The sequence below is a fragment of the Marmota monax genome, unplaced genomic scaffold (assembly GCF_021218885.2).
Source record: "Marmota monax isolate L192 unplaced genomic scaffold, Marmota_monax_Labrador192_F-V1.1 WCK01_AAM20220418_F8-fsc00173, whole genome shotgun sequence".
Lineage (NCBI taxonomy): Eukaryota > Metazoa > Chordata > Mammalia > Rodentia > Sciuridae > Marmota > Marmota monax.
In genome coordinates, this window is record NW_026694620.1 from 3,623,912 (window position 1) to 3,767,219 (window position 143,308).

Sequence of the window (143,308 nt, forward strand, 5' to 3'; positions counted from 1 at the left end):
CAGTGGTGTAACTCTCAGCCCAAGGCTGAAGTCCTGGAGTCCAAGGCTACAGTTCTCAAGGCAAGGGCAGGAGAGAGGTGCTGGAGTTCCCCGGGTACTCCTTAACCCAGTCAAGGTGATGCCTAAAATCAACCCTCACGCCCCCTCTGACAGCCAGATCATCAGCACCCTTCCTCCCATCCTTTATCATGCAGTGTAACATACTCACAGGTCCTAGGGACAAGGAGTGGGCCCCTGGCCTACGACAGAAGGGACTCAATACGTGCATTTTGAAAAACAATGAAGGAGTGATATGAAAGTCAAACTTCATGGAGTAACAATTCCATGTGCCACCTGGCTACTAGTCAAAGTCATCAAATGCCTTAAAATCACTCCTTTGGAATCCTGGGTTCAACAGGGTCAGTGATCCGGAGAGAACCAGCCAAGGTTGGACCCCCACACTCCACCACAAGGCCAGGCAGCAGGGTCCACGCCCTTCTTGCCTCAGCCCAGCACCCAGCCCCCCACTGCTGCCCTTCACCCCCACAAGTGGGCCCCCATTCCTCACGAACCTGAACCCAACTGAGAACCTCCTCTGACAGTTCCCTCCCGACTCTGACACCTTTGCTGAACTCCCTGGCACAGGTGGGTGGCTTCCACTCTTGAAACCCATAGAGAGACAGAATCTGCATCGGCAATGAGCGTCTATTAGAAGTCGATTCCTCTTGGCAAGGGATCCACCGTGGGGTCTCTCTAAAGAACAATTTTCTGGGAACTGGCGAAGAACTTGGAGAGTGACAGGTGGTGATGTCCAGCAGGGCTTGAACCCTCTGCCCACTGTGGGAGCCAGCCAGCCAGGAAGTCCATGGAAATGGTGAATTGGGCTGGGTGGCCATCCATTGCCCAAGCCCAGGCCAGCCAGCAAAACGTCATTTTGTGCCGGTGACTGGACACTTCCCAACATTGTCCAGCTCTTCTGTTTGGGCAGCTCCTTCTCACACACTTCGACCAGCATTAACTGGCTTTCCCTCCCCTTCCTCTATGTTTCTCTTCTGGGGGGAAACGAGGACTGGTTGCTACGGCAACCGATTCATTCCTGCAAGCGCGTTTTAACTCTCTCAGATGTTCTGTCTGACGGGAACTTCTCCCTCCTGGGGGCTGACTTTCCTAGGCACACTCTGATGAAGCCTGCCACCCCTTCCCCCTCTTCGGCCCTGAGGGTCACTACACACATTTACTCAACGGGGAAAAACACACTTTAGAAACCAGGCCTTGCGGAGAGGGAGAAAAACAAAGTAATTACATTTTTAAGCCTGCTGCCGTGAGATATTAGACTTGCAGGATCCGTGGGATGGAGAAGTTTCCGTGCAATGGTTGGTTTTCTTCTACTCTACTCTCCTGTTCCCCCGTACGGCTCAGGAACCACATTTCTTTATTTTCTTACTCATCAAACCTTTGTTGAGCATGTGTTACCTCCCAGGGCCTATGTGTTAGGCGGGGGAAAGTCAGAATGGAACAAGTCCAACACGGCCACAACCCTCCTGGGGTCTGCCATGTGTGGGACAGACATCCAATGTCAGTGGTGGTGGGGGATGGCTCAGTGGCAGAGAGTTTGCCTAGTATGCAAGAGACCCCGTGTTCGCTCCCCAGCACTGAAAATAAACCAATGTAATCAACACAGCAACACAGAAATCTCTAATCTCCATGTTACCTATGGGATTTAAAAAAAAACGAAAAAAGGTGATAGGAAGGCAGAAAGAGGCAGGCCATCCTGACTAGGAAGTCTGAAAAGACCTCTGTGAGAAGTTGATATTTAAGTCAAGAACAAGAGTAGAAGGAAGAACTTTTTAGAAAGAGCCAGACCACACTGGGACTTCTCTGAGCTGTAAAAGAGCTTAGTAGGTTAGAGAAAGGGAGGACAGCCAGTATCGGTGGGAATATGGCTTTGGGGGCAGCAGAAACGTGTGAGGTGGGGTGTCCGGCGGGGGCTGGACCACCAGGGCCAGCCAGGACGGACACTGGTGTTGGATGCTCAGGCCATGAAAAGTCCTGACAGGGTTCTCAACAGAGCAGTCAAGCAACTGACATTTGCACGGATCCTTCTGGCTGCCTAGGGGGGAATGCATTAGAGAGAATGTAGGTGGCAAGCATAACCTGAAAGATAAATTAGCTAGGGGGGTTTCAGTCATCCCGAGGAGAGACGATGCTGTCAGGGCCAGCACAGGGCGGTAGACAGGGGGACATAGGCTGGTTCAAAATGCACCTTGGACATGAGACTAGCAGAATTCAATGGGGGTTGGCTGTGCGGGGCATGTGAAAGGTGACTGTCAGGCTTGTGGACCAATGGCAGTGCAGTACTGAGATGGAGAGGCTGGAGATGGAGTAGGTTTAGGAGAAAAACAGGCTCCGTGGTCCTGCCTTCTCCTTAGAGCCTCATCACACTGTCCCTCTTTTCAAGTCTCACCCTCTAAACCAGAAGTTCCATAAGCACAGGGGTCATACCTACTCGGTTCACTGCGGTCTTCTTCCTGGCGAAGCCAGTGTCCAGCACCCAGGGGTGCTCAGAGGTCTACTTCATGAGTTTCCTAGGTCTGCCATGACAAATGACCTCAAATGGATTGGCCTAGAACAACAGATGAATTTTATTTTCTCATTGTTCTGGAAGTCAAAACTCTGAAATGAAGGTGTAGACGGGGCTGGCTCCTCCTGGAACCACGTCTGTCCCCTAGCTCTGGTGGCAGTGGTGCTCCTTGGTGATCCTTAGCCAGTCTCTGCCTCTGCCTTCCCACTCCTCCCCTCCTCTTGGAAGACCTCTTGTCATAGGGCCCCGGGCCTCCCCTAATTCAGGACGATCTCTCTATAATCCTAAACTTCATCACATCTGCAAAGACCTTTTTCCCAAGTGGGTTCACATTTGCAAGTTCTGGGGGTTAGGATCAAGGCACATGTTTGGGGAAGGAGGCGCAATTCAACCCATCCATTGAGAAGACAGGTGAATGACATCTACTTCATCATCACTTTCAGAGGGACGAAACTAGCCAGGGTCAGGCACCTGTACACTCTAGATGACATTATTGGTCAACAGAAGAAATAAGCATGACCCAAAGAAACCCTCAGCTTTTCAACCAACCTTCTTTGGGAATTTTTGGTGTGCCTCATCAGTTTCTTTAAGTTGGTCATTTAGAAATGTGTCCAGAGCCCGGTCTCTGGGGTAGAACTGACTCATCGTTGATAAACTGGAGAGAACTTGAGTCACAGTTAAAAGGAGGTCTAACATTCCAAAGGTGAACTTGGTCCTCTCGTGGCGGGACCCAGTTTTGTGCCTGATGGAGAAGGGGAAGGGTACCACCTCTGAGCCGAGGCCTCGTGGCACGGTCTCCAGGCCCTCTGCTCCCTAGGGCCTCCTGCCTGGCCCTCCCTCCTCCAATGTCCAACCAAAGAGCAGAAGGTACACAAGAAATGCTGCTTAAAATGTCTCCATCAAGGAGACCTGTGCTGGGGACAGAAAGTCCCCCACACATACCTTAGCTCCTGGGCACCCTCCTCTTACAAAGCCCACTGTGCTGAAGATCCCCTTCCATCATGAGGCCACCGATTCTGGAAACGAGTGCGCACGACCTGCTACAGAGTGGGAGGTGAGCCTGGGAGCCCACTTTTGGACGGAGAGGCCCCTGAGCAGAGGGGGGCCTTCTTGGGGTACAAGCTGGTCTTTCCGGTTACTCTTAGATTCGGGAACCCAACTCCTCCCTCCCTGAGACAGCCCTCCCCAGGGTTCTGCCTTCCAGAAACCCTGCCGGCCCCACCTCGGCCACTCTCGCTTCAACACAAAGGGTCTGCATCCCCTGACCCATGACCAGCACGGACCAGGCCCCCAGTGAGGCAGGTGACACCACAAGGAGACAGCAGGAAGGCATGTGAGGGACCCAGAGCTGGACATTCCTGGGTGGCCAAGTGGCAGAAGCTCTGGCTCCAGGGCTGCACAGGAGTGTGGCCGAAACTGCGATACCATAAGTACAGCCAACGTGTCTCCCTGGGCGATGAGTCTGATAACCAGACCTGCTTCCACTGGGGCTGCCACAGCGTCAAAGTGCCCTGTCTCCCCTTAGCCGAACCCTCCAGCAGGGGGGCGTCCCTCACCGTGGACTGTCCAGCCTGGGGATGCTGCTCTTCTCGTGCACGCACCAGCGCGGTCCTGTTAGCCCCTCAGCTCCCTGAGGCCTCTCCCCTCGTCTCCCAGGGACTCCCCTAAAAGCTACTTTAGCCTGTGTCCCACTCGTCATAAAGTCCCAAGGCAGCTGGGTTTCAATTATGCATTATGAATAAAGGGCAGGTCACCCTCCCCCACCGGCCAGCTCGGCACCTACGCCTGCTCCACGGCTCCCCCAGTGGGCCCTGGCTGGCCTGTCCTCTGCCCAGGGTCCACAGGGCAAACCCAGTCGTCCCTCTGCAGCCCTGGAACCGAGCCCCAGGGCTCCTGGCTGCAGCCACAGAAAGGCCCTCTGGCTGGAATCCCTCTACGAACTGACAAACGGAAACAACCGCTTCCTCCATCTGTTAGCAGCCATCGCTAGGATGCTCCAGAACACTGGGAGTTGGGGGTTAGCCCTTTTCCTTTTCTTTTTGCCTTTTTTCAAATATTTATGAAGAGATTTCCCATTTATCCTGGCACGTCTCCTCCACCGTGGGTGTCAGCTGGGAGGGCTCGCACAACAAACTCCAGAAGGTATTTTCCCCAAAGCAGCATCTGGTTCCGTTGGCAAGTGCAGCAGGCCCTTCGCAGGGAATTGGCCAGAGCGGAGTGGGGAGGAGCCGCAGGCTGGCAGCCACACGGCCCCAGCCCCCCAACCCTGACTCTCTAGGTTTGGGGATGCCTCAGTGAAGGGAGCTGGGATGTCCCCAGAGAGCAGGGTACATGTCTGCCACTTGACATCCCACAGCCCAAGGGCCCTGTGCAAGCCAAGACCCAGGACCCTTATGAGCTGCCCATGTGACTCTTGCTGACCTTCAGACCCTCTGGTTTGATGCCAAAGCTCCCCCATTCTCCCAAGTAAACCACCTGGGCAGTGACCAGTTCCCCTGGCCCACTCCAAGGGTCTTCTTTGGTGATGATTCCCAGGGAGGAAGATTGGTGAAGAAAATGCTAGCTCAGCCCCCTGCGTCCCCAGGCTGAGCCCTCCCTGGTTCCCCCAGATGGGAATTTCCCGTGGGCAGGGTGGGAAGGCAGAAAAATGGAGGAATGTCATGACCCACAGGGAGTATAGAGACAACCAAGCGGGTAACAGAGCTAGAGGTGACAAGGACAGTCTTGCAGAATCTGTCAGATCACCTCAGCCTAACAGCCACCTCCCATGCTCATCTGGGGGCACAGCCAACCAAGCTGATACCAGTAGCCCCCAGTCCCTGTTAGTTACTCAGACACTAAGCCAGGCTGTATCTGCTGGTAAAGATTCAGTTGAAAATTAAACTTGTGCTCTAGTTCTCACCTGGGCTGACCATTAGGGATCACTTGACAGCTATAAAATATATTGTCATCTACCCAAGATGCTTAGAATATCCGGAGTGAAGCATATATTTCAAAATTTCTCAAGCCATTATCAAAGGCATACAGTGGGGGGAACTATTGAATTATAGAAAGAATACATTCCCTGAAGACAGACAGTCCTAGACCAGAATCCTAGCTCTTTTATTTACAAGCCATGACCTGGAATAAGTAACTTACCTTCTGGAAGCCTTAGCTGTATCGTCTGTAAAGTGGGGCTAACAACACCTTTCTTGTTATAAGATGCCCAGCACATAGAGCCATACCTCAAATTAATCATATTCCATCACAATCCCATTTTCTGGGACAAGAGACTGTTGATGTTGGGCATGCAGAGCATGCAGCAGGGCAGCCGGAGAGGCTGCTGGGAACAGCCACACCTGGTTCCAGGGAAGCACAGAACCGTCACTGCAGACCTGTTGCCTCCTGTACTGCAGAAGTCTCAGGGCCTCACGTCTGCGTGCAGAGGCTGTGGGAGGGCAGCGCAGTCCCTGAGAAGTGTACCGGCCAGATGACTTCTCCTCTCAGATACAGCACCGGAGAATATTTCTCTTGAAATTTTAGAGGACCCAGAGCAACTAAAATATCAACTCTAAGCAGCCAATGTGTCTGCCATCCCCTGTTTACCTGGAAATGGGTCAATACCAGCTGATGGATCTGGGAATTCACTCTGTCTCGTGCCTTGGGTCAGGGTGGGGTGAAGAACACCTGAGATGCACAGGGATCATGCCAGGGAACAGGTGCTTCTGCACAGATATACCTTGATCAGGACATGCCCTCAGTGCATGGCTCAGCACTCAGACAATAAACATTATTTCTTATGCGCCTCTACTGGTGACATCTACTGATGAGTTTGTATCACAAAGGGGGCTTGAGTGTGGTGAGGTGGGTAGTCATTAGTAGATGAAGATACCAAGTAGCTTAAACCTAATTGTTAGGGAGTATGAGCAAACAAGATAACAACAGCTACCACTTATTTACATGAAACCCTTAGCCTTCCTTACCTCTTTGGTAAAATGAGACTAATAGTAGTACCTATTTTTTTCCCAAAGAATTTTTGGGGAAAAAAAATCAAATGAGTTAATGTTTGGCAAAACATTTAGAATGAAGCCTGGAACTGGAATGTGCTCTATAAAGACTAACTATTAGCATTTTTGTGTCAACGCTTTCCCTGGGCTGCTTTATTCTGTACAATAACCCACGAGGCAGGTGCTTGGTTCCCCACATTACCAGGGCCCAGAGTAGTTCAGTTACTAGTCCAAGGCCAAACAGCTGCAGTTGACAAAGTAGGACTAGAAACCCAGGTCAGCCTGAATCTGATGACCTTCCCTTCCCACTTCTTCAAAAGGCCTTGGAGAGAAAAGCAGCGAAGACCCAGAGAGAGCTCTTCAGTGACTAAGTGAACAGGAATAGCCCTGGAGAAGAAGCAGAGTGCAAATGTTCGACAGATATTGGTGATTCAGGAAGACACCTGCGGTGTAAAGCAAGCCCTCCCACCCGCCAGCAAGCACGGTGCCAAGAGGGCCAGGAGCAACCCACCTTCAGCACCCCCGCAGGCAGCCGAGAGCCATGGGAGGCAGGGGATGAAAAGGCAGGCGTGGTACCCGGACCTTCCAGGAACCAAACCCCCTCGTTCTTCAGGCAGGCACTTGGCAGTCAAGGTGCCCACGAATACACTTGCCCTTTCTCTGGCTGCCTCACAAGGCTGGTATATTTTAGGAATGAAAAGCTCTGCTTTGGTAAAAGCACAAATGGCACATGTTGGTTCAAGAATGTGCTGTCACCGACCATCTTCCCCAGCCCCGCTTTCAAAGGCTTCAGCCTCCTAGTGCTGACCATTTCTTCCTTGGAGTCCTCAACCCTTTGAGAGTTGGCTCAGTTTCACAGGCTGGCTGAGGACAAAGAAGCCTCTCGGCCTGTTTGTCCTGTAGAGCGTTTTTGAAAAGAATGTTCTCAGAATAACCAGCTAACTCTCAAGCGTGCTGGGCTAGGAGCTCCGGTCAAGCCAGGCTGTTAATATCAATAAGCTCATCAACAGGGCTGGTTCCCGAGCAACTTCTAGCTGGGAGGCTGCCCAGAACAGCCACCGAGCACAGCCCCTCAAGAGAGGTGGTTTGAAAACACACAGGTCTTGAATAAGCCCACGCGGACTCCACCTCCATCCCTCCGCTGTTTTGTTTGGTATTTAACACTGACACCAGGGGGCTAGGCTTTCCTCTGATGGACAGTAAACAGAAAATGCCCAGGAGACTGCAGCAGCCAGAGGCCACAGCTGACACAGAGGGGGCCAGGCAGCACCTGGGTTAGGGGCTGGGCACCAGGGCAGGAGTTGGGGTAGAAGACAAGGGAGGAGGGGAGAAGGGCAAGTTCCTAGCCAGTGGCTTCTAGCCACTTGCCATCAGCTCACTCCTACCTGCTCAGGAAATAGACGAGCAGCCGCGCTCCTAAGATGCAGCTTTCCCTAACCTCTCCACCCCCATGTGACTTTGATAGTCATCTGAACTTGATTTCATCTGGATAAACTCGAGGTGGAGGAGTTGGGAAGGAAGCAGAGCAGGCAGAGGGGCCATGGCAACCTCCGAGGAGCGGGGAGCGGGGCACAGCGTAGTAGCTGACAGAACCTGGCTGTAATCCAAGCAGAGCTGGGTTCAAATTCTGTTTAGCTGCAAATTCACCATTTACAAAATGTGGGTAAAGGTGTCCTTTTCCTTTCTAGGAAAGCTATCTTGATGAACTGAAATGAGGCCACAAAGTGATCATCAGGCAGGGGACACTCACTAAATGCTGCTTCTCCTCTGTCGGTATCTCCAGGGGCTGCTCCCGGTACTTCTAGGGGTGTGCCACCCTTTTCTTGTGGCAGAGCTGAGCAAGAACACTGTGTATCCAGCTCAAAAGGGCTATCGGCGATAAGCAAATGAAATGGAATTAAACCTGAACACAGAAAGCCAAGGAGCATTTTCTGATCTGTGCTCTCCCTCAAAGGAATCTACTGAAATCATGAAGGGGGGAAAATAAAAAGTCATTCTTGCAATGTGCATAATCTGATGGAAGGAAAGGCTTTCAGTACCAGGATCGCAAGGCATTCTTCTTGGATTCTGAGCAGCCTGGATGGGTTGCAGATAAGCCTCCCCCCTGAGCTGAGCCACAGAACCTTCTGAGACTCATCCCCAACCCTAGGCTATAGAAGCCCGAAATCACTCTTTCTATTCACTCCAGATATCTCCCAGGCTCCTCAAATCCCCCCCAGCTAAGCCTCCTGAAATCACAGGAACCATCTGCTTTGGGCATAGAAATGAGATATTATAAAAAGTTGCCACACAAAGGTCATTTCTGGAGGACAAAGCGGGGAAATAAAGGCTTTCAGAGCTACAGCACACAGAGGCTGCATCCCCTTGGCTGGTGGACGGCCGCTCCCTGCTCCCCGACTGCAGATGCAGCCAGCTCGGGAGGTTTTGACGTGCACGTTATGCAGCGTGAGCAGCCTAATACTGCATTCCTCTTCCTAAGCCGCCGCCCGCTCGCCTCCTTCACCCTGAACTTGGAATTGCTGAAGGTTCTGAGCTCATTACGGCTGTCTTCACAGCCTAGTTAAAGCAAAGCATTGAGATAATTGCATGAACAATCCAGTAAGGGGGGACAAAACCACCTTGTGTTGAAAAAGGTGGTTTGGAAGGACGGGTCCAAATGACTGTCAGGCGCCTCAGCTTCTCAGCTGTCCAGAGAGGGAATGTTGTGTGTGAGTACACATTCCCTCCCCAGCACTACAATATATACAGGATGGCTCCCTGGGGGAAGATGCCGTGTCCAGTCTCTCTGGAACAAAACCAATCCAGAGCCTTCTCCTAAGAAAGGGGAGGATACGTCCCTCTCGCTGATCTGGAAGTTGTCCATGGGATGCTGGAAGCTCCGGGGTCCTCAGGCAGCAGAGAAATTCTGCCATTTAGAGTTCTCTAATCCGGCTGAGCAGAAATTTCCAGATTTAAATTGAGCTCACTCAGGCATGATGAATGGTCTCAGACAGTCTTGGGTTTGCTCCAGCTCCCTTCACGGGCGGTCAAGTCCTTATTTGACTCCACAGTGTACACCTTCACAACTTCAGGACCGAATATGGCTGCCAGTCAGGTGTCCACCAACAGAAAGGTAAATGGCCAACTCCCCTCCAAAGAGTCCCCTGTCATTAACAGGTAATAAAAACATGGCCAAGTAGTATTTTTAAATGGCAAGGAGATTGTTCAATATCCTTGAAAATCCTGGCTTTGAAGTCACTCAGACCTGAGCCACCCACTAGTTCCCAGGTGTGAGAACTTCAGCAAGTTACTCAACATTGCTACACCTCAGATTCCCCAGGTGTCGTGAGCCGCATGATAGTGAGAATTAACAGAGGCTGTAATATACATCCCAGACAGCATTAGGCTCTGTCTCCCAAAAAAAGGAACAAAAGGCAGCATTGACCTCTGCTAAAAGGGTGCAATGTGACACCAAAAGAAATGCAAAGATGGACCAGAGCAGTCTCTCCCCCAGGTGGGCTTGGCATGTCCAGATCACCCTACCAGGTAGTCTGGAGCCAGCCTGACATGTTGATAATCCTGACTCCTGGTCCAGTGCTCTCCACACCCTCCTCTGCCAGTGGAGGATTAGAGGTGGCCGAATATGGTTCTGAAGAAGAGTTCTGTCCCATCTCCTGTTGCACTGATTGACAATCACTTGCTTGGCAGAGAGTACCACAACCCAGGTGTCACCTGCTCTACTTACAGAAGTTTGGGTGAAGCAATTCTTCCCCATGCAGAGCAGATACATTCATGACAGTTCTATTTGTTTCTGTCAAAGTCCCTAAGAAAGGCTGCAAGCAGGAGAGGCGGGAGAGGATGTCCCCATGTAACCCGCAGCTGACTCAGGGAGTCAGTTTTCTCACCATGTTTCATGGAACCCTAGGTACATGTGTGTGGAGGGGTGCAGGTGTGGGTGGACAGACACAGGGACTCTGAGCACCTCATTCACTCAGAGCAGTGCCAGCTCTGACCTACAGAGCTACTGGTGGAGCACAGGACTAATTATGTTGGGCTTCTGTTTAAGATTTACTTGGAAACAAGGATTTGCTTCCAAAAGGAAACAAAAAACTCAAGATTCACCTTTCCCAGAGTTTCTGAGAACATAGAACCTTGACTTCATCTTTGAAAATATTAGGGACAGACGCAGCTATCTCCTACCTTCCGATCCATTTAGACACACATTGGTCACTTGCATCCAGAACCCCAGACCAGGTGGCAATAAAATAAAAAGCAAAATAGAGGGGGTGACCCTGATCCTTTGAAAATTTGGAAGGCAGAACAGGCACCTCAACAGCAGGAGAAGAGGCTAACAAATGCTAACTAATGCAACCACTCCAGTCCTGGGACTACATTATTTTGTAATGTTTTTTTTCCCTTTTATTTATATGCCCCTCCCTCCGACAGGCGAAAATTACCTCTCAGCAAACATTTGTTAACAATCACCATATATGCCAGACATGGGAAAGACACAATCTTGTGGGAGTCAAGAACAGTGCTTCCAGCATGGGGTAATTAATCTTCTCTGGGGCATGGCCAGAAAGATACCATAAATGAAGTGAAATTTGGGATTCATTTTGCAAGAATATCAGCTCCCCAATGTCAATTTCCTGGGTTCCAGAGCAGCATCAGACAGGAGCATAGGCAGGTGTGTGTGAAGAAACACTAGACACCCTGTTGTTCATCTCTGGGGCCTCCTGGAGGGAAGAGTTTGGAGCAGGGCGCTGGAGGAGGAGCATGAACTGGCTCTGGAGAGAAGGGAGAGTGTCCAGATTGGGACCAGGCCAGCAGCAAAGGCAATTAAGTGAAACCAGCAGGGCTTGGCGTAAGGCTGCTCATAAAGGAGAGGTGAGGGAACGCCAGTTAAGCTCGAGTAGAGCAAAAGGCAGGAAAAAAGGTATTAAGAGTTGGGGACTGGAATACAGCTGGGGGCTGGAATACTTGAATCTAATACAACTCCCAGCTTTAGCCAATAATAAGCCAAAAGAAATGTGACCATAGAGGAGGACCCATCCTCAACCACCCAAAGAGTCCAGGGCCTCTTATCCCCTGGCAGGGGATCTGGAGGAACTGGCAAGAGTAGAAGCCGCCTCGGTTGGGAAGGAGGGCGGCTAGAGCCTGGCTATGAAAGTGTCTCCCAGCTGTGAGCACATCTGGGGCTTCTGGAAATGTGACATGAAACACTCTAACTCCCACTCATTCTTATGCGTTCATCGACAGGTAGAAGCACAAACATGCACATGGGGAAAGGAGTGACAACAAAGAAGAGAAGACAAGAGAAAAAGAAGAGGTGAGGAGACTCCACATATTACAGAGTCCCTAAGGCGGGGCAGGGTGTCCTGGGTTGGGCAAAAGCAGTGGCTGGAGACGCGGCTTCCCTTCCCTGATCCTGGGGAACCCTTGCCTTGGCTTCCTGCGCTCTAACAATGTGAATGAACCCTGGGAGAGGAAGAGAGCGCGCGAGGGCGGGGAAGGAAGAGGGGCACCGGGACTGGCGGAGGGGAGGGAAAAGCCGGGCTGGGGGAAACCGAGCGCACAAGAGCGCCAAACCGGGCGGGGCCGGGACGCGAGGGGCGGCGCCGAGGGGCGCGAGGCGCGGGCCGGGAGAGCGGCGGCGGGCGGAGGCGCGGAGGGCGCGGGGCGGAGGCGCGGGCCGAGCGGGGAGGGCGGGCCGAGAGGGAGGAGCCCCCGTCCGCCGCTGCCGCCAGCCCGCCCGGCGGCCCGCGCAGCCCGCACTCGCCGCGGCGCCTCGGAGTTTGAGCCCCGCGCGGCCGGAGCGCAGGCACGCCCGGGGCGCGGGGTCGGAGCGTGCAGCGCAGCGCCGCCCCCCGGCCCTCGGCCCCCAAGCCCGGGCGCCCCCGGAGCGGCGCGCGGAGGGAGGAGGGCGGGCGGGCGCGGCGGGCCGGGCCGGCGGGCGGCGGACTATGAGGCGCCCACCATGGTGCGATGCGACCGCGGGCTGCAGATGCTGCTGACCACGGCCGGAGCCTTCGCCGCCTTCTCACTCATGGCCATCGCCATCGGCACCGACTACTGGCTCTACTCCAGCGCGCACATCTGCAACGGCACCAACCTGACCATGGACGACGGGCCCCCGCCCCGCCGCGCCCGCGGCGACCTCACCCACTCGGGACTGTGGCGGGTGTGTTGCATCGAAGGTAAGGACCCCTCCCCCCAGTGCGCACACACACACACACTGCCTGGGGCACGGGCCGAGGGAGAGGGTGGGCGCGGCGCTTGCTTGCTCCGCGCGAGACACAAAGGAACCAGAGCTGGTGGGTGGGTCCCCTCGCGGCCAGCTGTGTACCAGCTCAGGTCCTTCCCGGTTGGGGACCTCCCCAACACACCGATCCCACAAACTCTCCACTCGCACGCGCACACCCCCTCGCACACAGACACAATGAAACACACCGAAACTCACGCGCGCGCGCGCGCAGCCCAAGACCCGAGCGATCCCCAGGGGCAGCGCCGGCGCCCCCGGGGGAGGTGGAGGCTGGCGTGGGGGCGGGAGGAGGCTGGGGTTGGGGGGAGCGGACGCAGGAGGAGGGGGATAGGTTGCTTGGCAACCGGTGTCTGTGCGATTGCTATGGGAACTGGCCATCCTGGGGCGGGGCCGGCCGGGGGCGGGGAGCGCTGGGGCCGCCCGGCGTTCGCTCTTGGCCCCCGCTGAGGGGTGGGGTGGGGGCTGGGCCCTAAGCGGGTCTTGGGGAGCCGGATTGACCCTGGCTGACGCCCGCTTCCTCTTACAAGAGGCCACCTGCTCGTCCCTCTCTGCGCGGTGGGAGGTGGGGCGAGCCGACACCGAGTCTCCCTCAACTGAGGCAGCGAGCCCTGGTGGCGGCCCCTAGTTAGAGAGACTGCGGGAGACCTCCGTAGGAGGGACACTGGCGTGCGCACGGCCATCCGTGGACCTGGGAGGGGCGTGGTCGCCTGGTTGAGGCGGGGTGCTGCGACCCCCAAATGCTCCACGCAGTGGAATAATAGGTGTGGAAAGGTTGGAACGCATCCGGGGTCCGGGATTGGGTCCTCCCGGAACTGTGTGGACAGTTGCCTCCAGGGAGGGGCCAACTGGATACCTCGGATGCAGGAGGGCTCTGCTTCAGCGCCTTAAACCCAATTGCGGAACTTGAACTAACAGGTGGCCGTGGAGGGGCTGTCTGGTCCAGCCAGGTTGTGGACAGGTCGGCCACTTCGGCTTGGCTCTCAGATTGGAGATGGGATGGGGGAGTTGGTGGAGCATTGCTTTGGTTTTTCAAAGAAAAATTGAACAGTTTCTTTTTTTGTCACCTTATCCCGTGTGTTCAGTCCTCCCCTCGGGTTTCGTGGAAGTTCTGCCATCCTCTTCACCATCCTTCCTGCAGCTACAACCCCTGCCACTAGTTCAGTGTGGGGATCTGGCCGAGGTTGGCAGATAGCATTTTCCCGGCTGCAATTTGGAGTCATCTGAAAGGAGGCTCTGTAAAGCTGTCACTGCTTGGAGAAGTGGAACTTGCCCCTTTTGTCCCCTCCAGACCATGCCTGTTCTCATCTGGAATCCTGCCCACCTCTGCCCCCCACATCTAAAAACGGGGCTTCTCTGCTTATTGCAGTTTGAAGCTTAATGCCAGGGCTACGTGGAGGCTTCAGGTAGCAAAAATGTGCGGTTAGCAGTTCGGAAACAGCCACACAAAGGAACCGGTGGGCCCACGATTACACCCTCCGCTTTTTTTTTTTTTTTTTCAAAAAACATCATTTTGGGTGTGCAGTTGTTCAGATCACGAACACCTACTCCTCTCATCTGGAGAATGTACCCACGTCACTACCTGCCACAGCACCTGAGTTAGAGAGCAGGGGCTGCAGTGCCCCCGTGTTCTATCTGGTAGGCTCCACTGGGTGCAATCTGCGTGGTACAGTAAGTCATGTGGCCTGTCACCCCCCTCCCAAGAAATGGATGGACTTAGGGCCTTCTAGTTTCCCAGCGGAAATCGGAACTAAGTCTTCCACCCTGGCCCGCCTGGCCTGCACAGGGACTCCAATGCCTCCTTTATTAATTCCTCATCCTAATTAGGATTGATGCTGCACTTAGCATCTTGCCAGCTGCCTCGAGCCGTTTGCACTCGCTGTTCATCAAGGCAGCCCTGAGCTGATCTGGGCAGCTGGCTTCACTGGCAGAGAGAGCCATCTGGGGGACTTCATGAGAAGAACTGGGCTGCCTCTGTCATTCCCCAAAGCTCAGGGCTCTGAGGGCCAATCAGGCTATAAAGCCGAGGGCCAGAACATCCTCCTGGGACCCAGGGCTGGGAGAGCCCGTTCAGGACTCCTTGATGTGGCTCGAATCATCATGACAGTCCCGTAAGTGGGTGGGAACTGCCAGCTTATCTCATGAAAACACATCGTGGAAGCTGACAGCTCCCAGAGCCATGGACACCTCCTATGATGCCTGCCAGCAAGTGGCCAGGGCTGAAACATGGACAGCACATTAACCCCAGGCCACTTGCTGGGGGCTTAGAGGGAGGTACCTCCATATTAGTTTTTGTGTGAGAAAAGCATTATTTCCACCTGTTCTGTAGCAGAGTACCCCCAAAGTATTACATCCAAACGAAAAAGGTGGGGGGGGGGGGATCAAGCCTCTGAGCTGAAACTGGAGAAATACTGCAGCAAGCAGCTAATGAAGCTCTGGGTGCAGCCGCGGAACTCTGATGGGTTTGCTGGCAACTCTCAGAACAGCCAGTTCAGTTTCCTGGTTGTTTCTCCTAAACGGTGTTGCTGGATTAGGAGAGCCCAGCCCTCTGTGTGCTCAAGGTGTCCACGCAATCTGGCAAGGGTAATTGCTATGCCTAGCGTCACCAGAGCTGCCCTTGTCCCAGCCTCACTCTGCCCCCAAAGCAGCATTTCCTCCCAGGGTGCCTTTCTGATGGACCCACGTCACTGAGAATACTCAGTGGGCAGAGCTCGTGTGTTGTCCCACCAAACACGTGCACAACAGCCCAGAGAAAACGGGTTGCTGTCTTTACCCCCACCTGCAGACCAGGGAACAAGGCCCAGGGAGGTTCCAGGACTTGTCCAGAGGCAGCCAGGCCAGATTTGAGCCTCTGTCTCACTACAAAGCTCTTCCTACCATGTCATCCTGCCCTTTCACAAACAGCTTCTGGGTTGCCATTAAAAATAGAACTAAGTACTTGACTACCCAGTGGAGCCCAGCTCTGAGCCCAGCAAGAGGCGTTTGGAAGCAACAAGGACCAACTGATACACAAGTTGCATAATTCAATCTTCCCTTCCCTTCCTTCTCACCCCCCCCTCCCCGCCCTCTCTGTCCTCTCTCTCAGTCTTTTGGTGTCTCTGTCTGTCGCTCTCCCTCTCTCTCTCTTTCTACTGTGTTCTGAACTAGCCTGTCCCCACCATATTCAGTCATCCTATCATACTCTCCCTGAGACCCTCACCTCATTCTTTCTATCTTTGCTGACATTCAGCCAAGGCCAGGGACATGGGAAAGGGGATTGGATCTTCTTTCAATCAAAGGCGACATCAGCCAACATTTATTCACCCTCAAATACAATTTTGGAATGTCCCTGCTACATAACTGGACCCTGGAGGTCCCTTGTCACATCTGTCTTCTGTTAATTCTTGCTCTCTTTCTCCTCCTCTGTTCTTTACTTCTTTCTTCTTATGAGGGAATACCAACTCTTTTTCACTGGAGTTAGCTGATTTAGTGAGGAGCTGGGGGTCTTGGTGGAACCCAGACTGAGGACTGGCTTAATGGTTCTATCTCAGAGCTGGCTCTGGAGAAGAGGGCTTCAGAAAGGCTCAATAGGAAAACCAGCAGGGCTTGAAAATAAACCTTCTGTGTCAGTCTCCCCAGACATTTCCGACACTGAGGACTTGTAGAGCATAGTCACGTAACTACAGGGAGGTGCCTCAGGCGGCTAGACCCGAGTGTCACAGGTGAGGGGGGCAAGAGACAAACCTGAGTGGTGAAGTGTCGGGGAGAGCCTGGTGGGCTCAGTCTCCTCATCTGAAAATGGAGTTTGGTGTATCTGGAACATTCCTCCCACCTCTGACTTCCTGCCGCACAAGGCCCAGAGAGCTGCACCCCTAGCTTTCAGGTCAAGCCTCGTTCCATGTGGGTCCCTCCAAGGGCTGGTGCAGGATGGCGCCTCTCCACATGAGAAGTCTGGGGGAGTGCTTTCTTCTCACACTCTTCTGCAACACCTCCGTGGGACACAAGGCACCCAGCTGCCAGGCTGGCGTCCATGCATTCATTCATTCATCCACTGGTTCAACACATGCTCACGGAGCACCTGCTGTGTGTCAGTGCCTGGGTCATGGCTGAGGACGGCATTGACGGCATTGACGTCCTGATGGTGTAGCTGATTTGTGTTCTGGTGAGAGCGGAGCAGAGGTGTTCCTGGGAGGCTGGGGAGGGCTGAGGTCTGTTGAAGCCAAAAGAGGGAGGGGCCAGCTGCAGAGGCTCTGAAGCCAAGGTCAGGCACCTGCCTTATTTCACAAGGGGCCACTGCTACTGGAGGGCTGGGGCAGGGGAGGAGAGGGATCCAGCTGCGTGGGGAGAAGGGAGACTCCAGAAGGCAGGGGAACATCAAGAGCCTGTCTGGACATTGTGGCAGGTGACCAGAATAGACACCTGGGGTCAATGGCAGCAGCAGAGATGGGAGATGTGGAGGGCGGGTAGGGAGAAGAGGTGACGACCCAGATCTGGGGCTCCCGCAGCTGGCCGGCTGGGAGCACCACATTCAAAAGGTGAAGATGGAAGAGTAGCTGTAGAGAAGAAAATGGAGGGCATGCCCAGGGGCTCGGTCCCAGAGTTTGACAGTACCACTCTGCACCCCCACAGCCAAAGGTAGTGCCAGAAATTTCCATCAGGCATAACTCAGGAGCCCCATGATAATCCTCAATAGCCCCAAGAATTCTTCATCAGCTGCCCCTATCCGCAGGGCAGGCTCTCTCAACCTGGGCACTGCTCTTTCTGGGGCCTCCCCGTTCTTTCCTGGGGAAGGGGGCTGTCCTGTAGGTTGTAAGAGCACCCAGGACTCTCTCCAGCTACAACCATCAATCAGGTTTTCTGATGTTGCTGCACTTCCCCTGAGAGGCAAAGCTGTTCCTGTGGAGACCACTGGTCTAAGGGAAGCATTTGGTGGGCAGAGGCGGGAGCAGAGGGGGCAGCTGACTGCCGGTAGCTGTGGGCACTCTGCTCCTTTCTTCCCTTCGAGGAAAGGTCATCCTGTTAGCGGATGACCTGGTGCTGCCCTAGGTGCCCGGCTCCATTCCTTTGTTGGTAATAACGCTTCCCCACCAAAGTCCACATGAGCTGAGACCTGCTGGTGGGCCCAGCCCTCACACTGCATGCTCAGGAACTCAAGACTGGTGAGGCAGAATGCCCAAGGTCACATGGCAGTCGTGAAGGTCATTAGCAAAGGAACTGGAACTGAAGTGGGTGTGGGGGCTACTGAGGCTCTGTCCCTAGCACAGCCTCCGCTGTGGCCGGTACTGGGCAAAAGTTGGCTAAGAAGCAGCCGTGCTGACGTGGGGAGCAGCAGTAAGTTCAGAAGGACCCCAGGAGCCCCTTCTGCTGGGTCCCTGCTGTGGCTCCTCAGTCCCCTCCATCACAACTGACCTTGTGCTCTCCACACAGCAGACAGGTCCCCCAATAAGCACCATCTCCTAGGCAGGGCTGGCTCTCCTGGGGACAGCTTCAAAAAGGGAACAAATTGTTTCTATCCCCCAGGGCAGAATGAAGTAGGACCTGTCCCCAAATCCCCACAATTCTTGCTTTTTGCCCCACCCACTCCATGGCATAGGAGACTCTTTCTTTTGGTACTGTACCACTGAGCCACATCCCCAGCCCTTTTTATTTTCATTTTGAGACAAAGTCTCACTAAGTTGCTTAGGGCCTCATTAAGTTGCTGAGGCTGGCTTTGAACTTGCGATCTTCCTGCCTCAGCCTCAAGAGTTGCTGGGATCACAGGTGTGCACCACCATGCCCAGCTAGAGACCCTGTCTTTTCAACTGCAAAGTCAGGATGTGGAACCAGGCAAAGGACATTTTTTTTTCCCTAGTGTGTCAATTTCTTCCTATGAAAAACTTTTCAAAGCTGCGAAAATTACTTCACACAATTTTACTCTGTTGAGTTCTTCCTCCTCCAGCCAATAAAGAAAGGACGAGATAAATAATAAAAGAGGCGAGGGACTGGGATGAATGTAAATTGAAAGGAGGAAAATCACATAATGGCTGAGTTCAGTTAGCGCATGCGATGCCTGCCCCTGGTGGCGGGGGCTGCTGGAGGTTTGCCTCTGAGCTTCCTGGGGGCCCGGACAAAGAGAAGAACGTAATCAGATAAGAGTTTCACCCCCATGTACATAGAATAAGGGGAGCCCAGCCCTTTCTGATCCAGAGGCTTAGAAGAAATCTGCTCCATGTCTCTTGACAGGGGGGCTCTCTGTCACATTACGGTGGACTCTGGTGGAGGGAAGAGGTCAGGTTTGGGGGTTGGATGCCTTGAGTTCAAATCCCAGTTGTGCCAGGCCTCCGTGTAGCTTTGGGCCGTCAGCTCACCTCCCTGAGTTGTTCACACGTCTGGAAAATGGGATAATGAGCAGAGACTGGGAAAGCAGCCAGCGCACACCTACAGAGAGGTGCTCCCCGAACCGAGTGCTTGTTAGGATGCGTCTGGGTGGAAATGAAACTGTCCCTGGCCCCTGCGTTTGGTGAGGCTTCTGGGTGTGAGCCGTATGTGTCTGATGGAATGGAGCCAGGTGAGGGGACTGCCACCCTCTAACACACACCAGGGACCCTCGCAGTGCAAAGCTGACAGTTCTGCCCATTAAGACCCCAGGCTCTCGGCTGGCTCCCAGACAGCACAAGATGACCTTATGCTGGACACTGGTGTCTCCGCTTCCCTGGAGCCTGGCTGCGGGCAGGAGAGCAGCCACATTGGGATCTGGGAGATGGAGATGTGCTTGGGTCAAAAGAGTCCTCCCCTAAAACATCAGGGCCACTCTGTCCTGATGTCCAACCCCTGCGCAGACTTCTGCATCCTTCAAACTGGTGTCCTCTGTGAAGCTTGCCCTGCTCTTTCCTCGGGCTTCCTCAGCACGAACCTGTGTGTCGCCCAGCCACAGATGGCTTTGCTGTGCGTAGGCTCCAAAGGGCTTTGGATCTTACCTGCAGCTGCTAGTGCCCCTCCCCCACGCATCTCACACTGGTGCCCGGATGTGTGCAGGCTCCTCCTCGGGCTGCAGACCCACCGCACGCTCTCTAGGGTGGCCACCTCCAGTCCTCCAGCGGACGCCCTTAGAAAATGCTATTGATTGTCCCTACTCCAACCCCCACTGTTGCCTCATCTCTGAAAGGGCGTGGAGAGACCGAGGGGGATTTCTGGACTCAGCTGAACTTCAGAGCTTGGGAGAAAACTGAGAGACCAAAAATGGTCAGTCTCAGGCTGGGGCTGGGGCTCAGTGGCACAGCACTTGCCTGGCATGTGTGAGGTGCTGGGTTTGATCCTCAGCTCCACATAAAAATAAATAAATAAAATAAAGGTATTCTGTCCATCTCAACTAAAAAAAAAAAAATTTAAATATAGTCAGTCTCCCTGGCTCACCTGCCACCAGCCTCTGTCACCTCCTGGCCTTGAGGACAGGGGCAGGGGTTCACCTTTTCCTGCACCCATAAGTCCATTTGGAAAGCAGCAGCCGCACGTGGCTAGCACTAAAGTCACAGGGACCTGGGTTTGAGTCCTGACTGTCCTATGCCAGTGGTGTGTCTCCAGAAAAATTGCCTAACCTCTCTGAACTCCAGTTCCTTTACTGTAAGATAGGGGCCACGGAGACCCCAGCCCCAAGGTTGCTGTGAAGGTTGACAAGAAAACACTTTGTGTCTGTGTGAACACCCCTCCTCTTGCTTGGCACCTCGTAGATATTGGAAACACCATTGCTTTCTCCCCATTTCCACGATTCCTTGGAAGTTTTCCCTGGAGAAATAAGATATGCAGACTTTGACTTCCCTGCCACCTGAGCTGGGCCCTGGTCACCTTCCTGGCCTCCAGGGACTGCGGATGGAGGAAGCCAAGCCAACCCCACGGGGGACCAGGGCACTATTTCGTCACCTTGCAGAGACAGAGTCTCCCTGAATGGCTCCTTTGAGCCATAAAATCCATGACCGAGGCCTTCGAGCAGGAGCTAGAAGAGTCTAGTACCAAAGTAGTGCCCAGGCGGAGATGGCCACCACCCAGGCCCGTTCTCCGTGTCACTTTTGCTGTTGAGGTGGGTCACCACGTGCCCTGGCCTGGCCTGGAGGAGGAAGAGCTGGGAACCCCCAGGGACCTTGGGACAGGAGCTGGGTGGCACACCAACACCAGCACCAGAGGATGTCAGCCCGACCCATTCACCACCAGCACCTACCTGCCAGGAGAGCCCCACGGTGGCCCAGGTTCAGCTCGGCCACTGAGGCTCCAGCCGTGAACTCCCCAGTGCAGGGATGGGGAAGAAAAAGGGTGACGGTGCGAGGGAGGCAGGGAGACCCATGGCCTGATCTCAAGTCTGCCACTAGCCATCTGGACCATCTTCGTCTGGTCCCTTAACCTCCTGTGGCCTTGTAGACTTTCTCAGCTGGCTCCCTAATTGGGAAGCAATACCCCGCTTTCCTGGCTCCTTCCTCCATCCCCACCTTTATCTTCCTCCTTCCTACCTCTGACCCGCCCTCTCACCTCCATGGCTCCTCTCCCTCCTCCAGCCCTTCTTCCTCCACCCCCTCCCCACTGCCCGCCCCCAGGGGCCACAGTTGTGTGACTAAGCAAGGAGAAAGCACTGTGAAAAGCAAAGTGGCTTTGCTCCCACGGAGGCACAGCAGAGGGGACAGAGACTTCAAAAGGTTTTCTTGGAACGCTCCTGACCTGGCTCTTCTCTAACACCTTGGCAGGGAGAAGGCTTGCAGGTGGGACAAGCTGCCGGCTGGTGGGGTCTCCTTTAGGTGGCGTCACCCCTTCCCTCTCCCAGCCGCCCTATCTTCAGTCCTCCATCTCGCAAGCTCTAGGTGTCTGTCTGCCTCGCGTCCAGCACAGTGCTGGCCACTGCAGAGACAAGGTCCCCTTCCTGCGGTCACCCCCACCCGGGGGACTTCCTGGCAGAACCTACCCGCAGCTTCTCAGTGTCAGTCTTCCCCTCGCCCCTGCTCTGGTATCTCTGCCTGGTTCTGCAGTGCGCCCTGACCCATCTCCCTGCTCTCTCCACACACAGTCACACGATCTTGTCAGAACATCAGCCGAACCACGTCATTCCCCAGCTCAGCACCCTTCAAGGAGACCGCACCCAAAGTGTGAAAAAGCACAGTCCCCGATCTCCCAAGCCCCCTTGACTCTATATGAGTCCTCCCCAGACCTCCCGCCTCTCCCCCCAGGGGCCTCCATGTGAGGAAGGGCAACATATGCAGGTGACATCTAAATTATGTCTGTGTGATGGTTAATGGGACTAGAGTGAGCAGGGCAGTCAGAGAGACCCGGGTTGAATCCCACTCTATCCTGTGTTAGCTCTGTGACCCTGGATAGATTCTTAGCTTCTCTGAACCTTAGTTTTCTTATCTGAAAAATGGGGATATAATGACAGACACACACACACACACAGAGACACACACCCCACCTCAGAGAGTTGTCACAAAGATTGAGTGAGATTGTGCCTGGAAAGCGCTGCAGATGGTGCCTGGCTCATGGCAGAGCTGTCACTTGGAGAGCCCGCTGTGCTGAGGGGGCAGTTATTAGTTTGGCAAGGCCAGAGAGCCAAGGATCCGCAGAAGATGATGCTGGGGAAAAGGGCTGGACTGGGTCCCAGAAGACCTGCCCTGCCAAGCTTGGAGGTGGCTTGATCCTAACAGCAGCGGGCAGCCCTCGAGAGTTTTGTGCTGAGATTCCTCTCATGGAGCAGATGGGTCTGATCCAAGAGATCCTCCCGCAGGATACTGTACTTATCCCCGTATAGAAATAGTGAGGCTCTGAGCCAAGATGGCCTCGGGGAGGCCAGTAGCTGTTGGGTGTCCAAGAAGAACTGGTGGATTGCAGAGACTTCAGGAGGCTCCGCCGGCTAGCTGCATGTGGGAGGAGGAGCGCCGGGGTCCAGGAAGGAAGGAGTCTGGAACTCAGCCTGGGAAATGGGCGGTAGAGCCATTTCCAAGGCAGGAAGCAGGGGGTACTGGTCCAGCGCTCGGGCAGACTGAGTGTGCAGGGCTAGGGGGCTCCCCTCTGTATGCGGCTAAGGCAACACTGGCCTGGGGATGTGGATGTGGGAGTCACCTGCTGGGTAAATGCAAGGAGCTCCCTCTCCTATGGGACACATGGCCCAGTAGCAGTCTTATTTTATAGCTAAAACTTGGGGTAGAGACTAGGTGTTGTAGGTGTAAGTGGCAATGCAGGAGGTGCTCTTGGGACCCTGGAATGCTCGTGTTCAGACTTTTGAGGGCAACGGGAAGGAGGAAGGGAGATCCAGGAAATTAGAATTCAAAAACCACTCTAGAAAAAAATCCAGACTCTGGTCATAGATCATGCACAAAGGGTGTAAAATGGCTGATGTCACCAGGGTTGGTGCCACAGGCCTGAGACGTGTGCAGTCACTCAGGGCTGTGCACTCAGAAGGGCGGCTGTTTTGTTTCATGCTCTGTGGTCACCATCTTGAAATCCTTAAATCATTTTTTAACAAGATGGCCTGCATTTATTTCCACTTTTACTGGACCTGGTAAATTGTGTCACTGATCTTGGGTGTCTTGTACCACCCTGAGAAGACTTTGGTCAGAAGAATGGGTGTGGGATATAGCTGGGGATATAGCTCAGTTGGTAGAGTGCTTGCCTCTCATGCACAAGGCCCTGGGTTCAATCTCCAGCACCACAAAGAAGAAGAATGGGCAGGGAGCTGGCCCTGGAGCTGGGCGGGGAGCTGAGGTGGGGGTGGAAGCCAGACCCCACTTCTTTCCTGCATTTTCCAAGAGCCAGAGCATGTCACTGAGAACTCTGTCGTCATCGAGCCTTAACATGGCATGAGTGCGCTTGGCGTCTTCAGGGCAGTCAAGATACTGCGGTGCGGCCCAGTCAGGGTTGGAATCCAGGCTCTGCCACCTCCTGGCTTCTGAGCCCTGAGCAGTCCTTGCACCTTCTCTGAGCCTCAGTTGCTCGTCTGCAGAAGGGGTCATTAGCCATACTTAATGTGCAGATCCGCTGGCGGGAGTCAAGAGAAGTCAGAGCTTGGCTTGGGCTGAGATAAAGTGTCCAAGCACCGTCATTTTCTCATTTGCTAACTCAAAGGACGCATTGCTCTGGGTGACAGGGAGAAGGACCTAGAAGGGAGATCTGGGGCTCTGAGCTCCTGGGCACCCTGCCCACCTCACCCCTAACCCACACACAAACCATGTACAAGAAAAGAACTCAGATCCCCCAAGACTCCCCGAGGACATCTCAGGACACTGAGGCTTCCTTCCAGGGGCTGGCTAGCCCAGCCAAGGCCGTGTCACCAGCTCATCATTAGCATGCGGTGAGGGGGAGGCTGCCCCGCACTTGCTTCCGGCCCTCACTCTGAAAAGCCCCGATAACAAGTGCACATTGACGGCCCAGGTTCCCCAGGGCGAGCACGCTGTCCCCAGCTCGCATCTGAGCCCTCGCCCGAGACATTTTCTCGCTTCAGCAGTTTGGCATGTCATACAAAGGGGCTCTGATTTTTCCTGATGTCCAACTCCTCTTGCATGAAAAATGGCTTTTGTTGTCTTTCTGCCCACAGATTCCTGCACTGAGTCAAGGCCAGATGCCTGGTGGGCTGAGAGACCCCATTGGTTTAACCGTTTGGAGGGTCCCCCTTTTCCCACCTCGGCGGTCACCTGTGGCCCATAGCCTGTGGCCCTGAGGTTCTGACTCAGGGAGCGGCCTCCCAGCCTCTGGCCTTCCTCCATCCCCATACCAGGTCAGCACCTCTTCCCGGAGGGTGGTGGTTTTTCATGTGACCCATGTGGCTGCCACTTCCGTAGCTCTATCACACACCTACCTGGCCAGCCCCTGGCTCCCCTTTTAATAAGCGTCAATTTTTTTCCAATCCTCAGCACCTCCTCCGTTTCTTGTCTCCTCTGTCTTCTTTCCTTCTTTCTTGTATTTGTAATGATTTCCTCCCCCCTTTCCTTTCTAGTCGGCCATATTTAAGTCACGCAAGCCCTCTCCTGCTTCCTGTGCAAGGCAATCTTTTGAAAGTTCTTGAAGCATTTCCTAGATAAAAATGTATCATTTTAACTCAGCGATGATTAGGAGGGTTATTAAACATGGAGAGAATTCTATTAAATAGCAAATTGAGTGAGTCAAAAACCCACAGATGTGGAGCCTTTAAAGATCATCGGGTACGAAATAGATGTGACTGTGGCAATGGCTGTTTTATTAGGCTGGAAAAAAATATTGAAAGGAAATTCACCAAAATGTTAACACAGTGGCCGTGTGAGCTAGGAGTGATTTATTTCATCTCCTTCCATCTTTCTCAAATGTTCTATTATGCTGAGGGGCCAAAAATATCAACCTGATGTTTTAAATGAAAAGAACACCAGACCCCAGACTTCCAGGCAGAGGGATGGATGTGTGTATCCCTGTGTTACTGATAGTGTTTGATCTCTTTATTCTTAAATGCATCCAGGCTCCATGCCCAAGACCTGCTGCCAGGGTTTTATTACTGGCCACCTCTGATTTATAACCAAATTGATCCCCGGATCAAGGCCTTGGAGAGCCATTGGTAGTCGAGTCTGTCTTCCTAGTAAGTTACAGTTTACACATTGGGTTTCCGTCCCTAGAAATCCATCTCCGACAATAAAAGTGTCAAAACTGACCACAAAAGTAAGTGAAGAAAAAATAGAACCTGGATATATGCCCTCACAAACTTTTATCACGTAGGTAAAGCTGGGTACTTCATAGAAAGTACTGTGTTTGTGAGATGTTCCCGAGGGAGGATTTTTCTGCCTGAGCCAGACTGGTCAAGGTTTCTTAAAATATGAATATGATGAAATTTAGACAGAAGCTGCTTTCTTTCTATTCTTATTCCCTATGGGAAATCTCCCCATGGCAAGTTTAAGCATGCTTCATTGCACCAAACAATCCTAAACTCTTTCAAATAAAGGGTTCTTCTGTCTCAAAAGATTTCCGTTGCCGATTCCATTTGTGTAAATTCTTTAGGAAATCTTTGCATGGAGAATTCTGGAGGAAAGGCTGTTTCCACTGTGACTTATGCTGCCGCTGATGTCACACCTTGCTCTCGGTGTCCATCGGCTGACCCTTCCGATGCCACTTGATGCAGAGCAGCCAACTCCCCGTGGGTTCTGGTGGCCAGGTCACAGTGCTGTCTCTGGTTGTTAGTCAGAGTTTTCGGTTTAAGATTACCATGGGGGTGAACACAAATGGATGGGGACAGTGAGCTCCCACGTCCAGCATTCCACTGAGGTTTCCAGACTTGGACTAGAAAGCTTACTCCTTGATTCTGATCAGGATCGCTGCTATGGTCTGGATACGAGGTGTCCCTCCCAGAGCTCATGTGTGAGACAAGGCAAGAAGGTTCAGAGGTGGAATGATTAAACTAGGAGAGTTGTAACCTAATTGGTGGATTAATCCACATGAAGGTACAGGCAGGTGGTGTGTGGCTGGAGGAAGTAGGTCACTGGTGACGTGCCTCGGGGGTTGTATTTTTTCCCTGGCACCTCATTCTCACTTTGCTTCCCGGCTGTCATGAGCAGATCTCTCCCACCACACCCTTCTGCCATGATGCTCTGCCTTACTTCAGGCCCAGAGCTCTGGAGTGGCCTTGCCAAAGACTGAACCTCTGAAACCGTGACCCCCAAATCAACTTTCCCTCCTCCAAGTTGTTCCTGTCAGGTCTCTGGGTCACAGCTACGCAGAAGCTGACTAGAACAGTCACGTCGTTCCTTTTCTTCTTCGGTCTTTCCTGGAGCTGCAAACAAAGCAATCATGTTCAGCCCTCGAGAGCCCTTCGTATTCTCGGGAGCGGCTCTTCTTTCTCCTTCAGGCCTCACATCTCTGGAGGAAAGGAAAGGAAATTTACCTGGATTTTTTTTTCTTTTTTTTTGAGTTTTGTTTTGCTTCTCCTAAACCTGGTCGCTTTGTCCAGATTGTTTCTGGCTTGAAATCAATAAGCCGTGGCAGAGTGTGCGGGTGCGAAGCACTGGGGTAGCTCCAGGCACCTGCAGGAGGGGAGGCCTCCCACTTAGCAGAGGTGGGCTGGGGAGTGGCCCAGACTGCCCCCGCACAGCCCTGAGGACACCCGTGTCCCCTCCACCCTCAACTGCTTCTCCACCCCACACTCTTGGCTCACTCTCTGTTTAGGATCCATAATTACGAGGAGCTTAAAAAATAAGCAGTTATCTGAGCTCTCACTGTGTACCAAGCACAATGTGTATTATCTCGTATTCCAAGCACCTTTCTCACACTATCTCATTTTACCCTCCCAACAGTGAGGATTTAATATGGTTTAATTAATCATTGAATTAGCGGTGATTCGGTGAGGAGGCGAGCTAGTGCATACTGCGGACCTTGCTATGGGCCAAGAACTACTCTGAGCATTTTCCACATAGTAACTTGATTACTCCTCAGCTGTGAGGCAGGTACTGTTCCTGCTTCCCTTGTATGGATGGGGAAACCAAGGTCCAGAGAGGTTAAGCGATTTACCCAAGACCCCAAAGCCAGCAGGCAGTGATAGCTCCAGATTCCGTCCAGGGCAGTCAGCTATGGGGCCTCCCAGTTAACCACCTGGTAGCTACGACTTGCAGAAAGTCTCATCTAGACAGGTGTTTTGCAGAGTGCAATGCAGCATGGGTAACTCCTCCCCATGGGAGACTAATGGGCCCATGACACAGCCAGCTTTTGCATCCTGGTCTCTGGCTCCTAAGCCTCTGCTGAGGTCTTTCCAGCCCCCGACCCCTAGCTAGAAACTGTCACGTGTCTGCTGCACATCAAAGAAGAGGAGAGGATGTGGGCTGTCTGGTGTCCCCCAAACAGCCGACCATGACCCCAGGAACTCAGGGGCCACAGTGCAGGCCACCAGTGCTGGAGGGGGGAGGTGGGATGTGAAGAAGGAGCAGGACCCACTCACAGGGCCACCACAGTGGTTGCACATGCTGGCTCCTCCGAGGAGTGGGCACAGCGTCGTGACCAGCACGGAGCCTGATGCTGGTCGTGGCTCTGACTCATGCAGCCTGGAGAGGGAGGATTCTGCTGTCAGACTGAGGGTGGCTGTGAGGATGGGGTGCCTTCAGCAAGGAAGGGGAGAATCACTCTGCCACATACAGTTCTTTCAAAAGTCACTTGCTGCACACTTCACACCCCCAGGACCCAGGTTTTGCAGGGGATGCCACCCGCCTGCGTTCCACACCCACAGTCCCATCGCAGGCGTTCACGTGCCGAGTCCGTGAAGGAGGGTGGGAGAACATCTGATCACACTGTGCACTTCCGTTGATGTCGTTCAAACTCAGGCAAAACTGATCCAGGCCAGTGGAAGTCAACAGCGTCTCCCTCGTGGAGTATTGTTGGGGGAGACGGAGCCTCCAGGGCTGCAGGCATGTTCTGTGTCTCAACCTAGGTGGTAGTGACGCGGGTGTAAACATGTTCATTGAGCTCCACACTTCTGATTGCTCTCTGTTATCTTCAATTAAAATCACCAACAAACAAACGTAGGTCCAAGGTGACAAAGACCCCCCAGGTGGCCTGCCATCAGCCCTCACGTGCTCCCACCAGTCCCCAGTTGCTGACCTGCGTTTTCTTGGGTCCCAGTCAATTCAGCAAATACTCAAATGTGTGCACATGTCCTTGAGTTCTGGGGACTCACGGACTCATGCATACATGTATTCATTCAGGGACTTGTTTTTATACCCAGCCCCTTGGGAACACTGTGACTGGAAGAAAAAGATATCCCGGCAAGGAGAGTTCTGTGACTGGGAGCTGTTGGGAATAACATGGCCTTGCCCTCAGTATCTGTATTCTCATGGGATTCTCACAACTCCACAGGAAGGTGGGTTCTGTTGGCCTCAGAAGAAAAAAACAGCAGAGGTAGAGTTCAAGTTGAACTCACCCAGGGCCAAGCACACTCCAGGGCTGCCCCTGGTCATGGGGCTGGGCATTTGTGCTGGCAACAAGCCGAGTGACCAACTCCCCTTGCAGCCACCTCATCCTTAGGGAAATGTCTCCAGAAGCCGGCACATTGCTGAGCAGAGGCCAGACCAAGGTGGCAGAGGCCTGACATGCTTTGGATGAAGAGGGTCTGGCTCAAGGCATAGCGTGACCTTGCTTCTTTGAGACTGTTCTCTCAGCTTGGGCTGCTGTGATTTGGATAGACTGCACGGAACCCCCGCCTTGGGGCCTCCCAGCCCCCGTCCTCATCCAGCCCTAACTATCCCCAACTCCTCCTCAGTCTGTTTACATCCAGCAAATACTCATTGAGAATTTTTTAAAAAGACCCCAAACTGAGTCCTGGGCACCGAGAGACTCACTCACTCACTCACTCACTCATTCACTCATTCATTCATTCATGGAGAAACTGTGTTCTTAATGCCACTCACCAAGCTGCACTGAGGTGGTGTCAGAAGTTCTCTTCACAGTGAATGAAATTGGTAATTCATTTAATGATAGCATTGTGCAAGGAAGGGAAGGAATGTCAGGGTGAGGCTCCGACGCCAGAGTGGCTGGGCAAAGCCTCACCTGGAGGGTGGTGGGAGTCGACCTGGAGGAGATGAAGAGTGAAGTCTTCCTTGGGAAGTCTCAGGGACCATCATTTCAGTGCCATGATTCTGTACAAGGCTGTTCGTCAATGTTCAAGGACCAGCGATCAGACCAGGGTAGCTGGAGCAGGGAACATGAAGTAGGCTAGAGAGGGGGCCACCCCCACTGGTAGGGCCTTGGCCTCTCCCTCTGAGGGAGAAGCTGCTAGAGGGCTTAGCCCAGAGACCTGACATGCTCACCTGAGCTCCAACAGGATCCCTCTGCCACTGTGCCGATAGGGTGGGACCTGCCCTTGGGTGGCTCCTACATTCGAAGGGGCTGCTAGGATGCTTGAATAAGAGAAATTCAGGGTGCTCTCCATTCAAAACAGGCGTGGCATGCAGGGTGTGCTCTGGGTCCCCTAAGAAATTCAGTACCATCAGAGCAGGAAGGCTAATACGAGAGGGGTCGTGAGGAGGCAGAACCACAGCCGAGGGCCCCCTTCCCTCTCTCTCCCCTGGGAGCCGCACTGGGTCCTCCAGGCCAAGGTAGCTGCATGACCGACTGTGTCTCCAACGTTCCCTGGCTCTACGATGCAGGATGAGGTGGAGACCAGAGGCAGGGAGACGTGGTTGGAAGACACTGGACGCGTCCAGAGCAGGGGTGATAAGCCTGACTAAGGTCAGCAGGGTGGAACAGAGGGGGTGGGTTTGAGACCTGTCTTGGGGATACACTGTGTTATGGTTTGGATGTGAGGTGTCCCCCCAAAACTCCTATTAATGCATGGTTACTCAGAGGTGAAGTGGTTAGATTGTGAGAGCCCTGGCCTAAGCAGCCTGTTTTAGTTTGAACGGACTGACTGGGCGGTACCTGTGGTAGGTGGGGTTGGCTGGAGGAGCTGGTCCCTGGGTGTGTGCACCTGCAGCCCCACCATGAGCTGAGCAGCTTTCCTTCTCTCTGTCCTTCCCCGTGATGTTCTGCCTCACCTTGGGCCAAAGTAACGAAACTGGCCATCTATGGACTGAGACCTCTGAAACCGTGAGCCCCAAACACTTTCTTTCCCCTGAGTTGTTGTTCTTGGGTATTTTGGTCCCAGCAGCAAAAAGCTAACTAAAACAGACTGGGTAGATGCAGGGATATGGGAGGAGACCCCCCATGGGTGGCAGGTGTCACTAGCAAGGCAGGACAGGTGAGAGGAGAGAGTCTGGTTGCAGTTGCAGGGTGAGGGGGCTGCAGGGAGCAGCAAGCCCACCTGCCCTGATCTGGTTAGACCAGAATGTCCGAGGCTCCTGTGACTTAACAAGTTTCTTCACTATTTAACTATCCCCATGTTACATTTGGGGAAACTGAGGCAAAGAAAACAACAGGAGCCCTCCCAAGTGGAAGAGCATTTACGTGGCAGAACCAGGGCTGGGATTTGAACCCAGGCAGTCTGACTGCAAAGGCCACACCTAGCCAGCACACTGTACCACCTCTGTGTCAGCCCCAGGGAGCCCCATCTTCTGGATTCAGGCTGATGGCTGTCCCTCAGGAGGGCACAGTAGGTAGCTCTGCACCCTGGATCCCACAGCTGTGACCATGAGGGAAGACATGGAGCTCCTCATGAAGCCTGCTTAGCTGCGTTTCCTTCAAGGACTGTGCCTCTGCACTGGGTTATTTCTCCTTCCTGTAGGGCTGCCTGGAGAGAATGTCGCCCCCTACTTATTGTCTTAAGACCGCTGGCTGTCGACACCAGCCAGGGCTGTGGAACACAGCACCACAGACTGGCAGCTTCAACAACAGAAACTTGTTGTCTGGGTTCTGGGGCTGGAAGTTCAAGGTCAAGGTGAGATGGTGCATATGTGTTAAGCAGAATCAGTTCCTCCTGAGAACTGTGAAAGAGACCACAGCTTCTAGTGTTTGCCGACAGTCCTCGGTGTTCCTTGATCTGTAGAAGCATCACCTGACCTCTGCCGTCATGTTCCGGTGACACTCTCCTTGTGCATGTGTGTCCATCCCAAAATTCCCCCTTTTGTAAGGATACCAGTCATACTGGTATAGGACCCACCCTAATGGTCTTATCTCAACTACGTCTACTGTACTGGGGGTCAGAACCTCAAGCCTATAATTTGGTGGCAAAAGAGGATGCAACTCAACTCTTAACAGCACATATTGTGAGCTTCCATTTGTACAAAATATCCAACATATTTGTAGAAACTAAAAGCAGATTAGTGATTGCCAGGGGGAGAGGGGACAAGGTTTCTCTTTTGGAGTGGTGAAAATATTCTGGAACTGGGACATGGACTTAGAAAGAGGGGGTTAACTGAGGTTACATAACTGCTAAGTGGTTAAGCAGGGATTTGTTGCAAAGTTTGTGCTCTTTCCCTTACGACTGGATTAAAGTGGAGGTGTCTGTTGGGACACCATATTTCGGTTCTCTGAGCCCCATTTTCCTCATCTATAGAATGGAGTCAGCGCGTCACCTTCCTCTTCCACCCATGAGGATTCAGAGAGATAATGTGTGTAAGGGTTGCTGGTATGTTTTGAGTGCTTAATAAATGGTCATCAGTAATATGTCAGTCAGGGACCTTCCAGGAAAACAGAAACTGCTTTGTGTCTTTCCAACAGAGGGAATTGAATAGAGGGAGTTGATAACTGGTGACGGAAGCTGAGAAACCACACGGGGGAGCCATCTGGCACCCAGATGAGAGCAGCTACAGGAGCCTTTACACCCCGTGTAGGAGAGAAACCAGAAGAAGGCGGTTTTGTCTGAGGCCAGAGGCCAGGCCACCCAGGATCATGGGGGAAGCAGGGACCACAGAGGCAGGGCTTTCTAGAAGTAACTGAACCCCCAGAGGAGACACAGCAGGGACCAGAAACACTGTCCAATGGATAAGAGAGAGGACCCTGACTTCTCCCTTCCTGCGTCTTCTTTTCCTTCACAGCTTCCCATTGGCCAAACCTGCCCGGAGACAAAATCAAGGAACCCCAAGAAGTGCAGTTCTCTGGGGCACAGGGAGTGGCTAATGGTGCACTTGGTGGGTGAGCAGTGTTTCCTGTTGGCCTCTCCGCACGACACTGACACTGACGTGTCCCAGATTGGACACTGGGGTGGGCACCATGGGAGGGAAGCAGAGTCGTGGCACCTGTATATGTGTGTATGGCTACAGAGCCACCACCCTGATAGTACCTGACCTGGTCACACGACTCCCCATCTACATACCTGGGCACAGGGGAGGCTGTCTCATTGCGTCTGAAGCCGCATCTGCCTTTAAGCCCTGTTGCTGTGGTGGAAACACTCAGGCTGGAGGCACGGCAGGACCCAGAGCCCTCTCCTCTGAGGTGCCCTGGGACCCATCAGTCTGGTCACCTGAGCCATCTCGCATATGCATCTTCCTCCTCCAGACCTGCTCCCAGTGGGAGAGAGGACAGAGGAGCCCAGAGAGAGCAGAAGGCCCTGGGACCTGCAGCGCCAGCTTTCCTTTGAAGCAAGGAAGCGGCTTTTCTGTTTTTCTTAGAAACCTGGCTCCAGCACCAGGGATATTGAGCAGCTGCCTGCCTCTTGCCTTTGCAAGAGGCATCCTGTGGAGCCAGCCCTCTCCCTCGTCACCTGCCCCTGTCACCTGTCCCCTTGCCCGAGTTGTTCACTTGGTCCTACCCCTTACCCTCCAACAGCACCCAGCAGCCCATGGTCTCTACTGTTCTCCAGAGGGTCTTGGAGGACATGGGACCTCACAGGGCACACTTGTCTCTCAAGTCAGAACATTCCAGAACTTTCTTGGCAGAGGCTCCTCATGTCTGGTTCTATCATATGGAAGGCATCGAAGGGGCAGGGGCACCTGATAAGCAGAGAAGAGGAGGCTGCCAAGGGCTATTTAGTCTTGTCATCGTTAATGTTGGGGAGTGCTGTAGATGAGTTGTGTCCCCCCCTAGAGATGTCTGGGTCCTTGTAAATGTGACCTTATTTGGAAATAGGGTTTTTCAGATACAATCGGATTATCCTCAATAAGTCATCCTCAATAAAGGTAGGCCTTATCCATTACCCTGGGTCCAAGTAAGAAGAGCAGAGAGACATACAGAGGGGAAGCCATATGGAGATGGAGGCAGGCCAAGGGCCACCAAGGACTGCCACAGACACCAGAAGCTAGGGGAGAGGCACGGTATGAATTCTTCCCTAGATCCTTGAGAGAGAAGGGGGGGGGGCTCTGTCGACACCTCTGTGTTCTCCAGAACTAACAGAGTCAAGTTCTTGTGCTTTAAGTCACCCAGTTTGTGGAACTTTGTCATGACAGGCCTCTAGAAACTGATGCATGGAGACCCGACCAACCTCCTGAAAGTTCTCCCAGGTCAGGCCCCAAGAGTGGCGAGCCTCAAATTCCACACAATCTTGTTAGCCACTGTGAGTGGACAGCTCACTGTCGAGGCTGAGGACGCATGTGCACCATCTCATCCGGCCCTCCCGCCAACCCCATGCGATAGGTACCATTGGTGTCCCCATTTATGGTCCAGGAAACTGAGTCTCAGGAGAAAGGATTCTCCCCAGGTGACCTGGATATCTTTCCTTCTTTCTGGCCAGTGGCTCTTTGCAAAGTCACAGTGCCCTCGGAAGAACTCATGAGACGCACCTTCCCTTTCTAGGCTTCTTATCACGGGACCAAAAGTTAGTGACTTAAAACAGCACAGACTCACCTCAAGTTTCTGTGGACTGGGTTTTGGTACAAACTCAGCTGGCTCCTCTGCTCAGGGGTCCCAAGGCTATAATCAAGGTGTCAGGAGTTTGGGGTCCTTTTAGAAGCTCACTGGTTGTTGGCAGGATGGTATGGGGGGGGGTGCGGTTCACAGTTGAATGGCTGAGGCCCTGTTCTCTTGCTTGCCATCAGCCAGGGACCTGGAAGCTCCTAGGGGCTGCTGGGGTTCGGCACCATGGGACCCCACTGGCAGTTCATTTTAAGACTGTTCCCTTGCTTCCAGGCCCTAGGGAACATGACTCCCCCTCCCCCACCAAGGGAGTCCTATTACATAATCTCATCAGCATATTCCCAGGTGCCACCCACACTCCAGGGGAGGGCATTGCACAGGGGTGCACACCAGGGGAGGGGGTTTTCTCAGGCCACCTTGGGATTCTGCCTGCCACAGCTGGAAGGGGTTTTGGTGCAAAGAGTGCTTTTGAGTCGGAGAAACTTGACTCTAAGTTGTGGCTCTGTTTCTGATTAGGAGGGTAATCTTGGGGAATTTTCTTCCACACTCTTTACATCTGAGCCTCCTTATTTATAAAAGAGGACCGATAATCCCGGACTCACAGGGCTGTTGTGAGGATTAGGTGAGCTCAACCATAAAGCGCTGGTCCTCGCCGGATGCTCAGTAAATGGCAGCTGGCCACCCTTCTCTTTAGAGCAGGGAAGCGCACGGGTCCGTGGTCCGCGTACCGGCTCCAGCCTGAGCTCCGTGGTTTCTGCTGCCCCTTCTCCTCGCAGAGGTCAGGATCAGCAGCTTTGCCTGGTGATAGAGGAAGATGAGTTGAGATGGGGAGGAGGCCCAGTGCTGCCCTACCCAGAAGCCAGGAAGCCACACCCGAAGGCGGAGCCGAGCTGGGGCGGAGGCGTGGCCGCTGGGGGAGACCTCTGCTCCCGCGTGGCCGCGGGGTTGTTCCCTTCGGCAGCCTGGTGGGTGCCCTTGGCTTGTGACCATTGGTAGAGACTTCTGCAGGCTAGCGGTGCCCCTGCTCATGGGCCAGGATGCCAGCCTCCCCATTCCGCTCCCAGCGGTTAGCCCCGACTGTGACTTGACGGTTCCCACCCCACACGCCCAGGATCCCGGTGGACAACCAGGCGTCCCTCCAGCGGACGCCAGAAACCTCGCCCTGCTGTGGGATGTGCGGATCGCCGAGGGAGGCCGGCGTGGATCTGCAGGCCGTTTGCTTTCCCACTTCAAAGGAGAATGGCAACTTGAAATTCCGCTGTCGGATCTGCATCTCCAGCCTCACCACCAGCGCCTGCTGGAATAGATGCTCCCGGCAGAGCTGCCCGCCCAGCTGCCCCAGTCTGGAGGCGCTCACCTCAGAGGTGACCTTCCCCACAAAGCCTTGGCCATTTCCAGTTTCCTCCCTCCTCTGCATTCCTGAGGCTCCAGATTTGTGCCCAGACTTAGGGGCAATGTGTTGTACCAAGTCACAGGGTACCTGGTTGTCCCCACCCCACCCCCAGTCAAGCTCCTGGAGGGCAGAGCCAGTTGCCTCCTCTGGGGCCCTGGGAACACCCATGTCAGTGGGCTCAGTAAATGTCTGCTGACTGGATGGACATGGCTCATCTATTGGGGAGGAGATGGGGACAGGGATCTCTTCCACTATTTCCCACTACACAGTTGTCCCCCAGCATCCACAAAGGATGGGTTCCAGGAACCCCCTCAGATACCCAAATCCAAGTATGCTTGAGTTCCTTATATAAAATGGATAGCATTTGCATATAAAGTACACCCTCCTGTGAACTTTAAATCATCTCTAGATTATTTGCAATAACTATTGCAATGCAAATGCTATTTACATAGTTGTTATACTGTATTATTTAGGGAAAAATGACAAGAGGAAAGTCTGTATTCATACAGATGCAATTGTTAAGTGTGTGTGTGTGTGTGTGTGTGTGTGTGTGAGAGAGAGAGAGAGAGAGAGAGAGAGAGAGTGAGTATCTCAGTACTGGGGAGTTGAACCCAGGGGCTCTCTATCACTGAGCTACACCCCCAACCCTTTTTATTTTTTATTTTGAGACAGGGTCTTGCTAAGTTGTGGAAGCTGACCTCGAATTTGGGATCCTCATATCTCAGCCTCCAGAGTTGCTGAGATCACTGGCATGAGCCTCGGTGCCTGGCTATGTGTATGTGTATTTGTCAATCAATAATTGGTTTAATCCAGAGACGTGAAACCCTCTAATGTAAAGAGCTGTCTGTACTTCTCTCTTGGGAACCTCACACTGGGTCAATCCAAGAATCTGTATAGATATTTGTGAAGTTTGAGATAAGAAAGCCTGTTGGGCAGGGGCCCCCACTTACTATCCACCCATCCATTTGTTCTTTCAACTCAATGCTGGTTCTCCCAAACATACAGCAAATGTCACGTAACAAAGTTCGTCCAAAAGCACCAGAATGGCCCCACCCTGCTCCTGCTGCCTGTGGGCCACACCCCACAAGCTTTTCTTCCCAAGCAATGAGCATGCATCTGGAGGCAGAAGGCAGCTCCCTATTCGCCCTGAGGCCGAGATTGTGGGGCCACAGTCATCCACCCAACTCTTCACTGTGCCAGCCAGCAACAGTGGTCTCAGAGGAGGAGATTGTGTTTAGACATCTTAGAGCACCACAGTTGGATTGGGGGAGGGTCCGGTGGGAACCCTCTATGCAGACCACCAGAGGATCTGAGCTCCTCAGAGGCCACCTGTATGGTGGGGGCTTCCTGAGCAGGTGACAGAGTGGGCGGGGCTGTTGTGTGGTGCTGCTTTCTAAGACAGGATCTACCCTGGGTCTGGGGGCCCAGCTAGGCTGGTCCACAGGGACACTCCCCAGACCCTGCCTAGGCCCCAAGTCTAATTTTGCAACTGTCATTGTGTGTTTGAGTCTAATGACACAAACTTGAGGGCCCAGCACAATCTGGTCTTGTCCTCAGCTGGGCCATAGATAGTAACGTCACCTGAACAGGACTCTCAGGAAGGTGGGTTCCCTCTCTGTGGAAGCACTTGAGGAGAGGAGGTGTAGGGACCCAGAGTGGGGATGGCCACCTCCACGCATGTGTCAGTGTCTCCCTTGAGCAAGGGAGGTGGGGATGGGGCAGTGGCTTTGGACGTAAGCAGGGCAAGTCCCCAGGGTTGCAGTCGGGGACCTTCCTGGACGGAGTGCCTGCTGGCCCTGTAGCCCCCCCACCCCCAGGCCAGGTCAGGCTCCCACAATAAGGACCATGAGTGCGTTTCCTTTTCTTTCTCCATTCTCCGTTTCCCCAGACTGTCAAAAACACCCGCATCAGACTGACCTTTCAGACCCTAGTGACTAATCCCTGCCAGCAAGGACAGAGCCCTCCAAACCTTGCTGCTCCTGAGGTTTTGGAGGGATATCCCACAGAGAGCACCCACCCTTTCCCCAACAGCCCCCAGGTCAGCAGCCAGCCTGCTCCACCCACCTGGGTGGGACCTCACCCTGGCCCATGTGGCCCCCAGCAGGCTGCCCCAGGGTGAGTCTGCTCACGGACCCCAACCCCCCAGGACTCAAGGCGCGCCTGGCTCCAGCTCGCGGTTCACAGTGGGTGCCGCATCACAGAGCCTGACGTTCACTGAGAGGCTTTTCATCATTTATGAATGAGCGCTGGCAGCAGCCCTGTGAACTGGGGCTCAGTGGGAGGTGAGGGCTGAGCTGGGCAGGCAGGGCCCGGCTCCCAGGCAGTGTCACTCTGGGGCTAGAAGATGCTTTGCGCTGCTCCTGCTGCCTGTGGGCCACACCCCACACCCCAGCAGTGGTCACGAGCTCACCCACACAGAGACAAGTTGGCCCCCTGCCACTCCAGGACAGAAGCATTTCTGCATTGGGGCTAAAGTTGACGAGGTCCCCCTCTCTAGAGGTGGACACTCTGTCGAGGGCATAGCAGGCCCCATGCGTGTGTCAGGATCTTTCATGGCCTAAGCCTTGGCCTCCAGCCTGTAATGATCCTGGCTGTTGTGAACAGGAAACTGAGTCACAAGGGGTTAAGCACCTGCCATGGCCAGCGTGGAATGGTCTCGGCCAGGCTGCCCGATTGACCTCTGAGTGGCCCTGCCCTGCCCACCATGAGGACATGTGCTGGATGCCGTGTAAGAAGTGTGCACTTGGGGGCCAGGTCTAATCGAGTGCTGAGCCTGGCTGGCTCCACATGCTCTTTCTGTTACTTCCTGGAGCCTCCATTTCCTCTTCTGCAAAAACGGGAAGAGCAGTCCTCATCTCCTGGACCCCTTCAGAAGCATAGCACTTCCTGTCATTGTGCTGGTACAAAGTTGGCACTCAGCTCCTCCTCTGTACCTTCTTGGAGGCTGGTGGGAAACAGAGGGTGACAGAGGGATGTTGCTAGGACAAGGACAGGGGAGTCCTGGTGTTAACATGAGGGCAGGAGGCCCTGGATTCACCTGTCCTGGATTATCCAGAAGCCCCAGCCTTGGGATGCCGGTGGAGAGAGCCGCCTTGCAAAGGACATTAGACTTCATCAAACATCCTTTTTATTTTTTTCTTTAATTTCCCCGAGGGCCAATTTCAAATCAGGTTTAGTCTGGTGTCTAAAGGTGTAAAGCCCACAACTCAGGGTCAGCAGGTGGAAAACGTCCGGGCCTCGGTGGACATGGCTCTGGCTCCCGGCCATGGCACTCGTACGGCCGACCTGGGTCATGGCACCTCGACAAGCTGCATTTTCCGGATGACACCTGAAGCTGGAGGTCTGGGCACTGTGGCTTCTGTCTGACAGGGAGCGGTTCTGCCAGAGAACTCAAGATGCGCCGTTTACATGTCTGGATCTGGATTCCAACCAGAGGAAAAATGGCTTAATGAATAATTAAGCCATTAAGCCATCACAGGGCGGCTTCTCACAGTGCCTGAGAATCTGCCTCTCCACCCTAGCCCAGGAAAAGGGAAGCCCAAACCAGGGCAGGGTGGGACCTGGCAGGGTGGGGTCTCAGAGACCCTGGGAATGCTGAGAAGCATCTTCTCAGAGTGGACCAGCCTTTTTTTTTTTTTTTTTTTGTACCAGAGACTGAACCCAGGGATGCTTAACCACTGAGCCATGTCCCCAGCCCTTTTTATATTTATTTTGAGACAGGGTCTCCCTAAGTTGTTTAGGGCCTTGCTAAATCGCTGGGGTTGGCTTTGAACTTGCAATCCTCCCACCTCAGCCTCCCAAGCCGCTGGGTTTACAGGCGTGCACCATCATGCCTGGCACGATGAGCCAGCCTTTCTTCAGAATCATCAAAATATTAAGAATTGAGTTCGGGGTACGTGGTGTTGAACATGGGATGTAGGCAGGCCGCTGTGTTTTCTTCTTGTGTTTTGCTCATGTATGTGTTCAGCCTGTTGACGGGGTGGTGAATTTGCTTCAGTTTTAGAATTGGTTCAAAGGGACCTTGTCTGACATCTAGTCACTCTGGCTGCCACACTGCTCCTCAGGGCACAGTCCCGCTATTCAACTCTAGAACATTCGTATTTATCATATTACAATCAACTCGGGCTTCCAGGAGTGATTTGTTGACTCGAGAGGACTAATGACAAGCCACTCATTCCACTGGCGTTTGATGGACAGAGGTGTTGACGTCCTGCCTGCCTGGGGCCTTAGCTTCCGAGCTGGGCATTCTGGTGGCTTTCTTGGAATATTTCACCCACCGGAGGGAAGAGGAGGGAAGTTCAGAGGAGATGTTTTTCCACCTTTTATAAGGAGATCAGGAGAGCGCAGTGCCCTCTATGTCCCCCGCCCCACAGAGGTTCTCTTTAGAGAAGGAACATCAGTGCAGTTCAACCACATGAATCAGGCAGAGATTTGAAGATAGGTAAGTGTCAGAGATCCCCTCTGAATCAGGGAGGGGGACATGATTCCAATACAGTGCATGAGGCTGCAGTGATGGGTGTTCAGAGAGCACTGTGAGTCCAGTGGTCCCTAGGTATCCATTAGGGACTGACTTTAAGATCCCCTGTGGATACCAATGTCCAAGATGCCCGATTCCCTTGTATAAAACAGTGTGTAGCATCTTCATGTAACCTGTACATATCCCCTTGTATACTTCAAATCATCTCCAAATTACTTACAGTGCTTAACACGATCTGTGAACATAGCTGTTTCATTGTATTGTCTGAGAAATAACAAGCAAAAGTCAGTACAGGTGCAGGACAGTCGCATTTTTTCCCTGAATATTTTAGATCCTCAGTTGGTTGACTCCGTGGAGTCAGATCTCCATGCAGATGCATGGCGCAAAGGACAAGCTGTAAGCCAAAGGAGGCGGGGTCAGGCCCAGGAGGTTTCTTGGAAAGGGGTGGCACCTGATGGGATGAACTTTGAAAGTTCACAGGAGGACAGGGAGGAGGCAAGCTCCCGGTCAAGGGAACAGCCCAAACCAGAGCACAGCTTAGAAGAGCTTGATATGCATAAGGAGCCTGGCAGAGCTCAGTGTGGTCGGAGGACAGGGCCAGAGACACAGGCCAAGAGCAAGCAGTTCACAAGGGCTGCAGGAGACGGAAAGCCATGGACACGCAGTGGCCAGGGTCCCGTGTCACCAGATCACCCTGGAAGGTTTTGAGGGAGGCAGTAACAAGGATGCTAGTTGAAAGTTATGCAAATGAAGAGCAGGTACTGAGGATGGAGAGGAGGGGTGGATCAGAGGCACCGTCAGATTGCAAGAGTGGCTGACCCATGAACTCCACAGGAGGATGAAGAAGAGGGACAGTCAGGATACCCTCCAGGGAGGACCCCCTCGAGGGGTCAGTAAGACAATGAGGGCAGGGTGGTGGCTCAGTCTGCCATCCCGCATCCAGGTGGAGGTGTCCCCTGGGCACCTGGGAGGAACCCATGGACCAGGGAGTCTGTTCAAAGACAGTGTTCAAAACCAGGAGGGTGCAGAGGTCACCAGCAGGGGAATGAGGATGGGTAGTGAGGGCCGAGGAGGAGCGTTGGCTGCCCCTGAGGAGGAGACCGTGAAAGACGGAGGACCAGTGAGGAAGAGCCTAGGAGCCTGTAGAGAGCAAGGCCTTGGGCGCCAAGGATGTAGCTACATGTGAGAACAGAAAAGGTCAAGGGTGTTGGGTGGTTTTCCTTGAAATGTCAGGGTTAGGGCACATCTGAGCTGTGCTTCTTTTTTACTGACACATAATCAGTGTGTGTTTGTGGGCTACAATGTGATGCTTCCGTACAAGACACAATGTGCAGGGGTCAGATCAGAGTAATTGGAGTATCCGTCCCTTAGACGTTCACCAGGCTCTGGGGAAGACATCCAGCCATGGCAGATTTGGACCTAAGGAGCTGAGGCAGAGGTCTTCACGATGAGGGGTCAGATGTCTTGCCCAATCTCCCAAACCTCAGATCAAAACCAGCTGGTGGACAGTGCTGGCCGAAAGCCAGTTCCCCATTCTTTAGGGGGTCATCCACTGACCTGTGGGTACCCCGCCGTGGGCAGGCAGCAGGTGTGTGCAGATGAGCCCCCTTGGGCTAGGTCTAGGATAGTGGGTATACCCTTGGGCTGCCCCTCCAATGCCACATTCTGGGTCTCTAGATGTCCTTTTCTTTCACCCCACCTCTGCCTTTCCTGAGTCCTTCCAGGACATTTCCCAGGAGACATGTGGATGGCCTGGTGAAGGGGAAGCACTCCTGAGGGACCTTCCAGAACCTTCCATCTTATGGGTTGGGCCTCCATGAGCCCTTCATTTGCCAACTGGCACCCATATGTATGTTTGCACATTTGTCTCGAGGTGGTACAACAGAGTGGTATAAACTCTCGGATTCCAAAGATGACAGCTTGTGTCCTGGGCCCAGCTGTGCACTACTACCTGGGCAAGTCACTGAACCTCTTGGGGCTCAGTTTCTTCATCAGTAACATGAGAGGGTTGTCAGGAGGACCAAAGGAATCCGCACAATGCACATATAACAATGAGTAAGTGTTAGCTGCTGCTGTTCTGTGGCGGTGCCGGTAATGAAGAGTTAGCACAGAAGCAGTCCCTGACACCCACAGACTTCGTCCCATGCCCCTTCCCCAGCTCAGACATCCGACAGAAACCAGGGCCACCACTGTCAACAGTTAGGATACACGAGGCCAAGCTGGGCGCGGAGGTACACAGCAACTCTGGAGGTTGAGGCAGGAGGATCCCGAGTTCAAAGCCAGCCTCAGCAACTTAGCGAGGCATAAGCAACTTAACAAGACCTTGTCTCATAATAAAAAAAATTTAAAGGTCAGGGGATGTGGCACAGTGGTTAAGTGCCCCTGGGATCGATCCCGGGTACAAAAATAAATAAATAAATAATGCATACTCAACAAGGCTCCAGGTTGCAGCTGGGTGGCCTCCCAGGAGTAGGGCTTTATTTAGATGAATTAGCAAGTGAGCCAACGCCTGCCTCCCCAAATGACTCTCAGTGACTCTGGGAAGGGGACAGTGGGTAACAGATTAAGAAGACGCCTGGAGAAATTGGTGCCGCCTCCCTAGTCAGGGGACCAGTGTGGCTGCCCGGTGCCTCTTGCACCTTTTGCAGGCTCTCCCTCCGCCACCAGATCCGCCTCTTGCTCTTTCTTTGTGGGGTTTGTTTGCCAGGGTTTCTCTTGCTCAATGGTGGGGAGCTGGAGTACAGCTTCTCATTAACTTTTATCCTCCCCATAAACGGCCTGTTTAACTCACAATGACAACTGCTCCGCTCGTTCCCGGGGGTTGTTCCACGTCTGGCTCCCAGCCAGCCGGTCCTCTCCGCCTCCCCGCACCCCAGAGCCTGCCTGCTCCCCAGGCCCTGCCGCGCTGGTGGGGGGAAGGAGCAGCCTTTGCATTTTATTTACTGTTTTCTTTTTCAAGCAGCAAAAGCCCCAAAGCTCAGCTCCAGAACCCCCCGGAGGAAACCCAGGCCCAGGGCGTCCAGCCTAGGAACTAAAGAGCCCCCGAGAAGGGCCAAGGGTACAGGGCACCTGCTCTGGAATCCATCAGCGGTGTCCTGGGGTGGGAGGGGTATGGGGGAAGTGAAGAGTGGTCCAGGGAAGGCCACTCCGGGAGGGCACCAGCATGCCTAAGCCAGGACTGCTTTGCAGGGGGCAGTGGGTGGTTAGTCTGAAGATGGACAGTGTTGGAAGGACACATTAGCCTCTCTGCACCGGGTCAGCAGGTGACCTTGAGTGAGACCCTGTCCCAGAACCCAGATCCTAACTGGCCTTCCTACATCCACTCTGTCGCCCACCCTGGAGCACAAGCCAGTCTGAGCCTGTCACATTACTGATCTACTGCCTTCCTCGGCTCCGTGAGACAGAGACAGACAGAGAGAGAGTGTGGGCAAGCAGGGGAAGGGCCCCCCCAGGCCTCCACACCCTGCCAATCCGTCTCCTCTTTGGAGCTCCTCAGAGACGCCAGCCTCTTCCCTCTGGGCCTCGACAGTGCTTTGCTGTGTCTGGGTCGTCCATCCATCTTCCCCTGCTGAGTCTCCTCCTTCAGGCTCAGCTCAAGCGTCCATCCCCCGGGTGGTCTCCCTGACCTGCTGACAGGCTGCCCAGCCTCCTGGTGCCTTCACCACCGCGGCCCAGCGCCCAGCCTGGTGCCTGGCATGTGGGAGGCTGTGGGTGGGCAGGTGTTGACTAAAGCAGGGTTGGACAGGATCCAGGATCCCTGGACAGGCTGCTGCTCTTCCGAGCTCCAGGGGCCCTCGCGGGTGCGGTGAAGTGGACATTTCTCTCTGGCTCTGCAGAGAATGAACAAAATCCAAAAATAGTGACACTTTTCCTGGAAAGCCTCCAGTGAACTGGGCACAGGCAGGACATCGGGTGCATGGGGGACTGGGGCGAAGCATGTAAACATCAGGTGTGACTGAGCAGCCCAGGCACACTGAGGCCTTGTCCAAGCCTGGGGTCTGGGGCCTCCTCACCAGGGGACCTAGACGCACCAGGGTTCTGCAGGTGATAGGGAATCACCACCTGCCATTCTGGTCCTCAGGTGCAAGAGGGAGCGCGGGGTCTTGATAACTGGGTCTGGCTTTGGAATCTGGCTGCACCAGAAGGGCTGCCCCCAGCCCTTGGGGAACTTGGGGAGCAGATGTGTGTTCCTCAGCCCTGACCAGCTGCCAGAAAGTGCCAGTGACCTGGCAGACACTGACCTTCTCTGCCTCCCCTCTTTCCTCTCTGTTATCTTTGGAATCTGAAATGTCCACCGAAAGCTCATTTGTTGAAGACTTGGTCCCCACAGCAATGGTGTTCAGAGATGGAGGCTTTCAGAAGTGATTGGTCTCTGGCCTCATCGGTGGATTGATTCATTATAGATTTATAGCTTAATGGGCTCTTGGAAGGTGGTGGGAACATCGGGAGGAGGGGCCTAGTTAAAGAAAGTAGGTCATTGAGGACAGGCCCTCCACAGGTATGTTTCTTCCATGGCCCCTTCCCCTGCTTGCCCACTCTCTGTCTGTCTCTGTCTCTTTCTGCCTCCCTACCTCTAGGAGGTGAGCAGCCTTCTCTGCCACATGTTCTCCCTGACATGATCTACTTCACCGTAGGCCCAAAAGTAAGTGAGCCAATCGTTGTCTGAAACCATGAGCCAAAATAAACCTCTCCTCCTTTTAGGTTGTTTATCTCAGGTATTTTGTTACCACAACAGAAAGCTGACTCTCACACTCTCCTTCTTTTCCAGCTCTCCAATGGAACAGAGAGGCAGGGCAGCACAGGGTCGAGAGCTCAGTTCTCGCAAATCCTGGCTTGGCTTCTTGGGGCTGTGCTACCTTGGGCAAGTTATTTGCCTTCTTTGAGCCTTGGCTTCCTCATATGTTTAAGGGGGTTTTAGGAGCTTCTACTTCATAAGTTATTTTTGAGGCTTAAGTGAGAAAACAGAAAGAGCTTAGCACAGGGCTTTGAAGGGAGTTTAGTGCTCAATTGAAGCCAGCTTTTATTATCCATTAGTAATGGGGCTAAGGGGAAAACAGGGTCACTTTGCTGGTCCTTCTAAGAGTCAGGGAAACTTTGCTCATTTTGAAAATCACCTCATGGGCACGTGAGGACAAGGAGGAGTCATGTGTGAGTCCCAATCGAGGGATAAGCCTGGCCTGCTTCCTTCTGACGGGGGACTGACTACTTCTTTGTCACCATCAGAGCAGACTGATTGTTATAGCAGCCAGCAGTGTGATGCACTGACCACCAGACACAGTGACCTCTGAAGACTTCTTTGTTTTCCCCCAAACAGCTCTCTGAGATTACCCCATTTATAAACTCTACTTCAGAGATGAGGGGAAATGAGGCATGGCAAGGTTAAGTAGGATCCCAAATCACACAGCTAGTAGGCAACTACAGAGCCAAGACTCAAACCTGACAGAATAATTTCTGAGCCTACCACTTTACATTGTCCAGCCATGGGAGGAGCAGTAGGTAACCTCTGGACTAGTAGTCCCTGGGCGGAGTGCTGTGTTGAAAAGAATCTGGACTGATCAGGGGAGGAGCGTACTGTGATTGATTAGTAATGTCTGCCCTGGACTTGGAAAGGAGGATTAGCTCTCTGCGGGCCATTTGCTGCATTCTCCCCATTCTTTGCTGGGGAGTGCAGTGGGGCTATCATGTGCATTGTAGGCTGTTGAGCAGAATCTCTGGCCTCTGCCCATCTCTGGCCTCTGCCAGGAGCAACTGGGAGGTGGGCTCACCCTGGTTGAGAACCTCTGCACTAGAGCAGGGAGCAGTGGGTTTAAAAGGCACTGAACTTAGAGCCCAGAGACCCCCATTCCGAGGCTGGGCCGTGCCGTCCGTGGGCCTGTCACCATGGAAATAGCTCCTCACCTCTGCAGGCCTCAGGTGCTCAGTGTGTGGAGTGAACAGGGATGAAGGGGATGGTCCCAGGGGTTCCTTCCAGAAGTTTATGACTCTCCACTACGATTCTCCCTCCCCCACCCACCCAGCCCTTCAATTAAAACTCTCGGGTTATTGGAGCGTAACTTTCCAGAGATCTGCAGAGGCAGACCGACGGAAAAGCCTGAAATCTGCGCAGAGCCGTTTGGCCCCTCAGAGCTCCATATTTGTTCCTCATTAAAAGAAAGGTAGGAAAAACAAAAACAAAAAACAAATCCTACCCTCCATACCAAGGTTTCATCCAAGCAGCAGTTATCCAGCAGACACAAGTGGAGAATCACAGAGACAATAACTGAACACCCATTTCCTTGTGTTGGGGGAGAACACAAGAAATTGGCTGGGGAAATCTCCCTGGCTCCTGTGCAATTAGGAATCTCAGCAGGAGGCCTGGAAGATCCCGGAATTGTTGGAGGAGGCTGGAGGAGGTCAGAGATGAGGGCCCATCTGAGCGGGGGTTAGGCCTGGGAGCCATCTACAGGGCTCTCACAACAGGTGGGCAGGTCCTGAAAGGGCAGCTCTGAGGCAGAGGAATTGCCGAGGGCTTGCTTCACTGACTGGTAGAAAGGCTTTCTTTTTTTTTATTAGGATGGAATAGAAAACATTTCTGCTTCCTTATGGCAACTCTCTGAGGTCCATGGGTATCCCCCCTGAAGAGCTGAAGACGCAGAGGTGCAGCTGGCTGGCCCAGTGACTGTCCCCCAGCCCCTCAGGTGACCGGAAGACAGGTGACACAGCTTCTCCGTGGTGGAATGGGGGCTGGTGTTCTGCATTCCTGTCCCCTGATGCAGCGTCCTTCCTCTCCCCTGGTTCTGTGGTCCCTTGGGAACGTGCTCTCCTCTTCTGCCCTGGGGAATGAAGCAGGCTTCTGACCCACAAGAACCGGCTGGGATCTCCTTCCTCCAGCCTTGAAGGTGTCGCTGGTTGGAGGTTTAGAGGTCTCTGGGTGCAAGATCAGAAACTAACTTGAGGACTTCATTGGAAGGACGTGGAGGGGTCCCAAAGGAAGGGAGACATTTCAGAGCCAAGACTGGAGAAGGGAAGAGCCAGACCTCCAGAGCTGACCTCCTGGGCTCCTGGAAAATGTCCCTTTTGTGACCCATCCAACATCTCTGGGTCCCTGGGTCCCCTCTGTCTCTAATCCAAAGTCCAAATTCCTACAGGAGCAATCTAGTTGGTGCAGCCTGGGCCAGAGGTCAGCCCCTCTGTGGCTAGGGGCACGGTCATGTAATGCTGCTGGGTGAGGAGGGTGGACCTGTGGGAGGGACTCATTCTCAGGGAAAAGGGTTCTCCATGGGCACCTCCAGAGGAACTGCAGAGCCTCAGGATGGACTTAGTATCAGGCAGAGGGCCCACCCCTTGCCCTACCTGGTCCTCCTTGGAATCACTGCCCACCTGTCTACATGGTAAGATCTTTAGAGTCGAGGACCTTGAGAGATGCCTTAGTTTACCAAACTAAATTTGATCACCAGCTTCCAGGTTTGTAGAGACAGAATTTGGAGGCAGAGATTCTTTCCAAGAACCCCATTTCCTGAGGGAAGGGGCTGAGTTCCAGGAATACTGCGTCTCCTAGCTGACTTCATAACAGTCTAGCCCCATTGAAACAGGTGTTTCTTAGTCAATTTCCACTGCTATAACAAAGTACCTGAGGCTGGGTTACTTTATAAAGAAGAGAGGTTTACTTAGCTCACAGTTTTGGAGGGTCAAAGTTCAAACAGCATAATGCCAACTCTAGCAAGGACCCTCTTGACCACATCACATTATCAATGTTGGCATCATGGCAGGAGCAGATGTATAAGGGAGAAAACCTGCTGAGACAGGAAGCCAGAGAGTTGCAAGGGTTCCAGGAAAACTATGTTAACTTCAATGGAGGGCACGCCCTCAGTCATCCAAGGACCTCCCACTAGGCCCCACCTCTTAAAGGGCCCATCACCTCTTAACATCAGCCCCACCCTGGGGACCCGCACATGATCCTGTGGGCGACAAACCACATCTAAGCCATGGCAAGCGCCTTCTTCCTGGGCCTGAGCTGCTGTAGTGGCTTTTCTGTTGCATCTGAAACTGCCATTTCAGGCCTAAGGCTCCTCATGGCTCTCCTTGTGGCTGCCAGCAAGGGCAAGGCAGGGCTGGCTGAGTCCAGGGAACCGGCAAGGTCCCCTCCCCACCCCCACTCCTGGCAGCAGTGGGCACTGGGGCTGCCCAGGGCCTCTGGCAGCTGCAGGAAGCTGCCAATTGGGAGCCAGAGTTGAATGTGTCCCTCCTTACAAGGGGCGCCAATGTGAGGAAGGCCATGAAGAGAGGGCTTGTTAATCGGGCGGGCACTGCCACCGTCTCCCAGGCAGCTGGGCTCCTCTGGGACTAAGGAAGACGCCCAAGGGGTCCTGGGGTGGGGCTCAAACCCCAAATGACACCCAGCCAGGTGGGGAATGCATCAGGGACATCCAGAGCCCCCAGGAGCTAGAGCCCCTGCGTGATCGGGGTGGAGGCGTGACCACGCAGAGATCAGCAGGCTCTCGTGGGACCGGTCAGTCTCTGGCGCCAGTCTCACCAGGTCCTCTCTCGCTCACGGTAGAACCTGGGAGGGGGTGGCATTCATCCAGTCCCCTCAGGAAACCCAGGCCTCCTGGACTGCAGCCCCAGGCCTCTTCTCTACCTGGCGGCCATCTGTCCAGTACTGCCCACTTTGTGGCCCTCGGAGCTCTCCCAAGCACCGACATTTACCACTTTTGCTTTGGAACCCCACAAACCTGCTCCCTCCCTGTGGCTCTTTTGGTCAGATGTCCACTCACCTCCCCCATCTAGGGCTCACGTTCCCCCCAGCAGGATCCGAGTCTTTGGACTCCCAGAGGGCCTGGCGTGGATGCACGAACCCTGAATTAAAGGAAATACTGGGCCCAGGTGAACTGATGAACCACGTCTATGATAGAAGGAACCCCCGAGATCACAGAGGTACAAGGTGGGCACCTCAAGGACACTAAGCTAAGATGTCAAAGAGGAAGAACACGTATGAGACTTTCCATGGGTACCAGAGTCACCATTTGTCCAAAGAGATGTCTGGGCTCCGGATCCCAAGTATTTGGCCATGGAGAGGACGTGTTAGTGATGTCACAGAAACATGGAGGGATATGGAATGCCTTCAGCATCATGGTCACTGTCTTGTCACAGTAATAGTCCAAAGCAGCCATCTTCCACAGTGGGACTCCGGGACCCAGGCCCCTTCCATCTTGTGGCTCCACCATTCCCCGGAGCTGGTGGGGGAGGGAGGGGAGATAGAAGGCTACACTTGCTGATCCAGAGCCCATCCCAGAAAGGACACATGTCACAGCGGCTCATATCTCATTGCACAATGAGGTCACATACCACACAGCCACATCTAACTACAGGGAAACGGAAACACCTTGTAACCCTGTGCCCCATCAAAAGAGGAGAGAAGTCTCTTTAGTTTATATTCTGCTACACCTCTGAGGCCCTGCAGCCAGCACAAAACAGGTGCTCAATAAATATAAATTGGATGAAGGAACCAAAGGCCATAGTGGCTCCACAGGGTCTCGTGGAGAGTCACTAATCAGCCCCAAGGCTAGGGCTCCCCTGAGGAGCGTGGGCTGGCCCACGCTGTCTCTCCAAGCCTGGAGTTTCTCTGTAGGAGCCTGTGGGAAAGTCTCCCAACAGCCCGCCTCGCCGTAGCTGGAGAGAGTCCAGCCGGCGGGAGACCGGAGTGTGCCAATTGGGAAATCACAGTTATTAGGAGGGTTCTTTGGAGATGGGGGTGACAGTGGAGGGGTTGTGAGGAGGACCTATGCAGGGGGGTTACGGGGAGCAGGAGGCGGGGCGGGGCGGAGCCCAGGGCGTGAGAGATGGGTGGCGCCTAGGGTTTGCCTACATGCCTGACTGTTCCTAACCCTGTGTTAGGGGTTAGCTGTGCTCTCCCCCACCTCCAAAAACCTTATGCTGAATCCTCACAATGTGACCTTATTTGGGAACAGGGTCTTTACAGAGGTTATCGAATTAAAATGAGGGCATCAGGGTGGTCCTTGTCTAGTGTGACCTCATGAAATGGGGAATTTGGGTACAGATATGCACACGCGCTGAGCCCCAAGCACAGAGAAAGCAGAGGTGGCGGTGGCACTTCTGTAAGCCAAGGAATGGCAGCAGACACCAGAAGCTGGGAGGGGCTTCTAGGAGTCGAGAGACCGGGGAAGCAGGGTACAGGTTCTCCCGCAGAAGGAGGGGACACTTTGAACCTGACCTCCAGCCTGCTGGACCGTGAGGCAATGCGTTCCCATGGTTGACTGCCTGGCTCTGTCTCCTTTGTCACGGAGGCCGAGGAGACCCGGCTGCTGGCCTGTGCTGCCTGTGGTCTTGCTGGGACACTGCCCTCCGGCTCTGTCCCTCATCTGTGAACAGGCCTATGGGGAGCCAGGCTGTCCCTCGCTGAAGGCACCGCTGCCCTGGCCCTGGGCGTTTGACACTGCTGGCCATGCCCCCCACGACGCCCTTCCCGAGGGGCACCCCAGGGTCTCCCAACCTCCGGCCACCCGTCTCAGTCATTTGGGGCTGCTGTAGCAACATGTCACAACCTGGTGACCTGTGATACCACAGGGGTTTATTTCTCGCAGTTCCGGAGGCTGGAAAGTGCCATATGAGACGCCGCAGGTTCAGGGTCCCGTGAGGGCCTGTTCCCTGGTTCACGGGCAGCATGTCTCACTGTCCTCAGGTGGCCAACGAGGTCTCCAGGATCTCTTTCTATAAGGACACTAATTCCACCCCTGAGGGGTCCATCCTTATGATTTATCACTTTCCAAAGACACGCGTCTCCTAACGTCACCACCTTGGGTTAGGATTTCAGCACAGGGGTTTGGAGAGACAGACCTTCAGACCACAGCACGCCTGCGGAGGAGACAGTCCCATCTCCAGGCCCCTGTGCAGGACCCCCACCCCCACCCAGCACCTTCTTCCCCCATGGCCTCTACCCAGCTCTGCCAGGCCACCTGTGGCTTACGACCCTTGTCCCATGTCTCCTTCTGGAGACCCTCCACCGTGCACCTCCTCTGCACACATCCTGACTGGAGGGGGCCCCACTTCGCAGCCCCTCACGCTTGAACCTCACCTTCTGGCGTGGGATTCCTCCAGCCTGAAGCACCATTTCCAAAGTCTAATGGTGCAGTGTTGGGGACCCACGCTGCCCACCACGCTCCAACACCGACTCCTGGCCAGGTGGGCCGCGGCAGAATCCCTGCTAGCGTGTTAGGAATCCTGTCCACCTGGGGTTAGTATGAAGCTTGAGCTCACAGATGCCAGGTGCTTATAATCGTGCCCGACACACAGTAGGTGCTCAGTAAATGCTTGCTGCTGTTCTCACCGTGAAGAGGTACTCCTCCTCCATCTCCCCACCATCTGCCACCTTCTCATTTTCGGTGAAGTTCCAGGTCATTGCCAGCATGATGTTGGCCACACCACTTCCACTGTGGCCTAGGTCACTTTGGGATTGGTCTGTATCTTTCTGGAAATGTGTGACCTCCGGTCCTGCTAGGCTCTCCCCTGGGGAATAGGAAGATGAGGTAGAGGCCAAGCTGGCGAGGGAGTGGCTGAGGACAGGGATCCCCCTGTCTGAGGAGGACCTGCTCCATGTGGCCCTTGATCCACATAGCATTACCCTGTTTCAGTGTCCAGCCATGAAAACTCTCTGTGTGGGCAATTAGGAGACGGACACTCTAAATTATTACAAAGTCCAAGCCAATATTTTACGGTTCACAAGGTGATTCAACGAAGCTGGCTAAATGCTGGCCCGGTATGGTTCTTGCCCTCACCTTATTCCTAGCCTGAGCCCTGTCCCTTCCTGGCCACCAGGCCACATCTGGGTTCTGCTCTGTTCTGATTTGTTTTTGTATTAAATTTCTCTTTATTTTTAATTGACGTGCAATAGCACATATTCTGGGGCACGGTGTAATGTTTTGATACATACGCACTTGTGTAAGGATTATATTTGAGTAATTAGAATCTCCATCAGCTCAGACTCCACTTCTTTGTGGTGACATCCTGAGCTCTTTGTCATTCCTCTCCTCAAGTTGCCTAGGATGAGGGAGATGGTAATCGGAGCAGCCCCTGGAGGGGTGTCTGTCCCCAGAGAGGGACCTCACACCTCACCTCCACCTCGGTTCTGATCAGCCTCAGTTTCAGGACAAGAGTCCACAATCGAAAACCCTCAGAGCCCTTCTCCTGCGCCCCGTCCACATCGCCACCTGAAATGGTGCAGAGTAGCTATGTTATCTGGCCCTGCCTCGGCCGGCCAATCCTGTGACGCTTACTCGGCACTTTGCTTGCTCTCTGGTTTCAGTTCCTGGTCTGTCCTGGGGAGCAAGACCCACGCTGCCCACGGAGCCCCTTCGGCTTGGAGAGACAGCACGGGGCAGGGGGGACTGGACAGGGGTCAGGAAGGTGCAGGGGGCTGCAGCCCCTGGGCCTCCTGCTCTTCAGCAAATGGGACTAAAAAGACTGTCGTCCAGCACAGAGTAGATGCTGATGGCCTTGAGTTGGGCCTCTGCGGTGAGGCCTGGGAAAGCAGGTCTGTTCCCATCTCTAAGCCTCCTTCCTCCGTCTTCAAAGGAAAATTACCATAGAGATGAAGGGGCCGATGCGTCAGATCTGCCTCAGCGCATTAACTTTCATCTTAGCCTGAGCCCTGGGCGTGCACGCAGGTGGTGTATCTCAGGTAGCTGTCCTGGGGACCAGGCATGGGGGAGGGGACATGCTGGCGGGAGTGTCCTGAACTGATCATCACCTGCTCCTGCTGGGACACCTCCCCCAGCCCCAACCCCAGAGCAGCGTAGGGTGGACCTCAGAACTGTCCACCCAAGGGACGGAGTTTGAGGACATCAATCCACCAGCTCCCGTCCTGCCCTCCGCTGCTCAAGGTCATGGGTGGGTATTCATCCCTCCCCTTCCAGGTGCAGGGAAAACCTACAGAGCAGCTCTGCCTGGGGCACCTACCCAGTGCCAGGAGCAAACAGCAAAAAGCAAAAAAATAATTGGTGCAGCTGAACTGCAGTCGGCACAGGTGACACCTGCGCAGAGCTGGCTGCTGGGGCAGCGAGCTGGATAAGCCGCCAGAGGTTGCATGCGACTCGTCCCCTGCTGTTGGTGTTAGTGGCCCTCAGGTGAGGGAATGCTTCTGGAAACGATTTTCAGGTGACAGAGGTCGCATGAATGATCACCCTTCCCCCTCCAAAATCCCCTTAGTCACCACGGGCTCTGGAGGTCCTCATTACGGAGGCTCACGTCAGACGTCATGACCCCTGAAATGGCTCCTGGGGCGATAACGCACCCTAGTTTTAGTACTGAAAGTGCTTTGAGTCCTTGGGGTTGGTCAGTCACCCGGACTGGATATGGGGACCTAATCCCATGACCTTCGCAGAGGTCATGGAGGGAGAGGGGACAAGGAGCCTCACTCAGAGGCTATCAGGCAGCCCCCACACCCTCCCACCACCAGCTCCACCTCACTCACCAGCTTCTGTGGCCCAGGGCATCTGTGGTCAGCAGCTCAGACCCACCCGCACGTTTTCACTTAGAACTAAAGTATCTGGTTTCTTTCTCTGAATGAGCCTTGCTGGTTCATTTGCAAGACATTTGGAGAATTCAGAAAGCACAGAAGAACGTGAAGAGAAGGGGAGGTCACTCCTTGACCATCACCCAGAAGGAATCACTGGACAGTCTGGGAAATCTCCTTCTAACGTTCCCTAGGCCCTTACCAGAAGTGGCTCATGGGGACGTGGTGGGAAGGAAGCATGCACCTCGCGCACCCTCTGTGCCTCCTCTGCACAGAGCACTCGCAGGACCTCAGAGCAGGTGCAGCCCCTCTGGCCCCCTCGTGGGCTTTGTAGATGAGGACATAGAACTTGCCTGGGCCCAGAACTAAGGAAGTCTTCTCCCAAGGGCCACTGTCTCTGGGAACACAAGCCGCAACTTCTGGGTATCTTGGTTTGCTTGCAGTGTGGCCAGTCTGGGGTCTCAAAAATAACCACCCTAAGTACCAGTAGGTAACTCAGCGAGTGCGCAGTGGATTAGAAATGGCTTTCTCTCCTACTTCCTGCGTCAATCGTTAATTTTCTCCCTATCAATAACAACTAAATTCAACAGGGATAAATGTGAAGTTAGGGCGAAACACCACACTCCACAAAAACAGCTTAGAGGAGGTAAGATAATTTGTGAAAAGCTCTCAGGAAACTGGGACAATGGTAATGATAGATGCCATTCACAGAAGCATGAGGTCCAGAGAAGAGGAGGGGGCCACCCGGCTGCACTCCTGGGCTTTTCCAACCTAGCTTGAGTGTTGGGTTTGGCGATAGGTGCTGTGCTTCAGGGCACCAAGAGTTTCCTAAGAGACCCAGGGGAAGGAGCGAGGGTGAAGAAGTCTTTGGGGATCATCAGTAAAAGAAATAGTTGAAGACATTGGACCTAAGAGGACATTCAGGGGAAATATCTCAAACACAGGGAGGAATCTCTTTCAGTGTGCGTGAGGCCAAAGACAACTCCCGCTTCACAGCCCCGCCCTTCTTCAGACTGGAAGGGGTGGTGGTGGGGGGGTCTGGCTTCCTGCCTGTTGATAAGGGCACGCCCACCTTGATCCAGGGAGGACCTCACCTTACCCTGGATTCATCTGCAAGACCTGTTTCTAAATAAGTTACTGCGACAGTTTGGATGTGGAATGTGCCTCAAAAGCCCATGTATTAAAGGCTTGGTCACTAGCTACAGGGCTGAAGGACAATAGAGGGGAGCGTCGGAAACTGTAAGCCAAAATAAATCTTTCCACCTTACAAGTTATTTATGTGAGAGTATTATGTCAGGTATTATGTCACAGTGATGGAAAACTGACCAACACAGGACCTTCCCAGATAGTGGGGTTAGTAGTACAGCTTTATCTCCTGGGAGGACATAGTTTGACCCCCAAAACCCAACTCTTTAATCTGCTGAAGAGAGATCGGTGGAAGGGAGAGGGGAAGGAAGGAAGGAAAGGAAGTGCGTTCAGTGGAAGAGCTACTGTAGAGTGCGTGCATTCAGTCTCCCTCTGAGCATAATTCCGCACACACACCAAGGGATCCACAGAAATGACCATTTTTATGGCATCGTTGAATTGATGCATTCATAACTATGGATAGTTATGCAGCCACTAAAAAGAATGTATTTAGAAATGAGTTCATACTGCCGGTGTGCAGCTCAGAGGTAAAGAGCTCAAGGCTCTGGGTTCCATCTCAGCCCTGAAAAAAAAAATGAAAATGTTAATATGTTGTGTTGGACTGTGTGATTTCTATTTACAATTTCTATCAAATATAAAATAACACCCTAGATGTAGAGTGAAAGTTGCAATCCGGAGAAAGTTTTATGCCCCCTGATTCCTGTGCTATTTCCTTTTAGGGTTTTTAGCCATTTGGGGATTGATATCAACTTATTATTTTTTTGAATTAGAAAATAAAAAGTTTTCTAGAAACTGAAATTTTAAACTGGAGCAATGTTTGTAATTATTATAAAATGAAAAAAGCAGGTTGCAGATTGAAGTGTATAGCATGACTGCATTTTTAAAATAGGGGGACAGCTGGGGATATAGCTAAGTGGGTAGAGCGCCTGCCTTGCATGCACAAGGCCCTGGGTTCAATCCCCAGCACTGCAGCCTTTCCAAAAACCCATTTGGCAGTTTCTCATAAAACTAAATGTCTTTGTTGTATGACCCAGCAATTATGCTCTTGGGCATTTATCCCAGAGATGAAGATTTATATTCACGCAGAAACCTGTACATGGGTGTTCACAGCCACATTGTTATTAATAGCTGGAATTAGCAGGTCTCCTTCAGCGGGTGAAGGATTAAACAATGGCACAGCCATGCAAGGGCTGTGCTTGGCAGTAAAAGGAACAAACTGTTGACATGACAGCTTGGATGCATCCCGAGAGAGTCGTGCTGAGCGGAAACCACCAATCCCTGAAGGTGATGTGCACCACCAATCCCTGAAGGTGATGTGCTGTGTGGTTCCGACTGTAGAACGTTCTCAAGATGACAGAACCGTTGAAATGGAGAGGACAGTGGCTGCCTTGGGTGGAGGAGGGGCTGTGGCAGGAGGAGGTGGGCGTGGCCAGGAGCCGGCAGTAGGAGGGGCCCTTTGGGGATTGGACCATTCTGCATCTTGACTGTATCAGTGCCACTCTCCTGGATGTGACGTTGTACTAAAGTTTTGTAACAAGTTATCATTGGGGGAAACTGAGTCAAGGGGACTGGATATTTTCATATATTTCTTAAAACTGTATGTCAATCTACCATGATCAAAAAACAAGATTTAATTTTTTTTTTTTAAATAGGGCCTGAGACCTAGCACAGGGGCGTATGCTAGTAATCCCAATGACTCAGGAGGCTGAGGCAGGAGGATCACAAGTGGCTGAGGTCAGCCTCACCTAAGCAACTTAGCCACTTAGCAAATCACTTAGCAAGTCACTTAGCAAGACCCTGTCTCAAACAATAAAAAGGGCTGGGGATGTGGCTTAGTGGTAAGTACCAAAAATATGAGGTCTAGGGGTGTAGGTGGTGGAGTATGTGCTTAGTGTGCGCAAGGCTTTGGGTTCAACCCCCAACTTTCTCCCCAAAAGGGGGAGACCCACACGTGTGTATGTGTGTGGGTGTGCACACAAAGGATGCTGTGGGAAGACAGACAGCAAACCCAACAGGTTTTCTGCTGGAGAACAAATCTGCACGGAGAGATCATTTACTTCTTTTTCAACCTCTTATTTACCTGTTCCAACAAGAAGGTGCGACTTGGAGATTGTGTTCAGACCCATGAAGTGAAAAAAAAAGAAAAGAAATAAAGTGTGGGGAGAGGGAATGGCAGACAGCCAGCCCTGCCTGCACCACCCATTTCTGTGGAAAGTGCTCCTCTGGGTTTCCTTGAACGTTTCCGAATCTACAGTGTGAGAGGCAGGAGTGAGCGGGGTGTGCATGGCCCACTCTGGGCTCCGTGACCCCACCTACCACGGGCCGTCCTGGACCAGCCAGCCCAGGTGCTCTGTCCTTGTGAAAAGCAAAGACATTAGACTGGAGGATCGGAACCTCTGGGTTGGCAGCAATAAACTTCCCCTGAGCATCCCCAGGGGCTCTGAAGTATCATCCTGGTGCCTCTGAGGGATAACCTCATGTAACTCTCTGAGGTCCCCAGGGCAATGGGAGTGTGGTTACCCCCATGTACAGATGAGGAGACTGAGGGGGGACCGTGTTCATACTGGGTCCTGCAGAGTTTGCTGTCGGCATATATGTCACTCAGGGCGTCACCTCGGAGACCCTTGAGCCCAGGAGCCTTCCGGAAATAGTCTTGCCTGTGAGTCTCTCAGCTCTTCAGAGGCAGCAGCTGAAAGACCCTGGTGGAGGGAGGGCTTGAGGGGGGCAGCTAGCGACCCGCTCGTGGGTATCAGGTGGGAGAACAGTGTGCACCCAGGCTATTAGGGACAGAGAGACAGATGTGTGTCTGCCACCGACCCTGCTTCCAAGACTGTGCTCCTAACTGGCTGTGAGGTCAACCTGGGCTGCAGGAGGCCAGCAGGACACTTGGCAGCAGCCATGGAAAAAGAGCAGGGCCCCAGTTGGAAGCAGCCCCAGGCAGGCCCACAGGTGCCCGGAGGAGCTCCTTGCTGGGCACTCGCAGGCTGACCCGGGAAGGCGGGCTTGGCTGGCACAGGCAGGCGCCCACTGCCTATGGAACCCTGTGTGGCCCCCTCTCATCCAGTTCTATAGTGGGCACTCCCAGGCTGCAGGGCAGCAGGGGACTAGGAGAGTTGGACAGAAGATCCTGGAAGGTAAGACTGGCCTGTCCTCTTACAGTTACTAAACCCAGGAGTCCTGCCTGCAACCCTGTGAAGGCCACTTCTCAAAGTGGAAGGAGAAGACCAGGCGGGAGCTGGTCTCAGGTCTTCCACAAGTTTCTCCTGCACCGTGTTCTCTGTCTCCAGTCTCATTGAGTAAGGGGACTGCAACTGAACCGTGAACAGATGCGGTGTGCACACTGTGTGGTCGAAAGAGGGAAGGACACAGACAGACAGACCCCGCCCCAACCTCGGCCTGTGCCAGGCTGGCTGCTCTGTCTGGAAGGCCCTCTCCACCCCATTCCCCAGGAGCAAGGTCTTTGCCGATTCTCAAGCTGTGGTTCTTGAGTGCCCTTGGGTACAGGGATCTCACATGCTGCCTGCCCAGGACAGTCCCTCATGGCACCTCTGGTCCCAGCAGTTATGGATAGTGAGTCTTTCACTCTCACAGGGGGTCCAGGCTTGGACCATAAAGAATATGGTCACCTTTAAGGTGCCCCCCAAAAGCTGTGTGAGGCAATGCAAAAAAATTCAGAGGTGCAATGACTGGATTAGGAGAGCCTCAACCTTAACCTGATCCACTTGGATGGATTAACTGGTGCTAGCTGTAGGCAGGTGGAGGAGGTGGGTCGTGGGGGTCAAGCCTTTGGGGTTTATATTTTGTCCCTGGTGAGCAGAGCTCTCTGGGCTTCTTGATTATCATGTCCTGAGCCGCTTTCCTCCTTCCACACTCTTCTGCCATGACGTTGTAGCTCATCTTGAGCCCAGAATAAGAGAGTCTGCTGTTTATGGACTGAGACCTGGAAACCATGAGCGCCAAATAAACCTTTCCTCCTCTAATTGCTTTTGTCGGGTCTTTTGGTCACAGCAATGAAGAAGCTGGATAAAGCAGGGTCCCTGCCCCACGGTGTGGTTGTTCCCTGAGTTTGTGTCTGTGGCCCCTCGGGGACACCGAGGCAGACCCCTCCCCGCCCGTCCCCGCAGGGCCTGCTCGGGGCTCTGCGCACAGACTGTGACGGACGCCGCAGAACAGTGACGGTGCTGTCCTCTCCTTCCCTGCAGGGATCTACAAAGGGCACTGCTTCCGGATCAATCACTTCCCCGAGGACAATGATTACGACCATGACAGCTCCGAGTACCTCCTTCGTGAGTGTCAAGAATCCTTGGCTTCCCCTGTTGGGGGACAGGGGGCGCAGGGGGCCGGGTGGCGGCTGGAGGTGGGTGGACGCCCCGGCGGGGCACGGGGGCTCTTCTCTGGAAACCGGGGACGCTCCCTTCCACTGCCTGGTGACCTCAGAGGACGGAGTTTTGTGCAGCGTGGCCATGGCGGACTGGGTATCTCGGTGGAGGGCTCTGCTGAGGGCCCGTGTCCTGGGGAGACTGAGGCTGGAGCAGAGGGGAGGCCACAACCTGGAGCTGCTGGGCGTGGCCGGCTGCAGGGAAGCTGATTGGCTGGAGCCGAGAAGGTTAAAGACGCAGGCGCTGCCCAGGGGCTGCTTCCCTGCGGGGTGTGGTGGCCTGCCCACTCCCCTGCTACTCCCTGATCTGTAGAAAAATCACACTGAGGGCACACCACCACAGCTTCACGGGCTCCAGGCAGCCTGAGGGAGGGGAGAAGGGCAGGGCAGATCTGGAGGAGCTGGGTTGAAGTCCTTTCTGCCCCAAGGACCCAAGCCACGCCTCAGCCCCTGGGCTGTCCCCAGAACCCCTGCCCCTGCCCCACCTGGGCTCCGGTGGCTGTGTGGGGCCCACACTGGAGCCTGGGGGTCCCTGGGACAAACCTAGCCCTGCACCCTGAGTCCAGAGCTCATCCCTGGGCCTGTGAGCACCCACTGGAGGAAAGAGGAGCCACAAAGGAGCCCGGAAATGGAGCAGCAGCATCTCTAGATGGCTTCCCCTTTCACCTTGTCCAGCACCCCAGGGCCGGGCCGGCTTCGTCTATGGAGAATCAATACCAGTGCCCTCAGAGGGAACAGAGTTCACTCTGCACCTGTTTATGGATTTTTTTTTTCTTCTAAAAGAAGGGGTTTGGATTCTGAGTCATCTAGTGAAATAGAACAGTGTGCGGTTCCCATGGAGCCGAGGTCGTGTCAGATTGCTCCAGCCAGGCCCAGGACCTGAAATGATTTGGTCAAAGCTCTGCCCCCATTCCTCCTCCCTCATTTTCTCCTTCTCCTCCTCCTCTTCCTGCCTGACCTCTGATTCTGCTTATTGGGGGGCCCATAGCAAACTGGGAAAATGAATTCCCATAGGGCTGCCAAGGATAATTGTGGAGGTTGCACACTGCACAACTCAAGGATTGTCATTTGCCTATATATGGTATGAATGACATCCTTCAGATTCTGCAGTGTAGGATGGAGAAGAATAAAGCAAGAGCCTGAGGGGCAAACAAAGAAGGGGCCGGACCAGCTTCAGTTGCTGGAGTCCTCGAATTCCCCGGCAATATCCTGTGGAGGGCCCAAGGACTTGGAACGCCCAGAATCACTTGCCCACAGCAACTAAAGGTCACTTGGAAAGGGAGTGTGCACCATGGGGAGAGCAGCCAGGTTCCATAAAAAGCCCGGGAGAGCCATGGAGGGTGGACCTTCTGCCTGTGTTCTTCAGCTGCTGGCAGAGCTGGGGGTTGGAGGGCAGGGCTGACTTCCTGACGAGGTCTGCTTCCACTCAGTGGCCTCAGACAGGGACTTTGGCCTTCTGAAAGCTGAGCTCTGATTGTGCCTTTGATTGTCCTCTACCTCCCAAGTGCAGATGAGCTTGGGGCCAGAGCAGAGGGCAACTTCTTGAGCTAGGCCCCTGGGTTTCCAGTATTTAGCCTCTGGGCTCTCTCCCAGGTCTCCTGCACAGGGAGAAGCCCAGGGAGAGGTCTCCGGGGACTGAGGTTTGCAGCAGTGAGGAGGTTTCATGAGAATTCATTTACTTACTCATTAAACAGAAAGCTATGTGGGTCTGCTGTGTGCCGGGCCCTGTGACAACCACCTGGGATCCAGCAGACGGGAAGCAGAGCCCTGGCCCCTGGTGCTGGCATGCACCATGGTGGGCTGCCTGCCCAGTTCTCCAAGTGTGGACCTGGGAGGCCCCAAGGCCATGCTGTGCACACACAACCTTGAACCATTGAGAAGGACGTCAACCCTGAGCCACCCATTCTGAAGCCAGGCTTGCGTTCTGGGTTGTCATGGGGCTCCTGATGGCCTCTGAGCTCTTGCAGTGCCCCTGCTAGTATGCACCTGCATCACCCAGGATCTGAGGGAGTCGCCACACCACAGCCTTCCACAGGCCCTACTAGCTCCAGAGTTCCTCCATCTGGGACGGGGCCTGGCACCCCGTCTAGGTTTGGCATTCCTGGTTTGGTGGGCTCCCTTCTCCCCAGCCCCTCTGACCTGTCTGCTGAACGAGGACTTGGGGGAAGGATGGTGACTCTGATTCTCTGGCCAGCACAGCTCAGAGGCATGTTTCAGAAGCACACAGGAAACCTCCCGAGCCTGCAGCGTCGCCAAGAAGGCACAGGCAACAGGGAGGAGGGGGCCGGAGAGAAGAGCTTCATTTAAGGCCCCAGACAATCTCTCGTCTGTGAAGCAGGGCACACACTGGTGTCTATACAAAAAGGAGACAAAAAGGGCCTTCAGAGGCTGAAAGACCCCAAGCCCGTCAGCTGGCTCAGGAGGGGCGTCTGCCCGCATTCCTGTCTCACTGTCCCCTGCTGGGGTCACCAAGCCCATGCCACCGGATTCTGCTGGGCTAGGAGACCAGCAGGCTCACAGGGAAGGCTGAGCCCTGGGGTCCTCCTCAAGTCCCTCCTCCCTTCCTCTGACCCCCTCCCACCCCAGACACTAAGGGAGGGTCTGAAGCCCCACGAGGGGCTTCGTGTTTTCCCACAGTAATCCCCTGAGGTGGGTCTCGGGAAGGAATGCACAAGCTCCGTGGCTTAAAACAGTAAAAAATGGCTCTCGGGGTGTGTTGTTCAGAAATCCAAACTCAAGGAGCTGGTGGGATCCTGCCCCCTCTGTGGGCTCTGGGGGGCTCTCTCCTGGCCTCTTCCTGCTTCTGGTGGCATTCTTTGGCCATGTCACTCCACTCTCTGCCTGCTCTCTCCTCTGTGTCCCCTCTATGGATAAGAGCCCATGTCTCCCCTTGTCAGAAGGACACTTGTCATTGGACCTGGGACCACCTCATCCATCCAGGATGGTGTCATCTTGAGACCCTTAATCACACCCACAAAGAACTTTTTCCAAATAAGATCCCATGCCCAGGTCCGGAGGTGGACAGGGTGTGGATGTGTTTGGGGGGGCCACACCTTAACTCCTACTGATTGGCATCACTTCTCTCTTCTATGTGACCATGGACTCAGGTGGTCACCTAAGCTACCTGCCCTGGGTGCCCCACTTGTCCGTGGCAGAACAAGGTCAGGAATGCAGTTCAGCTGCACAGCTCACAGCAGCTCTCTGCACCTAGCAGCCTCTTCTGTGAGCTTCCAAGGGGGTGGGGCGGGGGGTGACAACAGTGAAGAAGGTGAAGAGTCACTTAGGAAGCACAGAATGTGACACTCCCTGTGCTGAGCACTCACACATACAAAACCAACCACAGAACCTTGGTCCCAGGCAGGGCCCCCTTGACCTTGGTTTCCCCTTCTGAGGTTTTAGCCAAACACAGTTCAAAAACATGAAAGGAGAAAATCCCAGAAAATAAACAATCCATGATAAGTAATTTCTATTACAGTAGATTGTTATCGTTGTCTTATTATTAGCTGTTAATCTCTTACTGCCCCTAATTTGTAAATTGGATTTTATCACAGGTATGGATGTATAGGAAAACCAAGGCCATCTCTTGCCATGGGTCCAAGTACATATAATGTTCATACTATCCACAGTTTCAGGCTTCAAAATGCACCCCCTGGGGTGGCTGCTCACTGAACCATGTGTCACGGGTGGGGAAACTGAGTTTCTGAAGAGGTAAAGTGACGTGGCCAAGGCCACACAGCCAGTAGGTCACAGAGACCCACCTAATGTGCCAAAGCCTGTGGTCTCCAGCCACCAATGAGCGCTGCCTCTTGTGGACACAGGGCCCCAGGCTCCCAGAGGCCCCATGGAGACCATGTCCGGGAAAGCCCTGTGGGGACTTACATCTGATGGAGGCTTGCTGGCCTTGAGGTGTTACAGAAACGCGATGCAGTCTGAGGTTTTGGTGGCTGCTACTGTGGCCTCTCCAGTGTCGATGGGGGACCCTGCTCCCTCCTGGCTGATGGGTGTGGCCCGCACCCCAGGGAGGCTGAGCACGTGGGCAGATGTGACTCTGGGTCATGTAGCGTCTGGGAGAGCGAACAGCCAGCCTGGGGCCAGCTCTGGCCTTGAGTCCAGCTGCCCTGGCCACCCCCTGTGCCTCTTGACCCACTGAGTCCAGGTCCTGATGGGATCTTCAAATCCTGGGGGAAGGACCTCCAGCCGCAGGGGTCCTGGGAGGCGCCCATGTCCGTGGCCAGCGGGGCGGCTGGCCTCACTGCCCTCTCTGTCTCGTCCCTCCCTGGCCAGGCATTGTGCGAGCCTCCAGCGTGTTCCCCATCCTCAGCACCATCCTGCTCCTGCTGGGAGGACTCTGCATCGGCGCTGGCAGGATCTACAGCCGCAGGAACAACATCGTGCTCAGTGCTGGCATCCTCTTTGTGGCTGCAGGTGAGCCCCCGCCCAGGCCGCCCGCTGGGGCCAGCACTGCTGGGGGAGCTGGGCATACGTGGTCTGTATTACCAGGAGTGGGCATCCTGGTGGCAGGGCAGACTGTAAGTTAACTTTGAAAGCCCAGGTGTGCCAGGGTCAGGGAGCAACTGCTTAACAAGGTCTTTGTAGGGGGAGGAGGTGACAGAATTGTTTTGGAGCTAGTAGAGGTGGTGGGCCCCCAATGCCACTGCACTGTACCCTTCTGAAGGGTCATTTTACGTGGTGTGATTTTCACTTCATCTAAAAAGAAAGTCGGGTGTGCGATGTGCCATCAAGACAGAGAGACGGGGGCTTTTCAAGTCTCTGAGGAGTCGGGGATCGGGAAGGCACCGGGTAAGTCATGGGAAGCCAAGAACTAAAGGCGTCGGCCAGGTAAAGACAGGGTGAGGGTCCAGAATGGACGTGAGTATAACAGGCATTTATTCAGCATGGACATCATATTAGTGGGTAAGTGATCTAGAGATGACCGGAGCCCAGCGCAGGGTGTGCTCAGGTTGTGTGCAAGCTCTGGGCTGTTTACGTGATGAACTTGAACTTGCAGATCTGTCATCTTCTTTTTTTTTTTTTAATGCATTGCAGCCATTTTTTTAAAAAATATTTTTTTAGTTGTAGTTGGACACAATACCTTTATTCTATTTATTTATTTTCACATGGTGCTGAGGATCGAACCCAGGGCCTTGCATGTGCTAGGCAAGTGCTCTACCACTGAGCCACAACCCCAGCCCCAGATCTGTCATCTTCTGAGGGTCCTGAAACTAATCTCTCCCGGATACCCAGGGATGACTGTTCTTAGAACAATTAGCTACCAGAATGAAGAAAGGCGTCTCCAGGAGGGGAATGACCAGAGCCCCTCCTCCGGCCGCCTGTCCCCTGTCCTGTCGCTGCGGCCAAGGGTCTGATCTCTGCCTCTGTCCCTCCCCGGCCCCTGCCTCTGCTTCTCTTTCAGGCCTCAGCAACATCATAGGCATCATCGTCTACATTTCCAGCAACACGGGCGACCCCAGTGACAAGCGGGACGAAGACAGGAAGAACCACTACAACTACGGCTGGTCCTTCTACTTCGGGGCCCTGTCCTTCATTGTGGCCGAAACCGTGGGCGTCCTGGCTGTAAACATTTACATTGAGAAAAATAAAGAGCTGAGGTTTAAGACCAAACGGGAATTCCTCAAGGCCTCTTCCTCGTCCCCTTATGCCAGGATGCCGAGCTACCGGTACCGGCGACGGCGCTCCAGGTCCAGCTCCAGGTCCACCGAGGCCTCGCCCTCCAGGGACGCATCTCCCGTGGGCCTCAAGATCGCCGGGGCCATCCCCATGGGCGAGCTGTCCATGTACACACTGTCCAGGGAGCCCCTCAAGGTGACCACGGCGGCCAGCTACAGCCCCGACCAGGACGCCGGCTTCCTCCAGGTGCACGACTTCTTCGAGCAGGACCTGAAGGAGGGCTTCCACGTCAGCATGCTGAGCCGGCGGACCACCCCCGTGTGAGCGGCCCACCCCTCCTCTCCTCTCAGCACTGGCCTCTCCCCGGATCGGCTGCCTGGGTCACACAGGAGGGCACAGGATGCTTCAGGTGGACGGACGGACAATGAGCTGCAGCCACCCGCAACCCTCCCTGGTCTCGGAAGGTGTTGTGGGCTGGTGTCCAGTGGAAGAAGCCGGAGCCTAGCGTCGGGGCTGGGGTAGAAGCTGAAGGTGGACTGTATCCCAGAATGGGTGTTCGGCTGCCCCCCGGGATTCCTGATCTCCCAGGAGGCCCAAGAGTCTCCTGAGCTGCACGGGAAAATAAAATTGAGCCATTATCTCCTCTTGGAAACAAATCTTGCCAGAAGAATGGAATTTTAGGGCCTTCCTGCCTGCCTGGGCCCCGGGCCCTGGGCCACCAGAGGCTTCTCAGGCACAAGGGGCCTCTGCACTCTCATTAGCTGCTTTTGAACCAGAAGTCCCTGTGTCTTTGAGCCAGAAACCAGGATGCTGAAGCTCCCTCCCTCCCTCTCTGTCTCTCTCCCCCTCTTTCTCTCTGGCACTCTGTTGTTGAAAACAGTCATTCTGAAGAGCAAGCTCTATAGCCAACTGGTGCTTCAGCCTCGTGCTGTCCTGGGGCCGATTTCCCTCCTCCAGAGGAGACCAAGGCTTGGGGAGGAGTCTGAGGCAAAGGTCAGGCCTGTTGATGACCTCCCTGCCTGCTTCTGGAAGTTTCTGCTTGGCTCAGAATGGGCAGGACACACTGACTGAACTTGACGGTCTGGAGGGATCCACAGGTCAGAGTGGCCTCCTGCTGGACACTCCCCAATGGTCTGAGGAGCAGTTCTGTCCCCTGAGCTGTAGGGGATTGCTGGGGGATGGCACAGACCCCCCCCCCAGCCCACCGCCCCCAAATGGCATTTGGCAACAGAAGCCTGAACATCTGTGTAAGAAAGAGAGACCAGAGGGCGAATAGCAACCAAAACAAATGAAAATAAATACATAAACCAGAAGACGTGTATCCATTTCCTAGCTGGTCACCAATCATGGTCTGCTCAGTCGGTACCAGGAGAGCAAGTTCTGTTCATTTCCTCATCTTCAAAAGTAGCAGCAACATGCCCCCCAACTCTTCCTATTGTAATTTATTCTGCCACCAGTGGAAAGGACACAGTGCAGGAGTTTGACGGAAGGGGCTGATCTGGGCCTTTCTTCCTCCCTCGGAGAGAGAAATCTCAGCACTGTGTGTCTGAGGAAGGGGGTTCTGTGGGTCGCAGTGTTTCCTGCCGTTTCCCGCCCCCTCCTGCAGCAAGCCGAGGAAGCGGAGGTGTGTCCAGGTTCGGAAGAGCCCCCTGGAACGCGGAACTCACCCCCTTTTCTATAAACCGTGTGCTTTCTAAAGAGAAATCATTTCTTACTTTTTGAAACTTCTTAATCCAGTCTTGAACAACAGTCACCTGTGATCCCGGTAGCTGTCGCTCTCGGAAGTGACCGAACCAATTCTTACCTCAGCCACCTGCTCACGGAACCCTGGACAACTCCGCCCTCCACCTGGGTCCACCAGGCCTCGTGACAACCTGCGTCCTTCCCTGCCCGCCCCTGGCCCCCAGGAAAGGACATCACACCCCCCCGGCTCCTGCGTGCGGGTGAGCTGAGACGCGAGGCCTGCCAGGTCCCCTTTGTGCTTGCTCAAAACCCTTTCCTCCCGGCCAGGATGGCTCTGTACGTGTCCAAGCATGCACAGCAGTGAGCACCAGGGTCAGGGGCCGCCCGGGCCCTGCCTCCCTCCCCACCCAGCCCGCACCTTCCTCCACCACTTCACCACCATGCCACCGTCTCACCAGGCTGAAGGAGCCCCGTCCCCCAGCAGGACCCCAGGACTTGTCTTCTGTCTCCTCCAAAAGCAAGGTCACCTTGCTGTTGCTGCCACACGAGCCACCCCCGACCGCTGCCCCAGAGCGTCCCAAGAGCGCTGCGCCCACTGAATCCTACCTCTTGCCCAGCCCCAGGCAGAGAACACAGGGCCCACGCTGGGGACCACGAGAGAGCAGACCCAAGGCGAAGAAGCCACCAGGAGGGACGCAGGGCAGGGGCACAGCGCCCCTAGAGGCTCCTGCCGTCGCAGCCTCTCCACCCACTGCCTCCGCTCCACCCAGGACCCTGGTCTCTGGCCGCCCTCCTGCTGCTGCAGCTCGGCCCAGGCAGTCTCGGACCTGGCCGTCCCTGGGGGATGTGTGGCCTGAGCCCGCCTCCCCGCCTCCTCCCGCCCCAGCCCGCCCTCCTACCCTGTGTTTCGCCAGTTAAGCACCCGCCATCCCGTCCGTACCCACCACTGGTTTGGGGTTGTTAGTTCTGTCTCTCTTTTTTTTAATTAAATAAAAACATTTTTAAAATGTTCTCTTCTTGATGCAGGGAGGTGCGGGAAGAGCCCCCCCTGAGTCTTTGTAGACACTTAGTGTCCCAGGTCCCGAAGACACTGGACCCTCCAAGAGAAGTGGGAGGCTGAGGGGGCTGCTTTAGCTGGCTGCAGCCTGGCTCGCTGGCCACCTCCCCAGGACGGGGACTACCTCAGACTTCTGGGTGGTGCCATTGTGGTAACTTTCCACAGATGAGCCGGGAGATGGACAGGCCACCCTACAGTGTGGGGGGCATGTGGACAGCTGAGTGAGCCAGGCCTGTCCTTGGAAGCTGCAGGTGGGGGCTGGCAGACCAAGCCAGGCCACCAAGGCCCCATGTTACCTGGAGGGGTTCTGAGAGAGTCCACTAACCAGACTCCTTTCCCCTCCCAAGCGACTATAAGAGTGAGATGAGCCCAAGAACCCACATGTAAGCTCTGTGGCCAGAGAAAGTGGCTGGGATCGAGGATAAATGGGCTTCCTGCTGCTGTTGCCAGACCAAGCTACCTGATCCCAGGCTGGGCAGCTAGCTGCCACTTTCCCCAGCCCCGGGGAGGAGTGACCTGGGGAATAGAGAAAGGGGTCACAGGGATCCCCTTGATCCAGGCGCTACTTGACATCCTGCACCGGTCCCAGCAACACCTAAACCACCAGGTTCACCCCGGGGGTGTGCCATGGGTGGATGGCAGGGTTCCCCTCCTCAGGGGCATGACAAAGGGTAATCGGTGCCCTTCCCCAGGTATGGCCCACTGCAGCCCAGGGACCTTTACATCCAATTCCACCTCCCCTTCTTGCAGGTCTGTGACCTGAGTCGTCTTCCTGAGAGCCACAGCTTTGCTGCTCCTCCTGAAACCAAGGGGACAAAACTCTTGGGGCTCATCCAAGAGAACTTTGTTCCCACGAAGACCTTTCATACCCTGGTCCTAGTGAAGGGAACCGAGAAGGGAGGCTGAGACCCAAAGTCCCTACACCCCTGCCCTTGAGCCTGCAGAGACCGCTCCCTGCGTTTCTGGACTGGCTTTTTCATCCTCTTTGCTTTTGCCTGAGAGGCACCTGGGAAAGAGGATGAGCTGAGCCTCCAGTCCCCAGGGCCAGGGGAGCTCAGGTCTTTGCCAGGTCCCACCCACTGACCCCCAAGCTGCAGGCTGATTGTGCCACCAGCCTGGAGCCACTGCTGCCTGGAGTTGGCACTTGGTGCTAGAACCTCTCTGTCCCCTGTTTATTCTTAGCACTGAGGAAACTCTGGCTCAGCACAAGCCTCACAGCCATCCCAGGTGAACTCCCATGCCAGTCTGCATCTGGTGACTTGCTCCCACCTCCCGTGGTCACGAGATCGTGTGTTGAGTGCAGCAGAAATCTCCAGCTCCTTCACTCGCAGAGTTAGGCCCACAAGAACTGACACATGATAGTCCCTAACGAAGAGGCCACTCGGAGCCCCTCCTGCTCAAAAGCCCCTGTTCCATGCTCACTTGTGTTGCTTAGACTGGCCAAGTCATCAACGATCCCCAAATGGACACTGGACAATAGAAGTTCCTTTCTCACTCTTAGAAAGTCCACTGGCTGGAGCAGGAGAGGTGGTCCACTTCACACCATCATGCAGAGAATTTAGAGGCCATGCTGTGGGGGTCACCCTGGGTGTGGACACTCATCTCTATGCAGACGGAGGGCGGCTACAGTGGATGATCTCAGGGGTGGAGGTACGGTGGGAGATTCTAATGGACCAGGAAGTTGTGGCCCCACCCTCTGTCCATGTAGTCCTGGTCAGAACTAATCACATGTCCATGTGTAAGAGCAAAGGGATGTGGGATAGGCAGTCCAGCCAGCAGGGAGAGGAAAACAGGGAAGAGCTGGCCAGTCTCAGGCCCCCCTCCTTGGCCTCCTCACCCCCAAACTGTTGGGCAGTACCCACTTAAAAGTGAGACCTTCACCAGGTATAGTGGCACAGGCTTGGAATCCAGCAACTCAGGAGGCTGAGACAGGAGGATTGCAAGTGTCAGGCCAGCCTCCACAATTGGGAGAGACCCTGTCTCAAAATAAAAAATAACAATGGCTGGAGATGTGGCTCAGTGGTTGAGTACCCGTGGATTTCAACCCCTAGTATTACAAAAAGAAGAAGAAAAAATAAAAATACCTTAGTATGGGACCTCGTCACTCTCTGTATTCTGAGCCCTTTGGTGCAACTAGAACCTCCACACCACCCCCTCGAAATGATGTGTTTCCAAATGTCTATAATGCTGAAGCTGAGTGCCCCACACCAGCCCGATTCTACAGTGAGGAAAAACAAGGCACAGAGAGGCGGGTCCCTCGTGCACGGTCACCGAGCAGGCTGTTGGTGACTGCCTCTGGACTGTGCAGCTGTTAGGACAACTCATCCATTTTTCCCAGCATGCCTTTTCCCAGCAATGTGTTTAGATTTTTGCCTTTTTCCTCTTCACTCTTGAGCCTCCAGTTTCAGAAATAGAAGTCGGGGGTTGAAGAAGAAAGCGGGAAAATGGCCGGGTCAGGAGTGAAGCGAAATGTTCCTGGAAGCCTTTGGGCCTGGGTTTGGGAACAGAATGCTGATGGAATTCAACAAGCCTGGGAGCCTGGCCCGGCTTGACACCGGGACTCAACGGCTCAGTGGTGTCTTCCCACAGCCGGCAGCTGCAGTGAGGTGGCCGGGGGCCAGAGAGATGGAGATCAAGCCCCAGCTCCTCCTCCCCTGTCCCCAGGGCCGCCGTGGACAAGTTCCCCAGCCTCTCTCAGCCCTGTTCCCTCTAAGGTACCACCTCCCCCCGAGGAGTGTTAGGACAAGGACTTCTACTTGGAAACATTCATAAATACCCCTGCAAGGTCAATGAGTGAGCCTTCAAGAGGGTTTGTTGATAGCGCTCCAGGAGTTTCCCACAATGGATTGTTCTAGAACAGCCTGTGGAGGGGGTGCCTGTGGCCACTGCTCTTTGGTTTAGGAGAAACCCACATTCCAACTGTGTGGCTGCACCTGGGCCAGTCTTCCCGCTGCCAGTTTCTTCTCCAGCTGATGTCCATTTATTCCTGTCACTGGTGTCTCCTGTTGGGGACTGGTGGCTGAGGTTCTTCATAGCTGCTGATTTCTTTGCGGGCCCTGGGAGCCCCCCCACCCCACTGGAGTGTTCTTAGTCTCACAAAGTTGAGGGTGGGCTGTAGGAGCCCAGTCCTGACCCGCTCCCAGGGACCCTGAGTGAGACTGCACCCAGAGGTGCCCTGGGTCCCAGGTGTGCAGCCGCCTGAGCTGGTGCCCAGGGAGGAAGGGAGAGGGAAGGAGGGAGGCGGGGAGTTCAGAGCGCCAAGTCACACGACTCCGCTCCCTGCACCAGTGCCCAATATAGAACCTGCTGCCCGGCCCCAGTGACTGGACAGGGGAGGGACAGGGGAGGAAAGGAGAAGGGTGGCTCCGGGGCCTTGGAATTCAGAGGGGAGATGAGGCAGAGACTCCTGATACAGATATTTTTAAACTTACAGCTTTGGACAAAATTACAGAACAAACGGGAAAACAGAAGTCCATAGTCGAACACCAGCCCCCACCCTGTGCCTACCAGCAAGGGAAGGGCTGGTGGACCTCTATCCTGACCTTTGTCCCCCGAGAAGCATTTTAGAGGACACAGTAACACTTATGAGACACCCAGGACCCAAATTGTTTATTGCAAATTAAGCTGCAGTAGCCAGGTTCATTAAAAAAATAATAACAATATATATGCTTTTCTAATTCAAAGATTGATACATTTTACACACACCCTCCAAAATACAAGAGTTCAAGCACTAGGGGTCAAAGTTCCACTACTCACTAGATGAGCGCAGTCAACAATTCACAAATTGGAAGGGGGCACTATGGCTTAAGACCCTCCACCAGAGGCTCCATGGCGGGGGGCTGGAATCCCCTGGAGGCCCATTTGCTCACACACTTGGCAGCAGAGACTGGCAAACTCAGCGCCTCCACATGGCCTCCGTGTGGCCTGAGCCCTGGTGCCTGGGTCCCAGGGTCCTGAGATGAGAGAAAAGTGGCAGTCTCAGAAGTCCCAGGGCCCCACTGTGCTTCAGGTAATGAAAAGTCTGCTCAGGCTCAAGGGGAGAGAAAGTGACTTCAACTCTCGGGGAGGGACTAGGTTCTAGAAGGAGACATGGGAAGGGAAATGTGGCTGTGGTCATTTTTCAGCCTGCCCACAGGTCTTTCTGCTACCCTCCTTGGCTCTGGGCTCCTTCTGCACCAGCCAACCCTCCCTCCCGTCCTCCAGCTCTGCTGAGCCTTCTTCCTGCATCTTTGACTCTCTCCACCTCCTGGGATAAATGATCCCATGCACCCCCCTGAGGACACTGCTCCCTCCACCCTCCCTGGAGAAATTTGCCTGTTCTGCAAAGGTCCCCCAACAGGTTCCCAATAGAGCACCCCCAGCAGCCCAGCCCCTCACTCAGGGCCAGGAGTTCCCTGCTAGCAAAGGAGAGGGGGCTCTGAAGAAGCTCAGGGGGTGCCGAGGAAGCCTAGAGCAGATAAGCTTGAGGTGGATCCTCTTAAACTCACAAAACTGGCAGCACAGGTGAGGAACAGCGTTCTGTATGAGAGCCGGCGATGAACTCACATCCTTGGACTTGGACTTGCAGAAGAGAGGTGTTGGAGCCTTGGGGAGGAGTCTTTTCGGGGGTCCTGAAGGCCTTCCCAGCTCTGTCATTGCTCCCAACTCCTCCTTGATCCCTTCTATTTAATTAAATCGCTGCCTTGGGCTCACTGTGGTCTACAGGCATATCCTACATTGCAAAAATTCAGTGTCTGAATCTGAACCCATCTGCTTAAACCCACTGGACTGTCTCGTCCTTATCAGTAGCCTCATGTCCACCCAGGCCTCTGTCTGCCACCCTCACCCCTTCCTCCCACCAAGTCTCCCACCAAACCCCTTTGGGACCACCGCCTGTGGGTCTCGCACACAGATCCCTTCCTGCTTAGTCCCCCCACCAGCCCTGCCTTGGTCTGGGTGCTCGGTGCCTGCAAAGGCCCCTTGTTATCTCAGCCCACCCCCCTCATCCCTCACTGCTTTAGTGCTGACCCAGGTAGATGTAGACAGGATGCCCAGTTTGAAGCTCCTGGTGTCTTGGGAAACAGACACACTCCATTTTCCCATGTGGTTGATGGAGCCCTGTGGGGTCTGGTCCCAGCGGGCTTCCTTCCCCCGCTTCCTCTCCCCTCTGATTCCCGTTCCTCAAACCCGCCAGGACCTAACCACATATAAATGGTCTGGGCCCCTTTTTTCCCTGCCTTAACCCCTGTTCATCCTCCATGTCATCCACGAGCTCCCTCCTGGCCCACCCCCTCCAGCATGGCCACCACACAGTGGTGCATCAGGGGTACCCATGACCACCCTCCAGTTGTCTTAATGATTCATTCGAAGGATTCACAGAACCCAGAGAAGCTGTTATGTTCCCAGTTCTGTCTACTACAGTGAAAGGACAAGATTCAAATCAGCGAAGGGAAAGGGTACCTAGAGCAGGGTCCAGGAGAGCCCAGGGGAGCTAGCAGCTGTCCTCCCCAGCAAAATCCAAGCTTGATTCTGCAGGCAATGACGTGTGACAACACCTGAAGAACCGCCCACCAGGAAAACTCATCTGAGATGAGACTTTGTGTTCAGGGGTTTTTACTGAGGGTCAAAACCTAGGAACAGAGTGCCTCGTGAATGGCCTTAGCTACTCAGTCTCCGGACTCCCATCCCAGAAGTTAAACTGTGTGGCATGGGCCAGGACCCTCCCCACAAATCCCACTGTTCACATAAGCAGTGGGACTTGGTATGGCCCAAGTAAGGGACTTGGTATGGCCCAAGTCCCAGCTATGGAAAAACACTTGTATCAGGCAGCATATTCCAAGGGCTTAGAAATTGTCACCTAGACCAAAAAGAAGAAGAGAAAGAGGAAGGAGCTATTACCTAGCGCCAGTTCTTTCTTGGAAATGTGCAGGGTTTGGACGACCCCGGCCTGCTGAGTTAACGCTTTACTGACCACCTGTGTCCCCAGCCTGCTTCCTGCTCCCCTCTCAGAGCTGCTATCACAGTGGAAGGATTATGTCCAGTTCTTCCATGGGACTGTGGGCTCCTCAAGGACAGACCGGGTGTCTTCCTCATGTTCTTAGCCCCAAGATGACAATGTTTGTTGAGTGAATGACTCCATCCATCAATGACAGTGACAGTCATAAAGTAGTTTTTCCCTAACTCCATCCCTACCTCTCCTGCAGGATTCAGCATTGTTGTCAAATTCCCCAGAATCATTCCCAGAGGAATGGTAATGAGGAAGATGGCCAACGAGGATTTCCAAGGGCTCATCAGATAATCATTCTCTTGGCTGGGGAGTAATCACTGCGATCCTTTCATTCTGGCCTGCTCAATGACGAGCTGTCTCCTGTTGCTGCGCAGGTCAGAGGCATCACACAGTGCACACCCTGCCCCCCAGAGGGCTTCTGGTGAGACTATGCACATCACCGCCTCCATGTATGGGTCCCGTGTATGCACATACGTTATTGCATTTAATTCTCTCCCTAGCCCACAAGGTTATGTGAGCTCCGTGAGCAAGGACACAGGCTCAGGGAGGTGACCCATCTCTCATGAGGCACACAGTCAAGTCCACAGCAAAGCTGGGTTTCCAGGCCTCAACTAGCCCTTCCAGAAGCATGTACACATTCCCAGCAGCCCTAAGCTCCACACACCTGCCTCTTCATTACGCAGGCTAGATTTTGGCCACATCCTAGGCGTGTCCTGTACAATTGTTTACTGCATCTTTTTCTTTAAATTGATGCTTTTTTCCCCTCCCCTTCCCCTGAAGAAATACTGTTAAAGACATCATAGTGTTGATACTTCTGGTCCACATTAGGGGACCCTTGTCCTTGTGCTGCCCTCCCCAGGGGCTTACGGGATGAACTTTGTGAACAGGCCTCAGGCACAGGCCTCCCAAGGGCTCTGTGGAAGCAGACGCAGCACAGAAGCGTCACCAGGGCCCTGTGTCCTGCCTGGAGCTTTGCCCACCACTCTCGGCTCAGGGAGTTCTGTCGTGGGAGGCCCCAGCCCCTCCTCAGACAGGCTTGGTTTGATGACTTTTCAAGGGCCAGGAGTCCTGGGGAGGATCTCATCCATTTGGCCCAGGCAGGACCCGAGCCCTGGCCGGCTGTGTGTGCGGGAAGGCTCAGGGGGGTGTGAGAGAAACAGGGAGGAGGTGCCCTCGTGGGGAGGGCAGTCAGAAAAGACTTCCAGGAAACACGGAAGCTGGGAGAGTTGATGTACCGGAGGGATTGGGGCACATGAATAGGAGGAGGACATCTCAGTGGTCGTGAGCTGAAGAGGAGCCCCCCAAACTTCCTGAGTCCAGTAATTTCATCCCATTTCCTCTTTGTCAAGTGAAGGGCCTTGTGTTTTATTAGGTATGCATTTTCCCTCTAGCTGCTCCCCTGCCTCTGTCTGCCTCTGGAGCAGGAGCTCTGGGAAGGGCATTGGGGGAGGAGCAGGTGACACACAGACCTGGGTCCCACTGGGCAGAGGTTTGAAGGATGCAACTGAGGGTCAGGAGCCTGATGCAACAGGGGACCTAATTTAAGGAGCTGGGAGGGAGAGGAAGTGGTCAGGAGATTAGGACAGTGGGTGGGGCCGTGCTTGTTGATGGTGTTTTAAGATGAAACAGTCAGAGCCACTCCTTCTCCAAATTAAGCCTGAGTTCAAAATCAGATCAGCATGTGACCAAAGAAAGTGTGTGGGGGGCCCTTGCCCCTGGGGTTTAGAATAAATCCCACTTCTGAGAGACGATGCTTTTCTTCTCCTAGTTCTGTTCTGTTCCTTCTTAGGAGAAGAGGAGCCTTTTAGGACAAATGAAAACCGATTCACCTTGCCTGAGCTGAGTGTGGCCCATCCACTTTGAAGATTGTGGGAATGTCAGATCTCAGGAGCAACTTCCTTTTGAACTTGACCTCCCAAGGGATGATTCTGTCCTCCTAAGACATTCCTCAGCACCCAAAGGCATATTACCCATTAGTCCAGGGGGTCCCAGATAGGCCCCTGCTGCCACTTCTTAGGTTACTGTGATCTTAAACACATGGAAATGTCTCTTGGGTCACGTGACAGAGTATTTGAGATCCTGTCTCCTTCCTTTAGTTTATCTGTTCATCCATCTATCCATCTATCTATCCATTCAAAAGTCATTCAATAAGCATTTATGAAGACTCTACCCTTTGCGATCTGGGCTGGACCTTTGAGGGGATCTAGAACAGAGATACAGCAAAGTCTCAGTGTCCTTGCCTTCCTAAAACTTATCGCCCATCAGGGAAAAAACCATCTGTAGTCTATAAATAGCCACAATAATCATAACAGCCTTCTGGGATCGATAGCTTGCCGTCTTAATCAGGCTGCCATAACAAAGCACCAGACTGTGTGCCTTCAACCACAGAATTGTCTTCTCTCCTGGGCTTGGAGGCTGGCAATCTGAGATTGAGGCGCCAGCATGGTCGGGTTCTGGTGGGGGGCTCTCTTCCTGGCTCGAAGACAGCCTCCTCCTCACTGTGTGCTTACGTGGAGAGACTGAGGCAGCTCTGTGGTCTCTTCTGAAAATTCCATCCTGAGGACTCCCCCTCCATGATCTCATCTAAACCTAATACCTCCCAAGGCTTCCTCTCTAGATACTAGCAGGGAGAGGGCCAGGGCTTGAACATGTGGATTTCAAGGGACACAGTCCGATCCATAGCATCTATCTTGGTCTAAGCTGCTAAAACGCATCATCTCTAATCCTCCCACCAGCTCCCTCCAGGCCCATTGCCCTCATTTTACAAAGGAGGAAAGGGCAGCTTAGAGAGCTTCTGGACCTGCTGGAAGCCACACAGCTGGAGACCAGCCACAGGGTTTGATCCTGGGCCTGGCTCCATCCCAGCCAGCTTCTGCCCACTCACCCGCTGCCTCCCGAAGACGCTCTCCTGCCTGATGTCCTGGAAAGTGGAGCATCTGAGCGGAGCCTAAGGTGGTGTCCCTGCCCGGGCTCCCAGCAGATGCGGGTGGCCATGGCCACTGACACCCTTCCTGGTCCAGCAAGGCTTGGGGTGTCGGGGAGAGCAAACAGACAGCTTGACAGTGGCCCCTGTGACAGAAAAGGTCTGCTTGAAGAGATCTAGTGGACAGGGAGGAGGAGGAGGCCGGCCTGCCATCGCCAGAGCTCCGGGCCAAGTGGTGCGAGGCACACAAAGACGACTTCAAAGGAAGAGGCCATCAATCTTTAATGCTTCCACTCACACTGGGCTGAGGACTTGGCACACACCCGCCCCCTCACCGAGGCAAAGCCCGGCAGAAGTTGCTCCACGCTGCCCTCTCGCAGAGGCCGGGTTTCTTTGATGAGACCACGAAGTCATGGCAGCTGACGTCAAGTGAGCACCAGGAGCCATGCATTTTCCAAGACCTCCGGAGGCAGCACAAGACAGCCTCAGCTGCCCTCTTTACCGGGAAAGGCATTTGCATTTCTTCAAATGACCCCACGCTTACTCACGATGCTAACATTAAACAGCTTCTTTCTCGATGTTCTGTCTTTATACACCGGAAACGTCTGGCTCCCCAGCTGCTGCTGTCCTGGGGTGCATGGCATGCAGTGGGTAAGCCGAGGTGACCAGCATCCCGAGAGCCCAGTTTCTGAGAGTTCTCCATGGAGAGGAGCCACCTACGTGGAGCCAGAGGGTCCCTCTGAGCTGAGCAGGGCGTGGCAGGTCCCAGTGGGTCACTGGGCATTCAGACAACTGTGATGGACTAGCCCTACCGGAAACACAGGGGAGGGGCCGGGGGGGAAGGGGAGCAAAGATGAGAACATTTTTTGAGAGAAGCTCTTAGAGGTCATAATCTGAGTTTTGACACTGGCTGTACCATTTCCTTGCTGTGTGAATTGGGACAAGTTACTTCATGTCTCTGAGCCTGTGTCCTTGTGTAAAAATGGGAGCAATAATTGTTCTCACCCCATGGATTAGTGGGAAGATCAACTGTGGTGACATGAGAAGCCTCAGCAGAGTACCTGGTAGAGAGGAAGCACCCGTTAGTGTTAATGTTCTGTGACTCCAAGAATGTCTCTCCACGCACTGGGAGACTCCTTCTATAAGCCTGTCAACCTGAGGCCAGGATTCTGAAGTTTGAGGCCCTGCCCAACTCAGGCTCTATTCCTGGTCATGCATCAGCCTCTTGGATACACCCAACAAGGCCTGAGCAGAGACAGAAGAGAGAGCAGAACCCAGGAGGCACGTAGGAGCTGAGGGCCAGGAGGTGGGCAGAACCCTTGGACAAGGATCCCTAATCCTCTTCTGTTCTCTGCTGTGAATGTGCACCCACTGGCCACAAATCAACCTACTACCCTTCTTTTTTTACATAAACGCTTACTTTGTACATGAAGGCATAATGGATCATCTTTATTTTCCACTTATAAAAGGCAAAACTAAGGACAGTGCCCTGGCACACAGCTGCAGCCCCATGCAGCCGGGCTCTGTGTCTTGGGTGGGGTCTCTCTTCACTCCAGAGGGCAGTTTCAAGCTTCAGAAAACTGTTGAAGACTTACCCCAAACGGAGCTCTTCTTCTGGACCCAGTAGCAGAGAAGAGGGTTGAAAAGGAAATAATGTGACCACAGTGGGGTGAGAGCTGGGGAAGGCCAGGCCTGGGAGCCGGCCGAATCTTCCTGCAGCATGGGGGACTACGTGGGCCTGTGGCTAGAGTGCTTGCCTGGGAGGTGGCCTCTAGGGCCGTGGGCAGGGGTCTCTGAGATGACCCTAGGCAGATTCCTGGGTTCCCCAGATCCCCAGGATGAGGGCCCGCTCTCCCTGCCTTGGTGTCTGTCCTGCCAGTGTGAGACCAGGAAGCCCTGCCACCTGGGTCTCCCAGGGCCCTGCCCTTGCCAGGCTGTGCCTTGCAGCCCAGAGCTGGCAGATTTCACGCACCTGGTGGGCTGTCGCCTTCCCTGGGCCCCTGCCCTGCGCCCCTTCCCCGCTCCACTCCACGGAGGTCTCAAGTCACCATCTAGAGCCTTCTCTCCTTGCCCCGCCCCAGGGTATTTCTGGCTTCCAAAGGGGAAGAGGGCCCTGAAACCTGAGCAGAAGCCATCCTCGGTGACACACCCAGGGAGCAGCATTAATAGAAGCCTTCCTCAGGCCCCTGACACGTCTGGGCAGCTGCTCGGCCCTGTCCGGCGTCCCTCAGCCCCAAGGCCAGCCCACTCTGGCTCAGTCAGGCACACTAAAGTTAGCTCCCACCCCTGGCCTGATAACCACTGCCACCACGCTAGCGGGGCAGCCACATACCCTGGGAGATACTGCTGTCCCCTGCCCCAGGCACCCACACCTTGGTGACCACCATGTCCCAGACCCAAGCACTGAAGGTTCGTGTGGCCCTCTTTTGCATCCTGGTGGGCATTGTGCTGGCCATGGTGGCCGTGGTGACAGACTTCTGGGCCGTGCTGAGCCCCCACATGGAGCACAACAATGCCACCTGCGAGGCAGCCCACTTCGGCCTCTGGAGGATCTGCACCACGCGCGTTCCTGTGGACGACATTGAGGACAAGAACTGTGGCGCCATCACCCTGCCTGGGGGTAACGTACCCACTCTCCAACCCGCTCTCCCCTTGGCCCTTCCCATTCCCCTGATGAGTCGCCCTTGGGAAGGAAGGCGGGTTTCTCGGCCTGGGGTCAGAGCAGCCACCAGGCCCTTCCTAAGAAGGTTGGATCTGCCTGTGGCAGCGGTACCGGTGGCTGCCGCCAGGTTGACAAATAAGGGTATTTGTCTCCAGCTTCTTCCGTCTGGCTGAGGCTCGGGGCTTTTCATCCAGAGCAGACGGCAGGCCAGGTGGGACAAGAGGCACCTGAACAGGTCTACCAGCCCCGGGGCTTCTGACCCCGGCAGCGGTCACCCATTGGTGTCCCAGCTCCATTCTCTCTTTTCCATGACAGGCAGGTGGCTCTATGTTCTCAGGCTGGAGGGACCCGGGGACTGGTGGGTTCATTGCTCGGCTTCCAGGCAGGAGTGTAGATAGGACAGCTACAGAACTTGTGGGGGCCCATGCAGAATGAAAACACCGAGTGTCTTATTCCTATTTACGAAGAATTTCAAGTTGAGCATGAAACCAAGCACAGGCCCTTCTGTGAGCAGAGCCAGGGTGCAGGTCTCTGAAGCAGGATGTGGTCGGGCATGAGCCACCTGCTTGTCAGATCCTGGGGTCCTTCTGTACATCTCCCTCCAGTCAGACCCTTCAGAAGCACACAGCATTTCCTTGTGCTAGACTTTAAGAGTATTCCTCCATTTCCTACCAAGTGACCCAGCCATGCCACAGGTAAATTCCTGGTCAAGAATACCTGGTATTCAGAGGCAGGTAGAGTGGTGCACGCCTGTAATCCCAACAACTAGGACTTCAGTAGGTGAGGCAAAGAGGATCACAAGTTTAGGGCCAGCCTCAGCAACTTAGCAAGACCTTGTCTCAAACTAAAAGGTCAAAAGGGCAGGGGATGTAGCTCAGTAGTAAAGAACCACTGATACAGATTCAATCCCTGTACTGGGGCCGAGGGCTGGGCGGTGGGGTAGGGAATATGTGGTATTCACGTGAAATGATCTCTTTGCAGAATAGAGATTCTGCAAACATGGAGTTCTCAGGATTCATAGCAATCAGAGCACTTGTTCGAGGAAAGAGTGCTGCACAGGGAAGGGGGCTTGGGCTTGTAGCCACCACTGCTCACCACCTCCCAGGTGACTATTCGGGGAGGATGAGGTCCTTCTCAGCCTCTGCTTCCTCCTCTATAAAATACAGGACTTGGGCTCAGCAACATAAGATCCACTTGGAGACACACTTATGAATGTGTCTCCAAGGTGGCAGTGGACCAGGGTATGTGTGACATTCCTCCTGATGCTCAGAATTATTCTATTACCTGACCACGTATTCCTGAAACCCCCGCTTCAAGGGAATTGGTGCTGAGACCCCAATGATCTTGCAGACTGGGTGTGGGGCAAAGAGCCCAAACCCCACTTCCCACTCCTGGCCTTCTTCTTCTTCCCCTCTGCTTGCTTGAGGGAGCCCCAGCCTTGCTCATCTCTGCTGAGCACCAGAGACTCGTAAATACCCAGCTGTCTTGGAAACGCTGAGTCCCAGGGCTAAGGGCTTTGATAGGCGTGGGCATGTGCTTGAAGGGTATCACATAGCCCAGACGCCCACGTCCCTTGGCCACTGCTGCATGCTGGTAAACAGATGCATCATCTAGCCAGCTCCCTGGACAGGGCAGGGCAGGGTGAGGCAGCTTCTCCAGGGACCACACATGGGAACACACATTGTGGTCCTGTCCACCTGTCCTTGGAGGCAGCTGCCTTTTAAAGTCAGAGCAGATGAGCAAACGAGTGAGCAAGGTCCATGCAGGGAAGAGACAGACTGGCTAGAGGACCAGCCTCAGGGGACCAGCAGGCATCGCTTGGCCTTGAGCCTGAGCAGTCCATCTCTTTGCCATGAATCATGTTTCCCACATTTGTGACAATGAGCACTACCTCCCCCCAATAATCTTCCAAAGCATGTTCCTGCCATTTTCCTGTTTTTCTCTGCAAATGAAATTCCTTTATTTTTCCATCTGTCCTTCCTATGCTCTGGAACCACTCTTTTCTAAGTGGGGGTTGTATGCATATGTTCTTTTATTATCAATAATAATTACAATAATGCCACACAAATGTAGCACTATGTGCCAAACATAGTTGTAGGTGCTTTATGTATATTAATTTGGGATGACATCAGGGGAAAAAATGACAGAATAAGAACCACCTCCCCTCAAATCTTCTTCTCCATAAAAGAAAGATAAAACAGTTTTGTTTTTTCTTTAAAAAAAAAAGGTCAAATCAATGTTTTCAGAATTGTGGCAGTCTACCAAATCTTGTAGTAACCCAGAAATTGCTTGTTCAAGAAAAATGGGTGACTCTGAGAATGAAGAGTAAGTTTTGTGGTATTTTTACTTTAACAAGGAATTTAAATAGTATTGCCTGTTTATGGGAGAGGGGACAGAATACAGCCATAGATCCTAAGGAAGCCCGGATATTGGACTTACTGAACAATAATCACTTATTTAAAATATATTTCCCATTCCCCTTCCTCCATCTCTGTTGCAGCTTTGAAAACCAACATCTCACGATCACAGTGAAAATCAGCAGCCTGGTAGCCACTTACAGGGGACAAGAAAGGATTGAATCTCTTTCAAAGCCCTTTTCCTAGATAACTGTCATTATCTGACCTATGTGGTCATTCCCCAGAAGTCTCTACTTGCAAAGCTATCATTATGTGGCCCAACTCAGCTCATCCAGTGCAAACAGTCTATTTCTCAAGGGCATTTGTTGAAAACAATTAGAGATGATTGGTTAATATCATGGCTGCCTGAGGCTGCAGATAACAGTTGGGCCATGCAGTAGGCTATGCAAAGAACTGGAGAATGAGATGTTCAGAGGTAGCTTTGAAGAACTACAGCATAGTCCTAATAATCTAGAAGGCCATGTACAGTGCTGTGTGTATGCTCAGGAAAGATCTGCAAAGGCCCTGAATTCTCACCTCTGCCTTATCTTGAGGTTCTGTGCAAGTACAAAGTGAAGGCCAAAGCAGAGATGTAGGCTGCTTCTCTGAGTGTTTAAGCCATGCCTCAAATGTGCACAGAGCCCCTCAGTAGAGAGGGTGACGCATTTGTTCCAAGCATTTTAGGAAATCTCTGTTGACAAGCTACTAAGCTAATGGAATAGAGATTTCAGTAGTCACACATAACAAAGAATACATAGTTCACAAAATTAGTTCAGAGCAGTCACTATACAAACAACAACAAACAGCAACAGAAGCAAACCCTCAAGAACAAGAATCTGATTTCCAGTGTTGCCTCATCATATTACTTAAAAAACACGAGACATAGTGGATACAGTGGCACATACCTATAATCACAGCAGCTCAGGAGGCTGAGGAAGAGCATCGCAAGTTCAAAGCCAGCCTCGGCAACTTAGCAAGGCCCTATGCAACTTACCTAGACCCTGTCTCAAAATAAAAAAGAAAATTAAAGGGTTGGGGATGTGCCTCAGAGGTTAAGTACCTCTAGTATCAATTCTTCATACCAAAAAAAGCACAAGCCACACATGTAACTAAAATGGTATGGACTGTTTGTGGGGTCAGGGAGCAGGAATGAGTCAACAGATCTCTAAGGAAGCCCAGATATTGGACTTACTGGACAAAGACTTCAAGTCAGCCATTTAAATGCATTTAAAGATTTAAAAGACTCCATATCTAAAGAACTAAAAATGAGAATGGTGTCTCATGAAATAGAGAATATCAGTAAAGAGATAAATATTATTTTCAAAGGTCCAAACAGAAATTCTGGAGTTAAAAAATGTAACAACTGAAATTTTAAAAAATTGATTATAGAGAATCAGCAAGAGATCTGAGAAGAGAAATGAAAAAAAAAATAGTGAACTTGAAAATGGATCAACCAAGATTAGCAAATGTAAGGAAAGAGAGAAAAAAAAAGAACAAAGCATAATGAATAGAGCCTCGGAGAGCTGTGGAACACCATCTAAGATACCAACACGTGCATACTGAAAGTTCCAGAAGGAAAGGAAGAGAGAGAAAGGGAATGGAACAGAAATGATTATGAAAAAATAATGGCTAGCACTCCCCAAATCGAATGAAACATTAATTTATAAATCCATGTAACTCCATGAAGCCAGAGAAATGTAAACTCAAATAGAGCTATACCTAGTCATCCCATAATCAAGCTATTGAAAGATAAAGACAAAGGGGCTGGGGTTGTGGCTCAGTGGTAGAGTGCTTGCCTAGCACGTGTGAGGCCCTGGTTCAATATTCAACACCACATAAATAAATAGATAGATAGATAGAGATATTGTGTCCTTCTACAACTAAAAAAAATACTTAAAAAAAGATAAAGACAGAATCTTGAAAACAGAGACAACACACCACACACAAGGGATCCTTAATAAGATAGACAGTTGATTTTCCTCAAAAGCAGATAGAGACCAGAAAGCAGTGGACTGGCATACATATATTAGCTCATCTGATTTCCCCCTGAAACCTCCATGAGATCCACCACATTATTGTCATTTCATCATATAGAATATGAGGCACACCTAGGTTGAGCAAGTTCACTCAGTTATTGAGTGCAGCATCTTGTATTCACACCCAGGCCCTGTCCCTAACCTTCACCTTCTTAGTCACTACATTATACTAAGTTCAACAAACCAGCAAGCAGGTGCTCATCCTATAGGTGTTTTTCATTCTACAGGGAGAAACACTGAGCATGCCCTTTCCAGCCTAACCCTCTGACAGGCTGAATTTCAACCTTCAATTCTTGAATCCAGAGCCTCCTTGCTCTCCAGACACACCTGCCTCCACATCCTCCACTGAACAAACCCAGCTCCTAAATGCTGCTGGCCCAAGTGACCATGAGGAGTTCAGCTTATGACATGCCATGGTTTGGGGGCAGCTAGTCTAGTATAAGAAGGAGATTTCTCCAGGCCCCATTCAGCCATAGATGCTCGAGGCTCTGAGTACAGGAACTATCTGATTTTTCCACTGCCCCTAAAGAGCCTCAGAAGGAGTACTGTGTACTAGATCAACATTAGAGGTCAATTAAAATGTCTTCATAATGACAGCAGAGGCTTCCCCAGGGGTGAGAAGAGATTATATGTCTGGAGGCTCAGGTGAGTCCCCAGAGAGACCATTCCGTGCTCTTACTTCTTCCAGGCTCTGCTTCCTTGGGGAAAGACAGCAGCTGCTCCAGGGCCCCAGGTGCCACATGGCCCATCTTCTCCTCCAGTCTCAGTGCAGATATTGGGGCCTCATGAAAGCACATGCACTGACCCTGAGGAATTTCAGGGGCTTCCTTCACCATCCACATGAGCCCTGGCTGGAGGCTGAGACCATAACTAGACTTTATCTGTCAAAGAGCAGTGCTCTGAAACTCGGGGACTCGGGTCTCGGGATTTCTCCAGTCTATTTTATAAAATTCTTCAGTGGAGGTGAGAGGAGACACAGGACCGAGAGACCAGCATCGGGAAGAGATGGGAACGTCCCTTACAAAAAGGATGAATGACCCTGGGAGGAACTTCCTTCCCAATCCCTGAGGCACCAGCTCCCTCTGGTTTTTCTCACACACACAAATTATTCTTACTATATTAAAGTCTCCATTATGAAGCACCAGCTACTCTAGTCCATTCTCGGTGATCGTCCAGATCATCCCGTTACTCGAGTTCACCTTGGGGTCAACGTGCCCTCTGCTCTGGTCCTTTGAGGTTGGCACGCTAGCTGGGGTTCTGTACCCGCTGTGACTCCCTGAGCCAGAATACGTGGTTGGCCAGCCCCCGCCAGCCCCCAGTGGAGACTGACAACTGAGTTCACTGTCTTCTTTGAGCACTCATCCACTTCACATTTTTCAACCACTCGGTCTTACAGAAAGAGAAATGTTAAGATCACCATAAGCCATTTATGGAGAGAAAGGAGACGGGAGGAACCTCAGAATCCTAACTCTTCCCGGATCCTCCTCTTGGCCGCTGGGCTCGGTGCGCACTTGATCAGAAGCACCTGCGTCTGTGGAGGCCCGAGCTTTGCTCAGGAGTGATGGAAGCTGGGGTAGGGGTGGAGAGAAAGGTGGGCAGGAAAGCTCGGAATCTGCTGTCTGGGCCAGACTGTCCCTGTCCCTTCCCCCAACTCCTTACCTTGACCCAGTGAGCTACTCACGGCCTCTTTGGATGTCCTTCCTTTTCAAGGTGTCCTCGATGTGCAGTTTCCCAAATACCACCGACCCGGACCAAGGGGCACAGGTGGGGAAAGCAAGGTCACAGCTGGGGCTGCCACCTGACAGCACCCTGGGCCCTCCTTGAGTGACACTGGCAGCTGCCTGACTTGGCTTGTCCCAACTGAGGCCTGGGTCTGGTGTGTCCACTCCACCTCTGGGGGCCGTCAGGGACCATGCAGGGGCCTGTGGTCCCCCTCAGGCAGCCACACAGTCCTGCATGATGCTCCTCCCAGGTCCAGGGTAGAGGACACTGGCCTTCTTCATGGGCCAAGTCCAGGGGAGGAGGGGGATCATCCCATCCACCCTTGGGCCCACAGTGCAGTCCCATCAGAGAGAAGCTGAGGCTTCCAAAACCCTGAGAGGGGATCCCACCCGCTGGGCGCCCTGTTCCCTCCACCCGCTGTGAGGGCATTTAATAGAGGAGAAGAGGGAGAGGAGAGCCGTGGGCCTGGACCACCCGAGGAAGACGTAGAGCTCACAGCCTGGCGCCTGCAGACAGGCCCAGCCCAGGGTGCACGGCTTGGTTTTCATCCTACACATGCAATGGTCCCCGTCCACCCCGAGTGGACCTGGGGTTTATCTGTGGGGTTGGCTCCTGAATGCTTCCTGGGAAAGTCACCTCAGAAACCCAGAAGGACCAAAGAGCTACGCGCAGCCAGACTCTGGAGGCGGCCTTTAGCTCACCACCCCCACGCGTGGAGAGAGAGTGGCCGGGGAGGCAGCTGACCGTGAAACACTTGAATCCAGTCAATCCTCCACGGAGCGTTCTTAATGACATCTGAAATGGGCTCTTAAGAGACAAAAAGAAAGAAAGAAAGGTTCCTTTTGTCCGGAGGGAGACCCAGGGAGACTGGTGACATAGCATGAGCCATTTTGAAGCAGCAATGCCAGAAAATCCATGGCTTATAATCTGAAAAATGTAAGAGGTTTGCATTATGCTCTAAAATAGCAGCGACGCTGTGAGGGAGAAAGGAGCAGCACCGATTCCGACCTCGTGGCTGGCCGCGAGGAACCCCAGGTAACTCGTTCAAAAGGAAAATGACTTAAATATAGAAGCTGGTGGAGAAAGGCCGTTTACTGCCAGGAACATCTACCGCTGCTAAACCAGACCCCATCCCCAGGTGTCGCCTCCTTCCTTGACCTCAGGAGAGGCTGCAACCCTGACTTTGGAGGACAGGAAAAGGGTAGGAGGACACAGGATTAAGTGGCAGTAAAGCCATGCCTTTGGCAGCTCCTAGGGCACATTCCTAGAAGAAAGAGCATCCTTCTCCTTGTGACCAACCCAATGTAGCCTGGAGGTGAAGCCGTGAATTCACAAAGTAGATGTATGTCATTTAAACCAAAGACAGAGGCAACGTTCAATGAAGGGCCTCACACAGATAAACAGCAACCTAATTGAGGTTTTTTTTTTTTTTTAAGAATTATAAACTAATACAAAATAACTCATTTGTCTATTCCCTAAATCTGGAGTAAAGGTAAGCAAGAGGACTGTACTTCATGCCGTATCTAGTTAGGAGAGAGGAGAGACTAAAAGAGAAAAATAAAAGTGAAACTATAGTTAAAATCAGCAAGAATTTCTTTGTGCTGAACCCCTCGTCCTGCCTCCCAATCAGATCCAGATTTGGGGTGTCCACAGACCTTCTGTGGCTTTTACGACAATGCTCAGGTAGAGCAAGTAGCTTGCCAGGGCAGGTTTTGTCTGGCCTGCCACACAAGCACGGTTCCTGAAGGTCTAAGGAAATGACATGAGGGTCACATTTCAGCTCTCACATTCCTGCCTGGGTCCAGGTTCATCCTGACAGTCACTCAGAAAAACCCTCTGCTAGAATTTTTAGAGGCCAGAACAGGGGTTCCCAACTTGGCTGAGCATCAGAATCTCCTGGAAAGCTTTTGAAAAGCCTGCTTCCCAGGTACCCCTGTGAATCTGGGTGGGCCTGGATTCTGATAAGAAACCCATATTTTGGGTTAATACAAGGTTTCTTGGCTATTGACATTTAGGGGCTGGATAATTCTAGGTTGTGGGGGTCTGTCCTCTGCATTGTGGGGTGTCCTGCAGCATCCCCTGGCTTCCAGATGCCAAGAGCCCCCTCCCCACACCACAGTGTCTCCAGGCCTTGCCCAGTGTCCCCAGGGTGAGGCGCTGCTTGGCTGAGAACGGCTGGTTGGTCCTGTGCCCTGTTCCCCGATGAATGACAGACCTGGGCCCCAGCCTGTTGGCCTGATGAGGCTCAGCAGCACATGCTCCCTGTCCCGTCCACTCCTTTGGCCTTTGCTTCCCGAGGATCTCCCGGCTGCTTATGCAACCCCATTGTCCTGCTGAAAGGGTGTTCTAAGGGTCGGGGGAACAAATTTTGACCCAGCAGATTGACACCACCTTCTCTCAGCCAGACCTCCATTTGCTACTGGTCTTTCCTCCCAACTCACTAGCGTCTTCCTCCTTTCAGAGAAGAACTGTTCCTACTTCAGGCATTTCAACCCCGGTGAGAGCTCAGAGATCTTCGAATTCACCACTCAGAAGGGTGAGGCCTTGGAAGCCGGGGCGGGGCAGGGGGGACACTATGTCACATGCTGCTGAGCCAGGATGTCATCTGGCAGAAAAGCGCTGATGAGAAGCAGCCCTGGCCTGGCGTGTTTGAACGGCAGCCTTGCCGCCTCCCATGCCAGGGAACTGCAAGAGCCGTGTCCCTATCCAGGGGCCCAAGCACATTTGTCAGAGCTGGGGACAGTTGGGGACAGTTCCTGGGAGGCTCTATGTTGCCGCAGGAACACACTTTCCAAAAGATTCCAGGAAACAGGACAAGTGCCCACAGTCCCAGGAAGCTCTCTGCGGTGGGAATCCCTGGGACTCCCCCTCGGTAAGGGATCCCCCAGGACTGGGAGGAACGTCAGGCCCTGGATCCATGGAGCTCAGGGCCACGCTACCGTCAGGGCACAGCAGGCCCGCGAGTGCGCATGCCCACACAGACATACATGACAGATGCCCATGCGGGACACACTCACACACACACTGACGGATCCTCGCACATGGGGCACACTCACATGTACACACACAGAGCCTCACACTTGGAACACACCGTACACTGACAGACCCTCACACTAACCACTAGGTTACCCCACCATACCCTCACACACATGCTAGGCCACCCCACACTCTGTCACTCCGTCATCCTCCTGGGGTCCCTGGAGGATCCTGTACAGACCACCCACCTCAGTGCCTCCTTCTGCCTGTCACTCAGAGGAGGTTTCTGCTCCATCTATAAAGTCTCTGGCCATGTGCCTCCTGTCCTCCTTTGGAGGCCTCCGTCCTGGGGAGAGCCCCGTAATTTATTGCACGGCAAGACTCGGGGTGAACAAGTCCTGTGACCATCTGGCCACACCCCTTCCCCTCGTGCGACCGTGAGTGAGTGAGCCTCTCGGCCAGGTGTGGAACAAGAACGGTCACAGAGCTGGCTAAAGGTCCAGCCAGCGGTGGCGAAGCGCTGGGGATGCAGCCCAGGTCTGAGCTGCTCTGTTTCGCAGAATACAGCATCTCCGCGGCCGCCATCGCCATCTTCAGCCTCGGCTTCATCATCGTGGGCACCATCTGCGCACTTCTGTCCTTCCGGAAAAAGCGGGACTACCTGCTGAGGCCAGCGTCCATGTTCTACGCCTTTGCAGGTACATGGGGCTCCTGCCCTTGCCCGGGTGGGACCACTCTGTCCCAATCATGGAGCAGCCCCGCTTGGCTCCTGCCTACCGCAGGGCTCGAGGGGGACCATTCCCCAGCTCCGTGCCGGAGCACCTTGGTGGGGGCCTCGGAGACCCCAGGAGGGTTGGCAGGGAGAAAGCTTTTGCTATTTCATCTATTTTTCACAATGACACTATCCTCAAGACACTGAGGAGACTTCCCAGGGCGCCATTAGCAAAAGAAGGAAGGAAAAGTGGTCATCTGGCCAGCCTGCTCAGGGAGGCAGGAATTGCAGGGTAGAGGGTGGCGGGCGGATGGGTCACTTTTGCAGGTTCTTCCCCACCCAAGGCAAGGTCACTGCCTTCCCTGCCAAGCAATAGGCTGGGGTGGCAGCAGGAGTGCCCTGGGACCCTGAGAGGCCCTGGCTCTGTCCCCAGGGCTCTGCATCTTTGTCTCGGTGGAGGTCATGCGGCAGTCGGTGAAGCGCATGATTGACAGTGAGGACACCGTCTGGATCGAGTACTACTACTCCTGGTCCTTTGCATGCGCCTGTGCCGCCTTCGTCCTGCTCTTCCTTGGCGGCCTTGCCCTCCTGCTCTTCTCCCTGCCTCGAATGCCCCAGAACCCCTGGGAGTCCTGCATGGATGCTGAGCCAGAGCACTAGGCCTCGGAAAGCTGAGCTCCAGCCCAGAAACTTCCAGAGAGGAGGTGGGAGTTTCATTTCTGCCCTGTTCCCCTCTGCCCCGTTCTGTGACTGTCACGGGCTGCGTCCTCTCTCTGAACTTGTCTCTGGGTTGTGACAAGCTTCTGTGCGAACAGAGCAAATGGACGTGAGCCCAGCCCTGCCCAGGATCAGAGAGAACAGGGCCAGCAGGTGCTCGGGTGTTTGGAGGGACCCAACTGTTCAGCAAAGACCAAGGTTGTCCTGCTGGGCCAGTTGTCTTTAAAAACCCTACAAGGACACCCTCTGCTCATTTACCAGGTCTAGGAGTCACCTGTGTAAAAAGCCAGCCCCCCTCTCCTTGGTGACAAGGTACACCCTTTTCAGTGAACTGAACATCCCTCCTTGGCTTCCAGGAGCCCTGACTCGTAGAATCTGACTGTTGTTTGAAATAAAAACTCTCAGAAAACTCACTCTTTCCTTGCACCTTGCACAGCAACAGCTTGGATTCCTGATCACAACCCAGGGGCCCCGAACCTGGAGGGGAAAGGAAGGCGTGTCTCGGTGATGTTGGGGACATTTGGGAGGAGGGGTGGGCATGAGGGGGAAACCAACAGTGGCTGGGAGGTTCTGAGTTCCACCTTGTATCTCTGGGCTCTGGGGATTGATTGGGACGAAACTGGAAACCCTCTGACTAGGCGAGGGTGTTAAAAATAGGTGGGGTTATTTCTAGAGTCCGGCACGACAAGCATCCAGGGCCACCATGGTGCTGAAGCAGCACAGCCACTGGGCTCTGGTTTCTGATGCCAGATTTTTGTTGCAAAGAACATCAGGAAGCAGGGCTTAGCAGTTAGACACTTAGGGCCGCCTGGAGTGCCACCATTTGTGTGCTTCTGCCTCCCCAAACCCCGCTGTACTCACCCAGGCTTCAGGAAACAGAAGTCAGACGTGGCCGGCGGATAAGATCCTCACTCTCTTTGTGGGGGACACCAGAGAACCGTCTGGAGCTGGTTCTTCTATGACTGGGGTTGGCAGACCTCAGCCTGTGGGCAAACCTGGCTCCCTGTCCCTTGTGTGGTCTGCAAGCTATGAGTGGTTTTTACAGCTTTAGATGATAGAGGAAGGAGGAGGAGGAGGAAGAGGAGGAGGAGGAGGAGAAGAAATGATAAATATCATCTCGTGATATGTGAAAATTATATGAAATTCAAATTGGTGTCCATAAATAAAATCGTATTGGCACACAGCCACACCTATTCCCATGGGCACACAATGTAGCTGCTTTTTTCACAATAGCAGCCTTGAGTAAATTCATCAGAGCTGTTTTGGCTGCAAAACTAAAAATACTTGCTCTTCAGTCCTTTATGGAAAATGCTGACCTTTGTTCTGGAGTCATCGCGCACCCCTTAGACAGATTATTAACCCCTCACAGTTCCCATCTATCAAAGACATTTGTTTATTCTTTCACTGCACCTCGGCCTAGAACAATCTAGAAGGGAGGATCACAAGTCTGGAAGGCACCTGGGTAGTGGCCACAGTGGAGTTTGTGAAGAGTCCTCTCTGATGTCTCAGGGGCTGAGCTGGACTTGGAGGGGTGTCTGAGGAGCCTGAGGGGGCCAGCGTCAGCCCACCCTGCTCCGCAGTTAGGGATGGAGCAGAAAGTCTGACCCACGATTAGGAAATCTGAAAAAAGTCCAAGAGAACCTGGGGGTGTACCGTGCAATGCAGAGAATCAAAGCCTTGGGAACCCGGAGGGTGCGCCCTGCAGACACCAGCCCGAGGCTGCCGCAGCTGGCTCCGTCCCACAGCCAACAGCAGGAAACTGACCGCAAAATGCAAAGATGGACTCCAAGAGCTGACCTGCTCCTGGTGGAGAAGAAGAACAGGGAAGCGGAAGTCCTAACCACCCCGGAGCCGGGCACAGTGCATGAGCAAGGGGAAAACGTCCCACAGACAGCCGTCTGGAAGGCCCACAGCTCCCTCATTCTTATCTGACGGTTAGCAGAGTCAGAGTGTATGCTTTTCACATTGCCACGCCATGCCTGTGCTTCTGACCTCTGAATGAAACATCCAGGGAACACAGACCATCTGGCTGCCCTGAGTTTTCGCTCCTTTGAGACAGGCTTCTGAGCACCGGAAACAAGATGCAGATGAAAGGGTCGGAGGGCAACTGCCAGACAGCCACACATGGTGGCACCCACACCAGCCTCCACCGAGGAAAAGACAATGCAGCAAAGCAGAAAGGAGCCTCGTGCCAGCAAGCAAACCAACCAACCCAAACCAACCAACCGGGAGGGAAACGACCCCAGCCTGCCCACCGCTGCTCGCCAGGGGGCATCTGCAGCGGGCAGCTGGTCAGTCTTGGGCCTGGTTAACTGAAGGCCCAACCAAGTCCCACTCTGAGGGCCCAACTAGAAACCAGAGCAGTACGTTCCAATATGTGCTGAGCCTCTGAAACCCGGGGCATCTCATTTCTTTCATGTGGGAATTGAATGGCCACCGAACCCTGGTATTCCATACCCCTGTCTCAGCATTTCCATCTCCGCCATCTTCCTTCCCTGAAGTATGGAAGGTAATCGAGCCACGGTGGGCAATTCCGTCACCAAGGTGAATGAGGTTTGAGAATTTTTAAAAAGTTTTTAAATTTTTAAAATGTAATTAAAAAGTTAATTTTAAAAAATGTTAACAAAACTACCATCTTAATCATCTCTAAGTGTACAATTCAGTGAATTCCACCTGCTTAATTGCAAAACCACTATCCATCTTTTCATCTTCCCAAACTAAAACTCTACCCGTTAAGCAAGAATGCTCCATGTATCCTCCTCCAGCTCCTGGCACCCACCATCCACATTCCGCCTCTAGGGATCTCTAGGGGAAACTGAGGATCAGAGAAGGCTTTCTTACTGCCACCATAAGTTAGGACCCAAACTGCAGCTTCCCACCTGTCTGACCAGGACCCCTTACCAATGCTCAATGGGCCTCCGCCCACGCACTAGGGGTAGGAAAGGGACAAAGGTGTCTTACTCTCTTTGGCCTTCCCAAGAGCTTGGCTTGAAATTTCAAGGATCTCTGTACCTTTATTTTTAATTTCTAGCTGCCCCATCAAGGAGGGCAAAAGATTTAACCAACCTTCCATTACAGTATTTCCCCTGCCAATGAGACTTGTCCTATGTTGACCAGATATTTTATTTACAAATTCATTTCTAATTTATACCCTGCCGCTTTTAGGAAAGATCAGAGTGGAGACAAGGCATGCATAAACCCAGGATGTGGAGCGTTATCTACTAAGTGATGGCTGGAGTCGGGTGGGATGCAGCCTCCCGGGCCTCCCCAGCCTCCATTTCATAGTCTTACTGAACCGCAGCCACTAAGTCTGTCAATTAATCCCCACGCAGGCCACTCACTGATCCTATGCGGCCAAGAAAGTTAATTAAGAGAATTTCCGTGGTGAGGAGCAAGGCTTCTGTTCTTTTGACTTTGTCCCCTATGAGACTTTTTGCCTGAGTGTGAAGGAGCTGACTTGTTGGGCATCTTCATTGTGAGCTTTGGCTTGTTGCTCTCTACGCACGAAGTGGTCCCCGATGGGAAATTTGTCTGCAAAGCCACCACCTGGGAGCTCTTGGCTGAGAGCTGAAGGAGCTCAGAAAACACATTTCCAAGTCCCCCACTTGAACAGCGGACCCGCCTCTCCCCACCAGCCATGCCTGGCAGATGCCACCGGGAGCAAACTGACAAGCACTTCAGAGGGCCTCAGGGCGCCAAGTTGTGATTAACAGTGCAAACGGGGACAAGCAGGGGTGCAGCTCACCTAGAAGCATCCAAGAGGCAGAGACCATGTGCAACCCTCCCAGGCAGGGGGGGAAGGAGGAAAGACACCACAGATCTGAGGCCTGTGCGCGTCCACCAGAGGCAGCAGGACCAAGGGCAGGGGAGGTGGAGAGTGGGCAGAAGCCAGATCCAGGGTGGCGCTCTGAGCAGAGCCGTCTGGGACGCAGGACCCCCGAGCTGCGGTTCCGCAGGTCTCACAGTAGTGGCCTCCGTCAGAGGGTGTGTCAAGTCCGGTGGAGGGAAGTGTCCACTCCTCTCGACTGTCTCCAAACAGTAGAAGATGTCGTAGGACCAGAAATGGCGCCCTGCATAGGGTGTGAAGGCCCAGGGTCCCGCCTGCTCTCCATGGCACAGCCCTTGGTACTCTCATGGCACAGTGGGCTACTTCTCCTCAGGGTCTGCTTCCCACAGGGACAAGGGAAGCAGGGCTCGGGGAGCAGAAGCCAGCCAGCCTGCTGATCCACTGTTGAAGCCTGGGGCCAGGGAAACGGAGAGAGGAAGAGAGGGAAGAAGGGAGGGAGGGAGGAAAAGTAAGCTGCTTTCAGGGAAGAAATGTGGGACTGTGAGTAGGGCCAAGCACAACGTGGCCACCAGTCGGAGTATTCCAATGAAATCACGGAGGGCGGGGGTCCTGGGGCTGTGGGGAGAGGCCTGGTGGTGTAGTGGCCGCCTGTGGAACTTCTCTGGGCCTCCGTCCCTCACCTGTAGATGAAACCAGCTCACGTGCTTCAGAACAGCTCCACCACTTCTGTTCTCGTGATCTTAACACAAGGAAATACAAGACCTGGCCCCATGGTTTGGGAGACTCAAACTTCACAGTTTAAAAACCACCACACAATCCACTTGTAGGAGTGAGTTCAGTCTCACTGGGTCCCAGTTTTCTGGGGAGATCCGTTTCCCAAAGGCTTCTCTGAGCTGTAGGAAAACTGGGCTCCAGTTTATTCCAATAAGTACTTATATATGTTATGTACACCATTTTGGCACCTTAGAGACCTCCAAAGAGCTAAAACTTGTGCTGGAACTGTCTTTGAAGGAGACCTTAAAACCAAGTTTCTATAGCCATTTTCTCTGTGTACATTTCAACTTCTTGTATGTGTTTCATGAATTAGGATTTTTGTTCTACATTATTAGGTCTTTGTAAACTACAGGCCCAGGCATGTCCGCTCAGATAAAATAGTGCAAGCAGTTCATTTTTATGAATCACATGCTTGCTTATATACACACACACACACACACACACATATATATATATATATATATATATATATATATATATATATATGTATTTATTTAATATTTATTTTTTTAGTTGTAGTTGTGTTACCGCTGTTGACCGGTGACGAGTTCTTGCTTCCCCAATGTTGAAGAATAACACCAAAGAGGCAAGGTCAGAGTAGAAATTAGAAGTTTATTAAAGGACAGCAGAAAAGACTTCTCCCAGAGGAAGAAGGGGACCCAAGAGGTGGAATCCGTGGAAGGGATGTTGTCTCCCCTTTTTATAGTTCTTTCAGTGATGGAATGTAGGTGGGAAGGCCCGAGGGGTGGGACACAGGTGGGCCAAAGAAGTAATCTGGTCAGGAAGGACTTCTGAGTCAGCACCTTTTTGCTGGGGGCTGTTCATTAACATTTCTTTGAGGTGGACTTTGGCCTAGGGCCTTTTCGGGACTTCATTAACATTCCATGAGTTGTCCTGCGTTTCCCGGAATCATTGCCAGCATGGCCTCCATTTTAGATTTCACTCGGCATTAGACCCGATTTATCTAACTACACTGACTACCTAACTTTAAATCTGGCTTCAGTTGGACACAATACCTTTATTTTATTTATTTTATGTGGTGCTGAGGATCGAACCCAGGGCCTCGCACGTGCTAGGTAAGTGCTCTACCGCTGAGCCACAACCCCTGCCCCACAATGCTTGCTTATTTTGCCCAACTAAAATAAATAAGTCTGATTTCAGATATAAGACTGTATCTGTAGTTTGTAGTCCATAAGTTCCAGTGCCGAATGTTTCTGTTGTTGCGAATATCATCATTGCTCTAATGAACTGATTTTTTGTAAATGTAGGAATACTAAATAATGGAAAAGTATAATATCAGTCTGCCTTATATATTTAGGTTGTAACCTAAGACTTTGTTAGAGGAAAAGGATCCTCTTAACATTTGTGGAAACTACTGAGAATCATCTGGTCATTAGATGGTCTTTAAGATCCCTCCACTCACCTTCCATGAGGTGGTTCCTGCAATCAAAACATGTAAGAGGAGCTGGGGATACAGCTCAGTTGGTAGAGTGCTTGTCTTGCATGCACAAGGCCCTGCGTTCCATCCCCAGCACTGCCTAAAACAAAAACAAACTGTAGAGTTCAAGAAAGATCTCCTTAAAGTGGAGCCCGTCTTGTTTATCTCAGGGATCGCTGAACCCACCCTGCCTAGGTCACCAGTGACCTCACAGGTGCCAGCTGCAGGCACTGAACCTTCCTGGAGGATTTTGTACTTTTTCTTTGGGGGGAGTACCTGGGAGTAAACTCAGGGACACTCGACTACCGAGCCACATCCCCAGCCCTATTTTGTATTTTATTCAGAGACAGGGTCTCACTGAGTTGCTTAGTACCTCGCTTTTGCTGAGGCAATCCTCCTGCCTCCGCTTCCCAAGCTGCTGGGATTATAGGCCTGTGACACCACACCCAGCCGTTTTGTACTTTTGACCTCAGCTTTCTTCTTACTTAAAGTTCTCCTGACTTCCCGTGGCCTTTCCTTGGCCGTGTTCATTCTTTTGCCACCTGTCTTTAAACTTGGGTGTTTTCGAGGTCTTATCTCACACCACAATTTCTTAGAAATTCCATTCATTTCTAGGGCCTGGGTTTCCTAGGACCACAGTTCCCAGTCTATCTGGGAGGTTACCGTGTTGGGTCCTGCAGGAACCTTGCTCCCCAGAGGTTCCAAGCTGCCAGTGCCGACGTCCAAACCCAACCCATGGCTCTTCTTATCCAAATCCGCTCTGTCTTGTGTGATGGCACTGCGTCCTCCTGCACCCAGGCCAGAAACACCGGAATTCCCTCCACTGAGTGCTATCCTTCCGCTTGAGCCAATCCTCACAGATTCTGCTCTAGGTCCTATCCATCCCATCCTGGTTTTTCTTAACACTAGATAGGCCCAGCTTTCTCACCCTCTGCCACTCGTGTCCCGAGCACAGCCCACCCAGAGAAGTCCATTCACCTCTCCTAGATGCTGTCCTTCACTTGAGACAATATCGAGTATCCCTGGCTCCTGTTGACGCCACAGTGTCAACTGAAGGGCCTAAAATAACACAGACTTACATTCTGGAGGTTGAGAGGCTGAAATCAGTTCTAGGAGGCTGACATCAAGATGGCAGCAGAGATGGATTCTTCTGGTGGCCTCAGGTGAGAATCCACTTCCTTCCCACTTCCAGTTTCTAGACAGCCTCGCTCTCTTTGGTTTGTGGCTGCACTGCTCCGATCACTGCTTTCGTCATCACATCTTCCTCTTGCTCTGACCCCCAGTCTGCCTCTTAAAAGGACCCAGTGATTACACAGGTCCTTCCAGATAACCCAGGGTCATCTCCTCAACCCAAGATCCTTCACTTACTCCATTTGCAGGGTCCGTTTCCCCCCACTGGGAATTCGGAGATCGCCATCTATTTTTCTTCTCAATATCATGTACTAGGGTAGGCAAAGTGTGGAACTAGGATAGAATGAGGAATAAGCTATGGGCCTGCCCTTCAGGAACTTGGAGTTCAATGGTGGATGACTCTGAAGTCAAGTCTAAATGCTTGGAGATTTAGCTCACTTCTAACCTAGGAGGCTACTCCTTCTGCAGGACTCAGCTCAGATATCATGCAGTGACATGCTTCCAGCCCCTTAGTGCAGAATTTATGCTTCTCACCTTCTTGTTCTCTTGATATTTTCTTCATGATCCTAGTACTTACCCTATTCAGGAACAGCCAGCCCACTGGGCCTGTGTACCTTGATAGTGATAAACTCTTTGAGAGTAAGGCCCATATTTTCTTCAGAATCATCCTAGCAACTAGAACCTTCCACATCCCAATCCTTTATCCACGTCCTCCACTCAGTGTTGAGCACACAGTGTCCTCAGGACACTCTGGTATGTTGAATACGTGCATAAACTAGAAAGCTGTTTGAGGGAGAGAGGGCGGGGAGGAATTCCAAGGAAGAACAGGAAAGTGCAGCCAAAAGGCTTTTGGAAACAAGAAAGGATCCATTCCAGATCCAATTTCCTGGCACCAGGTGTCTGCAGCCAGAATGGCCTGTCCTCACTCACGGCTCAAGTCAGGTTAATGAGATCAAGCCTGCTGCATTTGCTACAGTGGAGCTGGTGACTGTGCGTAGCTCTGAAATGAGATGACTTTTCAAGCTAAGATATATCAGCTGATGGTCTTAAGTACAGAGAGATTTCCAAAATGGCTTAGCTGAAATGTACAAAACCACTTTTAATTAGACTATATCACAACTTTCTTCTTCAAAAGAGTTTATCATCCACTCTCTGGGATGAACCAGCTTAGCAGGAATTGCTGTGGTACCAGATGGCATCTAGGGTCAACTTGTGTTAGTTTTCTGTTACTGTAAAAAAAAAAAAAATACCTGAGACAAATCAACTTATCAAGAAGAAAGGTTTACATTGACACACAATTTTGGAAGTTTCAGTCCATGATTGGTTGTCACCATAGTTAGGGCCTGTGGTAGCACAGCACATCACGGTGGGAGCACATGACAGAAGAAGCCATTCCCTCTTTGCAGGGAAGTGAAAAGAGAGGAGTCTGATATACAACATCCCTTTCAAAATCATGCCCTCAGTACCTGAAGAGCTGCCACTAGGTCTTATCTTTTCAAGGTTCCACCCCTTTCCAATTACACCACAGGCTGGGGACCAAGCCTTTAACAGATGGGTCTTTAAGGTACACTTACCTAAACCCTAGGACCCTGAGAAAAAGCTTTGATTCCTCAAGCTTACCCATCTTCTGATCACCTGTTACTTGTGTCTCAGACTACGGAATTTGCTTTAAACCTGGTCACAAAGCTAAAGAGACTTAATCTACAAGAATTTCTCTTAGAAAACACCTCAGCCTAGAGACCCACTTCTGTATAGCTTTGTAAAATAGCAGGTAGGTTTGAGAGCCAGGACAAAGACAAGGCCCACTACTCTGGTGACTTCAAGTCTTTCCCTTTAGGATCCCCGGTATATTTTTGCAGACAACTTCAGGCACTCCTCGCCCATCCAGAAGGCCTGTCACCAGCGCTTCTGTTCAATTAGGGAGGAACACCACCAAAACTACCTTCTCCTCAGGCTCCCTTTGAGTGGCCAGCCGGCCACGCCCACCTTCCAGTGGCCAGCCCTGGCTCCTCTGAATCAGCCAACTAGTACCACTTTATTCTCAGGGATTAGCGGCACAGTTTCCTGAAACAACAGTTTAAATCAATTTGCAGAGCATCAGTTTTAATGAGCTAAGAGTGGGGATAATACCACATAGGTTTTGCAAGTTGCAGCTCCTATTCAACTTAATTACCTCTCTCTGCGGATTTAACATCAACCAGAGCCTTAGACAAAGGGGAATTTCATCATGTTTCCAGAGCTCTGCATGGTAGGTATATGCCTACAGACCAGCCTGTGCTAAAGGAGGCAGCAACCATCAAAATTGACATAACCATGGTGAAGCTGTCAAACGAAAGGTTCTAACAGTGATACCTGGTAAGGCACAAAATACATGTGAATGCTACTACCACTGTCACTGTTCAGAGAGCTGTGTGGAGGGGGTAGGGGCATCACTGCAGAGGACAGCTTAGTCCTCCTTCACCCTAGGCCATTGCTCCTGCCAAGGGCTGTCATCTGACCACACTGTGTTGGCAGATGACACCAAGGAGGAGGGGGAAGCATCTTTAAGCTCTTCTTTCAATCAAACCTTGAGACCCAGCTGCCCCAAGCATGGAAGGCCGTTTTCTATATAAGGTATAGGGCTGGTGCTATAGGTTTAGAGATCTGAGGACATGACCCCTGTCAACCAGAAGTTCACAAACTCTTTAATACAAAACCTGTGACAAGGCTTAACTGTAGGCACAGAGAGAAGCAGGGTTAATTCCACCAGTGAGCATAAGGAGGTGAAATTTAGTCTTGATTAGTAACTAAAACTCCCAGAAGTACATCTGGGGACTGGGTTTGAGGGCCAAAGGGCCTGAGCCAAATAGAGCAGCAAGAAAGTCAAGGGCCTGTGCAGGCAGAACGGGACTGGTCCACCATAGCCTGCGATGGCAGTGCCCAGGAAGGAGACTTGGGATGCCTTGAGAGCCCAGCTAAGAAACTCAGGTTGTGGTGGAGAGCCACACATGACTCTCCAGAAGAGTGGCCCGATCAGATCAGGTCCACAGAGGTGCCTGGCTGCCACTGGTAGGATGAACAGGAAGTGAGTCAAAAAGTGAATTTCCACCCTTAGGGAACTGACTGGTCTGGACAGAACCTTGGAAGTCAAGCAGCAGAGTCAACTTCTGACCAAGCTTTCCTCAGATGCTTATAATCAACCACAGGCCAGGCACTGTGGCGCACTCCTATAATCCCAGCAGCTTGGGAGGCTGAGGCAGAAGGATCACAAGTTCAAAGCCAGCCTGAGCAAATTAGTGAGGCCCGAAGCAAAAAAACAAAAAACCCATACATACATGTGTGTGTGTGTGTGTGTATATATATATATATATATATATATATATATACATACATACATATATGGCTGGGGATGCAACTCAGTAGTTAAATGCCCCTGAGTTCAATCCCTGGTATCAAAAAAATAAAAATAAAAAAAATCAACCACGGGGGCATTTGGATGTTCCAGATTGACCCAGTTCAGGGCAGACCACTCACCATCCCACCTCTTCCACCAGTCTCCATCCCCTGTGGGACCTGACACACAGAATTTCCCACCTTGCTTGTTTTTTCCTATTAGCTTCACACTTTCATATCAATACCAAAGGACACCAATGAGGGGGTCATTTGCACCTTCCCACTGACAGTGGGAGCTGGGGTTACTTCATCAGGAGCAGACAGCAGCGCAAGGAGACTTCCAAATTCACTGGACTTTATATGGAAAGAACTATTTTTCTTTCCAAAATTCAAAGATTTATGCCATATCAATTTAACAAAACAAGATAACTAGCCTAACAATGGATTCAGTTGGGCCAAGTAGCTCAATGGTAGAGCACTTGCCTAGGATGTGCAAGGCCCTAGGTTCAATACCAGCACGCAAAACAACACACACACACACACAGATTCACTGCAATGATGTGGATTTTAAGCTGTCCTTGCTGACTATCCTATCTACTTCCATTTATAAACCTTAAGGTATATTCAAGCTAAATTTATAGTGCCACATGAATAGGATGTTAAAAATAAAATAGGGGGGCTGGGGATGTGGCTCAAGCGGTAGCGCGCTGGCATGGCATGCGAGGTTCGATCCTCAGCACCACATACAAATAAAGATATTGTGTCCACTGAAAACTACAAAATAAATATTCAAAAAATTATCTCTTTAAAAAAAATAATAAAATAAAATAGGGTACACAAAGTATTTAGTGACCTGCTAATGCTTCCTAAAATTTCTATCAGTCAATGCAAACAATTATTTCTCCCCCCAAAAAACAAGACCCTGACTCAGAGCAATTTTCTGCACAGCCAGAAAAAAAAATTTTTTTTTTTTGATAGGTGAATTAACACTTGTCACAAATCAATGTGAAGTGCATTACTATACCTTCATAATATATTGATGTACATTAGGCTTATGAGTTCTCAAATTCGGGGCACACAAGCCCAGAATTAACAACCAAGTGATTTGTTAAAGACTAATTCACGACATTTTTAACAATTCAGATCCTTGTTTAATGACAATTTGAAAAGGGATCATTTTCTCACTGACCACTGGTGACCTTTAAACTGTCAGGTGACACTTTAAAGTCTTAAGGCTTTTGCTTCTGCTGAAGTTTGGGGGTTTAAGTCAACTCACAAATTCCTGGCATCTAGAGTCACAACTTAACAAACTGATGTAAAGTTTCTCCCTTCCATTAGTTTTACCATTTGATATGAATAAAATTGAAACATTCAATTTCTGTGAGATGTTTGAACTTAGAAGTAAAAGGAAGCAGAGAATTATAGTTCACACACATAATAACTGAATCTTCGAATTATTAAAAAGGCATTTTATTATAAATACATTTTAGTTGTAGCAGTAAAATACATTTTGTGTTACCATGAATCTTTTAAAACAAAAGAACTTCACTGAGACAATGACCACACTGTAGGAACTGTAGACCCCAAGTTCAAAATTTGTTCTAAGGAACTGAAGTAGCTAAAGTAATTCCAAAAAACTAGGTTAGAAAAGAAGAGACACAGACAAGGAAAGAAGAAAATAAAAATCCTAGAGAGTAGCTTTGGGGTTATTTTATGGTACAAAGTCATTTTTACTTTAAAGAATAAACTCTTCAGGTATTAGAGCCTCTTAGATGAGGTATCATTTACTGCAAAGAAAAATAATTATGCTCAATTCGGTGGCTGTATAACCGGTGCTTCAAAGAGATGGAAACGGACCAGTTCAATTTTATATGGCCTCCTTTAGGAAAGCTTTCCAATAAGAACCAGTATGAATTTGCTAAGTAACTGATCCTATGAAGTTGGATGAACAAGTTAGAGAACTGTATTTTTGAAGCATTAAAAAAAAAAAAATCCTGTGTCAGTAATAACAGGACCCTTTAATAAAATGCAAAACCCATTACCTTTATAATTTAGAGAAGTATTTTAATCACCATATTTACCTAGGATACAACTACTACATATAACCAGTACCTTCATGGGCTTCAAAGAATCAGGTCAGATGACTGGCACAGAAATCAGATACAGTACGTGATGTACATAATGTCATATACATGGATTTATAGGAGCAGGTGTGATCCTGGATATTCAGGACCCTTCCTCTGTAGTGAGAGGTGGGGGTGCTGAGAAACATCCTCAGGTGCGACACTTTGGAACTTTAGCCTGGACAAAAGTGCCCTCTGACCTACTGAAAGATATGAAGAGGTCTTTGCATACAAGGTATCATGCAAGGCCAAGTGTAAATAAACCAAAGCTCCCCAAGAGCTGGGACTACATAGAGGAACCTGTGCCCAACAGACCACCAACCCTCCCCAGAGGTCATCAAGCCTTTTAACTAGGAAGTACAGTTTGAAGAGTTCCACAGCCGTGCATTCTAGAAGTTGGTCATCATGTATACTTCTAGGCCTAAGTCATTCTATACTCTATTACCTTAAAAATAGATTTTATTTTTTTTGCTAGTTATCTCAGTAAATTCAAAGCCAAACTAAAAACCAGAAGCAGAGCCCACTACCCCCATGGTGCAGTCCAGGTTGGATATTAAAACAACACCACACAAATGTAAAAATATCCAAAGACCTGTCAGATTTACTAGGTGACAGGCAGTTTCTTTCTCAAAAATAACTTGCTCATACATGTATATTTATGAATAACTCATGCTGTGTAGGTGGTAGATTCCCCAAAACTGATTTGCAAACAGATTTTTTTAAAGGTAGCAAAGAAATCAGAAACAATTATTTATTTTCTGCCATAGACACCACCTCTCCCTAAAACCTGCTGGCATGGCAGAGAATCTAAAATAACTTTGTTAACCTGAGAAACACACGATTTGAAAAGCAAATCCTTTGCCCTCACCCTCCCCTCCCCCCGCCCAAAAAAAAAAAAAAAAACCTACAGAATACATTATTTGGGTATTATCTATCATTTTCAATGCTCCATGTCACTGCCATCTCAGGACAGGGACTCCTGTACTTAGTGCCTCGATAAATGCAAAGTGCACTCTCGTGACATGCTGATGGCTTCTTTCCATAATTCTCGTCTCCACGTGCAGGGATCATCAAGATCGACTCTAAGCACATCAAACACACACACAGCTTCCAGACCAAAGTCCAGGCAGCAGTGTACACAAAACCAACTCACCCCGGAAGTGAAAAAGCTCCTTCACCCTAATGAGGAAGAGCAGCACAGACCCCACTGGGGAGGAGAAGAGGGGTGGCAGCCAATCCAAAAGCAGAGTCTTTCTCCATGAATGTGCCACTCATGGCATCAGAATTATAAAAATGACTCAAAAGATCAGTTGTTGTTTTTTTATATTGAGTAAATAAATGCATGGCTGGAAAGACCTTCAGACTTTCTCTAGACCAGTGATTCTCAAAGTGTGGTCCCTGGACTGGCAACATTACTGGGAACTTGTTGCAAATGCCAGTGATCAGGTTCCAGCCTGCTAGAATCAGGAACTCTGGGGTGGGGTCCAGCAACCTGTGCTTCAACTAAACCTTGAGGTAAGTCTGATGCTGGCTAGAGTTTGAGAACCACTTTTTTTTTTTCTTTTTTTCATTTATCCTGTCACAATTCTAAAATCTTAAATAGGACAGGTTTGTATATAGATACTACTCTGTTGAAACCTATGTCATTTGCCACCCTTCCCCCTTATTTCTCAAACATTAACGTATTAATAAAAACAATTATTTTGTAAAACCAAAAATTTCTTAAAAGATAATATTGATTTCCCCTCCTATACATATTTCTAAGGCAGGCAATCACATGCTAATATGCAAAATAAAATACAGAAGAGACCTCATACATGAGGTAGAAATAGCTAAAAAGACTCCCCAAGAACATAATGAAAATTTCATAATATTGTTTAATGAACTCATAGAATTATATAAAACTTACTATGCTTTATGCTTAATATTTGTATCAAAATAAAATCTCTCTGTTGAACAAATCCCAAATAAAGTCTGGTCTAAAACTCTGATTACTGAAACTATATGAACATCTCTGGGTTTTCCTAACACTCCAGTTTTAGAAGGTCTAGAGTACCACTGTATAACTGGGTCTGGGATTTAACCACAGTTCACATTTGTAAGTCTAGATTCTTCTCTTCGGTACCTCCTTCAAAAACAATTTGGAGCTCTAACAGCTGTTTCTTTAAAGATCATTCAAAAGTTGATATTTTCAGGAAGTTCAAAACTTTTAAATGTTACATTAAAATTGGTTTTTAACATGTTTAATTCAATATTCTAGCTTAATGTAATAACATAATGCCATTTTCTACATGTGTTTTTAAGAACGTGAAACATTCATTAAGATTCTTTCTGTGCAGCAAAGGTCTTGAGATTGTTAATTAAACAGGGGTGAAAGTGGTAAGTGTAAATTTAACAGCTTTACAGTAAACTTTCAGCAAATAAATGTCCACTCTCACATAGATGGACAACTGGAGAAGCCTATCCTGCTGGGCACTGTGAAGACTGAGGTGCCACCTACTCTGACTCCTTTACAACGTGTGGCCACCACCACCAGGTGATATTTTGAACAAGATAAATTATAAAACACCGTCCAGGGATTTCTAGCTTCTAGGCTGTCTGAACATGGATCATGGGATAGGAGGGGAGAGACAATCAGACCCATGAAGACTTTGCCTCAGGATTCAGGAAGACACCCAGGGTGATGTAGAAACTGAGGACTTTCTCATGTTAAGGGGACTGTTAGCCAGAAATGAGGTCTGGGAGATCAGAGCAGATACATTATGACAAACTGAGGAGCTGGAAAGAGGAAAAAAGGAGATGGTCGACCTAAGTGACTGTTTAAAGCAGCAATTCACCTTTTGATATATTCAACGTTTTTAACATGTCTTTTGTGAATTTTTCTGGGATTCCTTTTTATAAAAACAACCTCACGATGGAACAATGCTACCATGGCTGTTTCTTTTTAAATGGCTATTTCAGGAAATCTAATTTTCTTAATAACCATACTAAAATTGATCTGGATATTGTTTTCACACCCTGACTTTTTGCCAAGATGGCTAGAGATACATTCTTTTATGAGTATAGCTTTGCTCTTGAGGTGAAAAATATTGAAAACATATAAAATCAACTACACTAGAACACCACAATACTATATATTAATTATCTCAAAGTTAGAAAATTCAGTTAGCTTTCTCAGCAACTTCAATGCCTTCATAAACAAGGAAACTATTTTCATAAATAGGTCTTAAGGTTGCTGTGTTTAAGTAGGTAATGCTTAGTCAGTGGGAATTCTACTTATTTTACTTATTCTGCAGTTATTTGAACTGAAAAGACCAGTTGATGTTTACACCAAACCTGAACTTACTCTAGAGTCTCTGATGATAAAAACATACTGCCAGCAGTTTGGTATTTCACAGACACAAGATGACCTGGACAAAAAGCAAAGCTGCGTGAAGAAAGGAAAACTGGGGTTATGTTAGTTTAAATGGTCAATAATTAACTACTGGCTAGTCAAAAACAAAGCTCTGCTCTAACAATTTGACAAAGCATATGCCAAAGCAACAAACAAAACACCGGAAAATATCCACATTACAGTGAAAAAGGCTCTTCAAATCTTAACAAAAATGCATTTTTAGATCAGGAAAAAAAATTAGCATGAATACACACTATTACCCAAAAGAATTGAAGATTAAAAGAAAACATCTTTAGTTGCACTGAAATTAAAAAGTGAAATGAATAAAAAATAGTTCTGGCAAGAACAAGGAAACTTCAGAGTGATTCAAAGAACAAAGAAGCAAAAAGAAACCATGCGAACAATCAACCTCTGTTTTGGAAAAGGAAGTTGGTAATAATTGGTATTATCTCAGAGCTATCATCAAGTTTTCTTGAAAGTGTGTCTATGTTTTCATTCTGAGCTCTAAGGTTGAACCTAAGATATGGAATAAAAAAACAAGTTATTTTTATAAGTATGACTTTTGTGTACCTGCTAATCGTACCCAAATGCTGCTAAAGAGCATAGAAGCCAAGCCTCATTTCAATGGAAACTTGCAATGATTCTTGTAGCAAGACTTGCTCAAAACCATTACAAGACACTGTGCATGAAAAAGATTCTTTAAAGCACAGTTGGAAAGAGGGCATTAAACTGAGAAAGAGGAAGCTTGTCAGGGGTTAAAATGAGCATTTAATCCAGAATGACAAAAGTGTCGGATGGAAGCATTCAAATCCTTGGCTAGCTGTAGAAGAGGGAGATGAGGAATGCCTGGGCACTTAGAGCATGGACTAATAAATAGCTCTGATTGTTCATTTTAGAAATAACTGCTAAAGAAGAGAATGGCAAAGCCACTTACCAGCTTCCTTAACCCACTTCCCTCATCAATACATTTATATGAGGTGGTGTGCACATGACCTCCTTAACTAAACAGACACATAAATAATTTAAAACTGTTGAAGATTCAAGTACGGAAAACAGACAATGAGGCGATAACCTCATGACAAGAGGTTAGCAGAAGGCCCAGACAGTACAATTCTGTCTTCATATCATCAAAATGCTTTGGAACATTCATCCAGCTTGGGTTGTCCTGCATACTGCATGGGTGTAAGGGGAAATCATCACTGATGGGACAACTATCTTTCACAGACATCTCACATTGGGGTGACCTAATTTTCAATCAGGCTATGTCTTGAGCTTTGTATAGAGTTCCAAATACATAGCAATATGGCACAATTCTTCCTTCCTCTGGCTGAAGTAGGCTAAGCAAAACTGACATAGCTAAACGTGCTCATGTGACCTTGTACAGATAAAGCCAGGGCCATTGTTCACTCACTGGCTGCTTTCCACCTGTGACTGACACATCTGCAGTCTCCACGTTTACCTCTGCCACCCAGACAGAAACCCACATCACTCGCTATGAAGCCACTACAGATGAACGGTACTCTGGGCAGAAAGGTAGAACTGACATGAGGCACGCTTCATTTGTCCTGCAGCTTGCTATCCTTTAACCAAAGGCACACATTCATCCCAAATTATCTGAGGACAACAGGGAGCTGTAGCTGGCCAACAGGAACTAACCTCTAGTCACTTAAGAGATATAAGTAGCTTTTCTTTACCCTTGTCACTTTCAACCCTGTTTTAAAAATGTATTGTGAATACAGGATGGTCTATCAAAAGTAGTCTTCCAAAAAACTATTTTTGAATGGATCCTCAGGGAGGTTCAGTTCATATGAAATGTTCCCGGCCTTATCTTATTAAAAAAAAAGAAAAAAAAGTTACACTGTAGTTTCAAGATATCTCTGAAATACAAAAGTATCACTACTACATCAAGAAAATGATCAGGACATGCATTGCTTCAAATGTATAATAGGACCACAAATTTTAAGAGGGTAAACATTTTCCTTTGGATTTTACCAAAGTTCATTCAAAACAATTGTCAGACTGTAGAATATTTAAGACAGTTATTCAAATTTTATAGTTTTTTATAAGTTCAATAGGGATTTTTTAGAAGAATTGAAATACATAAAAACAAGAGTAGTTTCTGCCCCAAATTCTGATGAATTTTGATCAGTTTTTGACAAACATTATACTTTTTCTTTAATGATGTTCCTCAAACAAAACAACTAGCAAAATATTTGAATCGCCATGTATAATGTCACATTTTAATGTAAACATCAAATAAGGTACCAAAATTTTTACTGGAGGGAAAAAAAAACCCAAATCTTTAAGCGGCACAATTCTTTATACCACTGGAGTTGGGGGAAGCCAGGTTACAAACATTTACACATGCATAGTGAGAAAAAAAGGGTTTTACTAAATTCACGCATTTTTAAAATAGTTATCAAGTCTACTAAGCACCAACAATCCTAAAAATTTTTCAGCTTCATGATTTGTTTAAAAAAAAAAACACACTATCAAATTAACATTAAAAACAAGCTTGAAGTGTAGCTTGTCCAAAAAAATAACTAAGTATGCCAATGTTTTTCACATTTCAAAAAACAGTGGCACACAAAATACACCTGCAAAGAATGCCTTTAATTCTCTCCTACGGTGGATGGAGATTACAACAGCATATCACAGAGTCTAAAACTATAAAAGTTTCAGAATGCAGCATCCTGTCACAAAAAAAAAAAGCTGATAAAACTTAAAAGTATTTAGAAGATGCTGCCCCTTTATTAAAAAAATTTTAAATGAATTTGAGCAAAAATAACATACATTTGTACATCAACTGGCCATTTCTGGTACAGAAACCCAGCATATGGTAATATTATTGAATAAATGTAAATGCTACTTACAATTTTTTTTCTTTTTAAATACATTTTAGACAAACTTTTTTTTCTTTTTTTTTTATAGTTGCACAATTAACCTCTTAGCTGCTAGCTTGATGCAAACATATGTAACAATACACAAATTCAAAAATATCTTTTATTCTACATAAAAGCTGTCAAAATTCTGACTCACATCAAAAATGCAAAATAATGGAATATACTTTTAAAAAATTAGTTGCAAGTCTAGCAGCAAAGCAATCAAGTGAGAACATATTTAATATTAAAACAAAGGAAACTGTGCATCTATAGGTGAAGTCCAACTACCTTAATTCTATTCATACAAACAGAAATTAAAACATTCTCCCTTGAGGAAAAAAAAAGTGATTATTTAAAATAGGAGTAAAAGCCATTGCTGCCGGAGGAGCTCCCCAAGCTGAGTTCCTGGAACAGAGACAGGGGGTCACTGCTCTTCTTGGCCTGCTCAGGTGGGGGCCTGGGCTTGGGGGGTGCCCGCAGTGCGCTGGCGTAGGACATGGCTGGCTTGTTGCCTGCCGGACTCTGCTGGCTGCTGCTGTTGGCCGACTCTGCGATCTGCTTGTTGGGCATGAGGGGTGGGAACTGCCCGAGATGCTGCAGCATGTTATAGTTGAAGGAACTAGACACCTCGAGGTTTTCAGACTTCAGTTGATCCTCAGGGGGTTTGACAGTCTTGGGTGGAGCTAAAAGCAGAGAACAGCAACACTGGATTAAGGACCCGCCCGGTGGTGTTCACACGTGTCCCCAGCTCAGAGGCTCAGAGCTAGGAATCATCTCCAGGAACTTGGGGAGAGACAGTGTAGCCACAAGGTCAAACTCCGGCACAAAATGCTGCAATCACAACACATCTAACCAAACTCCTCTACCTATTAGACACATGAAACAACCATGGGCTGGGATAGCTAACCTGTAAAAACTAAAGGTCAAACATGAGTGGTGTGACTTTACCTTGTGTACAACCAGAGACATGAAAAATTGTGCTCTACATGTATAATATGAATTGAAATGCCTTCTGCTGTTATATGTAACAAATTAGAATAAATTTTTAAAAAACTGAAGGTCAAATGTGAAGCCTTGCTGAGAAATAAAAAATAATTTTTACAATTGTATTTTTATACTTATCATACTAGCTGCTCACAGATTGTAAATATGTTTTTGCCTTAAATAAAAAAGAGCTACATATGCAAACTTCAGATCAAAATAACTCAGAATACTATCCTAACTAATCAGTGGCACAGATCCCATTTGCTCACAGTGCCGTGCTTCCCTGTAATACAGTATCAGCAAGCATGGAGTAAGTGAGGGAAAGAAAAGGCTGTAAGCTGCCACATTCCCTATCATCTGCCTGACTTTCAAGACCTTTGTTTGGTTTCATCATTTCTAACCAGTGCTGTTGCCCACAAAACCATAGCTTTTTTCATTCTTTATCAGAATTTAGATAGACAGAGACCTGTAGCTCAGTTATGTGGAGCCCGCTCAAAGCCGTAAATGTGCAACTTAAACACACAGGAAGAAGGCAGAGCAATCTGAAGACTGATCCACAAAGAAGAGCAGAAGAAAGGAGTGAGTCCACAAAGGAAGCCATGGGGCCTGCTCAGGGAGGTCAGGATAATCACATCTAGTACCTGAGTTTTTACTAGAGGATAGGCACTTTGTGCTGTGTACTTTACATAGAATAAATATCTCAGAAAACCATCCAGGTCTTCTCATGCATCCAGTTGGCTTCCTGAACCTTACTGCCAATCAAAGTCTTTGTACTTGAGCTAGGCTGAGTCAGTTCTGTTTCCTGCAGGTGTAGCTCAAGACAACTACCAAATAGAGGGAGAATGGATATTTCCCTCTCTAGATCTACAAGTCTACAATATTTAACAAGGCTGTTCTACTCCTGAATTCAAAATAAGTTTAGAAAAAAAGAAAAAAGAAACCCTGTTGCTAGGAGTGGTGGCCCTGTGGTCCCAACTAAAGGGGAGCTGGACCAGGAGGATCACTAGAGCCCAGGAGTTTAGGGCCAGCCTGGCAACATAGTGAGACCCTCTCAAAACCAAGCAATCAACCCTGTTAAGATTACTTTATATATTTACACACACACACACACACACATATTAGTTGTCAATGGACCTTTATTTTATTTGTTTTTTTGTTTAGTTATGTGCAGTGCTGAGAATCAAACCCAGTGCCTCACATATACTAGGCAAGCATTTTACCACTAAGCCACACCCAGCCCGAGATTTCTTTTTCAAACCCATACTAGAATGGTTTATTATTTCCTAAAACACTGGTAAAACTTGATAGACACTACTTCACACCCAATATGACAAAGTTTTAAAAGCATTTTAACATCAGAAATAGTTGCCTGATAGTATCTGGAGTTCAGGCAAAAATATTTCATTTTTAGTATTTCATTTAGCCAATATACTAACTTTATGGTACTATTTAAAACTTATTTAAAAAATTGTTCAAGATTATTTTAAAGGATTTAATATTTTCCTAGAACACTTATCTCTTTTAATTTAAAAGCAACATGATATGACTTTCTTCATTCAAGAAACAAATCTCAAAACTCTTATGTGGTGGTTATTTTCTGTCTGATGTACCACCACCACTACATTTCTCTAAAATAAATAAACAACTCCAAAAAAACAAATGAACAAAAACAAACTTATGAACAAGAAGTTATGCTTCTGAATACTGGTGATTTTGAATTGATTTTTTCATCCTTAATTACTTTCATCTAAGAAAAACTAAATTTATCTCCCAGCAATAAAGAAAGTAATCATCAGCCTATATTTGCAGAAAAGACATAATAAATGACTTGAGCTTTAGGGGTCTGTTCAGGAACTTTCTACCCTATCAGCTCAGGTCAAATTTTAAATTATTTTGGCCAAATGCTAACCTAAAACTTAGGTGGAAAAAAAAAAGAAATGATGTTATTTTTTAACTTTCTTATAATAAACAAAATAATGCAAAAGTAACAAATTAACACCACTGATTTGTAATTTACATGTTTTAAATATGCTAACCTGAATGTATTTACATAATATCTTAAAAATGACTAAGCAACCCTAGGCAAAATACAGCTGCTTACACAAAGTAAGCATTGATGAATGCTGAAAGATGAAAATGACAATATCTCTTACTACGAAACAAAAGCAAAACCTTTCACATGTTTTTGCCCTAACACGACCACTGTTCTAAAAATATGCTTATGCAGCACTTTCTCAAAAATGGGTCAGTTACAGAAACAATCGATTCACATTCTAAAGATGAACAAAATTAATTTTGACGCTACCAGAACAGAAAGATCTCAGACTTGTTCACAGAGATCAGGGTCTATGGCCTCCAAAGAGAACACTGGAAAACTGAGGTAATAGTTTCTTTATGTTCAATATAATTTTTAAGAAAAGGGAACAGAGGAAAGATGGAAGGGAGTCCTGTTCTGAAGTCAAAGAGAAAAGCTCTGGACCTTCCAGGTAGAGTTCCAGTTCCAGAGCCTTCTCCACTCCCAGCCTCCCGCACTCTCTTGTTCATCAGCCGTGGACACCTGTGCCAACGTGTGGCTACACACAGGATTTCTAAACCCGATGGAACGCTGCTGGCCTCCCATGGCCACTGCATCATACAGTGCACTCTCCATGGCTTGCTGACAACCAACCCTTAAAAGTGCTAGCCACCCAGCCGACTGCCACCCTTAAGCCTGATGGAACAAAACAAATCTCCCAAAATAGAAAACAGAACTTTCTCAAGAGAAAGTGGTTCTAAATATTTAAAATTATATTTTAAGTTCCATTACTTCTTTTATTCAACAACAGGTCAAAATAATCAGTTTTTAAACAAGGATATATCTACTAACCTTCCAGACAATGGAAAAATGGAATCAACATATTCCTAAATTAATATCTATGCCCAGGGCACAACCTCTGAGCACTGAATACTGTTCAAAGATAATAATGCAAATGGGGCCTCAGTCCCTTCTGGACTCATCTCCTGGGCCTTCACAACTCCCCAGCTTATTTCTCCTTAGACCTGATAGCAAGATAAGATTCCTCCTGTCCAGCATAAACCCTCCAAACTGGACACCATTGCATTTTTTGTAGTCAATCCATTGACAGATACTACATATTGCTTTCTTCAAAATATTCTTTATATGCCTGCAATCAGATTAATTTACTTGTACTTTCTTCTAAGAAAGCAAGCCTTGTCAACACTCAGGCACTGGAGTTAAAACCACTGTACTTTGGGGCCCCACCTACCCTGCCTTACCTATCAACTCTCTGGGCTGAGTTGTCCTGCTGGATCCATTGCACGGAATGTTCTGGTAGGGGGCCGATGAGGTGGTGTTCGCCCAGGACTCTGAGGCTGAGAAGCTGAAAGAAGGTGGGTCACCGTGGTCCTGAAGCTCTTTACACGGCGCCAGGCTGTCTGGGGGAGCACTTACTTCTTCAGAACAAGGCTGGACTGAGCTAGATGAGATTCTTCTTTGGTACAAGGGCCGACCAGGTCCTCTGGGCTCATACTACTCAAAAAAAAGGACATTTCATGAGTTGCAACACCTTATTCCACACTCCTTCCCATGTCAGGCCCACAGCAACCTCATTTTATTATTAAGCAGAAAATCTCAAGAATGTTCTCTTCTGTGACTGAAAAAAAAAAAGCAGTCTGAAAACTGGACATGGTGTCAGCCAACTGGGGTTCAAAACTCAGCTCTGTCCTGTGAGACAGTCTTGTGACAATACATGCCTGATTTCTGATTTTGTTCCTTTATCTGTAAAACACAGGAGTTGAACAAGTTGTCTCTAGTTCTAAAACTCTGTTCTAGGTATCAGTAGAGTAAGAACACAAAGAAGCAGCACAGCTGTTCAAAACGAAATGGGCGAAGTTGCCACATATCAGCTGAATCGTAGCTTCTTGAGCAGGGCCATCTGCTCTAGACTCTTCTCCAGGGCCTTCACAACTCCCCAGCTATTTCTCCTTAGACCTGGTGGCAACATAAGATTCTTCCTGTCCAGCATAAGCATTTCTGACTGGACGTCACTGCATTTTCTTTTGCTTGTTCGAGTGACAGAGACTATTCATTGCTCAAAATATTCTTTACATGTCTGAAATCAGATTAACTTACATATATCTTCTTCTCTAAATGTCCTGAATTTGCACAACCCCAAATCCCTTACTCTGCAGACAGCTATTTCCCAGCCATTCTGAGGCTTCTTAGTAACCTAAGCACTCTCATTTGTCATTGCCTGCCTCTGGTGACCCTACTCGGTGTCAGTCCTAACAGCACAGCTGTGTGCAACAAGGTGAGGCAGCAGCTTCTACTTGGAGCCAGGCCAGCTGTGCGGGACTTCACGCTCTCCTTGCACCAGCAGTGTGACCCTGGGCAACTGACCTAACCTCATAGAGACTTCGTCTGTAAAATTAATTACCCCCAGTACCCTGGGACTGTTGAGAGAATTAAATGAGTTAAGTGTGCATAGCATTTAGATTCATTCCTGGTGCATAAGCAGGGTTCCTGTTTTACTGTAATGTAAAGATGACATGATCCATCTTAATTGACAGGATGGGACTGGCTTTTTATAGTTTCTCCCAATAATAATAAATTTGCTCTTCAACTTGTGGTCAATTTTGATTCTGAGGAATCTTTCTTTCACCAATATTGTAGGTGGAGGTTGGATTAAAGAGAAGAGAGAGAGAGATGATAAGGCACAGTGATAGTAGGATGTTTTTTGGACAGGTAGACACCCTCAGGCCAACTAAATGGGGGAAGTGTGGGTGTAAGCAATAACAGTCTAAGGGGAAGACCCAAGAAACCACTAGGATACAAGGCAGGGAAGAGAGTGGGTGTGGTCGGAGTAAAGGGCAGAGAGAGCAGTTCTTTCACTACTGGCCGGATCACTGCATTCGCAGTCTCAGCCACTGGATGAGGAAGGCAAAGTACTACTATCACCTTCCTTTTCTCATACATTTTTTTTGTTCTTCTATGTCTCAGAAAAACATCTAAATCCATCTTTATTTCTTTTTCCTTTTTTAAAAAATCCAACTTTAATTTTACTCTTCCTTAAAGGAAATGTTTTCAATGGTTTAAAAAAAAAACAAAACCCAAAACCCAAAAAACAAAACCACTATAATTTTGATCCTGGTTTTGTTTTTAGTTTGATTGATCCTGGTTTTGAGACTATTAACCATCCTGATTAATTTAGAGTCAACTATGAATGTAATCAGTACATTTGATATTTCATGATTGAGGTAGAAGAGCCGCCCTGCAATAGCTCCCAGTCTCTTTTATATCAAGCTTTGTAATGAAGACAATTATCTCTTAGAATCACAAAGAAGGGTTTATTTTTATTACTCTATGGGGAATTTAGCCCATCACAATCTGCAGGGAATCATTCTCAAGTCTTTATGTGCAAATATTAAAGTAAAAAACTAATGCCGAGTCTGATCTCAGAAAGAGCAGGTTATACTAGTCTACTGGTGATATAGTAGACTAATATGAAATACTAAATATTCTCATATGATTTCACCTATTAATTCTATAAGTCCCTTTTCTTTAAATAACATACATAAACCAGCAGTATAAACAATGGATGGATATATGAACCATTTCCTCATTTCTTAAATGAGGAAAACCAAAACTCAGAAAGAAACAGAGGCTGATATTAGATAATATTCAATTAAATTTTGCAGAAAATGTGTATCATTTATATCTTCCAAATTGAGAACCCCAAATCACTCAGCTGAAATGCACAGCGGGATCTGGGAACGAACTGTATAACATTATCTGTAATGGTTCCAAAGCAGCTATGACAGAGATGAATGCCTAGATGAAATACGAAATTCAATTTCAAATCACATTATGAATATGATTGATCCTTTATGTCAGAAAAAGAGAGCTGAAACTTGAACTTTTAGTGTCTTTTAAATTAGATAAATATAGTGAATATACACTTTTTTTTTGGTGTGTGTGTGTGTGTGTGCATGAAGGTCTACTGGTGTAATCTATTTTATACAATACAAAGTAAATGCATGAAAAAGTGACTTGCTATAATGGAGTCTATCCTCAGAGTTAAGGTGAGTTCACAGGTTAGAAAATGTTGATGGCAAATAATAAAATGGTTTATATATCAAATAAATTCCTTTTTAGCAGTTTTGTAGTTGTTTTAGCATCTAGGTCCTGTATTTCTGTATTTTGGTTTCCAATTGCATGCTGCCAATACATAGAAATATGATTGATTTTTGTGTGATCTTGTGAAACTTAAATTAGTTATGGGATTTTTGTTTGTTTTTTGGAAGATCCTTTGGGGTTTTCTTCTGTTTTGACAAGCATGTCATCTGGGATTAGGGACAATTTTATTTCTTCCTTCCCAATCTCAATTCCTTTACTTCCTTGCCTGACTGCACTGGCAAAGATTTCCAGCAGAATGTTGTAGAAATGTCAAGAGCAGATGCTTTGCCTTCTTTTTTTTTTTTTTGTAACTTTTTTCCCCTTAGGTACTAGGGATTAGATCTAGGGGTGCTGTATCACTGAGCTACATCCCCAGCCCTTTTTATTTTATTCTGAGGCAGGGTCTCCCTAAGTTGCCAAGGCTGGCCTTGAACTTCTGATCTTCCTGCCTCAATCCCCCAAATAGCTGTGGTTATAGGTATGCACCACTATGCCTGGCACTGCTTGGTAATTTCTCTTTAAAAAATGATATCTTTTCATGTCATGAAAACTCTTTTATAGCACTGAATTTAATGGCTTCCATTTTCTTCATTTACTTAAACGTATCTATTTAAATTCCCCAAGATTTGAAGAGGAAATTCCTGACCATATACCACTCTCTGGGCCTAATAACTTATTTCAGTTAAAATCCCCATAACCGTATAATTTTATGTTTAACATGCTATAGTTTAGTGCAGAGATACAGAGAAACCTCAAGGAAAAAAACTTGGATGGAAGGAGGACAGGAATATCGTAAATTTTAATATTTATTTTTTTTTTTAGTTTTTGGCGAACACAACATCTTTGTATGTGGTGCTGAGGATCGAACCCGGGCCGCACGCATGCCAGGCGAGCGCGCTACCGCTTGAGCCACATCCCCAGCCCTATCGTAAATTTTAAAACAATCCAAAACACAAGCCAGATGATGTGCAATAGATAAGCTGTAGTCTGCAACAGCACTATCTATGGGCTTATGTAATACACTCTATTGAAAAGCACTGGATAACTTATAAAAAATGTTTTTTAAAAGCATAATTCTGAGTTAAAGTGGACCCTGGTCCAAGGTTCCACTAAAATAATAACAAATGAAAATAAAAGACACATAATAATCAAGACCCTAAGAACGGCCATCGATAGAGGACACACTTCTGGAACCCAGGGAGGCTGAATCAAAGAACAGCACCTACAAAAGAAGAATGGCGCTACCACTACAACCCAAGAAAAGAATCCATCTGCTCTGCACAATTCCATAAAGGTTCAGGCCTCAGAAACACCAGCCACACTGGAAGATGAAATCCAGGGGTTGACTGGAAGTCTGTTCAGTTGGTCTCACATTACACTCCTCCCAGAACCACAGTGGAACACAACCAGTCAGGTACAAATAATTCAGACAACAAGTAAGGAGACAGATAAACCAAAATCCAACAGTGAAAGGTTCAGAGAAAGTCAAACACCAAAAAATCCCCAGGGAAAGACCGTCAGGAACAGTCCTGTGACAGACACAAAACTCCCAAGTTGCTTTCCAATAAGGCTTTTTGGTGACATGGAAATTGAGAGCTACCTACCAGACACTGAAGGGTGTGTCTAGCACAAAAGATGGTCCCAGAGATACAGGAAAAAAAAAAAAAAAAAAAGGGAAGCCAGGAAGAAGTAAAAATGATGCTCCAAAAAACTGTTATGTCCAAAATATTATTTTTGTTTTACTAAAATTATAAAACAAACCCTCTAATTGGTATTCACAGAAAAGGCACTGCATTCATAAAACAAAAACAAGAAGAAAAAGGAAAACTCTGACAATAAAAGAACACTTGAAAATTCTTCGAGGGTGCAAATATAAAAATGAAATAAAAGAGTTTATAGATAAAATCATGGAAATTTTTCCCCCCAAAAGTAGGAAAAATTATAAGGATATCAAAATATGACAGGCAAAAAGAGGAAAGACTTGGAAAATCCAGAAGGTCCAAAATTTTATCAACAGAAGTTTCAGAAAATGAGAAACAGAAGAGATGGTTAAAAAAAAAAAATTATCAAAGAAACATGAAAATTCCACGTAGCTGAAGGGTAGCAGTCGTTCCCTAGAGCAATGCTGTCCAAAGACCTTTCTGCAACAATGGAGATACTCCTCCTCTGGTACTGTTCAACAAGGCAGCGCTTGGCCAGTGGCAGGGGGCAACAGAAATGAGCCTAGTGGGTTTGAAGAATTCAATTTTAAATCTTATTTCATTTCCAATCATATCTAATCTACCAGGAATTCCTTCTAGGTTCTACTTACAAAGTAAATCCTACATTTATTTGCTTCTCATCATTTCCACTATTCACCATGATCCAGACCCATGCCATCATTACCTGATGCCTAGGTAACCATGTCATTTTATCATAATTTCTCTTATATTATTTTAAAAATATTATTTTTACAATAAATTGCATTATCTTAAGAGAATTTTAAAATCAAACTTAATATCACATCAGATTCATAATATAAAAGAAGCAAATTTTTACCTTAAAATTTCTAAAGCTACAGCACTTCTTTTCTCTTAAAGGAAACATACACTGAAATGAATGCAACTTTGCAGCAAAGTACATAAAAATCAATGTAGTTTTAAATAAGGAAAAAGATCATGTGAAGCATCTCTCAGAAAAGGCACTTATAATTTTCAAATAGTATTTTCCTACCAGGCAATATTATAATTGTAATTTTTATTACAAGGTAATAGAAGAGATACTAAAATGAAGGCAATGTTACATCTCAGAGAATTTGTCAGATTCACTGCTATGACATTTTGAACTACCTTCAATCTATCTGGTTCTTGTTCACTCTTCTTAAATATAAAACAATCCAAGTATCAATTATAGAGCAAGATACCGCTTACAATGAGAAACTGCCAGTGTGGGTAGGAAATAAAATAGTTCACAGTGAAAGTTTACCCTTCAACTCCTAACTATGTGCTTTTTTTTCCTGAAGGATCATAATTACCATAATTAAATAACATTTCCAACTTTGGAAAAAAATATAATACCTGAAAAAATTTTGTTTTATTCTTAAAGAATACGGCATAATTAATTGTTTACAGTTAATTTTCTATATTTGAGATCTCAAAATTCATCATCTGAGCAGTCAACATTTAACAGCTAGAACTGGACATATTTCAAAGATTAAGAATGAGGGCTGGATTTGTGGCTCAGTGGTACAGCGCTCGCCTATCACGCATGAGGCACTGGGTTCAATCCTCGGCACCACATTAAAAAAAATGCAATAAAAATATTGTGTGTCCATCTACAACTGAAAAATAAATATTTAAAAAAAGAATTCTTGAATGAACCTTGTTCTCCCTCTCCCCTCAAGAGGGAAAGTTTATACAGTTGAAGATGTCATTCTTTGTTCCCAACAACATTGGCTTTTCCTCAACATCTCCTTCTGTGTAACTGTAATCCTTCCTCAGTTTCCAGGAATAAACCCTGCTTTTCATGTAAAGATGTGAAAAGCAGGATAATGTACCAGAAAGAGAATGGCACTGAAGTCAGGAGTCTCCACTCCAGGGTAATTAATAATTGCCTAATATGTGAAACCTTGGTCATCTTTGTGTCTTCATCTTCATTTAAAAACAAGGAGCTAAAATAAAATGATCTTCAAGGCCCCAACTAGTTCCAAAGTTCCACAATTTAAAATCCAACGAAAATATATTTTAACTGTTTGTTATTAAAATGTCTAAACATAATCTATCATCAACAAATAACTATCAATTTGGGCTGGGGATTTAGCTCAGTGGTAGAGCATTTGCCTGGCATGCACAGGCCTGGGTTTAACTCCCAGCACTGAAAAAAAATTTTTTTCTAATAAAAATAACTAAGTAAAATGATGTGTTGTATTTACTGAAATTACCCAAGTGCAGCAACTAATCCAAGCCTATTCAAGTGATTTAAATTCAGATTAAATTCATATAGCATGCTAACCAACTAAATTAAAATGCACTTTGAGCAATAAGCTTAAAGGTTTGGATCCTTCCCCTCAAGAGGGAAATTTCTAGCATGTTGAAAGACAAGGGCTCCCAAATGAAATTGTAGAAAAAGATCTCTAGGATGGAAAGAAGAATATACCCAAGAGATAAGACACTTTTTTGATCTCCAGCAATGCCTCAATCCTGTGAGCCCCCAAGCTGTTCAAATATATGAGCTACACTTTTCTTCCCTTATTTCTTGACCTTTTTCTTTTTTCTTATTGCTTTTGCCCAGTTCTAAGTTTTTTCACGAAGTGTCTATTTCTTCTACATACATCATCTGCCCATCAGACAGCTCCTTTAATATGAGATGGCAATCCTACTGGTGACTGAGGCTTAGGTTTCATTTAAGAGTCCTCAGGTCTCACATAATATGATTGTTTACAGGCTTGTCCTACTTCATTAGAAGTTCTCAGTTCTGGGTTCCATAGCAACTCCATATATGTTTGCATATTTATACAAATCCTCATGTTGAACTGTGAAATAATTAAGTTATTAAACATATGATCAATATTTCTAATATTTCTTTCTAAAAATCAAGCTGTAATGCTAACATTTCAAAATCCATTTAACATATGAAATCTAAATAAGGAAAGAACATAATTACCAAATTTATGTATAAATTTCTATCGTTAAAGATAATTGCCAGTTAAAGTAAAAATTCCTTATTTGCTTACCATTCTAAGACATATACGTGATGCACAAGGTTAGCAAGCCATTTCACATGTATGTAGATAAATAAATAACCCAGGGAAAGGTCAGCATATTAATTAGGGCTCTGTTTATAATTATGCCATCAAAGATAATCACCAAGGAAGAGATAAACGCTCTAGTAGAAATTCCAAGTCACATTAACTATGGTGCCAGAAACTTTAATTAAAACAAAACAACTCATTTAAATGATTAGCTTTGATAGCTTAAGCAAGCACCGAGGCTTAATTTATTTATTGGTCAATCACTGTCTGTTTTATGTATTCAGTGATTCATTAGATACCACACATTAATGATCTCCCTGAGAAGGCGGCGGTACCTGGCTATACAACACAAGTCACAAGCTATCAATGTCCACTGATAACCAGCCAAGATTATGATCTTCAAACTACATTTGTGTAATACTTTATTCCATAATAGGGAACTTAGGGGAGTGGGATGATCAGACAATAGTAGTGAAATCAAAACATATCAACTAACTTAAAAAAAAAAGTTGTTGGAAGGGAAAAATGAAAACAAATAAATGGTTCAAAAGTATTTTTATTCAAAAGCCAATATCTGAAATAAGAAATACATCACAGAGGCATATACAGTTGTAAGTAAATGCTGATTTACTGAAGGATGATCAAAATGAGTAACTTATTTTTTGCAGTGCTGGGTGCTGAACCCAGAACTTCACTCATGCTAGGCAAGCACTCTACCACAGAGCCATAGTCCATTTTTCTTCTAAGGCCATTACAACAATACCAACACTGCAATACAAAAATGTACAGCCTCGTAAACCAATTTGACTGATACAGTGACATTTTTTAAAAAGAATTTTCCTATGGGAGAGCATGGGGGGCAGTGCTGCAAACTGAACTTTGCAAATTCCAGGCAAGCTCTAGGACTGAGCTACACCCTGACCCTCCATGTGTTCCTTTTAATCAAACTATTCCATAGCAAAACGTATCTCTTTTTATTTTTATTTATCTATTTGTTTTTTGTGATGCTAGGAATTGAACCCAGCACTTTGTGCATGCTAGGAACTTCCAGCACTTTTGTTTTTATTTTGAGACAGGGTCTTACGAAATTGCCCAATCTGGCCTCAAACTTGCAATCCCTCCTGCCTCAGCCCAAGTAGCTGGGATGCACACCTTAAATAGCATAAATACCTGTTGATTCTTGTTAAACAAAAAAAAAAAATTTTTTTTTTAATTTGGCAAAACTATGTCCACTTTAAAAAAAATGAAGATTTGTCTCTCAGGATAAAATTACTGAAAAATATAATGGAAAAAAGGTCCCATTCAAAACAACCAACAAAAAACAAAACACAAAAAAATCACCCTAAGAGTATCAGAAAGACTCAAGACTTCAATAAAGATGATAAGGAATTTATAAAGAGAAACTTCCAAAAAGTGAAGAAGGGGCTGGGGTTATGGCTCAGCCCCCCTATACGGGGGCCCCTGGGTTTGATCCTCAGCACCACATAAAAATAAATAAATAAAATAAAGATATTGTATCAAATTACAACTAAAAAATAAATATTTTTTAAAAAAGTGAAGAAGTAGGAGGGGAAGGAGAGGGAGAAAGAAAAAACACTGACGATTGTACCATTTCCAAAATATGAAATTTAAAATATTTGTAAGGACAAAATCTCCATGAATTTAAACTATACATTTAATGTAATTCCAGTAAAACCTAAGAAGGGCTTATAGGTGGGAAAAGAAAGGGAAGACTTCACAAAGATATTCTGAACTTTTTTTCTAGTGAAAAACTTAGAAAGACTTTTCTCCCCAGCTACTCTCCCATATAAAAACTGGAAGGAAAAACCACCAGCAAGGCAGATTTCATATTATCCCCTGGTTTGTAGTGTCGGTTAGAACACTAAGAAGTCTCAAAATCAGAGTGTAATTCTGATACTGAAACACACGGATAGATGAAGAATAACAAAGCAGAAACTGAGCTCAGTACCGAATGTGTTGAATAGCACATTCAGCTTACTCCAAGGTTATCATGCAAAGTCAAAAAGCTTGTACATAAAAATTACCTTTGAAAAATCCTTAATCATGGCAAAATTACTAGAAATTGAGCCCTTAGACTCCGAAGCTAAACACTGACTTCTACTGCTTCCCTCTGCATTCTGCCTTTTCTTTCACTGCACCATAAACAGCAATTAGTTGAACTGCAAGTATGACAGTGCTATTATAAAGAATTTAGTGCTTGATAAGAAAGATATTTCTATTTAGTGATAATGCTGTAATTTAACAAAGGTATGAGGACAACTGGCTAAATATTGAAAAATAAATAAAACTGTAACCCCAAACTTATTCTAGCACTTGAAATCAAAATGGAGCATTTTGCTAATACACTGCCAATCTAGAAAGCTCTGGAGTGTGCCCCAGACTTGCCCAAGTAGCCAAGGATGTGCCCTTCCCTGCATTTAGGGCAAGGAAGGAAACCCCTGAAGTTAACCCTTAATCATTTAAATAAGAACACTCTAAAAACTGATAGGAACATGGCAAAAAAAAAGAAAAAAAGTTATAGAATAGAACAAGGATGCCCTTCAGGGTGCCCTGACTTAATAGATGTGATGGGGTGGTTTCTTTTTTTTTTTAATATCTATTTTTCAGTTATAGGTGGACACAATATCTTTATATTTATGTGGTGCTGAGGATCGAACCCTGTGCCTTATGCATGCTAAGCGAGAGTTCTATCTCTGAGCCGCAACCCCAGCCCTGAGGGGTGATTTAAAAAAAATTGTTTAAAATTTCTCCAAGTACTTCTCGTCCATTAATCAATCACATGTTTGCATCCATGAATGCTGGAAAGGCTAAATGTTATGGTAGCTATCTTTTCATAGTGAATTTAATAATTTCTCTAACTTCTACATTTTGCTTGCTGACTAAGTATTTCATTTGTCAAAAGAAAATCAAAATTACTATAAAAAGAAAAAATAGTGAAACAAAATATGAAGAAAACCATCTCCATTCAAGTTAACCATTAAACTAACCTCTAGGTACCTTCATCCGATATGTGATTAATCTACTAAAGTTTCTGGCAATAAGAATCCATAGTTGGGAGGAAAGTAAGACAGTTTTCTGTATTGCTGATGTTAAAGAAATTATTTTAAAGGGTTGGAAAAACAGTGAGAACATAAGCCATTCATTCTGTGAGATGATTCATGCAAAATCATTTAAACACATACAAGTTATCCTAATATACTGAAAATGTCAAAATCTGCAATGTGGTAAAAAATATTTTCCTCATCAAATAATTTTTTCAGTGATCATGTTAGTCATCATTTGTGAATCTCATGCATCAAAATAAAGGTAACCAAATGTTTTTCCAGAGTAAAAGAACTGGCTGACAAGTGAAGGTACTTATACATTCACAGCTATATGAAAATATCAAATATTGAGAGCACCAAGGTACAAAGAACTTAAATTATAAAAATAATGAATTTTTAAAAATCAATAATTAAAATAGATCATTCATTATAAAGTAAAAAGTACAAAATTTTATAAAAACTTTGGCACGTAGTTCCCCCCATATGTTATAGCTCACTTAGCAGGTTAAGTCAAGACATCGAAGGTGTCAGCAAAGATGGCAGAGTAAGGAATTCCATAGTCTATGCCTCCATAAATGCAACAAAAACACTGGCAAAGCCATCAAACAATCTTTTGGGAAACTAAAAGCTTGCAGTGACTAATGGAACAGTTAATCAAGATAAAACAGGGAATTTCATAAGAATAGCAAGTTTTGTGGTAATTTAATTTTCCATCTCAATGGTAGGCTTGAAAATAAGAGCCTGCGCCAGTTCCAGAGGGAGTAGAATGGGCCTCATTCTATAGACTTGTAACATGGCTCTCTGGAAGGGTAGATCAAAAGATCTGCCTCATCTCATCCAACTCTGAACTCAATCAGTGCTGAAGGGGCCATATGGAACACCATGATAGTGGGGAACTGTTTTAGTTGCTGCTGAATGAGACAATGGAATTGGATTTAAAAAAAGAAAAAAGCTTAGAATAAAGAATGGGAATGAGATGTTTAGGGAATAAGAACTTTGAAGAGCTCTGACATGCTCCTGGGAACCTAGAAGAGACTACACAGATGCTGGGCATATGCTCATGAAAGGCCTTGAAAGAGTTGTTAATTCTCACCTCAGGCTAATGTTGAAGTTCCTGGAAACAAGAGGTGAAGGTTATGGCAGAGGTGTAAGCTGACTAGCTGAGTGTTAAAGGTGTGCTCAAACACACACACACACACACACACACACACACACACACACACACCCCTATTCAAAACCTGAAAGATGTTTTTGGTTCCAGGCATGTAAAAACAAACAAACAAACAAACAAAACAAAACTGTAACAAGCCCTGGGGAAGGAGAATTTAACTTTCAGAGTCACCTTCTGTACTATTCAAAACATCCGGTTATCAACAGAAGGCTATGAGGCATGCAAAGAAAAAAGAAAGTAAGGCAACAAGGGAAAAAATGCACAAAAGCATGAATGAAACCATATATTGACCTTGAAGAAACCTTGACATTAGACTTACTACATGAACACTCTCCATTAGCTATTTTAAATATGTTTAAAGAACTAAAAGAAACCAGATGTATGAAACTAGAGGGTCGAGGATGTAGCTCAGTGGCAGAACACTTGCCTAACAGAAACAAGGACCTGGGTTGGACTCCTGGAATCATCAAAAAACAAAAACAAAAACAATTAAAGAAAACTATGAGAATGTCGTCTCACTAAAGAGAGATACCATTAAAGAGATAGGAATTACAATAAGCAATCAAACAGAAATTGTGGAATTGAAAAAGTACAATTAAATGAAAAATTTACCAGAGGGCTTTAATAGCAGATTTAAACAGGAAGAAAAAAGAATCAGCAAACTTAAAGATAGGAATTGACACTGACTCGTCTGAGAAATAGAAAAAGCAGAGAAAAAAATGAATAGAGCTGAGACTGGTGTGACACCATCAAGCAAACCAACATTCAATAATGAGAGACCCAGAAGCAGAGAAATTATTAGAAAGAATATTTGATGAAATAATAGTTGAAACATACCCAAATTAATAAGACATTAATACATCTAATTACATCTAAGAAGCTCAGTGAACTCCAAGTAGAACAAATATAAGGATTCACAGTGACACATCATAAACTGTTGAAAGCTGGAGATAAAGAGATCATCTTGAAGGCAACAAGAAGAAGCTATTTACGTACAAGGAATCACCAAGTAATCAGTAAAATGAACAGCTGATTACTCATAAAAAACCAGTAAGACCAGAAGGCAGTGAGATGACCTACTCAAAGTGCTAAATAAACTGTCAGTCAAGAATTCTATATCTAGCAAAACTATCTTTCAAATATGGAAGTGAAGCTAGAACATTCTCAGATAAATAAAAATTTGGAGAGTTTGTTACTAACAGACCTGGCCATGAAGAAATGCTAGACAGTTATAATGCCTCAGAAGGATGAACTGACAGTACTCAAATCCACTCAAAAATATTTAAAAGACAATGGAAAAGGTAACTACATAGGAAAATATAAAAGACAATATATTTTAGTTTGTAATGCCTCTTTTTCCCCCCTGTATAATTTAAAATACTAATGCATAAACAATAATTACAAATCTACATTGATGGGGACCACGTATAAATAAGTAATTTACGACAATAATAACATATAGAGGAAGGGAATGAGGTATGCATGAGTAAAGTTTTTGTTTACTATTAAAATTAAGTTGGGGGCAGAGGGCTTAGTCTAGAGTAGAGTGCATGCTTAGTGTGTACAAGACCTGGGGTTCAATTATCGGCATGCATGCGGGCGGGCATGTACACACACACAAGTTGGTATTAACTGGAACTAGTTTGTTACAAATAAAAATATTTACCTCAAGACAACTACTAATATTATAAAAATACATACTACAGGAAAAAAGAAGAGTGTTTCAATGGTTCAACAGAATATACTTAACACTAAAGAGAGTTTTGAAGGAAACGCAGAACAAAAAGACGTTAAGACATAGAAAACAGAAGTCAGGCATCCTTTTTATCAGTAATTACATTAAATGTAAATGATCGTATTCTAAAATTTAAAGACAGAAATTGGCAGAATGGAGAAAAAATACACAATTCAGCCAAATGCTATTTATAAGACATTCCCTTTAGATTCAAGCACATAAATAGGTTGAAAGTGAAAGGATGGGAAAAAATATTCTACCCAAGTAATAACAAAAAGAGAGCTGGGGTGGCTATACTAGTATCAGAAAAGAGTATACTTCAAGACAAAAACTGCTGAAAGAAAAAGAATATCATAAAATCATAAAGTCAGTTCATCAAGAAGATAATAACAACTATAACTACATAGGCCCCTAAATACATGAAGAATAAGTAGAATTAAGGGGAAAATTACAGATCAATAACAATACTTGGAAGTTTTAATACTGTCCTCCTAGATCAAAAGGAAATAAAAATTATGAACACACTATAGACCAAATAGACCTCATGTATGAACATGCCATCCAACAAGAGCAAAATGTGCATTCTAAAATATCCCTGAAACATTCTCCAAGATAGAGGACCATGTGGTAGGCAAAAAAAGACCCAGTAAATTTTATAAAACTGAAATTATATTAAGAGACTTCTCAGTCACATATAACAAATTAAATTTTTTAAAAATAACTTAAAAAAGAATTTTTTATTATATTAAATTGTATTAAGTATGAAAAAAAAAAAGACTTCTCAAACCACAATAAAATAAAACTAGAAATCAACAGCTGGAGGAAATTTGGAATCTCACTTAAGATATACTTGCTTTTCTATAATTTTGTCAAATATATACCATTAAACATCCTGCAGAGGTTGTAGACAGGGCAATTATAGATGAGAACAATAAAGTAAGTTATCAGAAGTGACTCTTAAAAGAGTTCAGGAACATCGCAGATATGTAATCAATATAAACACTTAAATAAACAATCAAAAATGAGATTAAGAAAATTACATTTATAATATAAAAAAGAATAAAACACTTAGGAATAAATATAATAAAAGAAGTCAAAGATTTATATTTAGAAAATGCCAAAGGAAATTTTTAAAAGATCTAAACAAATGGGAGAATATCCCATGTGCAGGTCCTAGAAAACTTAACATTGTTAAGAGGGCAATACCTAAAACTCATATAAACAAGGAACCCAGAGTAAGTAAAACAAACTTATAATTATAAAACTTATACAACAATGTTATGGTATAAAAGACAGTGCAAAAGCTAAGGTATAAAATACTGGCTCAGGGCTGGGGTTGTGGCTCAGTGGTAGAGCACTTGCCTGGCATGTGTGCGACACTGGGTTCAATCCTCAGCACCACATAAAAATAAACAAAATAAAGGCATTGTGTCCATCTACAACTAAAACAAATAAATACACGAAAGGCTGGTACTGACAATAAATCAATTTCATATAGAACTAAATGCCCAGAATATGCTCAATTTCTATGATTCATTGATTTTCGACAATGTTGCCAAGATAACTCAATGGAAAAAAGGGGAGTCTTTTTAACAAATGATGCTGAAGAAACAGGATGACCACATGCAAAAGAATAAATTTAACACGTGCATTACACAACACTCAAAAATGAACTCAAATAAAGCAAAGAATTAAGCATATAAGATCTAAAACTATAAAACTCTTAGAAGGAAATATAGAAATAATCTTTATGATATTGGACTAGACAACAATTTCCTAGATATGATACCAAAAGCACAAATAACCACAGAAAATATCAATTTATCTAAGTCCAAATTAAAAATCTGGTGTGCATCAGAGGACACTGTAAAAAGTGGAAAGACAAAACTACAGAGCAGGATAAATAACTGCAAATCTTATGTAAGGATTTAGGATCTAATATCCAGAATATATGAAAAAACTATTACAACTCAATAACAAAAAGAAAACCAATACTGAAATGGTTGAAGGATGTAAACACACATTTCTCCCAAGAAAATATACAAATGACCAATAAGTACACAAAAAGAGGCTCTACATCCTCAGTCATTATGGAACTATGAATCAAAACTGTAATAAGAAACCACTTTACGCCCACCAGGATGACTGTAATGATAATTTTTAAAAAGTACATGCATCGGGCACAGGAGCACATGCCTGTAATCCCAGTGGCTTGGGAGGCTGAAGCAGGAGGATCGCAAGTTCAAAGCAAGCCTCAGCAACTTAGTGAACTCTAAGAAACTTAGTGAGACCCTGTCTCAAAATAAAAAATAAAAAGGGATGGAGATATGGCTCAGTAGTTAAGTGCCCCTGGGTTCAATCCCCAGTGTCAAAAAGGTTAAGTATATGGAGAAATGAGAATCCTCATACATGCTAGTGGGAATATAAAATAGTATAGGGAACTGTGAAAAAGTGAAGAAGTTTAGCAGTTCCTCAAAAAAATCGAACATAAAGTTATCATATAACCCAGGAATTCTACTCCTAGATATATACTCAAGCAGTTCCTCATAGAGACACTTCTAGATAGATACACACTCAAGACAACTGAAAATATGCTTTCACACAAAAACAGGATTTAGGATCTAATATTCAGAATATATGAAAATAGTGGTCATAGTGGCATTAGTCATAATAGCCAAAAAATGGAAACAACCCAAATGTCTATTGATGAACAAACTGTGGCAAAGCCATAGAATGGAAAATTATTCATCCACTAAAAGGAATGAAATAGTGATACATACTATAGTGTGAGTACATTCTGAAAACCAGACACAAAATGTTACATATTATATGATCCCATTGATATGAAATGTCTCCACGGAGACAAAGTAGATTAGTGGTTGTAGGGAATGGGGAGGAAAGATTGGAATGTGCTGCTTAATGGGTGTAGGGTTTCTTTCAGGGGCAATGAAATTATTAAACATATTTATCAAATATTTGAAATGGTTTTAGAAATCAGTTAAGAACTGCCAAAATGAAGCTTATATTTTTCATCTATCAAAATAGGAAATGTTTGTCCTGTTTTCAGTAGATATCTGTGACTGATAATAATTACAACCAGCTTTACACATTCTTTAATCATTGCAGTTACAAACTTACTGGGAAGAGCTAGACAAAATTTTCATAGTCTACACCATGTAGTACCATTTTGCAAGTTTTATAACCTAAAATTACTAATTTTTCTTATTGATAAAGGTCCATAAAAATACTATTTTGGAATGTCTAGGTATTTTAAGATAATAATTCAGTTTACCCCAGCTGCTTAGTTTATGTTAAACATCTGCAAATTCCTACGTTTGGAGATCGGTCTCATTTGGGCATCCACAGTCTCAGTCTAATCCAAACACTAGGACATGTGACAGGAAAAAGAGAACTGGTACTTGGAACAGGAGAATCACTAACAATTTTCCCAAGTTAAAAAGGACAAAACAACTTGAATACTAGAGTGCTCAGATGTCAAATGTTCCAAAAGAGCAATAAAAGATTCTCAAGGGGCTTCATATTTCAATAATAGCAATCACTCTACAGAATCTGAAATATCACAAGAGAGTAGAAATTAAAATAATTTTCAAGCAAGAATTATCTTAAAAAGATAAAAAAAAAATTTAGTTGTAGATGGACACAATATCTTTATTTTATTTATTTATTTTTATGTGGTGCTCAGAATGGAACCCAGTGCCTCATGCATGCGAGGCAAGCACTCTACAACTGAGCCACAACCCCAACCCTTTAAAAGACTATTAAATTCAACAAGATCTAGCCATTCCTATTATCATGTCAATGTATGCTGATATTGTTCGCAATCAAGTAATCCCAAAATGAAAAAAGTAAAAGAAGAAGAAAGACATTTACCTCTTCTAAGCTCGGGAGCGAAGAAGAAGATACTGTTCGAGATGACAATGGGTGAAATGGCTCTTGACCGACAGCATGTTGATGATTCTGTATTTGTACAAAAGGGTTCTGCGGTGGCCTATGAGGCAATGGAGGTAGGCCGTAGGGAAAGCCTGGCCCTATTAAGTGATTCTGTTGCAAATTAGCAAAAGTCCATGCTCCATCAGGTGCCAGGTATTTCAAAGGAGGAGGGGCAAGGTGTTCAGATGGCAATGAAAAGGGTGAGCTGAATATCTGGGGAGGAAGGCGCTGTGGAAATGCTGGGTTGTTGGCTACTTCAATGTCTCTGCTGTTGTCATTAAAGTTAGAAAAGTGGCTACTGTGGTCTGTACTGGATGGGGGAGACGGGACTGCTGGTGGACTTCTAGCCTGAACTTGTCTATACTGCAAAAGTCTTGATTGAGGTGGTGGCATTTCAGCTAGTTCTCGAGTTTCACTTTGATCACGATGAGACAGCTCTCTGATTAAGTCTTGAAACCTACATAAAGATGATGAAACATAAGTAGAAAACAAAGGACAGGTTCCATTAAGAAGAGCTTAGTCAACTACATGGATCATTTCTACAAATCAAATCATAATACTTCATTAGAACCAGCATTAAGTAATCTTGAATGTAAGCATTAATGCTCAGTAGACAGTGCATTGAAGACACTTTCCCTTTGTATTAAAAGCATCTGTTTCTTGCCTCCACTTGATAACTGGAAGTTATAAAAGATGGTGGATGTCACTCAGAAGGGATTAGCAAATACTCTATAGCATTCACATGATGCTGGCCATAAAGCAAATTTAGTGCGTGGACTATTCCTAGTACCTGTGGTTAAAAGAAGGCTGAAGTCTGTGCTAACAGAAAGAAAAATTATGATGAATTTATAATTTGTATAACTTTTAACCACAAGTTCATTTCTGTCCTTATTCATTCTTCCTATGTGTTATTGCCAAAAACAAAAAAAACAACAACAAAAATCCACAAAGAGACATCCACAACAATGGTACTTTTTTTCTTGCAGAAGAGACCCAAAGGACCAAATTAATCTACAACCTAAAATAGGCCATCCACGCCCACATCTGTACAAGAGTTACTTCTAAATGAATTCTCCATATTTTAGAATCAATCAAGGGAATTTTATAGCATGTGCCAAGAAGGCCAGCATTCGATGTCTTGAGACAATATTCCAACATAAAGCTGAAAAGACTACCATCACAAAAGAGAACAGAGGGACCTGCCAAGTACCTGGAGAATGTAGTTTCTGCTTCATCTTCGGCACTGCTGGTTAGCTTCCAGTCTGCCCTCACTGGCGGCTGATGGAGTCCGATGGGTGGCTGTGGAAGGTGCTGGAGGTGAGGATGGTGGTGGTGTGGGTATGCAATGCCACCCTGACTCAGGTAAGCGTGATGTTCATTCCACTGTTGTAGCCGTGCCTGCTGCTGCCTTAATGTTTCCAGAGCTACACTCCCATGTATGCGATCTGCAGAAACATTTGTGAAAACACTGGGTTGTTGTGCATTTGAGGTTTCAAGCTAATTTTATCAAGAATTTTTACAATGAGGTTTTTTCCACAAAGGCAAAGAAATAAATACAATTTGATTTTGGTAGAAAATAAATGCTTTCTAAGTTTGTCAGAAACTAGTTATGATGATTCCCCCCCCACACTTGCATAATGATGTAAATTGACATCAACTGATATTTAGTATTACATACAGCACTTGGAACTGGATTCTGATTATCCCACTAAGTGGCTGATTTTTGCTGGCATTATATAAATAAATCAATTCTGACCTAGATTATCATTGTATTGTACATGTCATCTTAAATACCCTCTTAACTCACTTCTAGTAGCAATATGGAAACTTACCTAAAGCTTCTCCTATATGTAATCCCGGGGGGTTCTCATCAATGAAGTTATTTAGATGTGAAGGAAGGACGGGGCCGGGCTGTGCAATGGCTCTCAGAGGACTGTGGCCTTCCTGCAGCATGGGAGGGGGCTGCTGCTCAGAAATCACAGCCTCTGCAGGGGGAGACTGTGGTCGATGAGAAACTGCGTTATTAAAAAAAGCACTGTTGGGTGTTGGCTGATATGCAGGAGAAAGCTGAGGAGGTGGCTGCTGGGCCTGCGGAGTCAACTGACTTTGCTGCTGGACCACCTGATTTGGTTGGGGTGGAATTTGATTTGGTTGTTCAGGCAAATTATTCTGCTGTTGATTTAACAAGGTGTGCTGCTGCGGAATTGGAAATGGTGGTCTTGGTAGCTGGGGAAGGGGATGAAAATGTCGATTAGGGATTGCATACTGTGCATGTGGAGCAGGAAGAGGAAGATTTATGTGTCTTGGGTTGAGATTATCTTTGCGAGGAAATTTGGTATTGGGATAAACAACACCAGGACGTGATTCGGGACTTCTGTTCTGTGGATTTGATTCCAAATCAACCTAGGAAAAAATAAGAAGTCTTTTAACTGCAGAAAATCCAAATTCAGTGGCTCTCCTTTTCCCAACCCTAATGCATCTAATGGATATGATTTATTCTCAGCAGTGAAAGCAGAAGTGCTGGGTGCTGAATCAATCACTTTCTGACAATCTAATAAGAAATACTTTTTAAATTAAAAAAGCAACACAGGGAAAAAAGCATATTAAATTTGAGTCGTAAAAAAAAGATACTGCCATTTTATTAGCATATCCACTTTAATTTCTTCAAGAACATTATCTTTAATTTCACACTTTCTTTCTTAGAAAGATAATCATTTATTTTCTCCTGATATAAATCAATAAAATGTGTTCTTTCCTTCTGATTTTATTGTTTACATATATATAATCTACTTCCTCAAACACATCAATATTAATTAAAAACTTTATCCCAACTTAAACAACTTTGAAAAGAACAATCAGGTACTATATCACTGTCACATAACTGGTTTGGTTGACAAGTTTTGCCACTGAATAGTATTGACATTCTTTCCATTAACAAACATTTGTTTAGGGCCTACCAAATGCATTTTGCCTAGTGCTGGAGATTAAAAGAACAACTATAAAACTTAGCCTATCTCCTCAAGAGCTCTCAAGAGCTTAGAGCAGGGACCTTGCAAACTATGGCCCCAACCATACCATTTCCTCTCCACTGGATTTTTGTAAATAAATATTGTGTTGTTGGATCACAGCATCTTGTTCATTTACATATTGTCTTTAGCTGCTTTTACACTACTGTGATAGAGCTAAGCAGTTGCAAAATAAACTATATGGCCCACAAAGTCTACCTGACTTACTATCTAACCTAACCCCTGGTTTAGAGTCCAGTAGAGGATTAGCAATAGGTAGATACATAATTAGAGATATTAAAGGAGGACATGATATGAGACCCTAGGGTCCAAGAAAGAAAATAAAGAGGCAATGAGATTTGAGTTGAATGTACAAAGAGCCGGAATATTCCAGGAAGGGAAGGACATTCTAGCTAAAGGCAACAGCTTCTGCAAAGGCTGAGTAAGTGAAAAAAGCATAGCAGATTCGGGGGCATGAGAAGTCTACGTACACAGAGCTAAAACTTCACTTGTTTATATGTTAGCTTCCCCTCTTGGCATCAGAAGCAACCACAAGAGTCCAATTACACAAGAGCCCGAATGACTCAATACCTGAGTATAAATACTGCTTTCAATCCCATTAAGCTATGGTATACTAAGGGAGAGAATGATAGGTTCCCTTTAAAATGCAAGTATGATCATAAGTGGTGACAACATGAAAAACAAAATTTAAAGTGGAAAGATGAAATTTTTCCTTTCCAGCTCTGTTAAACCACTCAACAGACTGCTTTGGCAAAACAATGTTTTTATAAGTTTTGATGATGAATAATCACTGAGGATTACAGAGTACTTGCTTCAACAAAGGCTCTGACAGCACCTGACAAGATCTTGTGGCTGGTTTTGACTACATCTGCTTCTGCTGTACGATCCACTTGATATCTCTCTGTACCCCCCCCCCACATGGGCCACGGTTACTTGCACTGCAGCCCCCCTCTACTGGCAGTTTGCCCCTGGCTACCTAAACACCCTGCAGCTCCTCCTACAATATGAAATCCCTCCGACTCTGACCTGTTAGCCAGATGCTCTGGGGATATAAGTATCTGAATATAAAAGAATAAATGCTTAGTTGAGTCTGGAGGTACAGCTTTGGAAGTCATCATGGAGCAGGTACTTAACATCACGAATTGGACTTGTTTATAGTAAGCAATCAGAGAAAGCAAGAGTAATGAAATAATGACAGAACTGTGGGAAAGCCCAACTTAAGGACTAGGAACATATGGGGAATGGCAAATAGAAACTTATAAAAGGGACAGGAGGTCACATCAGAGAGTTGTGAAAAACAGCAATATTGGGCCGAAGAAACCAAAAGAAGTAAGATGCTCAAAGACAGCAGTGGAAAATAGTGCCAAATGCCAAACAAAACCCAAGTAAAACTAGAACTGAAGTGTATTCATAAGATGTGGTTATTTGGAAATCGATGGTCTCTGTGAAATGCTGACACCTTTACTAGACTCTGTGGGTTAAGAAGCAAATAAGAGATGAGGTGAAATGGAGAAATTAGGCACTGGCTACAAAGGAGATGAAGGTCAAAGAAAGTGCCTTTTAAAAAGTCCACCAATGTACTCACTTTAGGCTAGAAGATAAGTACCTACACTGCACAGAAGAGGAAGAATCAGTAGCTGGAAAGAATCTGAAGATAACAGAGGAGTAGTGACAAATTCTGTGAGGTGACTAGAAGAGGAGAGACTTGCCCCAACAGAATTCCTCCTCCAACACTAGTAAAAAGGAAGTAAAGAAGTTTAAGGACAAAGAAAAAGCGATGTATCTAATATTATACATCAACAGGGTAAAATCCTGAGGAGGTTAAGTCTAAAGCAAAGTCAATTCCTGACAATAAGGATAGAGAAGTGGAAGGTGATCAGGCTTGAGAAGAGCTGCTTGAGCTGGGTACATGCAAAAGAAAAGTAAGAAAGCCCAGAGGTCCAATAAGATTAGAAAACATGCATCTCCAGTGGCACCAATAGCACAGTTTTTCTCTAATTGGTTCCCAAGCACAGAAGCAGGAAAAGTAAATGGATGGCCAGACAGAGTTAAGGAATCAGGCAGTGGGTATGATGGGAGAGAGCCCTGGACAGAGAAAGCCGTCTTCCTTCTTCACTCCTACAGCTCTTCCCATGCTGAGGTCATGTCAGTGACACATCATCTCTGTCTTCATGTACTACCTTATCATGCAAAGTCTTTAAATTCAATCCATCGCTGAATAACAGAATTTGAGAAAAATATACAGGTAAAGGAACTAACAGCCCAAGACAAAGTGTCAGGTGAAGGTGCAACATGACCCATTAGATCTCTGTGAAACAGTAAGTGTAAGATATGCATATAAAGACAGCACTTTTCTTTAAATTATAAAGATTCCAAAATGACCACAGACTAAATCCTTAGAACAACGAAGTCACTAAATGCAAGCATCATACCTGTTTTGGTTCTGCAGGCTTTTTCTCTGGTGTTCGAATCTTATTAATTTCAGGTCCAGCATTATTTGTATCATTTTTACCTAAGAAAATATTTTAAAATCCTCATAAATTTTCTCCAGCAAATGTGACATTTCCATTGACTATTCAACATTAGACAAAATGAGCAGAATATTTTAAACATTTTTGACTCATTATTATCAATTTATATTACAACTTTGGTTTTGTTCTTAAATTTTAAGAGTTGCAGTTTCTCTGCAAGAAAGAAAATTTATAAATGACACAAACCTCAAAGACCAGGCAAAAGCTTAATAAAGGAATAACCTAAAACATAAAATAATTCCAGAAGAAACTGTCCAATCTCCAGGAATTTATAGCCTCATTTTCTTAACTAGACATTTAAAGGGCCTTGGCATTCTTGCCTACTTATAAAGGTTAAATATTTCGTTCATTTACAATTAAGCAAAAATCCAAATAATGTGTCAATCTAGTTTAGTAAAGGAATCTAAACTGAATGGTTTGGAGCTTAAATGTTCCCCCAAATCCATATGCTAACAGCTTGATACCCAGTCCGTGAGGCCATAGGTAGGTGCTGAGCCTTGGAGGCATGCCCTTGAAGAGGGAATTAAAATCCTGGCTGCTTGCTCCCTCTCTCTTTTTGCTTCCTGGCTGTCAGGAAGAGAACATATCTCCTCTGCCATTTGCTCCTGCCATGATGTACTGTGCCACCAAAAGCCCAAACGATGGAGCCAAGTGACCATGGACTGAAACATTTGAAACCATGAACCAAAATAAATCGTTCCTCCTTCTCAATTGTTTATCTCAGGTATTTTGTCACAGTGATGAAAAGCTGACTAACAACCTGAGTAAAATATTCTGAAAGAAATGTAAAACAGAAAACTAAAAATAAATGCAGGATAAGTGAATAGTAAAGGGGGATAAACAGTAGAGGAAGCAAAAATAATGTTTAAAAAGCATAATTAGAAGTTAGGAAAAAAAAAAAAAAAAGAAGTTAGGAATATAGATAAGTGGTAGGGCACTTTGCTGGCATGTGCAAGGCCCTGAGTTTGATCCCCAGCACCAAACAACAAAATAAAACCAGCACAATTACAATAGACTTGAATAATTTCACACATGTGAATAGCTTTTAGTCTAAAGAATTAATTGCAAAATATTTTGAAGTTCCTTGAAGGAATGCTTAATTTGGGTACTTCAAAAGCATTCTTTTTGGACTACCACTACAACTTTGTAAAATGAATTATCAAGCCACAATAGAAAGACAACAGAATCAAACCTAATAGGCAGAGACTGTCATACTGGATTAAAACTGAAAATCAGACACCAACTACATGCTATTTAGCAGAAGTATACTTTTTCCCTTTTTATTTTGGTTCTGGGATGGAACCAAGGGCTTTGTGCATACAAAGCATATACTTTACCTCAATGGAAATGTACTTTAAACACAAAGACACAAACAGATTAAAAGTAAAAGACATGCTATGCTATCACTAGTCCCCGCCAAAAGCTGACATTGACTACACTGATATAAAGCAAAGAGCACTGAGCAAAGAATATTAACCAGGTATAAGAAGGCCATTCCATAACACTAAATGAGTTAATTAATCAAGAGGACATCATCTTAAACATTTATCACCTAATACCAGAACTTCAAATTTCACCAAGAACTGATAAAACATAAAGAAAAATAGATAACAATTATATTTAGAGATTTCAATTTCCTTCTTCAGTAATTGATAGAAAAAGAGACAGAAAAACAGCAAGAATATAGTAAACAATCCGGAACAAATTAATCTGATTAACATCTGAAAAGCATTCTATGCTTTTCAAGTGCACATGGAACACTAACAAAGACAAACCACTGTATTAGTTTTTCATCACTGTGATCAAAATGGTCATCAAGAGCCAGGTGTGATGGTACACACCTATAATCCCAGTGGCAAGGGAGGTTGAGGACTGGGAGTTCAAGGCTAGCCTCAGCAATTTAGTGAGGCTCTAAGCTACTTAGCAAGACCCTGTCAATAAATAAAATATAAAAAGGGCTAGGGATGTGGCTCAGTGGTTAAGCGCCCTTGGTTAATCTCCAGTATCCCAAGCAAAACATCCCTTGGTTAATCCATAATACCCAAAACAAAACACCCTATCAAGAGCAATTTAGAGGAGTAAAAGTTTACTTAGGGTCATGGTTTCAGTCCATGGTCACACAGCTCCATTGCTTTGGATCTGAGGTGAGGCAGAAACATCATGGCAAAAAGGCATGGTGGAGGAAAATTACTCACCACATGGCACCCAGGAAGCAGAGAGAGGGGAAGGGGCTAGAGATAAGATTTATCATCCCCAAAGCCAAGTCCTCAGTGACCTACTTCCTCCAACGATGCCCCCCGTCACAGTTTTCACCTCTTCTCAGTAATTCATTCAAATTATTAATCCATCAAATGGATTCATCCACTGGTAAGGTTATGGTGCTCATGATTCAATCATTTCCCCCAAAGCCCCATCCCTAGACACTGCTGTATGGGGACCAACTCTTCAACACTTCAGCTTTTGGGAACATTACAGATCCAAACCATAATAACTATATTCTGTGCCATGAAACAAATATCAATAAATCGAAAAAGGATTTGTATGGTACAAAATGTTCTCTTATCGCAATGAAATTACAGTAGAAATCAATAATGGAAAAATCCTTGGAAAATTTCCAATAATGAAAAACTCAAACTCATCATTCTATGTAATTCATGAATCTAACTTTAAAGAAAAATATTATAAATTAAATATTTATGTTAATCAAGCTTGCACCTCAATAAAATAGTGAAAGGTCATATATAAAAACATTTTATAAATGTTAAGGAATTAAAAACTTAAAAAAAACCCAAATATATATATATACACACACACACACACACACACACACATACATACACACATGCCTATTCTTGGATCAAAAGACTAAATATTGTTAAGATGTCTATTCTCCCAAAATCGACCTAAAAACTTAACACATCCCAATCAAAATCTTTTCAGGTAGAAACTGAAAAGCTTATTCTAAAATGTATATAAGATAATACCTGGAAAAGGCAATTTTGGAAAAGAAGAATCAAGTCAGAGGACTTATACTACTTGCTTTCCTGACTTTTATAAAGCCACAGCAATCAAGACAGCATATTTGGCATGAACACAAACATATGCATTAATAGAAGAGAACAGAGTCCAAGTATATGGCCAAATGATTTTCAAGAGGGGTCCCAAAGGAGCTCAAGAGGAGGACAGATTTTTCAACAAATGATGCTGGAACAACTGAACATATATATATGCAAAACAAGAAGACTATAATCATTACCTCGTATAAAATACAAAATTTAACTCAAAATGGACCTAAAAGTCAGAGTTAATAGTCTAAGACTTCTAGAAGAAAACAAGAAAAGACCTTTGTGACCTTGGGTTAGACAAAGATGTTTTAGACACAACACCAAAACACAATTCATAGAAAAATAAATGGATAAACTGGACCTCATCAAAAATAAAAACTTCTTTTGAAAGATACTCTTAAGAAAATGAAAGGAAGCCAAAGTCATATTCTGGGAGAAAATATTTTCAAAGCATATTATCTAATTAAAGTTTTCTATCTAAAATATATTAAAAACTTAAAACTTAATAAGACAAAAAACCCAATAATAAAGTGAGCAAATGATATGAATAGACATTTCATCAAAGAAGATACACACGTGGCAAATAAGCACAAAGAAAAGATACTCAGTATTAGCAGTTATTAGGGACATGCAAATTAATGCCACAGCAACCTGCCATCAAATATTCACCAGCAAGGGTAAAATAACAAAGTCTGACAATACCAAATGTTGGTGAGAATGTGGAACCAAGGGAAATCTCACACATTATTGGTAGAAATGAAAAATAGTACAGCTACTTTGGAAAATAATATGGCAGTTTCTTATAAAGTTAAAAATGTATTTACAATATGCACAGCAATCTCCCTTCTAGGTATTTACCAAAGAGAAATGAAAACATGAATGTTCACAGCAGCTTTATTCATGAGAATCAAAAACTAGAAAACTACTGTATCCACCAATTATGGATGGATAAACACATCGTGGGTGTACCCATATAGTGAAATACTAATCAAGAATAAAAAGGAGCAAGCAACTCACTCATACTACCTGATGAAAGATCAAAAGCAGTCAACACAGCCAAACATGAACACCTATATACCCTGCAATTCCATTTATATGACATCCAAAGACAAAATATAAGTACAAGCTAGTGGTTGTCCAGGGTTGGGCTCAGGGGATGGGAATGTCTGCAAAGGGGCATCAGGAAACTTTTTGAGGTTATGTGATATCTTGTACCTTGATTTTGATGGTAGTTAACAACTCTGTGTATTTATTAAAACTCATCAAACCATACATTTTTAAAGAGTGATTTTTACTGCGTATAAATCATACTTCCATAAACTTAACTAAGAAAAGTAATAGGTAATTTTTTTCTTACCTATAATTCTGGTAAATTTGCATAAGAAATACATATTTTATATCAACTATCCCACAATAACATTAATGCTTAGTACACTACAAGAATATTTTGGGTTAACAAAATTGGAAGGAAAGGACTTTTCTTTGCAATTTTAAATGACTATTATATACATAATTCAAAATATTAAAATTTAATATATTTCAGGAAATCAGTAAAACAAATCATAAGGTAGGGTTTAACCTAAAGGACACTCTGAAATTACATGCAAAATTTGTACCTGTGTACATATTTATGTCATCTGGAATGAGGATCCATGGTTATTGTAACAGGTTGATTTCAATAGTCCATGATTAACAATCATACTGTGGACAGAACTCTGCATGCCATCAGTTTATGAACAGAGTACAGCATAGCAACCTACCATTTCTATTTTGTTCATGTTGATCCTTCTCCAGATGCTGATTCTGTGGCTGCCCTATGCTGACAGGTGGATGATGTCCAAGGCCATAAGGTATAGGAGATCCCCGTCCATGTGTATGTAATAGGTTCATATTGTAGGCCATTGCTGCTTGATGTGTAATAATTCGAGGATCAACTGCAAACCTACCCTGGTATCCTGTCCATGGTACCTAGGTTATTACAAGAAATAAAGTAATTGCATTAAGTATATTTTGGAATGCAAACTTCTATAGTACTTTGATTAGAAAAAGCATACACCAACACAGAGGACAACTATCAAAATGAGCAACTACAAAGTCAGTGCTACTTAACAGTATCAATTGGTAGAATCAAATTGCTATGTCTTAAGTGTACAAAAAGGACTCCCTGAATTTTTAGTGTGTAAGGAAAAATGGGTCACTTTTCAGATTCAGAATAAATTGAGGCATTAAATCATTTTACATTCTTAAATCATTTCCCCTTAATATGAACATATGCATGTCACAGATTACCACAAAAATTATCTTCTTAAATAAACTGCATAGTTATGTAGTTTAATAGACTTAATTAGAGAACAGGAGGTAAAGTGAAGGAAGAATTTAGTCTAAGGTGTCTCACTCAAAAAGTAAATCATTTAATGTAAACATATTTAATTATTTCCTTTATAGCATTTAAAGTTCACTTATTCATTAATTCAAATAGATCACTACTTCCATTACTGCTTTTGATGAAATCAACTCTACCTTAAAATACAGAAACAGAAAACTTGTTTAGGTATATCTAGACACATGATGTCTGCACATTAACATAAAAGGAATAAATATAACATCTGAACTACTGTCCCTATTATTTTATTACGATATAACTATTACATGCAGACTCTTAGGAATCTTACATAATAAAAGCCTCTCTGACCTAGTGAAGTGAATTTTAAAACCTAAGAGACATTCTATTTATAGCTGATGATGTATAATGTTGCCAGGCTGGGAAGAAATAACTCCACTAAACTCTGAAGTTCACAGGGAGTGGGCATAAATTACCTATTTCTTACTCACAATTACTCTCCATGGCTACCATGGCTGTGAACTACCATAGCCAACAAAGCTACAGCACATTCGCATTTTAGCACCTTCCCCTTTCTGGGGTGTGGGTGGGGGTGCAAAAGATCTTTTGTAATAATCACCTCTGTCTGAAATTACAGTACTTCACTTACATGAAAGAAATTACTTCCTAGGCCAAAACTGCTGAATTTGGAAATATTCTCTCTCTCTCTCTCTCTCTCTCTCTCTCTCTCTCTCACACACACACACACACACACACACAAACAAAATTGACAAAAGTATTTTAAAACCCTAAAGAAAATTAAAAAATGGGTTTATGATACAATATGGAAGTATCTGAAAGCCCATACCCTTAGAAAGGATTCAGAAACATTTCTAAATGGCAGAAAGGTTTCATAAGGCCTAGAATTTCTCAGACAAATTGAGATCTAAAAGGACTACACTAACCCAACCCCCTCTGCCTCCTCCAGTGAATTCTATGTATCAAGAAAATTTTGAGAATTATGTAGGAATAAAAAACAAAAGATAAAATAAAAGCATTGTTTTTTAAAACAAGAGACCAAGTTACTAGTTCTGTTAACTTTCAGTCCAATTTCTTCAGAAAAAAAATATTTTAAAAGAACATAAAACCTCTCAGTAGCTCTGGAGGCTGAAGACAGGAGGATCAGAAGTTCAAAGCCAACAACAGCAAAATCAAGGCGCTAAGTAACTCAGTGAAAAACCCTGTGTCTAAAGAAAATACAAAATAGGACTGAGGATGTGGCTCAGTAGTTGAGTGCCCCTGAGTTCAACCCCCAGTATCCCCACCACCAAAAAAAAGAACATAAAACCTTCTAAATCAAAACATTCAATTTACAGATCTCTTTATAAAGAATGAATATTTCTGGTAATAGAGTAACAAATTATAAGCCACAATACATATTTCTTTGGTCATTTCAAAATTCAACAGTTAAAGATAAGTTACTTTAAAAGAGGTTAGAGCTGGAGACATAGCTCAATGGTAGAGCACCTGCCTAGAACGTTTTGAGGACCTGGTTTCCATCCCTAGAACCACCAAAAAAAATAAGGTTGGGACTATTTGGAACTGTCACTAAATTTACTGAAACCTATTTACTTTATTCAACCATAACTATTTCACATAAGTATTTACTTACATGCAAAGGCACCGACATAACTACGTTCCCTCCATAGACAGCAGGTACATAAAGAATACTTGTCCCAGTGTGAGGATCTATTCTTTGAACAGGGCTTGGAGATTTCCCCAAATTTGGGTGAGGTCCAAGAGGAGGTGGAGGAGTATATGCTCTAATAGGATTGCCAATCAGTACAGAAGGATTGGGAGGAACTGAAAAATAAACAGAAAAAGGATGCACTCAATAGCTATACATATTTACCTATACAAAAATAACTTAAGTCACCCAACAGCAAAATGTATTTCCCAGATGTGGCATAAAATAGCTTATAAGTTCTCTAAAATCAGCATGAGCTGTACAAATTAGCTTGTAGGAGCCAGACAGGTATTCTTCACCCACATGTGCACATACTCCTAGTAAATAGTCCTCTGGGACCAGGAAAATATACGATTCTTCAGAATAAAGTTTTGACTTGCAATATAATATAGCTACATACAAAATGAAGATTAAGTAATCATTCCTTTAAAAGCATAATTCTACAACCTTTAAAATCATTTAAATAAACTTTATCTTCAAATCTATACGATCTCACATTTGTTGGAGAGAAATAAATTCTGAAAATTTATGACGTTGCAGCCAGGCACACTGGTGCATGCCTGTAATCCCAGAAG

General features: G+C 48.0%; 3 protein-coding genes across 5 annotated transcripts in view; 2 read left to right on the forward strand and 1 right to left on the reverse strand.

The window, feature by feature from the left end:
- The first annotated feature begins 12,465 nt into the window (after positions 1–12,465).
- Positions 12,466–67,104, forward strand: Cacng4 (calcium voltage-gated channel auxiliary subunit gamma 4). Its single transcript, XM_046422674.2, has 4 exons — positions 12,466–12,722; positions 58,660–58,743; positions 63,120–63,260; positions 64,249–67,104. Exons 1-4 carry the CDS (start codon positions 12,503–12,505, stop codon positions 64,785–64,787), a joined length of 984 nt encoding a protein of 327 aa, XP_046278630.1. The 5' UTR covers positions 12,466–12,502; the 3' UTR covers positions 64,788–67,104.
- An 11,226-nt stretch (positions 67,105–78,330) lies between these two features.
- On the forward strand, positions 78,331–89,358 carry Cacng1 (calcium voltage-gated channel auxiliary subunit gamma 1). The gene is made up of 4 exons (XM_058572204.1): positions 78,331–78,737; positions 87,392–87,464; positions 88,465–88,602; positions 89,050–89,358. The coding sequence occupies exons 1-4, from the start codon at positions 78,498–78,500 to the stop codon at positions 89,274–89,276; spliced, it is 678 nt and encodes a 225-aa protein (XP_058428187.1). The 5' UTR covers positions 78,331–78,497; the 3' UTR covers positions 89,277–89,358.
- Positions 89,359–101,289: 11,931 nt separating this feature from the next.
- The window catches only part of Helz (helicase with zinc finger), a 165,388-nt gene continuing 123,369 nt past the window's right edge, over positions 101,290–143,308 (reverse strand). For all 3 annotated transcript variants that reach the window (XM_058572203.1, XM_046422612.1, XM_046422611.1), the window contains exons 26-33: positions 142,659–142,849; positions 140,427–140,634; positions 135,503–135,582; positions 131,877–132,447; positions 131,255–131,489; positions 129,985–130,501; positions 112,495–112,747; positions 101,290–108,917 (exon numbers count right to left, since the gene is read on the reverse strand). In XM_058572203.1, the coding sequence (XP_058428186.1) occupies positions 108,583–108,917; positions 112,495–112,747; positions 129,985–130,501; positions 131,255–131,489; positions 131,877–132,447; positions 135,503–135,582; positions 140,427–140,634; positions 142,659–142,849 (2,390 nt within the window). In that variant the 3' untranslated portion in view covers positions 101,290–108,582. The remainder of the gene's footprint in view (positions 108,918–112,494; positions 112,748–129,984; positions 130,502–131,254; positions 131,490–131,876; positions 132,448–135,502; positions 135,583–140,426; positions 140,635–142,658; positions 142,850–143,308) is intronic.

Bases quoted from the DNA above. Each gene is read 5' to 3' on its own strand.
- Cacng4 (XM_046422674.2), top strand. From the start codon at position 12,503: ATGGTGCGATGCGACCGCGGGCTGCAGATGCTGCTGACCACGGCCGGA. The intron at 12,723-58,659 runs GTAAGGACCCCT...CCTTCCCTGCAG, and splicing joins GCGGGTGTGTTGCATCGAAG to GGATCTACAAAGGGCACTGC. The intron at 58,744-63,119 runs GTGAGTGTCAAG...CTCCCTGGCCAG, and splicing joins CAGCTCCGAGTACCTCCTTC to GCATTGTGCGAGCCTCCAGC.
- Cacng1 (XM_058572204.1), top strand. From the start codon at position 78,498: ATGTCCCAGACCCAAGCACTGAAGGTTCGTGTGGCCCTCTTTTGCATC. The intron at 87,465-88,464 runs GTGAGGCCTTGG...TCTGTTTCGCAG, and splicing joins CGAATTCACCACTCAGAAGG to AATACAGCATCTCCGCGGCC. The intron at 88,603-89,049 runs GTACATGGGGCT...CTCTGTCCCCAG, and splicing joins CATGTTCTACGCCTTTGCAG to GGCTCTGCATCTTTGTCTCG.